Source organism: Mytilus galloprovincialis, chromosome 7 (genome assembly GCF_965363235.1).
Source record: "Mytilus galloprovincialis chromosome 7, xbMytGall1.hap1.1, whole genome shotgun sequence".
Lineage (NCBI taxonomy): Eukaryota > Metazoa > Mollusca > Bivalvia > Mytilida > Mytilidae > Mytilus > Mytilus galloprovincialis.
The window spans coordinates 33,705,294-33,827,189 of record NC_134844.1 but is presented as its reverse complement, the minus strand read 5'-3'; the positions used below and the strand labels follow the sequence as shown (position 1 = coordinate 33,827,189).

At 31.6% G+C, this 121,896-nt stretch overlaps 3 protein-coding genes across 4 annotated transcripts in view; 1 reads left to right on the top strand and 2 right to left on the bottom strand.

Annotated features, from left to right (window-relative positions):
• Positions 1-1,352: 1,352 nt before the first annotated feature.
• Positions 1,353-43,055, bottom strand: LOC143082830 (RNA cytidine acetyltransferase-like). Of its 2 annotated transcripts, none has more exons than XM_076258708.1 (27): positions 42,962-43,055; positions 39,644-39,758; positions 39,090-39,181; positions 38,480-38,651; positions 37,620-37,742; positions 35,153-35,214; positions 34,337-34,451; positions 31,166-31,273; positions 30,406-30,539; positions 28,528-28,621; positions 25,445-25,543; positions 23,494-23,630; positions 22,324-22,463; positions 21,579-21,826; positions 20,641-20,757; positions 19,574-19,675; positions 19,026-19,100; positions 8,517-8,630; positions 7,965-8,098; positions 7,368-7,416; positions 6,810-6,912; positions 6,035-6,142; positions 5,242-5,414; positions 4,076-4,195; positions 3,334-3,432; positions 2,311-2,468; positions 1,353-1,488 (listed from the first exon to the last, which is right to left on the bottom strand). In XM_076258708.1, the coding sequence occupies exons 2-27, from the start codon at positions 39,749-39,751 to the stop codon at positions 1,392-1,394; spliced, it is 3,081 nt and encodes a 1,026-aa protein (XP_076114823.1). In that variant the 5' UTR covers positions 39,752-39,758; positions 42,962-43,055; the 3' UTR covers positions 1,353-1,391. The 2 variants fall into 2 exon arrangements, with proteins under 2 accessions (XP_076114823.1, XP_076114822.1); XM_076258707.1 differs by having other exon boundaries at positions 42,916-43,045.
• Positions 43,056-43,313: 258 nt separating this feature from the next.
• LOC143082829 (meiosis 1 arrest protein-like) lies at positions 43,314-76,961 on the top strand. Its single transcript, XM_076258706.1, has 13 exons — positions 43,314-43,364; positions 48,606-48,732; positions 49,245-49,408; positions 51,492-51,671; positions 52,237-52,353; positions 53,002-53,152; positions 55,769-55,864; positions 66,850-66,929; positions 67,189-67,329; positions 68,476-68,577; positions 69,561-69,785; positions 73,711-73,824; positions 76,439-76,961. The coding sequence occupies exons 2-13, from the start codon at positions 48,675-48,677 to the stop codon at positions 76,580-76,582; spliced, it is 1,572 nt and encodes a 523-aa protein (XP_076114821.1). The 5' UTR covers positions 43,314-43,364; positions 48,606-48,674; the 3' UTR covers positions 76,583-76,961.
• Positions 76,962-111,009: 34,048 nt separating this feature from the next.
• The window catches only part of LOC143082828 (uncharacterized), a 14,188-nt gene continuing 3,301 nt past the window's right edge, over positions 111,010-121,896 (bottom strand). Inside the window, exon 2 of the mRNA XM_076258705.1 lies at positions 111,010-113,458. Coding sequence (XP_076114820.1) covers positions 112,376-113,440 — 1,065 coding nt within the window. The 5' untranslated portion in view covers positions 113,441-113,458 and the 3' untranslated portion in view covers positions 111,010-112,375. The remainder of the gene's footprint in view (positions 113,459-121,896) is intronic.

Here is a 121,896-nt window from a genome sequence, read left to right as displayed (position 1 = left end):
CAGATAAACATGATACTTTGGACATACAGACATATCTTTGACAAGGGTAACACTTAATACCCCTTCCACTACGACAGCAGCATAAAAAGAAAGAAGAAGGTTTTCTGCCAAAAAGCAAGCCCAAAATGAACACAGGAACACAGTCTAAATAGCATGTCATAAAAGGACAATATAAAAGAACAGTTCCGATGTCTAACATGTTGAACATCCAATATTTTATCCATCCAAGAAACAAGGGCAATTACTAAAAGAAAGCACCCTTTTTTGTTCTATAAGACTTTTTTGTTTATATCTTACAGAAATGTAGTTTTCAGAGTAAATGCAATGTGACATCCATTATAATGCATATTTCCAAGGGGCATAACTATTTTGAAAATAAGTGATCATCACTGATTTATTCAACTCATGCAAGACATTGCTGATATAAATATATGAGACAAGTTTCATAAAAATCTGTCAAGAAAAATAACATGTGAGAAAGCCAACAAGACAAGACAGACAGTTGGACCAATGGATGGATGACTGATATTTCAATATTCTCCCCATTGCCTTGCATAGGGGACAACAATCAACCTTGAATGTTTTAATGTGATAAGAATCATATATTTCATTGATTTCTGACAAATTTTGTATGAAATTATTTGGCCTAATGATTTTTCAGATTCTTCAATATATGTTTATGATTTTATTTTATTTTATCCTTATTATTTACTTTTGTTAGCAACAACGTGGTAGCATATCAGTCTGGTGAGTCTGCAAATACAAGTTAACATAATTCTTAAAGAGCTTGTATTGCTCATCTAGCTTCTGTATTATGACTAATGTACAATACTGACATCTTGTCCATCTGCATCAAAATTACTATGGTATTAAGGTAAACGAACCAATTATACATGCATAGATAATGCTTCCTCTATTTTGAGATTTTTGGAACTATAAAAATGTTTTCATATGGACTTAAAAATTGCATGACATTGACTTAATATGATCCAAAGAATGTTCATCTCATTGCACTATGTTATTTAAACTCAGGCATTACATAAGGGTTTTCATTTCATTTTATGCAATTTTTACCTCAAAAAAGGTGGAAATTTAATAGACAATTGGAACATCATGGAATGAGATGACAGTAGACCAATCAGGTATTTTGGATGATATTGGTTATGAGCCTGGTGTTGGTTTTACAAATGAACTAATGATTAAGATTGATCGTAAAGTCATGAACAATTCATAATACTTACGATAAATCTTAGTCTTAAGTATTTTAGTGAAATTAACCCCAGAATCTTTCCATTTCAATAACTGCTTACATGATTATGATATCAAACATACATGTAAAAACAACAATAAACTTCAACAAATATGTGTGTATTATAAATATCTATTTAAAATCAGTGTTTGTGTTTCTTTTTGTCTTTTTTCTTTTTTGCACTTGTTGAAAATTCCTCCAATATATTTGATTCTGGTTTTCGCTTCTTTTCTTTGTTGCTGGAAAAAAGTCAGTTATTAGTACAAATGCTAAAATATACTCTATCATTGTTTAATAATTTCCTGATCTTATGGAATCATGTATGGATTTGTAATATCAAGCACCAAATATCAAATGCACATTCCCCATTAGACAGTGTTTATGTGAAAAGAACCCTGCTCTGCATAAGAACTATATGGTGAGCAGACATTGGATGTCGTTTTCAGTGAAGAAAAACTTTACAAAGATACAATTTGGAATGACTGTTAGATACAGTAACACAAAGTGACAAATCTAACTCATATAATATTCAGAAAAAAACTGAAGTCTTTCTAATGAATCATTTCTGTTTTGAAAATAAAAAAATCTAAAAACTTTCATAAATTATGAAAAGAAAAAAAACTAAGCAATGGAAATTTAGGTTTTCCCTTTTGTTTTGTCATCAGAATTTTGGAAAGAAGTAGTTCAATGAATCTCAAATTACAAGTCAGAAATGAGAAACAACCATTTGTAAATCAAAATAGAATAAAAACTCTGGTTTTGCAAAGCTAAAATCTTCAGAACTGGACCTGACTTTTATAAGATACCATATATTCAATTTAGTAATGATAGGTTTAATGATTTTAAAACTATTGCATAGAAATGATAAAAAGTTTCATTACCAAGCAACTATTGAGCAGTAAAAGTAAAAAAAAAATCAAATCAAATTACACTTTATAGCATTTATTTTTTGTAAGAAGCTTAATATTTGGAGGTTGATTAATCATATATTATTTTGCTTGATAGTCCTCTTATAAATAAGGACTCACACTCTAAATCTATGCCTTGTATATGTATTTTACCTTTTAACACTAACTAATCCTTTCTTCTCATTAGACCCAGACAAGGCTTTTTGCCAGTCATGTTCTGATCCTCTTATTGCATAATTTGTCAGATCTATCCCAGACAACACTGCTGCTTCCTGTCTTTGTTTCTGTAACACCTCATTGGCTGCTTCATTCTGCAATCAATAATTTATTGCTTAAATGGGAAGAAATCTCAGTCTTTGACAAAACATAAATTCAGCAAACTGGAAAATGAAATCTTAAAACACATTCTGTTTTTGAACTAAACATGTCTAGGAAGCAAGAATGTGTCCAAAGTACACAGATGCCCAACAGGCACTATCATTTTCTATGTTCAGTGGACCTTAAAATTAGGGTAAAAATCTAATTTGGCATTTAAATAAGAAAGATCATATCATAGGGAACATGTGAAATAAGTTTCAAGTTGATTGGATTTCAACTTCATCAAAAACTACCTTGACCAAAAACTTTAACCTGAAACTTGAATTATCATTTTCTATGTTCAGTAGACCCTGCAATTGGGGTCGAAAATCTAATTTGGCATTTAAATTAGAAAGATCATATCATAGGATACATGTGTCCTAAGTTTGAAGTTGATTGGACTTCAACTTCATCAAAAACTACCTTGACCAAAATCTTTAACCTGAAACAGGACGAACAGACAAACGGACGAACGAACAAATGGACAGACAAACGGATGCACACACAGAAAACATAATGCCCCTCTACTAGGTGGGGCATAAAATTCATATTTTTCAAAACCTGCAACTGAAATCTGAATCTGTTAATTGTCAAAAGTATCCTTAAAACGCAAACATTTAAAAAAAAAATTAAAATAAACAACCACAATTAATATCCAATTAGCTATTGATCAACTAATTTAGTACATTATTAAACTATATAAAGACATGTATAAAATGCTTTGGTTTGTATATGGTCATTATACAAACAAAATGCACATTCTTAATCTTTAGTATAAATTTGATAATGTAACAAATTGACAATGTAAAATAGCCATACCAATTCTTCATCCATAGTTTGTTTAACAGGTTCTAATGTTATCTCCTTTCTAGCTACCATATCCTTTTCTACATCAGCTTCCAATATTTCATTCAAATTCTGTAAATAAAAATTCCATAATTTTTTTTCTTCTTTTTCTTTTACATCAAATCTATAAAACATATTTATAAATACTATAGATTGTAAGATCTATTCAGAAAACTGCTTACAATTGCTGCTGTTTTAAGATAAGGTATCATGGTGATAGGTTGAAATTCATTTTATATCATATATATATATCAATATTTGACGTCATGATTTATGAAGTCAGATATCCTGAATTATTCAAGTAAATTGTTCTAAAAAAAAGAAGAAAAAGAGTAATTCAGTAGTTTTATGAATTAAAGCCATTTAAATTCCTTTAGGTCTTGTCATAAAATATCAAACTACATATTTACTATACTATACTAATGAATAATAATAAAATATTTAGTAACTCATCCTGCCAATATCCTACTTTAGTGACAAGGGGAAGCATGAAATGCTGGCAAACAGAGGAGATAAGTAAAAGTAAATAATATTAACTGATTAGTAAAATATTTCATTTTTTTTTATCATTTAACTGTTTTATAGGTGTAAATTAAATGGCTTATTTTGTAACAAATGAAATAAATTATGATGTATGGCCCAAATTACCTTGAGTCTATTCAAGTAGTAAATGAGTTTATCAGAAAGGATCAAAAATTTTTCAAATTATATTCACCTGTACAATTTTCCTGATAATTCTGTTAAACAATCCCAGTAACTGACTAGATGGCAAGTCCAGCTCCTTTTCTAACTCATCCACTGTTCTGTGCTGTAGTCCTAAGCCTAACAACAGACCCTGTCATGTAGATAAAACAATGTTAATTGAAATTACATTTAAGTACCGGTATTCATTCTTTTTCTATCAAAATATATAATTATCTTTCTGATCATTTAGCAAATGGTTTGATTACAGCGAAGCTAATGAGACTGCGATAGACAAAATGTGTGCCTGGTTGGCTAACCATACTTATAAGCATAGTACCTTTTGAGTTTTTAAAAAACATTTAATTACAATATCTTTACTATTTAAGTATAAAACTAGACCTGAACCCTTTTATAACTTTGAATACATCAAATTAGTTATTTTTTTAGGTATAAGTCCTATGTTTTTCTACACCTTAAAAATAACAGTTATTTCTTTCAACAATGAATTATACATGTTATATGTGCCAATATTATTTTTTTGTAAGAATACTTCAATAGAAAATGAAATCAACTGATCAAGAGAAAATCACTATCAAAATGTTTGTGAGCAATAAAGGATAAAGATTGCACTAAGTTTGCAGTGAGAACTAACAATCAAACAAAGTATTAAAGCTTTTAAAGGCAATACAGATGTTTTCCATCACAATTGAACATGCAAAGGAAGATAACTCCAATTATAAATATTACTCCAACAATGAGATCATTGATGTTTTTAGAACAGATTCAAAGATTACCTTAGCTGTATTTGGCATAACTTTTAGGAATTTTGGTCCTCAATGCTCTTCAATTTCGTACTTTATTTGGCCTTTTAAACTTTTTTGGATTTGAGCATCACTGATGAGTCTTTTGTAGACGAAACGCGCGTCTAGCGTATATACAAAATTTAGTCTTGGTATTTATGATGAGTTTATTTATGCATACACAATACACATTATTTTTGACTTGAACATCTTAGTATATATTTCATTGATAGATTTCTTGAAACCTTCATGGATAGTATTATAGAATGTTGTGCTCAAAGTGATTTTTTTGTTATCTCAAAAATAGCGATAAAATCTTGAAAATTGAAAACTATCTAACTATCCCCTTAATGGTTTTGATCGCATGAATGCAATCTTTACCCCAATAAAAACTTACAGACTGTACCACACTGAGGTGTGTATCAATTAGACCAAGGAAGAACAGTCGACTAATGGCTGGTAACAAGTCTATCACTAAGTGATAATCCACCATGTTCTGAGCATACAGCTCTAGACGTTTCACATCATACTTTGTAAAATGAGCTTCCAGTTCTGCTAAACTCATTTTTTCTGAAATAAATGATTTAACAGTTATCAAATTAATAAATTAAAATGTGAACTGCTATAATGCATTGTAAACAATAAAGTATACTTCAAAAAAAAAATCCTTTTTATTTAAATTAAGACTTGGACTTTACTTACCATAGGGGAACCAGTCCATAAAGAAGTACTGTAAATTCAGAAATTATTGCGATGTTTTTATTATTGCGAAAAATGCAACAGGATTATTATCCCATTAATTTGAACTCGCATTTTGAAATTTTGTATCTGAATAAAACAGGGTTTTTCTCAATATTGCAAAATTTAAAATCTCATTTCAGTCTCAAATGACAAAATCGCAATAATAAATACATGCAATAATTTCTGAATTTACAGTATATTAAACTATAAACCCTAACCTATATACTCAAACTTGATCCTTAAATAAGCCTTCAACCAAAATCATCAGATCAGTTTCTTTTCACTTCCTACAAATACTGTGCCATTAAAAATTATGTAGAATAATATATATACTCATCAGTAGAGAACTTTCCCCTAAAATAAGGACCCATGTTTACAGGCAGTACAGATTTAAAAAAGAGTAAATCTCCATAAAAACTTGTTTTTTTGCCCAAGTATAACAGTCTTACTTTTTCCAGTTGATTTGAATGTTTTCTCCTGCAGAATATTCAGTGCCATGGAAGGTGTAAATGTCCTGAACTGGTAGGACAACAAAGACACAAATCTCCTTCGGAAATCTAAAGAAAAACAATTTATTCAGTAAGATACAATTCAATTTTTTTGCCATAAACTAATCCAAAAACTTGTATATTATTCAAAGTAATTAAATTAGAAAATTGAAGAAACTATATCTTTTTGTATGTGTTTGTTATGATGTCAGAGGAGTGAAAAAAAATCTTGATCAAAAGCAAATCAACACATTTGGTACTAGTAATTATAAAACTAGAAGTTTCAATAAACATTTTCAATATATGATCAACTTTCAATTCAGAGTGGATACACCAAAAACTTTGGCAAGCTAATTCTTAATCCTTTTCTTAAAATATGCATTATAACTTATATAACTTGGGCTGTATTCAACTTTTATAACTTATATAACTTGGGCTGTATTTAACTTTTATAACTTATATAACTTGGGCTGTATTTTACTTTTATAACTTATATAACTTGGGCTGTATTTTACTTTTAAGTGTGGATATTATGTTTGATATCTTACATTTTTTTGGTATGAATATAATGTTTTTGTATGATTTTTTTTACTGATACTTTAGTTAAATTGGCATGCTTAGAGTAATTTTCTGTGTATTTATCGATTTGACAGACTACAATGATCTGAACTTTAAACAATTCTACTTAAAAACTTAGATACTTAAACCATTTGATCCAATAAAGTTCAATAATAACCTTTCCAGAAAGCCGCCAGCCATGGTTCACTTCTATCTTCAGGATTATCTTCTGTATGTAACATCTTTAACATGATACAGGAGTGTTCACCTGTAAGGTCATTCTGAAATACCACAGAAAAGAAAGTAGATATTTGTAGAAAACTTGGAAATACAATTCAAGGCTACTCATAAGTTAACATAAGTCATTACTTTGAAAGTATAACTCATTATTTTTAATTTTTGTTTCTACCTTCCATTATGTTTTTGCTCAATGCAAATCCAGGCTTATGCAAATTATAAGTTACTTTATTTATCTTGTCAGGGATAAAATAATAATGAAAAGACTTGATTCAAACATTTTGAAGATCAAGGTCAACTCTTTTTTAATCAGTTTATTTGTTTTGTTGTGTGCTATCTTACTGACTTTTATCCCACATCTCCACATATTAATTTTAGGAAAGAACAAATATGATACACTTTCAGAAATTATCCAGAAATTTAGAACTATTCTTACGTTCTATTGCAGAAGCAGTCGAATTATAAAACTATACATACTTTATAAACAACCAATACTTACAGGAGTCTGGCGTAGATACACTGGAGTAAATTTGGACTTCTTCCAAAATCTATAAAATATAAAGAATGAAAAAACTTTGATAAATCAATATATTCAAGGTTTACCAAGGACATTGAAATGTGATTCATCAGATGACCACTGTTAGCATGGAGACATATTTCTGAGTTTACAAAAAAGTAGAAAGTTTTCTTGTATTGTGTCAATGTTCAGGCTTTAGCCACTTAAAAATCAACATTCTGTACTATCACGACTTCATAACATTTTATCTTATTTGAGAAAAGTTCAATGTAAAAATATGCGCAAGTCATGAACATTTCAGCATAACTTGCGATCAATTCTAATCGTAAGATTTTTTGTGAAAAGAGTCGCTGGCTTGTATTTTAAGGTGAGAAACTTCTTCCCTGATAAGAAATACAATTTCAGAATTGAATGTAAATTTTAGGAAAACCTTGTCTAAATAGATATGATATAAAAAAAGAAGATGTGGTATGATTGCCAATGAGACAACTATCCACAAAAGACCAAACGACACAGAAATTAATAACTATAGATGATGTCTTGTACTGAAATATATTATAGATATAATTCAAACCTTACTTAAGTAATCCAGCTGTAAGACCAAATGATACACCAAGATAATCTAACTTCTCTGGTTTTCTCTCCGTCAGTTTCATGAGTAATGGTGGAAGATTTTTTCTGGGTGTTAATCTTTCATCAACTAAACTTACATCCTGTAAATAAAATAAACATTGATATGAAAAAAGAAAGATTGCGCGCCATCAAATATTCCACTGATAGAAAGCTGATATAATAAAAACCTGTTCCTTTGCTGCAGTAGCACTTAGACAAGATGTAGCTTAGAAACCCTCTTTTTTCAATGCAAAGATAATGACTTTAGTTCACGGTCTCATCTGATTCTCACTCTACCTATTGAGAAAACACACTTATCATAAAGCTTGCGATGGATAAAATTAGAGATTATCTCAAATTAAAATAAGTCTTATCAGAAAAATATAAAGTATCATTCATGTCTAAATGGTGTCTTGAACAATCCTTTGTGTGTTTCTATTTTAGCCTTTTTAACAACAAAAGTAAGATGGTGAAAAGATATCAATACAGTAATGCTCATGCACAAGATATAAATCCTACCTGTTCATCCACTGGTGTTACATTGTCATCTATGTCTTTAGTTTCTGATAAACTGATCATTTCACCTTTGTAATACTGCTGTAATAAATTCATTGCTCTTGTTCCATAACCCATCTGAAAATATAATTATCATTTTACAAATACATGAAATTTGATAGTAAAATATATTTGTTGCATATAACTGTTTATAGTTAGTAACTAGTACCTTCAAATGGTGTACAAAATAACATAATTATTACTAATTCATACACATAATCAAACTAGAGGCTCTAAAGAGCCTGTGTCGCTCACCTTGGTCTATGTGCATATTAAACAAAGGACACAAATGGATTCATGACAAAATTGTATTTTGGTGATGGTGATGTGTTTGAAGTTCTTACTTTACTGAACGATTTTGCTTCTTACAATTATATCTATAATGAACTTTGCCCATTAGTAACAGAGAACTATATTTGGTAAAAATTTACATATATTTACCAAATTAATGAAAATTGTTAAAAATTGACTATAAAGGGCAATAACTCCTTAAGGGGTCAATTGACCATTTAGGTCATGTTGACTTATTTGTAGATCTTACTTTGCTGAACATTATTGCTGTTTACAGTTTATCGCTATCTATAATAGTATTCAAGATAACCAAAAACGGCAAAATTTCTTTAAAAATTACCAATTGGAGGGCAGCAACCCAACAACCAGTTGTCCAATTCATCTGAAAAATTCAGGGCAGATAGATATTGACTTGATTAACAATTTAACTTCTTGTCAGATTTGCTCTAGATGCTTTGAATTCATAGTTATAAGCCAAAAACTGCATTTTACCCCTATGTTCTATTTTTAGCCGTGGCGGCCATCTTGGTTGAATGGCCAGGTCATCGGACACATTTTTCAAACTAGATACCCCAAAGATGATTGTGGCCTAGTAGTTTCAGTGGAGATTTTGTAAAAGATTACTTAGATTTATGAACTAGAGGCTCTCAAGAGCCTGTATCGCTCACCTGATTCTACTTGGGTTTTTGAAATCATATGAAAAAATATAAAATTTGGCTAAAAGTGACAACACAACCTCATTGATAAGGAAAGGAACATGTTTAATTTCATTCAAAAGTCCCCCACTGGCGGCCATCTTGGATGGTGGATCGGCTACAAAGTAACAACACTTGGTCAGCACCTCATAAGGAACATTCATGCCATGTTTGGTTTTATTCCATTCAGTGGTTCTCTAAAAGAAGTCATTTGTATGCATTTCCCATAGGGTCCTATGTTAAACTAAGTCCCCTGCTGGCGGCCATCTTGGATGATGGATCTGCTACAAAGTAACAACACTTGGTCAGCACCTCATAAGGAACATTCATGCAATGTTTAGTTTTATTCCATTCAGTGGTTCTCTAAAAGAAGTCATTTGTATGCATTTCCAATAGGGTCCTATGTTAAACTAAGTCCCTGCTGGCGGCCATCTTGGATAATGGATCGGCTACAAAGTTACAACACTTGGTCAGCACCACATTAGGAACATTCATGCCATGTTTGATTTCATTCCATTCAGTGGTTCTCTAAAAGAAGTCATTTGTATGCATTTCCCATAGGGTCCTATGTTAAACTAAGTCCCATGCTGGCGGCCATCTTGGATGATGGATGGGCTACAAAGAAACAACACATGGTCAGCACGGCATAAGGAACATTCATGCAATGTTTGGTTTCATTCCATTCAGTTGTTCTCTAAAAGAAGTCATTTCTTTGCATTTCCCATAGGGTCCCATGTTAAACTAAGTCCCCCGCTGGCGTCCATCTTGGATAATGGATCGGCTACAAAGTAACAACACTTGGTCAGCACCACATTAGGAACATTCATGCCATGTTTGATTTCATTCCATTCAGTGGTTCTCTAAAAGAAGTCATTTGTATGCATTTCCCATAGGGTCCTATGTTAAACTAAGTCCCCCGCTGGCGGCCATCTTGGATGATGGATTGGCTACAAAGTAACAACACTTGGTCAGCACTCCATAAGGAACATTCATGCTATGTTTGGTTTCATTCCATTTAGTGGTTCTCTAGAAGAAGTCATTTGTATGCATTTCCCATAGGGTCCTATGTTAAACTAAGTCCCCCGCTGGCGGCCATCTTGGATGATGGATCGGCTACAAAGTAACAACACTTGGTCAGCACTCCATAAGGAACATTCATGCTATGTTTGGTTTCATTCCATTTAGTGGTTCTCTAGAAGAAGTCATTTGTATGCATTTCCCATAGGGTCCTATGTTAAACTAAGTCCCCCGCTGGCGGCCATCTTGGATGATGGATCGGCTACAAAGTAACAACACTTGGTCAGCACCCCATAAGGAACATTCATGCTATGTTTGGTTTTATTCCATTCAGTGGTTCTCTAAAAGAAGTCATTTGTATGCATTTCCCATAGAGTCCTATGTTAAACTAAGTTCCCGGCTGGCGGCCATCTTGGATGATGGATCGGCAACAAAGTAACAACACTTGGTCAGCACCTCATAAGGAACATTCATGCCATGTTTGGTTTCATTCCATTCAGTGGTTCTCTAGAGGAAGTCATTTGTATGCATTTCCCATAGGGTCCTATGTTAAACTAAGTCCCCCGCTGGCGGCCATCTTGGATGATGGATCGGCAACAAAGTAACAACACTTGGTCAGCACCTCATAAGGAACATTCATGCCATGTTTGGTTTCATTCCATTCAGTGGTTCTCTAGAAGAAGTTCAAAATGTAAAAAGTTAACGACGACGACGACGACGGACGACGACGACGGACGACGACGACGGACGACGACGACGGACGACGACGACGGACGACGGACGCCAAGTGGTGAGAAAAGCTCACTTGGCCCTTCGGGCCAGGTGAGCTAAAAATGGTTAAAGATTGACTATAAAGGGCAATAACTCCTAAAGGGGTCAACTGACCATTTTGGTCATGTTGACTTATTTGTAGATCTTACTTTGCTGAACATTATTGCTGTTTACAATTTGTCTCTATCTATAATAATATTCAAGATAATAACCAAAAACAGCAAAATTTCCTCAAAATTACCAATTCAGGGGCAGCAACCCAACAACCGATTGACCGATTCATCTGAAAATTTCAGGGCAGATAGATCTTGACCTGATAAACATTTTTATCCCATGTCAGATTTCCTCAAAATGCTTTGGTTTTTGAGTTATAAGCCAAAAACTGCATTTTACCCCTATGTTCTATTTTTAGCGGTGGCGGCCATCTTGGTTGGTTGACCAGGTCACGCCACACATTTTTTAAACTAGATACCCCAAAGATGATTGTGGCCAAGTTTGGATTAATTTGGCCCAGTAGTTTCAGAGGAGAAGATTTTTGTAAAAGATTAATTTAATTTATGAAAAATGGTTAAAATTGACTATAAAGGGCAATAACTCCTAAACGGGTCAACTGACCATTTTGGTCATGTTTACTTATTTGTAGATCTTACTTTGCTGAACATTATTGCTGTTTACAGTTTATCTCTATCTATAATAATATTCAAGATAATAACCAAAAACAGCAAAATTTCCTCAAAATTACCAATTCAGGGGCAGCAACCCAACAACCGATTGACTGATTTATCTGAAAATTTAAGGGCAGATAGATCTTGACCTGATAAACATTTTTATCCTGTCAGATTTCCTCAAAATGCTTTGGTTTTTGAGTTATAAGCCAAAAACTGCATTTTACCCCTATGTTCTATTTTTAGCCGTGGCGGCCATCTTGGTTGAATGGCCAGGTCATCGGACACATTTTTCAAACTAGATACCCCAAAGATGATTGTGGCCAAGTTTGGATTAATTTGGCCCAGTAGTTTCAGAGGAGAAGATTTTTGTAAAAGATTAATTTAATTTATGAAAAATGGTTAAAATTGACTATAAAGGGCAATAACTCCTAAACGGGTCAACTGACCATTTTGGTCATGTTTACTTATTTGTAGATCTTACTTTGCTGAACATTATTGCTGTTTACAGTTTATCTCTATCTATAATAATATTCAAGATAATAACCAAAAACAGCAAAATTTCCTCAAAATTACCAATTCAGGGGCAGCAACCCAACAACCGATTGACTGATTCATCTGAAAATTTAAGGGCAGATAGATCTTGACCTGATAAACATTTTTATCCCGTCAGATTTCCTCAAAATGCTTTGGTTTTTGAGTTATAAGCCAAAAACTGCATTTTACCCCTATGTTCTATTTTTAGCCGTGGCGGCCATCTTGGTTGAATGGCCAGGTCATCGGACACATTTTTCAAACTAGATACCCCAAAGATGATTGTGGCCTAGTAGTTTCAGTGGAGATTTTGTAAAAGATTACTTAATTTATGAAAAATGGTTAAAGATTGACTATAAAGGGCAATAACTCCTAAAGGGGTCAACTGACCATTTTGGTCATGTTGACTTATTTGTAGATCTTACTTTGCTGAACATTATTGCTGTTTACAATTTATCTCTATCTATAATAATATTCAAGATAATAACCAAAAACAGCAAAATTTCCTCAAAATTACCAATTCAGGGGCAGCAACCCAACAACCGATTGACCGATTCATCTGAAAATTTCAGGGCAGATAGATCTTGACCTGATAAACATTTTTATCCCCATGTCAGATTTCCTCAAAATGCTTTGGTTTTTGAGTTATAAGCCAAAAACTGCATTTTACCCCTATGTTCTATTTTTAGCGGTGGCGGCCATCTTGGTTGGTTGACCAGGTCACGCCACACATTTTTTAAACTAGATACCCCAAAGATGATTGTGGCCAAGTTTGGATTAATTTGGCCCAGTAGTTTCAGAGGAGAAGATTTTTGTAAAAGATTAATTTAATTTATGAACTAGAGGCTCTAAAGAGCCTGTGTCGCTCACCTTGGTCTATGTGAATATTAAACAATGGACACAGATGGATTCATGACAAAATTTTGTTTTGGTGATGGTGATGTGTTTGTAGATCTTACTTTACTAAACATTCTTGCTGCTTACAATTATCTCTATCTATAACAGTACTTTCTGTGGAAAATGTTATTGAAAATCTTCAAATTTTAAGAAAATTGTTAAAAATTGACTATGAAGGGCAATAACTCCTTAGGGGGTCAATTGACTATTTTGGTCATAGTGACTTATTTTTAGTTCTTACTTTGCTGTACATTATTGCTATTTACAGTTTATCTCTATCTATAATAATATTCAAGATAACAAAAAAACAGCAAAATTTCCTCAAAATTACCAATTCAGGGGCAACAACCTAACAACCGATTATTCGATTCATCTGAAAATTCCAGGGCAGATAGATCGTGACTTGATTAACAATTTAACTTCTTGTCAGATTTGCTCTTAATGCTTTGGTTTTTGAGTTATAAGCCAAAAACTGCATTTTACCCCCATGTTCTATTTTTAGCCATGGCGGCCATCTTGGTTTGTTGGCCGAGTTACCAGACACATTTTTTTAACTAGATACCCCAATTATGGCTAAGTTTGGTTAAATTTGGCCCAGTAGTTTCAGAGGAGAAGATTTTTGTAAAAGATAACTAAGATTGACGAAAAATGGTTAAAAATGGACTAAAAAGGGCAATAACTCCTAAAGGGGTCAACTGACCATTTCGGTCACGTTGACTTATTTGTAAATCTTACTTTGCTGAACATTATTGCTGTTTACAGTTTATCTCTATCTATAATAATATTCAAGATAATAACCAACCAGGTGCTCCGCAGGGCGCAGCTTTATACGACCGCAGAGGTCGAACCCTGAACAGTTAGGGCAAGTATGGACAAAACATTCAAGCGTGATACAGCTCTGAATTTGGATTGTGATCAAATTTTTGACATTACATGGTTTTTTTTTACACAAAACAAATGTCAAGATTTTACAAATCAATTAAAAATTTCTTCTTCAAACTTTTTAAATCTAAAATTAAATAGTTGACACAGCATAGGTTTCTGACACAGAATGAATGTGGTTTAATGAACTTAAAAGTTTTTTTTGCCTTTGAGCAATTCACTATGCTGTTGAATATTAATCCTCTCAAAAAAATGTTTGAAGAAATTTTCTTTTTATTTATGAAATCTGAAATGACAAAAATTAAACCCCCCCCTCCTTTTTTTCACATCCCCGTTTCCCTTTTTCCAAAACTGATATCAATTCAAATTTCTAATGGAGTTTGCAACAATAACTACTCTTTTAAATACATCATAAAATATTAAAATGTAAAATAAAGTGCTTGTTATCACTGAATGGTAAAGATTGGTTGGTAGTAAAAGTGAATATACATTGTTTATTGTATAAAACAATAAAAAAAAACTTCATCAGCAACATTTTATATTGGCAAATTTCCAATGAAGTTATTTACATAAAGTTATTGGCAAATAAAAATAGAAAATGACATCATAGTCATGTCTGGCAAATGTCCAACATACATTATCTAAAAACATTTTAGATAAGATAAGGAAAAAAAGCTTCATCAGCAACATTTTATATTGGCAAATTTCCAATGAAGTTATTTACATAAAGTTATTGGCAAATGAAAATATAAAATGACATCATAGTCATGTCTGGCAAATTTCCAACATATATTATCAACTACTATTCTATACAAAGAAAGATAACTCCAATTGAAAATTAATTGCTATTGCACAATATTGTGCAATTAGATATTTCTTGCTATTGTGCAATACTGTGCAATTGAAAATTTCTTGCTATTGCACAATACTTGATATGGAATCCTGATTTGGACCAACTTGAAAACTGGGCCCATAATCAAAAATCAAAGTACATATTTAGATAAAGCTTATCAAATAAGCCCAAGAATTTAATTTTTGTTAAAATCAAACTTAGTTTAATTTTGGACCCTTTGGACCTTAATGTAGACCAATTTGAAAACTGGACCAAAAATTAAGAATCTACATACACAGTTAGATTTGGCATATCAAAGAACCCATTTATTCAATTTTTGATGAAATCAAACAAAGTTTAATTTTGGACCCCCATTTGGACCAACTTGAAAACTAGGCCAATAATTAAAAATCTAAGTACATTTTTAAATTCAGCATATCAAAGAACCCCAAGGATTCAATTTTTGTTAAAATCAAACTAAGTTTAATTTTGGACCCTTTGGACCTTAATGCAGACCAATTTGAAAACGGGACCAAAAATTAAGAATCTACATACATAGTTAGATTCGGCATATCAAAGAACCCCAATTATTCAATTTTTGATGAAATCACACAAAGTTCAATTTGGACCCTTTGGGCCCCTTATTCCTAAACTGTTTGGACCAAAACTCCCAAAATCAAACACAACCTTCCTTTTATGGTCATAAACCTTGTGTTTAAATTTCATAGATTTCTATTTACTTATACTAACGTTATGGTGCGAAAACCAAGAAAAATGCTTATTTGGGTCCCTTTTTGGCCCCTAATTCCTAAACTGTTGGGACCTAAACTCCCAAAATCAATACCAACCTTCCTTTTGTAGTCATTAACATTGTGTTTAAATTTCATTGATTTCTATTTACTTAAACTAAAGTTATTGTGCGAAAACCAAGAATAATGCTAATTTGGGCCCTTTTTTGGCCCCTAATTCCTAAACTGTTGAAACCAAAACTCCCAAAATCAATCCCAACCGTTCTTTTGTGGTCATAAACCTTGTGTCAAAATTTCATAGATTTCTATTAACTTAAACTAAAGTTATAGTGCGAAAACCAAGAAAATGCTTATTTGGGCCCTTTTTGGCCCCTAATTCCTAAAATGTTGGGACCAAAACTCCCAAAATCAATACCAATCTTCCTTTTGTGGTCATAAACCTTGTGTTAAAATTTCATAGATTTCCATTCACTTTTACTAAAGTTAGAGTGCGAAAACTAAAAGTATTCGGACGCAGGACGACGACGACGACGACGACGACGACGACGACGACGACGACGACGACGACGACGACGACGCCAACGTGATAGCAATATACGACGAAAAATTTTTCAAATTTTGCGGTCGTATAAAAACAGCAAAATTTCCTTAAAATTATCAATTCAGGGGCAGTAACCCAACAATGGGTTGTCCTATTCATCTGAAAATTTCAGGGCAGATAGATCTTGACCTGATAAACAATTTTACCCCATGTCAGATTTGCTCTAAATGCTTTGGTTTTTGAGTTATAAGCCAAAAACTGCATTTTACCCCTAGTTCTATTTTTAGCCATGGCGGCCATCTTGGTTGGTTGGCCGAGTCACGCCACACATTTTTTTAACTAGATACCCCAATGATGATTGTGGCCAAGTTTGGATTAATTTGTCTCAGTAGTTTCAGAGGAGAAGATTTTTGTAAAAGATAACTAAGATATACGAAAAATGGTTAAAAATGGACTAAAAAGGGCAATAACTCCTAAAGGGGTCAACTGACCATTTCGGTCACGTTGACTTATTTGTAAATCTTACTTTGCTGAACATTATTGCTGTTTACAGTTTATCTCTATCTATAATAATATTCAAGATAATAACCAAAAACAGCAAAATTTCCTTAAAATTATCAATTTAGGGGCAGTAACCCAACAATGGGTTGTCCTATTCATCTGAAAATTTCAGGGCAGATAGATCTTGACCTGATAAACAATTTTACCCCATGTCAGATTTGCTCTAAATGCTTTGGTTTTTGAGTTATAAGCCAAAAACTGCATTTTACCCCTATGTTCTATTTTTAGCCATGGCGGCCATCTTGGTTGGTTGGCCGGGTCACGCCACACATTTTTTAAACTAGATACCCCAATGATGATTGTGGCCAAGTTTGGTTTAATTTGGCCCAGTAGTTTCAGAGGAGAACATTTTTGTAAAAGTTAACGACGACGGACGACGACGACGGACGACGACGGACGACGGACGCCGGACGCCGGACGCAAAGTGATGGGAAAAGCTCACTTGGCCCTTCGGGCCAGGTGAGCTAAAAATGGTTAAAATTGACTATAAAGGGCAATAACTCCTAAACGGGTCAACTGACCATTTTGGTCATGTTTACTTATTTGTAGATCTTACTTTGCTGAACATTATTGCTGTTTACAGTTTATCTCTATCTATAATAATATTCAAGATAATAACCAAAAACAGCAAAATTTCCTCAAAATTACCAATTCAGGGGCAGCAACCCAACAACCGATTGACTGATTCATCTGAAAATTTAAGGGCAGATAGATCTTGACCTGATAAACATTTTTATCCCGTCAGATTTCCTCAAAATGCTTTGGTTTTTGAGTTATAAGCCAAAAACTGCATTTTACCCCTTTGTTCTATTTTTAGCCGTGGCGGCCATCTTGGTTGGTTGACCAGGTCACGCCACACATTTTTTAAACTAGATACCCCAAAGATGATTGTGGCCAAGTTTGGATTAATTTGGCCCAGCAGTTTCAGAGGAGAAGATTTTTGTAAAAGATTACTTTAATTAACAAATAATGGTTAAAAATTGACTATAAAGGGCAATAACTCCTAAACGGGTCAAATGACCATTTTGGTCATGTTGACTTATTTGTAGATCTTACTTTGCTGAACATTATTGCTGTTTACAGTTTATCTCTATCTATAATAATATTCAAGATAATAACCAAAAACAGCAAAATTTCCTCAAAATTACCAATTCAGGGGCAGCAACCCAACAACCGATTGACCGATTCATCTGAAAATTTTAGGGCAGATAGATCTTGACCTGATAAACATTTTTACCCCATGTCAGATTTGCTCTAAATGCTTTGGTTTTTGAGTTATAAGCCAAAAACTGCATTTTACCCCTATGTTCTATTTTTAGCCGTGGCGGCCATCTTGGTTGGTTGACCGGGTCACGCCACACATTTTTTAAACTAGATACCCCAATGATGATTGTGGCCAAGTTTGGTTTGATTTGGCCCAGTAGTTTTAGAGGAGAAGATTTTTGTAAAAGTTAACGACGACGGACGACGACGACGGACGACGACGACGGACGACGGACGCCAAGTGATGAGAAAAGCTCACTTGGCCCTTCGGGCCAGGTGAGCTAAAAAAGGTTTATTGTAAAATAAAATAATAGATTTTTTTTTAAACTCACTTGTCCCCCAGAATTATTGTATTTTTCCTTACACAGACAAAAACCTGTGTATCATGTCTCATACTGTACCAGGCATGGCAATTGAAAAATGTCGGCACTGGGAGGATTATTCAATTAAAGCTTCTTTAAAGGGATTAAATCATTTTGGGGTACAGGACCCTAACCAAACATGACATTTAACCGACTGCAAATCTGACAGGGAGTGCAAAAATTAAAAAAAAAAAAAAAATCCCGACCTACCGACCCTGATTTATTTGCCTTGGAAGCAGGAAACAGACATATATTTTTTTTGGCCTAATGTACCAGGCATGGCAATTGAAGATTAAACCATAAAATAATTGTGATAAAAGTTATATTTCACACAATTAAAATTAGATACATGTAGTATGGCAAAAAAGTTGTTATGTAAAAAAAAACCTGCACATGTTATATAACTTTCTTACACTTTGATAGTCAGGATGTGTAGCTATCCTCACAACTCTTGCACCGGATAATCCTGCAAAATCTTGATCCTGAAACTGGTAAATAAAACATTTTCGATGTATTTTGTGTTATATAAATTATCTTTTTAAATAATAACAAAATGTCAAGTCAAAAGAATTCACAATTATCAGATACCTATTTGACATCTTAATTTCATTGAGCATAATTACAATGTGTATTGATGTGTAAATAGTTACATAATTGTATATTTTTTACATTCCATTTGAAAACTATGAACAAATCCTTTAAAACAAAGTAACATTTTAAAAATTTGCTAATCTTAATTCATAATTCTGGCATTACTCAATCAAATAATCAGAAAATCAATAAACAGAATAAACAAACTTTGAACCAAACAGCAACCTAGCCACATTATGTATGTATGGCCTACTTCTATTCGTCCAACTCAGGTTAGTAGAGTCTATAGAGTTTACTGGAATGACATCCGAACTCCCTTTGTTTGACCTTTTGAACCCACTCGAGTTAACTCAATCAATAAATCTCATACCTGTTGTGATATGGTCCATGGAATCAAATCACCTGAAGCTCTCTTTCCTCTTGATAAACTATTCATTATTGTTGAACTAGAAATATCTCCCTCTAAACATATCTGAACGGGAAAAAACATTCAAGAAAGTAATACATATTCTAAACAAAATAGTTCCTACCAATAGCTGTATAATTGTCAATAGGTGAAATATTTAAATAACAAAGAATAAATAAATCTCCCTCTTAACATTTCTGAAACAAAATTAGAATTCTATAAAAGAAAGGTCTATTCTTTCCCGTAATCATATAATGTTTCAAGATCATTTCCTCATGACAGAGATGATTATTGGTCAAGACATCAAAGTTACATGGAGGGTTTTACTTTCATATTAAGATACTATGTTGAAATGAAAATGATAAAAGGTGTCTCCTACGAATGAGGTGCTTATGTTTATATAGATATTGTTTGTTAAAAGATGCAATATAATGGTACTTATGGTATAAACATTAATAAATAGTCCCTTTTCTATTAGCGTAAATTCAGAAATTATTGCAAGGTTTTTATTAATGCGAATAATGCAGCTGGGGGAATATAGCAAAAATAAGAACTTACATATATCTGTATGCAAATTTTCCTTAAATTGCAAAAATAAATCTAACATTTTTGTCAATTTTTAAAATATCACAATAATAAGTGCACAAAATAATTTCTGAATTTACAGAACCATACTTTAACAAGAATGTGTTCCAAGTACACGGATGCCCCATTCACACTATCATTTTCTACGTTCTGTAGACCGTAAAATTGGGGTAAAAACTTTAATTTGGCATTGAAATTAGAAAGATCATATCATAGCGAACATGTGTACTAAGTTTCAGGTTGATTGGACTTCAACTTCATCAAAAACTACCTTGACCAAAAACATTAACCTGAACTGGGACGAACGAACGAACGAACGGACCCACAGACCAGAAAACATAATGCCCCTCTACTATCGTAGGTGGGGCATGAGACCCACAGACCAGAAAACATAATGCCCCTCTACTATCATAGGTGGGGCATAAAAATATAAGAGTATTACTCACTTGTAAAATACATAAAACTTCTGGTAATGAAGACTGGTTTGGGTCAACAGGTCCAAGCAGTGCAAATATATGATGTGCAGGAGCATCAGATAATAACTGTAAATCATTGGGGGTATTCTAAAATTAGAGAAAAAGAAATGTAAGACAAATTTCATAAACAATAGATATGAAATTAAGGGTATCTAAAAAAAAAACTCATCAAGAGTCTCCTTTTATATCAGATTTGTAAAACAGAGATAACAAAATGATCATTATTACTCTCTTTTCGTCTTAACCTTACCCCATAGATGGTCTCTTGTTTTTTGCCAAGTTAAGGAGGTTCTGGTATGGGTTTTTTTTCCTTCAGACCAGTACCTTGAGATTTAATTTGATTTTCTGTGTTTTTACGCACTATTTGAGGTATTTCATGGCAACTAGTTTTTATTGGTGGAGGAAGCCGGAGTACTCAGAGAAAACCACTAACCTTCGATAGGTAAACTGACAATCCTAGTCAATTAAGATTGTGGTCAAGTGCCCCCACACTAGTGGGATTTGAACTCACAACCTCAGTGTTGACCGGCTAGTGATTACAGTAGTAGAACTTCTTAGACCACTTGGCCACCGAGGCCCCAAACTAGCACTTTTTAAATCCTGATCAGTGTGCTAATCTTGTACAAATCACAAGGGTTTATATACATTAAAAACATTAATAATTTTTGGTCGTATATAGAAACATTAGCCATTTCTTTTAAATCGAAATTCTACCATTTTTCTCCTATTATTCATTTTTATGTTAGATGTATTCAGAAAAAAAAATCACATTTCAATTTTCATGGTCATTGAATGAATAAATGTACGTTACAGAAACCTTTACCATAAATGACAAACTGTCCTTTTTGATTTTGCATGATTTAAATTTCAATGGTCATCATGGGTCAAAAAGGATCAGTATATTTTACCTTATAATGTGATGAAACATATAATGCCATAATTCTGTGTAGAAATCCTTCCGAAGCTTTGTGGTAAGAAAATAAAGTGTCTCTGTTAACATAATATAAGTCACATGACTCAGGTACAGGACAACCTGAGGTAATTCTTGATACATTTGTAGCATCCAGACACAGTAAATCATTCAACCATTTCTCTACAGGATCACCATTAGCATATCTGATGGAGTCATTTAATACTATTTCATGTAAAGCTCTACCTAAAATCCACAAAAAGACATTAGTTAGACTCACTTATATTCTTTCCATCTATTTTGAACAGAAGGGATGATGATACATTTATAATTCAATATTTAATACATTTTTTAGTTTTTAGAAAAATCTTCTTTCAATTCCTTCACACTCAAAAAGGTTTATTGCCTACAAATTATCAATAATACTTAGTAAATACAAACAAGTAGCTCAATCAGAATATATTATACTTTTGGAATATCAATTAACAATATGTGTTAAAACTAAAACACCATTTATAATCATTGGATAAAACAAATATCTTATTTAGCATATGACTTCTTCATACATATAATTTTTCCATGTTTGATACTACAGGTCAGATCAACACTTCTAACAAATATCTAAACATCACAATTTGAGTCCAATGAGTCGTGTGAAAACAGGAACATTAAACCAGTCAAAGGGACATGATAACATCTTCTCTACAGTAAATCAGTTTTTTTTAATTATTACCAAACCATACCTGTAGCAGAGGATACAGAATCTGATTTAGTGGCCATACTGATTGCTTTCTGGACTTCAGATGAACCACCAAATGTTGCAGATTGCTGTCGTAACTGTTGTACTAACTTCAAAGACAAGGATCTTCCTGTTCCCTCATATCTGAAACATTTTTATATGATACTTTATACTTAAAGGGTCTCTAACCAGAGATATATAAAAAATCTAAAGTTTGATTTTTTTTGTTCAATCAGTAATGAAAGTGAAATAGTGAAATAATTCGCTTTTTGCAGCCAAAAAGGTTCAATTTTGTCAAATTACGCTAAGAAACATTGATAATTAGTTATTCACTTGCAAGTGAATGAGTCGACCTCTTTAAATCCGTATTCATGTGAACTTCAATTTAACCCCTAGCTAGAGATTGACAACACATGCATTGTATGTGTACTGGTTATTAAAAGAAAAAGAATGTCAACAATGAAAGTGAAACTACGGTAAATCATTTGATTACTAATTCGATGCACATAAAATCATTCTTATATGGTTAAAAGCAATGAGAAACATCTATTTTTAATCTATAAAATCAAATCAAACAGACCTATAAAAATCCAATTGCACGTGTTGGTTTAATCTATTCATATCATTATTTATGTTTATATCGCTTATATGATCATCTGAGGTCAAATCGATAGTTAATTAGATGGCCTCTGGACTAAAATACACACGAAACGACCCTATATATTATCCACCCCATGCTCTGTAAACTGTTTATTTTATACTTTTGATAGTTTGGATAAATGTTTTACATTGTTATAAATCAAATATGAGAATTTGAGTCAAATCGGTGACCGTGAATTTGACAGCTAGTGCCCCTTTAAATGATCAGGGTTTTTTTTTTTTTTTTTTTTTTTTAAACTATTTACTTCTAAAATTCAATTGATTTCAATAATAAAATCATTTTTACAAACCAGATTTGTTTTAGATACAGTTGCAAAGAGCAGTATGTATGACCTGATTTAAAAATAAGTTTTCCTTTAAGTTATTTTATTTTATTTTCATTATTGATATGATGATATCCATATCTATAAAATTATTATTATTTTTTTTTTTCAATCAGTGTATAATAAACTAAGCCGGGTGATATAGAAGCAGGAACATAAGAACATGTTTATCAAACACAAGTATAACTTACCCATTAATAGTAGAGGACATAAACACAAGATATGGTCCAAGAAGATTTTTCACAAGTGGTAATGGGATAGCAGCAGCTTCGTCTATACATACTAACTCTGCCTGACCAAGCTTGTGTGAATCTGATGGATGAATATACTGAAATATAAGAATCAGAATAGTCAGTACCAGGGTTTCCCCTGGGTCAATTATTTTTTTCGCCACCTCATTCGCCAAAACAATATATTTTTCGCCACTTTATAATTTTTTTCGCCAAGTAACATTAATATATTTTTCGTTTAAAATTTTCCTTCTTTAGGACCCCCAACCCCCCTCCCCCTTTTCCCCCAAAAAAATAATATGAGTTTGCCCCATTGTCATGTTTGTTGTCTATATGATTATTCTCACTTATCTTTTAGTCTACATTGTAAAACAAACACTAAACATTTTTTACTTTAAAAGAAAAACTTTGCTTTTTTTTTAACTTAAACGGTGGAAAATTCATCAAATTTGGAACAACTTTTCTAAAAGAGAGGTCCACTTACTTTAATTAATAAAAAAAAAATACAAGTCAAAGTATATAACAAAATTCTTGGACATGTTTAGACCATATAATACCAGATAGATGTATAGTTCTTTGAGAAAAGTTTCTTCAAATAATATATATATGTGCCCTTTTGTACTAAGAAGTGGTTTTTACAACAAAACAATGTTTTTATTACTTGAAATTGGTCCCTCATTAAAGGGATAGTCATTTACATTGTAGGTTACCCTTCATTTGAGTGGTTGTTCCCAACTTGTTGCATTATAAATTTCTTCATAATGACATTTTTCTTTTCTGGACCATCGTAAATGAAAAAGTTGAAACGTAAAACTATGCTTGAAACACGTGCCTCGACAAAATGACTTCAAATTGCCCTCTCAAATCAATTATCTATATCAAGGTCAAAGGATAAAGTTTTTAAGTCGGAGAGTTTTCTTGCTTTTGAACATTTTGCGTCATAACAACAGATTTCCTTTCGAGACCATCGTTAAAAGGAGAGAAGTTTGCTTCAAATACGTGCGTTGCAAAGTGGTTAATAAATCCTTTATGTGACATGTGACGTACGCCATTTAACCATATCATTTGTCAAACAATACAATCAACACCTTTATTAATTAGTCCTTTGGCTTTGTTGCCAATGCTATAAAATGCAATCAGCTGATTATTGATTTTCTGTCAAAATCTTACCGAGTTCAAGGTGAATTCCGAGTATTGTCTGATCAGTTAAAGTCTGAGAAACCCCCCCCCCCAAAAAAAAAATTGATGAAATTAAATCGATATATATATTTCTTTCGCCAAATTCTTTCGCAAATGATAAATTTTAATCACCACAATTATTATTTTTTTAGCAAAATGCGAAAATGGCGACCGCCAGCGGAAACCCTGGTCAGTACTGATGTAAAAAATAACCACTTTTCTTGCTTGATAAAATAAGATTTGTATAAATGTAAACGGATAATTATCAAAATCCCTTGGTCATGTACTGGGTTTAACACTGACAAACATGGTTAACCTTGCTACATTCTTTATATCTGTCCCATGTCAGGAAACTGCAGTTGAGCAGTTGTCAATGGTTGCTGCCATATTAAGTTTTATTAGCATAAATCTGGCTATTGGCTTTCTATTTTGACTTGTTTCATTGCTCATTTTTTAAGACAGTATGGTGACTGGTTTACATCATTGTACTTTGGTCACAAAAGAAAAATTGTCTACGTGTCTATCAAACCATATCTTCTCATTTGTATATTTATTTAATTAATTTAGTGAACAAAAAAACATTTATAACCTAGCAGTGATAAACACCTCTTTATGCCAAATATTTCATTGAAATATTTTGAATTAAAAAAAATAAAGACTTTTGTTAAAGTATATTAAACAAAAAGTAAAATCAGTAGTTAAGTATACAAAGCAACATATTAGCAGTTAGTACCTGTATTGTCTGTCTGTGTTCTCTGAAGATGTTGGCTCTGACTATGGCTTTATTAAAATCTGGATTAGTTGACTGTATTATCTCATAATCTAAATGTTCCTAAAACAAATAATAACTCTCTCATATTAGTTTTATTGCTAAAATATTCCTCTATCAAAATATGCTGAATACCAAATAGATAATGTTGTGAAATGTCTAGAACTATTTATTAAACCTGTATTCCATATTAACTTATTAGGTAACATGAATCTGAAAAACCTTTTCAATTGAAATATTACAGAATAACTGTAAATGTTTGTTACATCTGTATTTATTGTTGAGGCATCATAAAGTAAAAGATGCAGTTGTAGAAATAACCAGATGCTCTACAGGGCACAGCTTCATACGACTGCACAGGTCGAACACTGAACAGTTGGGGCAAGTATGGACACAACATTCAAGCTTGATACAGGTCTCACTCTGAATTTGGACTGTGATTAGATAGTTGACACAGCATAGGTTTCTGACACAGAATTAATGTGGTTTAATAAACTTAAAATTATTTTTTTGCTTTTGAGCAATACACTATGCCTTTTGAATATTAATCCACTCAAAAAAAACATTTGAAGGAATTTTCTTTATAATTTTTGAAATCTAAAATGAGATAAATTGTACCCCTGTGCAAACTCTTATTTACCACCCCCATTTTTTTTCACATGTCCCTTTCCATTATTCCAAAAATAATCTCAATTCAAATTTCTAATGGAGTTTGCAACAATAACTTCTCATTTAAATACATCATAAAATATTGAAATATAAAATGACATACAGTCATGGTTAAAATTAATATTGATTAAAAGTAACTTCTAAAAATAAATTTACAGCTAATCATCTCAAGACATTCATCATTTCTAAAGATATAATTTTCAAGCAGTGTAAACATATTTATATAACAGTATTTTTAAATGGAATTTATATTGGATTATCTCCCTTACACTGCTTTTAAATTGTCTTAATTTTCCTTCAACAAGAGAAACTCTTGTTTTTCCCCTTTTTTTGGCCCTAATTGCTAAATGATTTGAGCCGTAGTCCCCCATAACCATCCCTTTGTAGTATAGAAACTTGTGGTCTAATTTCAGAGATATTTATACACTTAAAAACAAGTTATTGACTGGAAACTACAAAAATGCTCATTTGGGCCCCTTTTTTTTGGCCCATAATTCCAAAACCTTTTGGACCATAACCTTCATAATCATTCCAAGCTTTCCTTTTGTCCTATGGAACCTTGCGGTACAATGGCAGAGAGATCCATACAGTTACACACAAGTTATTGTCACAAAACTAGAAAAATGCTTGTTTTTTGCTCCTTTTCGGCCCTTAAATCCTAGAATGTTTGCCCCATAACCCTTAAAATAAATCCACACCTTCTACTTATGGTATTAAACATTGTGGTACAATTACAGAACATTGAAATACTAATACACAATTCATTGTCCTGAAACTAAATAAATTCTTGTTTTGGGCACCTTTGGGACCCTTTTTCCTAAACCTTTTGGATCAGAACCCCCAATCACAACCTTCCTTTTGTGGTTATAAACATTGTATTAAAATTTTATTGATTTCTCTTTACCTCAACTAAAGTTATTATCCGGTAACCATCCCTCTTCGGAATACGCTGACGACGCTGACAACGACAACATGATACCAATATACGACCAAATTTTTTTTAATTTTTGCGGTCGTATAAAAATACCTTCCTATTGTTTTACTTGAGGAAAAAAGATATGAAGCTGATAAGCACAACAAACTAGAGGCTCTAAAGAGCCTGTGTCGCTCACCTTGGTCTATGTGAATATTAAACAAAGGACACAGATGGATTCAAGACAAAATTGTGGTTTGGTGATGGTGATGTGTTTGTAGATCTTACTTTACTGAACAATCTTGCTGCTTACAATTATCTCTATCTATAATGAACTTGGCCCAGTAGTTACAGTGGAAAATGTTAGTAAAATTTTACAAATTATGTGAAAATTGTTAAAAAATGACTAAATAAAGGGCAATAACTCCTTAAGGGGTCAATTGACCATTTTGGTCAAGTTGACTTCTTTTTAGGTCTTACTTTGTTGTACATTATTGCTGTTTACAGTTTATCTCTATCTATAATAATATTCAAGATAATAACCAAAAACAGCAAAATGTCCTTAAAATTACCAATTCAGGGGCAGCAACCCAACAAAAGGTTGTCCGATTGGTCTGTAAATTTCAGGGCAGATAGATCTTGACCTGATTAACAATTTTACACCATGTCAGATTTGCTCTAAATGCTTTGGTTTTTTAGTTATAAGCCAAAAACTGCATTTTACTTCTATGTTCTATTTTTAGACGTGGCGGCCATCTTGGTTAGTTGGCCGGGTCACCGGACACATTTTTAAACTAGATACCCCAATGATGATTGTGGCCAAGTTTGGTTTAATTTGGCCCAGTAGTTTCAGAGGAGAAGATTTTTGTAAAAGTTAACGACGCAGGACGACGACGGACGCAGGATGACACTGGACGCCGGACGCCGGACGCAAAGTGATGGGAAAAGCTCACTTGGCCCTTCGGGCCACGTGAGCTAAAAATATTGTGGGATATATCTATGTATAAGAACTAGAATAATTATGTCTCCATAGGACACTATTCCTCGCTATTTCAATGTTCAGTGAAATATTAAAACTTAATATAGTCAAAACTGTTATTTGGCATGCATTGAATAATTTGCTTTAAAATTATCAAACTTTAAAACTTTATTTAGGCTGTGTAATTTATGTGTCATTTGGTCTCTTGTGCAATCATACCAAATCTTCTTATTTCATATTTAACATGAAACTGAACTGAAGGATGAGCACAGATGGAAAAACACAATGACACTTTATTATTGTCTTTTATTTTCATATTGTCAATTCATTTTAATCTTTCACTGTGTGATAACTGTCTTAGATACATATACCTGTGTACCGAAAAAAAAAACTCTGTTTAAAAGTCTTGTATGACCGAGGAAAGAACTTACTAAAGATAAACAAATAATACATTTATTACATCCAATATATTATATGTAAATGTACCTGATATTCTAGTGTGTCAAATCCTTTGAATACAAACTCAAATACTGTTTTTAAATTCTCAGGACTTGGTGCTGTCACAAAAATATTGGAATACCTACAAATTTAGAATATAAGTAGTATTAGTGCAATTTGTTAATGTTTTCTGCAATAGAATATGTTTTATTCAATAAGTTCTTTATCTGTATTGCAACAATTGAGGTTAATTTGTTGTACCATCTCAAATATGGAATAACAAGAGTGCACACACAGAAATGTCTCGCCTTCTTTACTAATCATTGATATTATGTTGATACTCCTAAATATAAAGCTTTATTACGACTGTCACATAGACTTAACATGAACCATGAAAATGAGGTCAAGGTCAGTTGAACCATATGCCAGGCAGACATGTACAGCTAACAATGCTTCCATACAACAAATATAGTTGACCTATTGCTTATAGTTTAAGAAAATAGACCAAAACACAAAAACTTAACACTGAGCAATGAACCTTGAAAACCAGGTCAAGGTCAAATAAAACCTGCACGACTGACATATAGATCATAAAATATTTTCATACACAAAATATAGTTGACCTATGACATATAGTATTAGATAAAAAGACCAAAACTCAAAAACTTAACTTTGACCACTGAACCATGAAAATGAGGTCAAGGTCAGATGACATCTGCCCGCTAGACATGAACACCTTACAATCATTCCATACAACAAATATAGTAAACCTATTGCATAAAGTATGAGAAAAACAGACCAAAACACAAAAACTTAACTATAACCACTGAACCATGAAAATGAGGTCAAGGTCAGATGACATCTGCCCGCAGGACATGTACACCTTACAATCATTCCATACAACAAATATAGTAGACCTATTGCATAAAGTATGAGAAAAACAGACCAAAACACAAAAACTTAACTATAACCACTGAACCATGAAAATGAGGTCAAGGTCAGATGACACCTGCCAGTTGGACATGTACACCTTACAGTCCTTCCATACACCAAATATACTAGACCTATTGCTTATAGTATCTGAGATATGGACTTGACCACCAAAACTTAACCTTGTTCACTGATCCATGAAATGAGGTTGAGGTCAAGTGAAAACTGTCTGACGGGCATGAGGACCTTGCAAGGTACGCACATACTAAATATAGTTATCCTATTACTTACAGTAAGAGAGAATTTAACATTACAAAAAATCTGAACTTTTTTTTCAAGTGGTCACTGAACCATGAAAATGAGGTCAAGGACAATGGACATGTGACTGACGGAAACTTCGTAACATGAGGCATCTATATACAAAATATGAAGCATCCAGGTCTTCCACCTTCTAAAATATATAGCTTTTAAGAAGTGAGCTAACACCGCCGCCGCCGTAGCCACCGCCGGATCACTATCCCTATGTCGAGCTTTCTGAAACAAAAGTTGCAGGCTCGACAAAAAACTTGAAGCCATTTCATATTTCAGTATTTGAATTTTGAATTTATGATATAGCTTTTTAATGTTTTCTTATTTATTTACATCCTTTTCAGAGGGAGGTGCTTTTAGATTTTGCAATATGGTGTACTTTAAAACCAACCATGATCTTAATAAAATTAACGGTATCAATTTTCTTGCACCAGATGCGCATTTCGACAATACATGTCTCTTCAGTGATGCTCGTGGCCAAAATATTTGAAATCCAAAGCTTAAGTTGTTCACTTTCATTTCCAGTGATCATTTGTAGGAAACTAAATTATTGGCACAAAGTATAATTTCTCTATATGTTTCAAAATGAATCAAACTGGTTGAATGTTTTGGGTTCTCAGAAGAATCCTGTAAAAATATGTATAGATATAATACAAAAGTGGTATTTAAAAGTAAGAATTATCTTACCCAAATGATACTGCAGTAGCTATTGCAAGTCCAAGAGCTGCTGACTTGCCACGCCCTCTTGCTGCTGTCATAACAGCAGTGCTACGTAAAGTCTTCTCTGATATAGCTTCTACAAATTTCAGAACTGCTTTTGCCTGGAGAAGAATTTTATATTTATCAAAGTTAAAAAACCTAATAAAGATATAATGCTTTTCTATAAAATACAATGTGTGTCTCAATTTCATTTCAAAATATTACATCATTGAATGTCATCTGTAATACTGCTACATAAAGATATTTGTCTCTTCATGTTCATTACATTTCAAAATTACAATTTTCTATCCCCTCTTATTTCAAAGGAACAGCTACATATTTTTCACAGAAAAAAATGGCCATAAAAGACATATCATCATGGGCTGTCTTTTTATCTTTGGTCAGGTTGTTGTCTGTTTGACACATTCCCGTTTCCATTCTGAATTTTATATATATCAAACTGAGATGGTTGTTTTCTGTTTCCACTAGAAAGGCAATTTTGTTTTCACAAATTGATGTTTTGTTCCGATTTTTTTAGGTTTGTGAGACTTTGAGATTGAACAATATTCACATCTTCCCATCCTAGTATGAAGCATCAGCAAGTTTTTTGGGTATTACTGGACAAAATGATTTTAAATAGTTTATCATCAGGTTTTCTTTCAGTGAATGAACATCTTAAAATGGCTGTTTAAACAAATTTTCTCCTATCATTTACAGAAAGCATATTGTTTTGTTAAATCCCTCCTACCTGATCAAGTGTTTTACAACAATTGACAATAGATCCAACTGGTTGTGTGTCCTGTAAGGAATCTTTCAGGTCCCGTAACTCTTGTTCTTGTGGTGATAAAGCATCTTCCTGTCAGGAAAAATAAGACATGAAAACAAAAGTATAATCAAAGAGCATAATTGCTCTGAAGAATATGATTGCCATTGTTTTCATTGATACATGTATAGCTGAATAGTATTATTTTCAAAACTAATTCAACTGCACATGTAAAATGTAATTTACGTTATCTGAATAGTTACTAAACTTTAAAAATAGCCAATCCTCGATACAAGTGTATGAACAATGTACTTATTGACTATTGTGCTTTATTTTTTTACTATCAATTCCTAGTTTACTTTCCACAGCAGTCACTGAGAGTGAGAGAAGGTATTTCACTTCGTATCTTATCACCTACAAATATTTTCCTACGTTTATTCAGAGACATATATATATATATGTATATGTCATATATATGTCTCTAGTTTATTCTAGGAGGAACCCCATTCCTAACTCTTTAAATATTTAATTTCCTTTGGGTCAGTGGGCATGACTCCTTTCCTTACACATTCCTCTGTTTAAATTGTGATCGTTTTTAATATAATATGACATTTATCAACAGAACGAGTAAATTTTTCTCGACGTGTCGTATCATATTTTGATTCAGAATTGACGGAAGGGAGACAACTCGAAACGATAATATGGAAGACTCCATTTTGGCTGAAGGGGTGCTCTAGTTACACGATGTGGACTACATTTATTTTAATTTAAATCATGCATATGATTTAAAATTATGCAACAACAGTAACCCTTAATAGCAGATAGACATAGAAAGGATCTCATGAGTTTCAAATTAATCAATGGAGTGGGGAATCCAGAGCAACCATTCAATCTGATACCCCTTGAAGTCAAGAAAACTATACACATGCGCATAATTACCCAAACAAACCCTAGATTTGTGATTTGTAGCAAGAATGTATATTAAATGTTAATTAAACGACCTAGATGGTTCTCCATTTCTTTATGGAAGTACAATATCAAATATCAGTTTCATAACAGTGACATACATGTATAAGACAAACTCCATTTCAGTTCTTATATGACAGAAATAGATTTATCGGAATTCAGAGAACTCCCGCATTTTATCAAAACTGGGGAATTCCCTCTGACGTGTTTCTAAATTTATAAAAACACTAAATATAAATACTGCTTAATTCTTATTTTCCGTGTTGTTAAAAACATGCATATAAGTCGAGGGAAATATCGAAATAAAAAATTATGAGAAGAACATTAAAGGAAAATTGTTAAAATTCAATCCTTTTGTTTGTTTTTACCTTTTAAAGCAAAACAGTCTTAAGAATCTGAGATGTTCCTTAATGTTTAGAATAAAACGGTTGACGTGAGGGCATGGCCCTGAGTCAATGGTATAAGTCTACAGATTGCTTGAAAGCAATCGTATCCCAAAACTTATTTTTCATAACATAGACTATCAAAGATAAATTTCTTTTTGTGCAGTTTGTTTAAGGTATGTGTATTAGAGTGGACTAGAATACTGTATTTTGGGAAGGTAGAGTTGAAACTGATGCTTCAAAAACATGGGTAAGTTGCCATTGAAACTGCAGTTGCATGCGGAGGGTTTCCAAAATTCTGCTGAGAGAAAGCCTAAAATTCCCCCATTCAAAATCTAATTTTACACTGTTTAAGTTACTTAAAATATATAACATGGAATAAATCATTTATGTATAGACCAAGGATCCGGAAATTTTTTCACCTAATTTCGGTCATTTTGGGATAACTTAAAAGTTGGTGCCCTTTTTCAAACAAAGATTGTGTGTATGCTCATACAGTCATACTCGTAGCATTAACGAACTTGTTTTTAACTGTTGCATCGCATTTACTTCAGAAATTTCCCTACCATTTCCCTTAAAATCGATCTTGAGCAATAAAAGGAAGGCAACAGTTTAAAAATAAAATGATTTTAATGACTCAAAACGATAAATTTCTCAAACTTCGCTTACGTTTCTTTCGATTTTGAAGCCAAAATTATAACCGGATGTTTTACGACAATAGTAAAACGACCAATTCCGGACTCATTTCCGAGATTAGTTTTGTTTATCAAATTCACAGGAAATCGTCGGCTTTTTAACTGTTTTACCTTTAATAGTGTTTGAATATTAATTATAATAGTTGGACTTGTTTAATTTAGCATGAAATCATTTTTAATTTACGATTTAGTGTCTAATTTGCGGAATAGAATTTCAAGCATGCGTATTAGTAAACAAAGCACGTGTGTTTGTAGTGAAACAATATTTTGTTCTAGAACGTAAATTAATTTAATTTTAATTTAATTTTAAATCAGAATTGACAATTGTCTAAGCTGAGAAAAGTAATAAAATAATGCAGACAGTTGTTATGAACTTTTAATTTCTTTAAAATATTAGTTCTGAGCTCGTGATCAATAAAAAAATTAATTAAAAACACAGGTAAAGAGATTAGCGATCATTAGCCAATATTTCCCAGAGGCATTACTATAGTTATTAGGAGGGCCCTCAGGATTATAACACTTTACCTGAGTGGCAGTTTTATTACAGGAAAAGGATAACAAACAAAAAATAAGTTCAAAATGGCGATTTAGACAATGTTAGAAACTCGATCTCAACGAAATGACATTGAATGACCGAAATTATTTCTGTAAAAAAAAAAATTTGTCCTAAATCCCAATTACTCATTTAGGACAAAATACTTTCAGTTTAGGTCAAGACTGGCATATATGACCGTTTCCGGACCCTTGGTATAGACAGTTTAAATACTGATTTTCAAAATACCGATAAAAAGATGAATATTATCCAGTTTTACTGTGTTCCTGTGTTGACAACATACCCTTTTTTCATAGCAAAATATACCAATATAAACAAGAAGATGTGGTATGATTGCCAATGAGACAACTCTCCACATGAGACCAAAATGATACAGAAGTTAAGTTTAGATTATTTGTTTTGTTTCTGACTGAGCTGATAATTCTAAATCTCTAGATCTAAAGAAGGATACCACCCATTAAATCAATGAGGTTCTCCTTAGACTAAGACCCCCTTAAAATTACATATACTATCCAGAACAAAAGTTATATTAAACACAAAAGACAATTTATATTCTTACCATAGATTTTGCTGGTACTGGCTGTATATTAAGGATATGAGAAGAAACTGGAAGCATGTTAAACTGGTCATCTATTACCATACAGTTCTTACAGGATGTTAACGATAAAAGAAACCTGTAATAAACAATGAAAAATAACCATATGACAACAAAAGTTTAATGATAACAAATCATAATTCAAAATGTTTCAATTTAAATCAAAATCATGAGGACTAATACTAGACATCTCAATGGTAAAGTGTTGAATTTCTTCTTTATTTATTGAAATACAGATACTTTTGTTTGTAGGTAAACATGTGTTTGGAGAACTACAATGATTACTAAATATTCACTCTATTCCAAGTTTACCACATCAGTATTTGTTCAAGTATATACACTAGTACTGATTTCTGCATTTTTAATGGAAAATACTAAGAGAACAGAAAGTTTTAAAAAGGGCGACTTACAATCATATTTCTTCACTATCTATATTAAAAGACACTTTTTTTTAATCATAAATTGCAGTTTAACACTTAATCAGGTCAATCTTTTACATAAAGGCAAAGCCAAGCAAATTTTCATAACTTAATTAAACCATTTTAACTTGATTAAAACAGACTTTGGGTGCTTTAGAGATTGGAATCCTTTAAAGCAATAAAGTGACCTCTACAATGTCTGGTAGAGTTTTTAATTTGTTGATGGGATTTTTTCTCATCAAGTTTAATTTACAAAACATCCTTTTTTAAATATTTAAACAGTCCATATAGTTTTGTTTTTTGCATTCACTCTTGTCATGAACGATAGCCAGTTTTCCAATGAATTTAATCCAAACCCTACCTTTCATTAAATCTTCCAACAACATCCTGATGTGATTCTGTTCTGTATCTTGCATGAACATCCTAATAAAAAAAAGTTTTAACTTATGTAAAATCATTTTTATCATAATTTCATTACTGAAAAATTTCAAGGATAAAGATTATCTAAATAATTCATTTTTGAAAAATACTCATATCTTGTACATTTTGAAATACTCTCAAGCGTAAATTGAAATCCAAAAAGTGGAGGAGCACCACCCCTGTATTGTGAAATAATCTAAGGTTATGTCAAATCCTTTTTACAAAAGAGAGAGTTAAAAAAACAAGAGGCTCTCAAGAGCCTGAATCGCTCACCTTAATTCTTTTGGTTAAATCTCTCATCAATGATTATTTTGGCTTTTCAATTTATTTAAATGTTTTTTGGTTCGTCCTATTTTCTTCAAAAGCCAAAAAAAATAATCATTTTCTCCTATGTTCTATTTTAGCCATAGGATCTATGTTTCTTGACATACAAGGAAATAAAATATAAAATTTATACTAGATACTCTGAAACTCATTTAGCCTAAGTTTGGCTGAAATTGATACAGCAGTTTCAAAGGAGAAGATTTTTTAAAGTAAGTCAACATGATGAACAAATTGTGAAAAAAGTCTTTAAAGGGCAATAACTCCTTAAGGGGTCAATTGACAATTTTGGTCAAATTGACTTAATTGAAGATCTTACTTTGCTGAACATTATTGCTGTTTACAGTTTATTTCTATCTATAATTATATTCAAGATAATAAACAAAAACAGCAAAATTTCCTTAAAATTATCAATTCAGGGGCAGCAACCCAACAACAGGTTGTCTGATTCATCTGAAAATTTCAGGGCAGATAGATCTTGACCTGATAAACAATATTACCCAACGTCAGATTTGCTCTAAATGCTTTGGTTTTTGAGTTATAAGCCAAAAACTGCATTTGACCCCTATGTTCTATTTTTAGCAATGGCGACCATGTTTGTTGATAGATCATAACTTCGGATAAAATTTACAAACTAGATACCCTAAGGAACATTCAATTAAAGTTTGGAAGTATTTGGCCCAGTAGTTTCAGAGGAGAAGATTTTTGTAAAAGATTACTAAGATTTACGAAAAATGGTTAAAAATTGACTATAAAGGGCAATAACTCCTAAAGGGGTCAACTGACCATTTCCGTCATGTTGACTTATTTGTAAATCTTACTTTGCTGAACATTATTCCTGTTTACAGTTTATCTCTATCTATAATAATATTCAAGATAATAACCAAAAACAGCAAAATTTCCTTAAAATTACCAATTCAGGGGCAGCAACCCAACAACAGGTTGTCTGATTCATCTGAAAATTTCAGGGCAGATAGATCTTGACCTGATAAACAATATTACCCCATGTCAGATTTGCTCTAAATGCTTTGGTTTTTGAGTTATAAGCCAAAAACTGCATTTGACCCCTATGTTCTATTTTTAGCAATGGCGACCATGTTTGTTGATAGATCATAACTTCGGATACAATTTACAAACTAGATACCCTAAGGAACATTCAATTAAAGTTTGGAAGTATTTGGCCCAGTAGTTTCAGAGGAGAAGATTTTTGTAAAAGATTACTAAGATTTACGAAAAATGGTTAAAAATTGACTATAAAGGGCAATAACTCCTAAAGGGGTCAACTGACCATTTCCGTCATGTTGACTTATTTGTAAATCTTACTTTGCTGAACATTATTCCTGTTTACAGTTTATCTCTATCTATAATAATATTCAAGATAATAACCAAAAACAGCAAAATTTCCTTAAAATTACCAATTCAGGGGCAGCAACCCAACAACGGGTTGTCTGATTCATCTGAAAATTTCAGGGCAGATAGATCTTGACCTGATAAACAATATTACCCCGTGTCAGATTTGCTCTAAATGCTTTGGTTTTTGAGTTATAAGCCAAAAACTGCATTTGACCCCTATGTTCTATTTTTAGCAATGGCGACCGTGTTTGTTGATAGATCAAAACTTCGGATACAATTTATAAATTAGATACCCTAAGGAACATTCAGTTAAAGTTTGAAAGTATTTGGCCCAGTAGTTTCAGAGGAGAAGATTCTTGAAATAGTTTACGACGACAGACGACAGACGACGACGGACGCCAAGTGATGGCATAAGCTCACTTGTCCCTTCGGGACAGGTGAGCTAAAAATTAGGAAGAAAGCATTTTCAAGTCTTTCCAATATCTTATATGAAGTTCTTAAGTTTTCAAAAACATCTTGTTTAATCCTTTTTCAAAATTTCTTGAATAAATTTGTATTTGTGATTAAAATTTAATAATAACTTAAGATAATATAAGTTAACAAGAATTAGTAATCATTTTGTTTTACTTGATAGTTTTCTAAATAAATCTTACAAACCAAAATATCCTACTCAGCAAAACGTTTATCAACATAACAAGACCTTACAGTCCAAACAAATATCTTTCCTTACATACCATAGACATTGTATACAGCTGTTTCAGAGAAGCCATTGTCTTAAGAAGGATAACAACAACACCTCCTCCTTCTACTGTCTCAATTGTTCTGGCTAGCAAGTTAGGTGTTAATGCCTCAAAATCCTATAAAATTAAAGAACTAAAATTTCTGCAGACTAATTTTAACATATATGGAGATATTTGACTATAGTTCTCATACAGTCATCATTAGAAGTTTAAATTCATGAAATCCTTAGTATTAAAGAAATGATAACAGATAAATATTTAAACTAACAAACAATTTATTAATCATGACATTATAAGCATAAAAACAATTCTTCCGTCTAAAGTTTTCTTATGCATGTTGTATGCAATGAAATGTAAACAGGAATTTCTAAACGAATACAAGAATGTTTAAATGATAATGGTTTCATAGTGAGCCTATATTTGAGATAAGCCAGTAATAATTTTTGGGAGATACCTGATTTTACAAAGACTGTAAGGAAAACTTTGGAAGAATTAATTTTGGATAAAAAAATCCTCTCTTAAATGTAAAGACAAATCAAAAGGCCTTACAACAGAACATTATGGAACTTAGCCAGACTGCATTTTAAACATGATGTGAAATACCATAAAATTTCCAACTCTTTATAACAATAATTCTTTATGTAAACTGTAATGATAGCTACAGATACCATAATCTTCCTTTCCTTCAAAAGAACTTTAAAAAGGTTTATTTTTTGTGCTTGAGATATTGTAAAGACTCTTATCTATCAGTGAAAACAATATGTTGACATATATTTTGATTTTTCTGTCTTTGAATTGCTGTATCCTAGATGTATACCCCACCTTTCTTCTATTTATTAATTATCATTCCATACCTGAAGAATACACATGCCAAAGGTCTGTCCAAGTATTTTATGAGTTTCTGCATAATAACAGTATCTAATATTAGTTGATGCTACAAACAGTTCAAAAGGATCATCTTCTTTCACATCTAATTTTCCACTCTTTATCTTTTTCTGTAGCTGTTTCATTCTTTTTTTCCTATGACTTGAAAGACAAAAGTTCATATATTACATTTTGCTATAGTTCATTTTCTTCTAATACAAATGTACCAAATATTCTCTGAAGAATGGGAATTTTCTTTGAAAACAAATTAGTATAAGATTGATTATCTTTTTTGTACTCATAATTTATGTCATACTACTTCGTTTTGCATGCATAGTATGAAATCATATGGTGTTTGATATTGATCTGACCATATGTTAAATTCATATGCCATACCTTTCATGCAAGAATTCTTTTATAATTAAAACTATGTATTTTAAATTACTCAAAACTATATGTATAATTGTGTTCATCTTAAATTCACATTCCAAACTGTTTTTTTCAAGTTTAACTTTTTTATATTGTTTGTCCAACAGATTTAATTCATTTTCTTTAAGAGAATGACAATGTATATAGATCCCAGTGTTCACCACATCTTACCTACTAAATCCAAGTTCTTTCTTGTAACACCATAATACAGATGGTCTAGCTCTTACAGTAGCTTTGGATAACATGTGATGTAATATAACAACCTGTCATGTAAAAATATAGCAAAGTTTATTAATAATGCAGTATACTGTATTACTATATAGTTTTACGTTCAATATTATCTAGTAAGTGTATTAAAGGCAGATTTCTTGGTCACTTTTTTTTAATCTGCAACTGGTTTAAACAGTTAATATAAATGACTTGTATTGACATTTGTAAATCACAGTATGTTGGGTTACTGTTTCAGAGGTGTTTACACCAAATCTGCTTTTACTTTATGTACTATCCTAAGTTTCCTATATTAACAATTTCTTTGCAACTACTGCTTGCAAAATGTTTTTTTAAACACATTAAAATTAAAGTTATAAACTTTTTTCATACAAATTAGGGCAGTAGAATATTTTCAGATTACCACTTTTAGACTCAGGAATTTATATTTTGACAGGTTACCTACTCTTTGGTAGGACATCCTGGTACTTGGTCAGGTAAAAGCAATGTTATCTTACCTGATCACGGCCGTGATCTCCAACAACAACAAACATACTCCTATGCTTCTCTGCAACACCATTTTCAATCAATATTCTCAGTCTGTTATCTATCTTTTTTCTCACCATCTTTTATCTGAAAGTATACAATCAAATACAATTAGTTTTGGTTATTTTAGATTGAATATCATTTCTGTATACCATACATGTAGATCAAACCTGTCTACAGCAAATTGCATTAAATCTGTCATTTAAAATTGCATCAATGTAAACTAACAGTGATAAAATATGTTGAGAACCATCGTCTCAATGCTTTTGCCTTTATATTATGATTTGTGTGGACATATTTGATTCAAAAGGTGCATCAAGACCATGTAGTCAATAAGTAAACTTCACTCAAGTCAATCAGCATTAAAAGATGTCACTAGATGTTAAGCAAACTACACTCAGTTAATCAACATCAGGGGCGGATACAGGATTTGATGTTAGGGTGGGGGGGGGGGGGGGGGGGCGCAGAATAAAATTTCTTTGAGGTTGAAATAATCAAAGTTATTGAAATATTCTTCTAGAGTGGGTGCAATGTAGATAGATATCTTGCCAAGCGAAGTGTGGCGAGAAAAATTTGTGGTAAAATGAGCGAGAAATTAAAGTTTCAATCTAAAACCGCATAATTTTAATGACAATCTACATTAACCATAATGTGAAAAGTTGACAGATAGACAGGCGGACCGACAGAAGCAAAGTGAGACGAAGCAAATGACGATTTTTCATCTGACCAATAATAAGATTTTGAAAAGGAAAATTATTACTGGTACAATTTATTTGTCAATTCATAATATGTGTTTTTTTGTTTATTATAATGACTCTTGAGATGGGGGACATGTGACAGGATTGCTTCCATTAATAGTAAAATGTGGTAGATGCAAAGTTAGCCATAAGCAGTGGAGCTAAGGCCTAAAAAAAAAAGATATGTGTTTCCGGTAACATCATTTTGAAAAATAGGATCGGTAGGTCGGATTTCTTTTTTTTTTTTTTTTTTTTTTTTTTTGACATCGTAAATGAAATCCGGAAAATTATCATGGTTTTTCCAAGTCCGGATCCGTAATTAGTTTCAAAAACCGGAAGTGTGCCATTTGCAATGTTTTTGAAGCACCTGCTGTGCAAATTTCTTGGATTTTAACCTATTTGGAATACCTTTTGACATTAATAAAATGTTTTACTGGCTTTCTATGCAAGTAGAAGCAAGAGAGAAAAAATATTATGTCATCTATCAGAAGCCTGTGTCAAAAACGGGGTCGGTTGATACAATTTTTTTTTTTTTTTTTGAAGATCCAATAAAAAAGTTAGGGTCGGGGCTAAAAAACAGGGTCGGTCGGGTTACCGGAAACATCGATCTTTTTTTTCTCGGCCTAAGGAATTACTTTTTTTTAGTTCAGTGGGTATACACACTGACTTGTCGCATATCGGTGTTGACGAGCAATTTTGTAATGAAATTTATGCTCTCCGGTTATAGAATTATAGTTAACCCGTACCAATGTAAACTCGTACCAACGTCAACGCGTACCAATAAAAAATAACTCGTACCAATGTAAACTCGTACCACTGCTAACTCGTACCAACTTATTTAAATGCATTTGATTGGTGTTTAATTATGAATAAATACTGTTATTTTTCTCAATACCTCTTAAGTCTGTAAAATGTATATAATTTGAAAGTAAAATGACCAATCTGTAGCTAATGTTCCATGTGTATTAGATATAGACAATACCTTGGCAGATTTGATTTGTTGTCTCCCTTGAATCATTCTTTTTTAAACTTATACTGATAACCATTGGATTTAATTTTTAATCATTCCAAATCATTCAGTTACATTGAATAGATTTGGGTACTTTTCTTTTGTTTCTCGAAGGAATTCTATTCACTGAAAGAATTAATTTAGTGTGTTTTAAAGGTTGTAAATTGTTTATGACCAACATGTTAAAAGTATTAAATTTTTTATATATAATATTTTGCACAAGATATGATTACCACCAACCGTGCAAGGGCTGTATAGCCAGTCAAGGTCGTTTAAAACTTCCATATATATATATGATTACCGACCGAGCAAGGGTTGCATAGCCAGTCAAGGTCGTTAAAAACTTCCATATATATATGATTACCGACCGAGCAAGGGTTGCATAGCCAGTGAAGGTTGTTTTTTTCGTTGTAATGATAAACGAACGAGGTAAGGGCAAAATAGCCAGTCACGATCGTTAAGTACTTCTATGTATTGTTATCAAAATATGTATTAAGTAATGTCATGTTCATTTAATGTGTGAGATATGCATTGCTTTGAAAAAGAGTAGTGACACCTTCAAAGGAAATCCAGTATAAAATTACAGTAATTCAACTTTTTTTTATTAATTTTAGAAAGAAAAAACACCACAAAACATTCGTATTTTTTAATATAATTTTAATGGTACGACTTCCCAGTGGTACGACTTTAAGTTGGTACGAGTTAACTTTTTTGGTTAACATGTGTAACCGGAGAGCATGAATTTCATTACAAAACTGCTTATCTCCACCGGGACTCGAACCCGGGACCTTTGTGTTACAAGGCAGCGCGCTAACCGACTGAGCTAAAGAAGTACTTCCTTAGCTCAACCGCTTACGGCTGACTAAGTATCTACTAAGTTTTTCTAAGGGAAGCAATCCCGTCACACTTCCCCCACCTCAAGAGTCATTATACTCTATAATGATGATATCTTCATCTTTTTTATATTTATATTTTAACCTGGCTAGGTAATTCTTCTAACCGTGGGTTATTATTGTTGGGCGCCAATGTAACCGGAGAGCAGGAATTTCATTACAAAACTGCTTCTCTCCACCGGGACTCGAACCGGGGACCTCTGTGTTACAAGGCAGCACGCTAACCGACTGAGCTAAAGAAGTACTTCCTTAGCTCAACCACTTACGGCTGACTAAGTATCTACTAAGTTTTTCTAAGGGAAGCAATCCCGTCACACATGGTACGAGTTTCCGTTGGTACGAGTTACATGTAACTTGCTTCCCGGTTATATACATACTGAATTAGAATTCCTATTTCTTGTTATTCAGACCGATGCAGAAGCAAAATAAACAGTGTGAGTTTTGGTAAGTTTTGAAGCCCATATCATACTGTGTAGACTAAAAAAAAACTACTTGAGTATTTAGAAAGATTAGGGAACATTTGTGAATTTGTGAGAAAACTGGTGGAGTAATTTTCTGAGATCAAGCGTTTTTGTTTTAAAACCTGGTTTGTATGAATAACTTACATTGTTTTGCATATAAAATATTTTTTACAATGAGACACTGTCTTACTTGTCACACAGTATGTAGATGTTCACAAAAACGAAGTAAACATTTGTGTTTTGCTTTTTCAACACGTGCTTCCGGTAATAAACCGACTTCGGAGATGGAGGCGAAACATATCGGATACGACAAATCGAATATTCTCAACACAATTTCACTGAATTTGTCATTCACCACAATGTTGCGGCTTGAAGAGTTTTTTGCATTTATGTATTTTGTTACTCAAATACCAATAGTGTACTTGGTCGTATGGTGCCATAGCTGAGCATTAAATTCATAAAAAAAATAATTCCGGAATATCAACCGTTTCAGTAAGCATTTCTCAAATTAGTTTATGAACTTCCTGTTTGTAATTTTTCGTCTGCAACAAAAATAGATTGATACACCGTGCATTTAGTTAAGCACTAGCCAAGTAAAGATTGAGTTGATACCAAAAACATTATTTCTGTAACGTAAATGATTGGTGGTGCCTAATGCCAGTCAGCAATCCTTATCCCATGTTTTGAGAAGCATGCATACAGTCTCAATCCCCAAGTTTAATCTTAACATTGGAGCTCACCTGCTCACTGTGACATTCCCCAAATTTTTACAGTAATAATAATATAAAATTTAATTAGGAAAGTTGAGCCTTATCATAAAGAATATTTAAATACTGCTTTATCAATATGTCAGTGTTTTCCCCAGGATTTTTTTTAAAGCACTTGTGACCACATGCAGTGATAATGATATAAATACACCTTATCGCTAATCCGGCTGACACGGCCGCTTGAACTTTTGACGCATACAACAATCACTTTTCCATTGTGTCGTCAGATATTTTGTTTTGTGACGTCAAGTTTTTACGGGAACCTGCATGTGCAATAATATCCAGTAATGGCGGACAAATAGCGATAAGGTGTATTGCTTGATAGTGTTACAGGATACACCTTATCGCTATTTGTCCGCTAGAACTGGATATCACACAGGTTCCATGTAAAATTTTGACGTAATAAAACAAAATATCTGACAGTCAGGGGACTTACTGAAATAAGTGATTTTTAAATCACTTATTTGAGTAGCAAATTCCAGGTTTTGTCACAAATTGGAATTTTGTAGTTTTTTAGGCAGTTAAGCTGCCTTATGCGAGCACCCTGGATTTGGGTTCCCCTCTGGGAATTTTTGAAAAAGTGCCATTGCTCTGATCTGGCAGGTCTGGTAGATTCTTTATAACTAATTAGACATTTTTTTCACACTTTTTGTTATAAAAAACAATAAATATAAGGAAGATTACCTTAAATGATCGTCGATTTTCCCAAAACAATTGATGTTCCCCATTTGAAAAAGTGCTAATTAAAAAGTTAAGCATAGCTTTTTATCGTCTGTGCTTTTGATGAAGATGTAAGTGAACTATTGTAAGAATAATTTCATCGCCGAAAATGCTTGTAATGAAGGCATTAAAATTTGCCAAATGGCATGAATGGCGCATGGATATTATTTTGCGGCTATTACGCCGTTGAATTTGGTGGATTCCACCCTACTAAAGGTAAATATTTAAAAGCATTGTCCTACTTTCTCTCTGTGTAAGTCTTGAATTTGTAAGAATACTTGATTATTTTGTTTCTACATTGTATGAATTTTATTTAACTATTTAATGCAAGCTGAAAGCTGATGTTATTATTTGTCATCGTGTCTCTCCGTACTTGCTATGCATCGTGTAAACCCCCAAACATTATACTCGATCAGGGCCATTGCAATATCAATCGGGACCTCATTTGAATACGTATTTATAGATTTTGTCGATGTCAATTAAGGTCATTTCAAGATGGTTTCCTTTATCGTGTTTTAGTTAAAAATTACTGAACTTAGACGAAAATCTAAAGTTGACATGGTTAGTTAATTGCTTTACTCACAAACCTGTAAACTTATTCATGTAAGACGATACACCTGTACAATGTGACCTTTCACCTGGAAATATAGTTTCGTATACAAAATTCCACTTCTTTCAGGTTTACACTTTCAGTATTAATGGTTACAATTTACAATTAAAAAATGTTAGGTCTTGATTTATTTACGTCGATAAGTTAAGAGTTAAACACAAAAAGTCGGAATACGAAAATTTTGATACTTTAATCACACATATTCAAAATGGCGGATCGTGGTTCACTTGTACTGTACACACGCGAATAACATTAAACAAAATCGATCTTGGGAAGATTTCACTAGGTTTTATCTTGACTATAATGGTTTTACCATTCAAGGGTTCATCTTTTATTGATATTCAGGATTCATGTACACTGTTAAAGATGCAATGACACAAATTTTACCAAATCCGAAACAAAGCGGACATTCGATCAAAGGCTGATTTTTATGCAAATTACTAAGTCAACACTGTTAGATTGTTTATTTTATTTAAAAATAATAACAAAGAGTAGTCAAGAATACTTTTATTTCAAGAGTTGTCAAGAATACATTATAACATTGACAACACATGATGTTTCTGTTTACTTGGCCAAACCTCGTTCAACATCGTATCCCAACTCTGGAAAAAAATATTCATGAAATTCTATAGTACTGCATAGTCCGCACCCCTTCCATCAATTTCATTCCCAGGGTAAAAAAAACGCGGACTATACACCCCTTTCAACTGTTTGTAACACATAAACAAACGACAGCTACTGAATTACAGGCTCCTGACTTGGGATAGGAACATACATAAATAATGTAGGTATATCTCATTACCAGAGGCGGATTTAGGGGGGGGGGGGGCTGGGCCCCCCCTTTTTGGAAAAAAATTTGGTTGCTTATATAGGGAATCACTGAAGCGTGACTGGAGCGGGCCCCCTCTTAGGTCAGTCAGTGGGCCCCTTATGAAAAATCCTGGATCCACCACTGATTACCAGAATATTTAGCCCACCCCTTTGTCATGGCCTATTGACTAATATGTATTAGTTTTTGATTAGGTCAGTTATTGAGGAACCACAAGTGAATGGTCAATGATATTTGGTGTGCAGTTGGATACACTTTGTCACTTTTAATTTCTTGGCTCACACCGAACAACAAGCTATAAAGGGCCCAGAAATTACTAGTGTAAAACCATTCAAACTAGAAAACCAAAGGTTTGTTCAAAAAGGACAACTTATGAAAAGACAATGGTATTTGGTAAGCAGTTGTATATTCCTCCATGCAGCTTATAACTATTAGCAAAACCTACATGTATACTGCATAGTTTAAAAGACCAGGAATTACAAATGTAAAACAATAAAAACTAATAAAAATATTAAAATAAATAATTGGACATAACTTTTGAAAGTGGCGGGATTGGATACTAGTAGTGAAAATTTTAGGCTACAAACATTATTCAATACTTGAGAAATAGCCGAGATAATATTTTCACCAATTTTTCAACAATATTCGTCTTAACTTCTGCCAAGTTTGCCTCTGCTTTTTTTACTTAACTGCCTACAGCGCCTTTGGTGCTTTGATTCAAAATTTTAAACACATAGGTTTAAATAATATCTTTTAATTAGTAAAATTTTAAAAAAAATAAACTTTTTGCTTCTTTTAAGTAGCAAGGTTTATGACTTTGATGTTATCATTTAGCTGAAAATTCTATTTTAGTTGAAAAAATGCTATAATAATGGCTTTACATAATGAACCGATACTTTTTTAAAAGATTTTTCCCAGCAGTGGGGGTATTTTTCCTGTGAAGTTCAAGGTTTCATCTTTCAGATTATGTAATAAAATTCTACTGTTCGCGATAAAAATTTCACTGTTCGGGGGTGTTGAAATTAGTGGGGGTTATTAAAAGAATGATACTTAAAGAAGTGATTTTTGGGAAGGAAATTGACGTCTTATACTTAAACAAGTGATTTTTATGTTATATCCTAGATTCAGTACAAGGTCATCACCTGAAATGACCTGGTCATCCTAGACAACACAGATGTTGGTTCTGATAAGTTTAGAAACATAATTAGTCCCTGGGTCATTAGTATTCTATATTTAAAGCTTAAATAAAATAAAATCACGTCTTCTAGTGATTAATTTGTACTACATGTACTTAAATAGGTGATTATTAAAGAAAGACAACTCTAACTCCCAACCTTTATGGAAATAATGTTACTTGAATCAGTGATTAAGAAAATCACTTATTTAAGTAAGTCCCCTGACTGTCTGACGACACAATGGAAAATGATTGTGTATGACGTCAAAAGTACAAGCAGCCTGGTAAGCCGGGATTAGGGATAAGGTGTATTGCTCTCCTTAGTACATGCAGTAGATTCTACCTTAGCGGGTGAGCTTAAAAAGTTCTTCTTTTGCTTAGTCAGTTTACACTCTTCCTTGTAACACAGAGGTCCCATGTTTGCTTCCCAGAGGAGACAAAGATGATTTTGTATTTTTTGTATATACTATGTTGAATATAGTTAAATCATGCTCCCCAGTTAAAATTGGTGCCCAAATTAGAAAAAAAAAGGTTGGGTCTAAGAGAGGATACACATGAATGCATAACATTAGGTTTGAGATCTCATAAACATGTTTAACCCCGCTGCATTTTTGCGCCTGTCCCAAGTCAGGAGCCTCTGGCCTTTGTTAGTCTTGTATTATTTTAATTTTAGTTTCTTGTGTACAATTTGGAAATCAGTATGGCGTTCATTATCACTGAACTAGTATATATTTGTTTGGGGGCCAGCTTTAGGGACGCCTCCGGGTGCGGGAATTTCTCGCTGCATTGAAGACCTGTTGGTGACCTTCTGCTGTTGTCTGTTCTATGGTCGGGTTGTTGTCTCTTTGACACATTCCCCATTTCCATTCTCAATTTTATAACACAAATTAGTTACATGTACATTTTAATCAAATGCATAGATATTTGAAATAAATTTAATAATATTTTGATTTAATTAGTATCCCCATTTTACAGAGTATAAGTATGCACCATAGTAGATGTATCTATGTACATTGTTACTTGTGTACACTTATATTAATGTATTTCATTTACAAATTCTTATTCTGAACATTCATGAAATATTTGCCACTGGGCATTTAGCAAAAATCAATCAATACATCTTCCTAATTTATTCATTGTTACTTACACTTAAGAAAAGATGAATGACAAAATTCTTAGATATTAAGTATAATTTAATATTATTACTCATCTCTCAAGTAACAACTTACATTCGCAGTCCGTAAATTATTTCATATCATATAGGGATATTAGTATTACCTTTTCCATAAAAAGTTATTTAATGCAATTAAACTTTAAAGACATGTTCAAATAAATAACAACATATTTTCAAAGTTTCATCTACATGTATTTACAGGAAATCATTTTTTTATTTTTCAAGGTGAGAAACCATGTCTTGGTCCCAATATGCATGTAATATTTGCAACTGGAAGTTAAACACCTATCACACATCATTATCCATTGAATGGTAACTTGTTGAGGATATAAAGTTCATTATCCCTTGTCTTTGATAGATAGTTATCTGATTGTCAATCTTAGCATATTTTCTTATTCTGATATATTTTTATGATCACTTTAATTTGCTTGTATAACTGTATATATATAAAAAAAGATGATGTGGCATGATTGCCAATGAGCCAACTCTCCACAAGAGACCAAAATGTAGTCTTTCTCCATATATTTAAGAGAACTTTTATTATTTGTTATATTTTGTAGATGGCAGTAAAGACAATACAGATGTGAAATTTTATTATCTATATAGTGACTTAAACATCATCTGCTGATATGGCAGGCAACATGAAAAAAATAGAGGGTACAAGGATGCTGCTTGGTAAACAACCTGGTAAGTATGTTTTACAAATGCAGATTATTTATTTAACATGAAGCCACCTGCAATTTCACCAATTAGATTATTATGAGTTTTTTTTTTATCCTTTAACAGATCTGATGTGAGTAGGGTTATGTTCAAGGTTGCTAATTTTTAATGTCATGACATAGTTCATAATTATTTATTTTGGTCATTTTTTTATTTTTAAGATAGGTATTTTGAGGTGATAAGATGGGGTTTTATTTTATCCTTTTGTTTTTTTAAAGATTAAATTGGTAAAATTCTGTCTGAAGTTGTATATATATATAGTTCATAGTATATTGCTTATATATTCTAGATGTATTCTCTATAATGTATGCCTATAACCATGTAGCAAGTCAAATCTATAGTATACATGGGGTCCTTTCCATGTCTGTATTTCGACAACAGTTGCTATATATTTCGTTGGACATGTTGATGAAGCCACCGACAAAAATCACAAAAATTGGTATGCCACAAATAAAAGTACAGTATAATTTATTTTTCAGCCAGAATGTTGTTGGTTGACACGTCCTATCCACTATTAACATTTAGAGAACTGGTCAATGATTTATGTCAGACCTTAGAGAATTTGTTCTCTGTTGCTACAAACATTGGTGGACCATCAAGGATGCCATTTTTCAGTCTTATGTCTCTTGGATCGAATCCAGAGGTATGGTAAATATTCACGTTGTTTATCATCTTAATAACTTGTTATAGTATTCTTTTATTTGTCTTTGTCAATATTACTTTTACTGTTAAGTCTGTTTTTTATACCCCCGCTTTGAAAAAAAGGGGGGTATACTGTTTTACCTCTGTCTGTCCTTCCATCAGTCCGTCAGTCCGTCACTCTGTCAGTCAGTCTGTCCGTCCCATGAATATTTTTCGTCACATTTTTCTCAGGAACTACACTACCAGGATTTCTGAAATTTGGTTTCAGGCTTGATATAAGTCAGCTATACTGTGTGATGTGTTTTCAGATTCATCACTTGACAACTTCCTGTTTACCGAACACTTGTATCATTTTTACACCTGATAGCCAAGTTGAAAATTTTTCGTCACATTTTTCTCAGGAACTGCGCTACCAGGATTTCTGATATTTGGTTTCAGACTTGATATAAGTAAGCTATACCATGTGATGCGTTTTCAGATTCATCACTCGACAACTTCCTGTTTACCGAACACTTACCATTTTATTTCGTCGCATTTTTCTCAGGAACTGTAATTCCAGGATTTCTGAAATTTGGTTTCAGGATTTATATAAGTCAGCTATACTGTGTGATGCGTTTTCAGATTCATCACTCGACAACTTCCTGTTTACTGAACACTACTATCATTTTACACATGATGGCCAAGTTGAAAATTTTCGTCGCATAGTTCTCAGGAACTACAATGCCAGGATTTCTGAATTTTGATTCAGGGTTTATATAAGTCAGCTATACTGTGTGATGCGTTTTCAGATTCATCACTCTGCAACTTCCTGTTTACCGAACACTTACATATTTTTACACTATTAACATCATCCACCTGCGGCGGGGGTATCATCAGTGAGCAGTAGCTCACAGTTACACTTGTTTAGATATCCATTTGACGTGACTCTGTGCTTATGTATCCCATCATACTTTGAACGACAAAATTATTTTATTTATTAATATTACTTTTACTTATGTATCCCGTCATACTTTGAACCACACAACTATTTTATTTATCATTATCACTTTTACTGTTAAGTCTGTTCTTTTTTACATCTATTTTACGTGACTCTGAGTCTGTATTTATGTATCCCGTCATACTTTGAACGACAAAACTATTTTATGTCTACCTGTGAGAATTTCAAACGCGCAATTTTACACCAGTACTTAAAACCTTCCATCCTTTATGGGTGGATTTAACATAAATAAATAAAATCTTATAATATAAGCAAAATGAGGATGTTAAATTTGATGTATGCCTTTTTGTGCTTCTTCGTAACATTTGTTGTTTTTATTTTTTTGGACATTTTTACCTATTGTGCCTGTTTGTTTTGTTCACGCATCGTTGACAATATAATGGAATTTGATGTGACTGTCATACAAGTGAGAGGTTTAGCTAACTATAAAACATGTAAAACCAGGTTCAATCCACCATTTTCTACATAAGAAAATGCCTGTACCAAGTCAGGAATATGACAGTTGTTATCCTTTCGTTTGATGTGTTTGAACTTTTGATTTTGCCATTTGATTTTGGACTTTCCTTTTTGAATTTTCCTCGGAGTTCAGTATTTTTGTGTTTTTACTTTTTTCATACTGAGTTTTTTAGTTTTAAAGTACATGTATTTAGGTGGTTATTATTAAGGATTTTTGTTTCATTGTATTAAATTTGTTACATATTGCTCAAAGATTTTAGAAGAGGATTATCAAAACTTAAAGAGCAACAAATGAAGCGGTCAAAAGCATTTCAAGTCAACTTTGCCGGAGGGATCCTGGTGCTCACAAGATGATGTTTAAACAGCATATTTTTATTAGGATTTTGAAAAAAATATTTCACCGACTTTCTGTTAGAGAAAGGGGGCCTTAAATAATGAACTAGGGAAGTCTATGATGTTTAGGTAAAATGGACATGAAATATTAGCTTTTGTTTGTATATCGCAAAAATGAACACAACAGAAAATTTCCCATATATATACAGTATTTTAGATATACTTGCATAAAAAGCTCATGGCAATTAAGATCTCCATTTTTAAAGTTGACAGTTAAAAGTAATTAAATATATTTCAGTTACATCTTCCTTTGTCACATGTTAAGAATAACTACAGCAGAATACAAACGTCTATCACTGACCTTTATGATGGTATCCAAGACAAAGGTCAAAGTCAGATAGAGGGTAGAGGTTGTATAGTACAGGGCATACAAGAGGCATGTGCCCATTTTCACAGACAGATGAAAACCATGGTCCCTGTAAGTAAACATACAACTTCATTTTACCATTTATAATTATTGCTATGATATGTGCTTTATTGTTAATTTAATTACAAAAGGGGTTGTAGATCTGTAAAAATGAAATTATTTATTATTTTTTGTAGATTTCATGTTTTTTTTCAATTTTGTTTAGAGATGCTGAAAAAAATCTTTATTCACTTTGAATTGAAAGAACTTATTGTTGTAACCCAAAAGCCTAATAATCAAAAGACATTTAGAGGTCAATATACAGTCTTCAACATTTAAGGTTCACAAAAAAAAAGTTGTTTTATGCTAATTATCACCTGTTGCAAAATAAATATGAATTTATGTAAGGGAGATAATTATCAGAAAAATATTGCAAGTGAAAAGATTGCATAATTAGATGGGTCTTTGGTTAAATTATTTTGTTTTAAAGATCCTAAGTGCTTTGATGTGATCTCTTCATTATTATGGTGAAAATTTAAAATTACAATGCAGTACTTTACTAAATTTTGGTACAAAGTAAATTATTTGAAGTGATTGTTTTGAGTTTGGTTTTAGTGTATATGTTGATTATTTTCAGCAAACAGGAGGTCTGTGTAATCAGTTAGAAATTATTTTGATGACGTGTCAGCAGGGCCAGAAAGTTCAAAAGCAGATTGATGAAGCTATAATGTTAATGAATCTGGAAAATGTAAAGGTATATCTGTCAATAAAATAGCAAGATATCAAAGTGACTGAAAAATCATTACCAGAGAAGGCAACATGATTTAAAAAAAAACAAAAACAAATAAAAACAAATAAAAACAAATAAAAATAAATAAAAACAAATAAAAACAAAAACAAATAAAAACAAAATACTGTTACACAGCATAAACAATGAGCAACATAAACTCTGCAAACTGAGTTTGATTTCAAGTGCTCTATAATGTTCAGTAGTTTCTTGCTCCAAAAGGGATACCTATTGTTTTGGTCATTATAAAAATGAGACCAGAGAAACCACTTGACTCTTAATTTTAATAAGGAGCAACTAAAACACAGGTCCCACTAGCAAATGTGAAACAATACTGTTACAAAAAATCCTCAAAACTGCTCATAGCAATTTCATTGAACTAAAACTGCTGGTATTGAAATTAGTCTAACACGTTCATGTCATTGTCTACACTTTGAAGTAGAATTTATATAGCGAAGTCTAGAACAGTGAATGCAGGCACAATCATGTAAGATACACTAACGTAACATTTACTCGTCTGTTTTTGTCTGTTGTAGTGTTTTCCCTCTATAACCAGTAATTTGGATTGCCTTTGACTTTTTAATTGATATAATATTTTTTGTTCAAAATCTTCAGAGAATTCAAGTTGTGGTATTTAATGTTGGAATAGACTACCCTATGTGTGAAGAATCAGACATTGTAGGAAGTCAAAACAGCCTTCTATCTAATATATCCAATAATAGTAGTCTATCAGGAGGACTGGTGGAGGTTGTTAATCTTGAACCAGGTATAGTCATGGTTAGATACTATTAAATTGAGAATGGAAATGGGGAATGTGTAAAAGAGACAATAACTTGACCAAAGAGCAGAAAAAAAAACATGGTCACCACAGCGAAAACATCCTGCACACCAAAGCTGGCTTCAGCTGGCCCCTTAACAAAAATTTGTACTAGTTCAGTAAAAATTGACGTCATACTAAAATCAAAAACATATAAACGAACTTAAATTAATGATGTAAGACTTACAAAGGGCTTATAGGCCAGAGGCTCCTGATTTCATTTAGAGTCCTAAAAAGGAATTTGAACTCTTCTACCACATAAAACTTAAAATGCTGAATATCAACAAATATTTGCAAACAATTATTTCTGAGTTTCTTAAACTTGATTTGAAAACATATTTGCACTAAATACATACAACATTGTTTGATGCACTGATTCTTTTTTTTCCCAAGACCTGTCAAGTACCAACCATCACTATTTTGGTGGTATCATCCAAATTGTCAGGCTTCAACCTGAATCCAAACAGTAGTATTGTAAAACAAAATTATTCATGATTTTCTCAAAATAGTAGGTTACTGATTTTGAAGTGTTTTTGCACAATTTCTATAAATCTATAATTTCACCTTGTGACATATTAATGACATGTTTACAACTCCAAGCTAATCAATGGTCACAACAGGTGTAAAAATATTGCTGTTACAGGTAATCTACTTATCTGATGGGTCATAATGATCCTCAAAATTAATTAATTTGTAAATAAAATCGGTTAGTCTGTATTTCAATTTTAATCAATTTATCATACAATAACAATGTGCAGCTAATACCTAGTTTTATGACAGAAACATAATTAACTGAAGATAAAGACTATTAAAAGATAACTCAAATTTTATTAATTTTCTCATTACTGATGGATAGACAAATTCAAGATTTGTCTTCATTCTTCTAACTTTAAAAAGTTACGGTTTTGGTTGCTTGAGTCATGGTGCAAAGATAAGAAGGTCTTTGGATAGGGAGGGGATCTTCATTTTGTATCTTTTGATTTTTTTGCCATTTTTCTCAATTCTTCGGTTATTTTGCTAATTAATAAGTACAAGAATTATGCTAATAGAAGAAATCAGTGCTTAATAGCTTTTCATCAGTATACCAAAAGAAAAAGAAGAAATATGAGACTATTTTAAGAGTAACAGTGCACACATAAATGCTGCAAAAATTGTTACCTTTAAATATACTGGTCTCACACTAAAAAAAAACCATAGCGATTTTCAAAAGTTGCCAAATCTGTATTTCAGTACAACCATATCATTTGAATTTTAAGTTTTATTTGTATTATCTCCCCTCTTCTGAAAGATATGTCTAATGTTACTCATAACTATCTCTATAACAATAACATTTCTATAATATGAAACTATTTGGGGGACAATTTATTAATGAGAGATATCACCGTTTTGAATGGACATTTCATGACCCCTTCAACATGTTCAAAAACATGGCCATTGTGAGTGGTCAAATTTATAATTACTAAACTATTTGACATTGTTATTCAGGTTTAAATTGTAATCAGAATTAAAATTGTTCATCTCTTAAAATGTTCTATTTATAACCATGGAAAAATATCTTTAATTGTCTGAATTTACTGAAATGAAGTGTATTTCAAAAACTTGGATCTGAATTAATACAGAACAATTTAAAGATGCAAGAATTATATTCATGCAAATGGGAAAAATTGTCTTTTGCCAAAATTGTTGTGACAAGTTCATTTAGAAATTTGGTCAGCCTTTTACACAACTTGAAGTCTTGATTGTTTTATGATTTGCTAATCATTCCTTTGCCCATCTTGTTCATTCTGATTGTCTTCTTCAAATAACACACATCTACTGAAATTAAACGATTTTTTTTTTTGTTATCTGAATTGATATAGACCAATTTCAAGATGCCAGAATTATATTCATGCAAGCAGGGAAAATTGTCTTTTGTCAAAATTATACTGTAACACGTTTTGAAATTTGTTCAGCTTTAAACACAACCTTGAAGTCTTATGTTTAATGATTTACTGATACATTTTTAACCCTTCATTCTGATTCTTCAAATAACTCACCAATAAGGCACTATGCATACATACGTTCTTAACCCTTCATTCTGATTTCTTCAAATAACTCACCAATAAGGCACTAAGCATACATATTTGTTTGATAAACTATATGTTCTACAGCCATGAGTTTTAATGTGTTTCAGATGCCTTAAGTTTACAGATTTCTTCAAATAACTCACCAATAAGGCACTTAGATACATATATATTTGATTAACTATATGTTCTACAACCATGAGTTTTATTGTGTTTCAGATGCCTTAAGTTTACAGATTTCTTCAAATAACTCACCAATAAGGCACTATACATACATATATATTATCACTGGACTAGTATATATTTGTTTAGGGGCCAGCTGAAGGATGCCTCCGGGTGCGGGAAATTCTCGCTACATTGAAGACCTGTTGGTGACCCTCTGCTGTTGTTTTTTATTTGGTCGAGTTGTTGTCTCTTTGACACATTCCCCATTTCCATTCTCAATTTTATATATATTTGATTAACTATATGTTCTACAACCCTGAGTTTTATTGTGTTTCAGATGCCTTAAGTTTACAGAATTTTTTCAACACTTGGTTATTAGATAGCAGTACAGACAGTGAACATTTACATATTATACTTCCTGCATTACAAACTGGTGAGTTTTGTATAATATAAACACATTATAATAGATTATTTTATGGATTGTATTGACTATTCTCTATTTTAAGAAACATTCTGTGCAACCTGGCCATTTGAGTTCTTGGTCCATTTCCCTCCTGTAGACACAATTGTTTTAATACAATTGTTTTCCTTTTGGTAAATATTCATGAAATATTTACAAATAATGACATATGTTTCTTTGTTGAAAACATTTACATCTCTAGCGCTTTACTGTATATCTATCTCCAGCACTATATTTTAAATATTTTTCCAGTGCTACAACTCTGGACTTAACATCTTCAGTGCTGTACTTAAAAACTTCAGTTGTTTTCATTTTTTTTTCAGCACTTGACTTTAAAAGTCATAACTCATTATTTGTATTGAATGTGAAGGCTTCGGGGAAGATAAGCTTGTTTTATAAAACTGTTGACTCTCTTAATTAAAGAATTTATTATTATTAATATTGGATTTGCTCTTCCAGGATGACCTGGCAAAATGTTAGGTCTGTCACTACTAAACAATGTAATAGACCTTCTGTCCACCAAAAAGTTAAGCAGGTACTGTGACTAGATCTATTACCTTCCTTAAAATTGCAGATTAATTTGACACTTTATTCTGGGACAACTGTGATTATGAAACCTTGAGCGCATGCAAAAGCTATGTAGTAGAGAGTTGTTGTTCAGAAAAGACAAATATATGGAAATGATTTACGATTCCAAACAACAGATAACTGACAAACACCGCAACTGATTGATTATTGTTTACTGAACATCAAGTTGGAAATATTTCAAGCAGAGTCGGTAAAATGAATTCATTGGACTATAAATTCTGTTCAAGTTATATCAGTGTTTTAAATTACATTGACATCATGCTCCATCGTATAAACTTAAGGATGTATTCTTCTGATTTTTCAGTCTCGTTCAGTCTTGTTGAAATCTCGTTCTTGAATTATTTCCAAAAAATGTGATACAAGTGGAAAATATCAATGAAATTTAAAAATATCAATCAAACATAACTATGTGAAAAATTTGTGTATTTACAATGAATGGTTTTTGAGTAATCCAGTTTTCAAATTTTACAACCAATCAAGTCTGTATTTTTAGCCAAAATTTTGAGAAAATGGGTGAGGGATACAAAAAATGATTTTACAAGAATTATGTATATCCCATATCTTTTTGGTCTTTTCAAATTTCTTAGATATGTATTTTTTCAATCATTTAATAACAAAAAAGTTGAAATAATATGCATTTTGTTCTTAAAACTGAGAAAAATCACAAAAATACAAAATTGACAGCATGGTAAATTGTACACAAAAAAGCGTCAAAATATGAAAAAACTTTCTTATATTAACACCTACCTATAGTTTTTTTAAGTAAAATTTATTTAGATTGGTCCACTTCATCTTTATAGAAAGTATGAAAAAATGTTTAATTGTGGAACTGTGATTTTGTTCACGATAATAGCCCAAAAATAGGTAAAAATCGATGAAAAATGGGGAAATCATCAAAATTGGGCTTTTTCAAAGGGCCGTAGCAAAAAAAGAAGTGCACCACCATATTTTTTTCTTCACCAATTATTTTGTTACAGTCTTATTAACCCAAAAATCAGGTTAAGAAAAAAAGTTTAATTCTAGAAATTTTTGGCTCCTCAGAGGTGTACATCCTTAAACTGAATGAGCTGAATATGGATAAATAATTAATATGTCCCAAAATTTTATGGTGCTATAGTTCTGCTGTTCTAGAAATTGCTGATCTATTATAGTTGGGTTTTTTTCTCATTAGCAAATCAAAAATCTATCTTTGATTGAAAAAAAAACATTATAAAATTGCTTTCCAATGAAGTAAAAAAAAATCTTTTATAGTTAAATGAGATGATATGATAGGTTTATAATATTAAGAAATTTTAAAGTTGATACTGTACTGTTGGATAGCCGAACCTCGAATGACAATTCTAGACTATAATACCATAATTTAGCGCTAAAATTCTAGCATGAAGTTATCATGATTGATATAACTTAAACCGGTAATAACTTACTGCTGTCTTATCAAATTAAACATAAACATGTTTTGATTTGAACACACATGCTTAAAGTAAACACATACACATATTCCCAAGTAACCTTTATAAATACATTTAACCTATCAAAATTTTATTAACAAGATATGATAAAAAGGCATTTTGTACCCATGTAACGTTTTGCAGGGGACATGGAAATACTGGGCATCTGTCCATCAGTGTGTCTGTCCGTCAGTTCTTATTAGTGCTCTGACAGGTACAATTCTTGACAGATTTTTATAAAACTTATACTATAGATTAATATCAGCAATATCTCAGACAATTTCTATATTAATGGGGGCCAATCAACTTCTTTTAAAAGAGTTATGCCCCTTGCAAATATAAAATACATGCAACGTTTGGGACATTGGAACTCTGTTCTTTTATTAACCAGGTTTTCTATCAATCCTAGAAGTCTAAAGCAAATGTTTAGGACAAAATTTAAATATATATACATGATATCAGACAGATTTAAGGATTTTACTAACATCTGAAGGATATTATTTATTAGATTTTAAAGTACCTTTTCAATTTAGAACTTAACGAACAAAACATTGGCCTTCTGATTTCTACTTTTTATAAAAAAATTAGAATAGATAATGCCATCATTGCATATTTTTCTTTGATCTCATGTGGAAAAGTAGCACTAGAAGGATTATTATTAATCAATTTTCAATAAAGATGAAATAAAAAAAATCAAATAAAAATTAATGCGTTTTCAAGAAAAAATCATAAAAAAAACACTATTGGACGCTCTTTGTTGGCAAATTGTATACATTTTTTATTCTTCTTTGTACTTCCATGTACATGTCTTGATATTGTTATAAACTAAATGCAGAATTATTTTTGATGAAAAAAAAAATCTACGTCACTTGAGTGTAATTTTGTGTCCTCTGGCTAGTTTAAGTAATGCAGTTATTGACAGTATTGAATCACACAAGATAGACAAAACATGTTTAAAGAGCTCACACGGTGAGTGACATCAGATTTTCTGTCTTCATGACAAAAAGACTCAAAGTGATAAAGGAAGGAAATAATAGAAATTTTATGATTACAAAAGCGATTGATTTATGATTTAAGATGCTACAAAGAATTAATTACCTTTGATCCAGAATAATTCTAATTTAATGCGCAGTTTGTGCGAAGAAAGATTTAATGACTCAGATTATCACATAAATTCATTGTTCTTTTTATGGTTCCGCTTCAAAACACAGATGATGTTCATAATTTCTATTCATTATACCCCAGATATCAAGGTTATAGAAAGTATAATAATGTTTCTATCTGATAAATAGTAAATATTTGTTCCAAGGGATTCATTGTTGTTGGTGGTATGTGGTATGAAAGGTTCCTTAGCTATTCTTTCATTGAAATATCAATATCAAAGTTTCTTTCAAGTCATTTCTCATAAATTTTGGTGTGAAGTTGTAGGTAATTTTATAGCTTCTTGTGTTCTGTTCTATGGTTGGGTTGTTGTCTCTTTGACACATTCCCCATTTCCATTCTCAATTTTATCTCATAATTATTTGAAACAGTATAGTGATGAAGACTGAATTCGTTGTTTCATATTTTAAATAGAGGGGCTATTTACAGCTAACCACAGAATATGGGTTTTTCTCATTGTTGAAGGCCATTCAGTTACCTATAAATACGAACAACCACTTTATTTGAACTTTGGTGAATAGTTTTCTCATTGGCAATCATACCACATCTCCTTATTTGTTAATAAACTCATCAGATGGATATAAATAGAAATACATGTAACAAAAACACAGAGTTAACATGGACAGTAACTTATATATCCCAAGTACAAAAAGACATTAAGTACAGATCTCAGAATACTTGCAATTACTGATAGCTAGTTAAAAGCCAATAAAACAACTAATGAAAAAAATCATTTATCTGTAGGACTCTAAAGTGTGATGGGGACGCTAAAACATGATGGTCTGCGCTAATGTGCAATTGTTTGCACTTAAGCGTGATAGACCATTGTACTGTAGCAAACTATCAACCATCTCTCTTTAACGTGATACACCATCCTATTTTAGTGTAGACCATCACACTTTAGCTTGAACATGGCATTTTAGAGTCCTACAAATCTAACACTGAGGCATCAATCAATACACATCCAACGTCCAATGGATTTAGTGTGAAGACGTTATTAACTGTCAGTTTAACTTAATTTGTTCAATGTGCAATGTGCAATGTAAATTATAGGTAACAACAGATTGTAAAGTAGCTTGAAAGTTCATATGTGTAATATTTAGTTTGATTTTAATTTACTGATAACAAAATCAATATTTATGCCATTAAAAACAATATTAAAGATTTAGTTAATGTGATGAATAGGTAACCTTTTAGAATAACTTTATTTAATGAATTGATAGGTTTACCCAAATGGTATCTAAGTTTCAGGGCTTGGTTTATAACATCACCATAATTTGGATTTAGGACGTGCAATTACGTTTGAAAAAAGTTTTCTACAGTTGCAGTTAAACTTGCAAACCAAATCTTTGTACCTGTAAAAGAATTAAGTAAAGGTTTAAAGTAAGATTGTGATAACGAAATGCTTTACTTAATAATTTACTAGTAATACATAGATTGCACTCATTGAATTCCAAAACCTCACTACAGACATGGGAATAGAGAAAGAGTTGGGACACTGTAAAACATTGCCAAAGGAACATAACAGAGAGAAAAGAAAATTATTTATTTTGATGCCTTAATTTTAAAAAGACATGCTAGATATGATACATCAAGTACAAAAATGGACACTTATTGACAAAAACCATCAAAGCAACTATTCAATCAGTAACTTTGCATTTTAACATTTGAACTTTAAAAGAAAGTGATTCTGTTGGATTGTAATGATAATATGATATTAATTTCTTATTGAACATTTTATTGAGAAACATTGTTACAGTGCATATTTAATCTGTTATAAAACTAAAAATAACCAAGCTGTCTTAATTCCTTATCAGTCTTCTGTCATGTTGTTTAAAATACAAAAGAAAATCAAAACTCATTTACTTTGATTAGTTGGTTTTTATACAGAAAGATGGAGGTAAATAAGTCTAAAGGTACTCAAAACACTTTCAGTTTTACTTCTTTCGATGTGAAAGATCACCTGGGACTTTGAGTGAGCTATTCTCACCAATTGCAGACTGGTAACATTTTTCAAAAATATTTGAGGAACAAAATATGATGAAAAAAATTGGGGGTCACCGACTTAGTTTTGTCACTATAGCAACCTCAGGTTTGTGTTTTCCCGAATATTACCATAATATTTACTTGTTATCTAAACTCTCAAAAAATTCCTTTATATCCAACCTACTAGCATAATTCTTGTTTCACGTTGAACAGTAGATTTGAATCTATCAAATACATGTTCAAGAGTTTAAGAGTCATATTTTTTTTATCTTTAAAACTATGATTTATTTCATTCCCGCCAAAAATAAAACTTAGAAATGAAAAACGTTTTCAGTATTAAAAATTATCTACCAGTGATTTCTTAATAAAAAATTCAAGAAGGAAAGTGCCATGTGTACTCTCCAAAATAAAGCAAAAAAAAGTGTATGTCACCATCCTTTTAAAAATAAGTTATGAGTAATTTTCATGTTTTTTCCTCGTTCGTTTTGAAGAAAAGGTTGTCTTTCTTCAGAACATTGCATCTGACGTCATAGTACAAACTCTCCTTGCTGGCGCATTATGTGCAAAAAGTCACAAATTGGAGGTTTGAAACCCACATTTAAATTTCCAAGAATAACAACAATATTCACCTATTTCATTATCTGGTAATACAAGAGATTAAATGCATGTATAGATCTTACATGTATGATGTTGTTGCCGCACAATATTAACCTTCAAAAGCACCATCCGACGGAATGGAAAATTGTTAGAAATAACTTTTCATGCCGCTTTTGTTAGGAAAGTCTGTATTTGTCCTCTGCTCCTCATGTGCAAAATTGTTGAATATAAAAAAATGAAAGATACCACTGGCTAACTTACAGAGTACTTGACTATATCAGACTAGAGTCACTAGATGTGTGCGGTTTTTTTTTCCGCTTAAATTTCAGAAGTTTGCCATAACAAACTCATTTGCTACTGTTGACAGACGGACGTACAAAGGCATGGACAGATTTTTTTATTCCATTATTTTTCCCGACTGAGACAAACGTATAGAAATTATTCCAACTTGTTTATGTATTCATTATTTCTGAATATTTAAGATATAAGGAAATTAAAATTATAGGTAAAATATATGAATTAAAGTTTTTGATTCTAAAACGTAACACATCTATCATAAAATACCATCCCTGTCATTACTACTACTTCACGTGTTTTGAACAAACGAGACAGTAAATATAAAATACAAAAAGTTTTTAATTTTTAATTCAACTTTAATTAATTTAGAAATAATTTTCCGTTGAAAACTACAAAGTACGATTTCTCCAACAGGATAAAATATAATAAATCTAAATTGCTCATTTTGGAACTTAAAACAAAAACAAGATTGTTGCCAGCATTGAAAATCGAAATTTGTTTTCAATCTTTCCGGTCAGAGGTTTTATGTTGGATATTATTCTTGGAGAATTTTTTTTGTCATAAGTTAAATTTACAACAATATAGTTTTAAACACAGAAAATGATGATTTTAATTCACATTCGCTGAGAATTATTTTATTATTATGTTTTGCCTGACAGCTAATTTCCTAATGCATGTAGGGTAAAACTTTGGTTGGCTTTCTTGCTTTGTTTGCATAAATGTTTATTCAAGCTTTGTAATTAAGATTGACATCTTCATATATATATATATATATGTCAACCTGTATGTATTATATTTAAATTCAATTGGCCGTTATCAAAATATAATTATACAAAATATAAAAACAAAGCAAGCAAGCTAACAAAAGTGTTGATCTACATACATTAGGAAATTAGCTGTAAGCTTCAGTGAGATCAGGCGAAATGTTTATCATTTCTCCTTAAGACAATTTGAAATGAAACAAATGACAAACGACAATGACCCTTTGTCATAATTTTATTTTTACTATAAGATTTTGTCAAATAAGCAGTATAAATAAATTTAAGCTTCATTGCAAGATCCGACATTTTTTTTACGAGAATCATCCAGACATCAGTTACATTCATACGCAGCTAGGACGGACGAACGAACGGACAAACAGATGCACAGACCAAAAAATATATTATTTATTTATGGGGCATAACTTTCACATATCTAATTAACCTGTACACAATTGACGCAAATGAATGACAAAATTTACGCAAGTGAAAGAATAAAAAAAAAATGAAATGCAGATCGGCGCAAATATAAGACAAAATCTATGCATGTGAAGGACTAAAAAAAAAATGCAGATCAGCGCAAATGCAAAAAGTCGAGATCAAAATAATATATTTTATTATTTATATTAGAACAAAGGTTAAATAAAGTGTAGTATCTTTTGTGTCCATTTGTGTTAAATTTCCACAAGATATCAGCGTGACGCTTCATTCCTTTTGTCTTGGGAGACATATTTTTAAGCGTACACCATGTTGGAATCCATGAAAAACGTGAAATAGGAAGTTATAATTTGACGGTTTTTCATTGCTAGAAACAACGTCATAGAGCTTAAATGTCACTACCAAGATGCTTTAGTTGATGCGCATAAACAATAGGCTGTTTGGTCCAGTCAGCCTGGAATTGAAGCTGTGAGCTTTATTATTAAGTATTAAAGATGAATGAATGTAAGAACAATGTAATGTAATCTTAAAAAGTTTAATCTTTTTTTAATTGATTATTTTATAAAAAAAATATATTGCTCTTAATGGTTTTATCTTTCAGAGCAATTTAAAGTCTGAAAATTTTATTGTTTTTTTTTCATTTATTCTTTATATGTAGGTTTTATTTTTCATAACCCTTAAGAAGTTTAGGGAACCTTGTTTTTGCCTGTAAAGGTGGTAAACATTTACAAGAAACTTAGAAAAATTACAATTTAAGGAAAACAATATTTCAAAAATCTGCAAAAGGCAAAAATGATCCATTTAGATATATTAAGCAGCCAAGATAAATAATCTCATTTATATACATTATTCCTTTGTAGAAGAAAGACATCATTTGAGGATGTTCATTATAATTAAAGTTCCACATGACAATGTCTTAGGTATCTTAAGCTATTTCCAATATATTTAACTTAAGACGGATTGTACATTGAAAAATCACCACCTTTAATTAGATTCTACATGCAACAAAATAATCTTCTAAGAAATAGTATTTTGGGTTGATAAGAATCATGCTGATGAGACCGTACAAAGCTTGTACTTTTGTAAATTTTGAGTTTGAATACATAAATAAATATCAACACAATATATCAACTTCCTGAAAGATAATTAAATGTCAACTTACTGTCTTAAAACCATATTAAATAAGTTTCTTGTAATTATATATTAAGGAAAATATTGAACTAATGTATGCATACATACTTTACTAAGTCATCTATGCATGATTTTTATGCCCCCGCAACCTTTTTATGCCTATACAACTAAAAGTTGGGGAGCATATTGTTTTACCCCTGTCTGTCCGCCCAGCCCATAATGGGTATATAGTTATTTAGCATAACTCCTCCTACAGTTTGAATCCTAGGAAGTTTTCACTTTATGTTAAATCAACAAAGAATTTATTTTGTTTTCATTTATGTATCAAGTAAGAAAAAGGGGTTTAGATTAATTTTGGCATCTGTTAAAGCATGGTAGTGTAGTATCACCATAAAATACTGATTTTTTTTAGTTTTAATTACATCAATTAGGTTTAAGGACCTCTGTAAAATGCAGACATATATCTTAAATTTAAATGTGGGAGATTAAAGCTCTAATAATGACTGTGAAAGCAGGTGCTCCAGAGTAAACATTATTTCTCTAATTTTTGTGCTATTTTCACATTTCTTGATCGGTGTGAGAAAAAATATTTCTCCTCACTACTCTCTAGTGAAAAATTTGAATTTAGCAAATTATTGTTCCAAGGTTAATTATGGTGTCAAATTTTCTTGATTTCTGAAATTTTCTATTGTGACATCATGAAAAAAAGTGATGATGCCTGTTGACGTCACATATAAAGAACACAACTTTCTGCAAATCTTTGATAAAAGGAATGATAAAAATAATTAAAGGAACAGATTCCGCCACTATAACTTTAGTTTTACAATATTTCTCCACTATCAACCGTTAAATTTAAACTATTTGAAAAGCTCTGTAATCCTCACACTTTTAAAAATATTAGATTAAGCTGTTTCGAGTGGAGAAATATTGTAACACACATGTTGCAATGGTGAAATCTATATTTCGTCATTACTTTATCCATGAAAAAGGTAAAAGTTGACAATTTCTCAATTGTATTCTGTTATTTTTCTTCCTTTTTAGCTCACCTGACCTGAAAGGTCAAGTGAGCTTTTCTCATCACTTGGCGTCCGGCGTCCGTCGTCCGTAAACTTTTACAAAAATCTTCTCCTCTGAAACTGCTAAGCCAAATTTAACCAAACTTGGCCACAATCATCCTTGGGGTATCTAGTTTTAAAAATGTGTCCGATGACCTGGCCATCAAATCAAGATGGCCGCCACGGCTAAAAATAGAACACAGGGGTAAAATGCTGTTTTTGGCTTATAACTCAAAAACCAAAGCATTTAGAGCAAATCTGACAGGGGCTAAAATTGATTATTAGGTCAAGATCTATCTGCCCTGAAATTTTCAGATGAATCGGACAACCTTTTGTTGGGTTACTTCCCCTGAATTGGTAATTTTAAGGAAATTTTGCTGTTTTTTGGTTATTATCTTGAATATTATTATAGATAGAGATAAACTGTAAACAGCAATAATGTTCAGCAAAGTAAGATTTACAAATAAGTCAACATGACTGAAATGGTCAGTTGACCCCTTTAGGAGTTATTGCCCTTTATAGTCAATTATTAACCATTTTTCGTAAATCTTAGTAATCTTTTACAAAAATCTTCTCCTCTGAAACTACTGGGCCAAATTTAACCAAACTTGGCAACAATCATCTTTGCGGTATCTAGTTAAAAAAATGTGTCCGGTGACCCGGACATCCAACCAAGATGGCCGCCACGGCTAAAAATAGAACATAGGGGTAAAATGCAGTTTTTGGTTAATAACTCAAAAACCAAAGCATTTAGAGCAAATCTGACGGGATTTGATTGTTTATCAGGTCAAGATCTATCTGTCCTAAAATTTTCAGATGAATCAGACAACCTGTTGTTGGGTTGCTGCCCCTGAATTGGTAATTTTAAGGAAATTTTGCAGTTTTTGGTTGTTATCTTGGAAGCAGTGATAATCAAGGGCAGTCTCTTGACTACTATTATAGATAGAGATAAACTGTAAACAGCAATAATGTTCAGCAAAGTAATATTTACAAATAAGTCAACATGACCGAAATGGTCAGTTGACCCCTTTAGGAGTTATTGCCCTTTATAGTCAATATTGAACAACTTTTCATCATTTTTGTTACTTGTACAAAAATTTTCTTTTCTAAAACTATGGGCCAAATTTGACCAAACTTGGCCACAATCATTACTAGGGTATCTATTTTAAAAAAGTGTCTAATGACCCTGCCTGCCAACCAAGATGGCCAACATCAGTAAATACAGTAACAGGTGAGCGACACAGGCTCTTGAGAGCCTCTAGTTTTGTCTTGCTGCATTTCAATAATTAACTGCTGCATGTCTTTTGTGATTTGTACTGTGTAGTTGCTGCCATCTCAGAAGGATTGATGTGACACACCCCATTCCCTTTATAAGAATTCATCAGGTAGTAATAAATATGATATGATTGAATGCTTTATAATATATCAATGATAAGTACTTTTGTGCTTTTGAAATATTTATTTTGAAGATGTACAGAAGGTTTTTTCTTCTTTTTCAGATGAGAAAAGTGTGGTGATTAAGTGTGATTTAAGAGAGAGAATACTAAACCCAGCACAGCTTCCATTCTATGGAAATTTTGTAAGTAAATATCAGTTAGACTGCACTTATCTGATAAATATTTCCTGTTGAAAAGTTGAACATTTTAAATGTGTAAGCCATTTACTCCCAGTTTTAATTTGTGTGTTTTGGTTGTTTTTTTTTCTGAAGTCAATTGTATGGGTTAGCCCATGTTAATACAAAATGATTATTTGTTTAATGTAGTTTTTGCTTGTAATTGTTAAAAAATACATTTGTTTTGTAGTTTAAATTAGTCTGTATATGTATTGGTTTTTTTAAGACTGTCCATCCTGACTCTGCCACAATGAAGACCTTCCCATCCACCAGTAAAGCCCTAGGGATGTTTATTCCTATCTACAGGATCAAAATTCTGGGACTTCTGTCTTCTCAAGATTTGTGTGATTCTATTGTTTATGGAATGGTTTGTAAAATAAAATGATAATATAATAAATTTTGTCAATGGGCTATACTGTAAAAATTCAACATTTGATATGATTACCAGCTTAGATATTGGTAATCATTAGTGTTGAAAATGGTCACCTTACTTAGAGTAAACTATATATTTTTAATACTGGTAATTAAAAATTTGTGCTGTTGTGATAAGATTGTCAATGAGACATCTGGCCTCACGGTCATAAAACTTTCGAGCATGATTTTTGTACTCAAACTCGAAATCAACCAATCAAATTGCTGGATTTCATGTTTCGAGCATGATTTTTGTGCTCAGAGTACTGAGCAAAGTTTTATGCCTTCAAGGCCAGATCTCCTCTGAAGACCAAATGGTGTAGAAATTAACTACAGGTCACCTTATGACCTTCGACAATGATCAAAAGCTGTAAGTAAGACACAAAAGACCCCAAAATGACAAATGTAATAAAAATTCAAAGAAAACTAACAGCCAGATTTATCTACAAAACAAAAAAAGAAAAACAAGTATGATGTATTAAAGGCAGCAAACGACTGCCACTAAATTACAGGCTCCTGACTTGAGACAGGCACATACAGAATGTGGCATTGTTAAACATATGATTGTCAGTGCCCAAACCTCCTCCTACATGTAACTTTGGTGACACTCTTGATTAAAACAAATTAAAACAATAGTTAAATGATCACAAGGGCCTAAAAATATCACAAAGTTTATCTAAACCAGATGTTAAAAATTCAAAGAAACTTGCAACCCAATATTGGTCATTTGTAAAATAAAAGTATGAATGATGGTAAGAGTACAACTGCCATTGTGTTATAGGCTCAAGAGCATGAGGTATGTAGCTGGTTAATAAACTATCGATTATCCAGCCCTCCTCCTAATCTTAATTGGATTACATATATATCAATCAATGGCATCTACATTTACAATCATGTGTGAAAAGATATATTCAACCATGTTTTTGTTTTTGAAATTAATGCTGAAGGCAATTTAAAGCATTTTTAGTTATATTTAGTAATACTATTTTGAAAAGTTAAAATTGAAAAGCGAATCAGAAAATCCCATATAAATATCAAATTGTTGATGTTTTATGGATCTATTATTATGCTTGCATCTAACCTGATGTGTCTATTTTTGCAGCCAATGATAGCTTTAGCCACAAACTGTTGGAAAATAGATTGGGATGATCTCGAGAAAAATCAACAGCTATTTAAAGCATTATGCTATAAGCTGGTTGAAAAAGTAAGATTTAGTTTAAAAAGGCTACTTAATTTTTTCCCCATTTTATAAAAAATGCATTATGGCAAAATCTGGTAGAAATAGTAAGATTTAGTTTTAAAAGGCTGCATTATTTTCCCTCTTTATTGTATAATAATATCCATTAAGTTATAACTTGTAGAAAAAGATAGAGGCTGCATTTTTTCTTTCCTTTTTCAGAGTCATTGTATAGAAAATACATTATGTTATATTATAAGCTGGTAAAATAAGTAAGATTTAGTTTACAAGGCTGTATTATTTTCTCTTCTCATTGTATACTGAAATTAATGCATTATGTTATAATTGGTAATAAAAATGTAAGATTGAGATTACGAGGCCGCATTTTCTCTCCTCATGGTTTATAAAAGTGAATGGCACATCATGTTATAACTGGTAGTAAAAGTAAGATTTAATTTCCAAGGCCACATTATTTTACTTTCCTTATTGTTTACAAAACTTAATGTTATAAGAATTAGTTAATTAGGTTACAATATATACTATGGCACATACAATAAATGTATCAAAGTATTAAATCAGAATAGTGAAATGTTTGTGTTGATTTTTAATTGAGATTTTTAAACAAAGAACAAAAATTCAAGATTGATTATGACCATTTCAGGAAATGGTACCTACTAATTAGACATACAAATTTTGTTACAAGTTTTTATTTTGCAAAACCCTACCTCTCCCAATGTCCACATTTTTTTTTTTTAACATTGCAAAGTTTTTTGAATTTACAATTTACTTTTGCTGTTGTTTATGAAGATACTTGAAGTAATATAAATATGATCACACTGGGCTTAAAAGAATTACAAAATTCATCTCATCCATATTTGAAAATTCAAAAGAAACAACTTGCACAACCAATATTGGTCAATTATATAAAATTGAAAAGCATATATTATTGTAAAACATATACTAAGAAACATTAATAGAAATAGTTACAATCTTTATTTGTTTTTGGTTAGGATCAAATTTTAATTGGTGAATTAGAAAATACTGTATCAAACAGATCCCGGTCGGACCAGGAAGTAAAACCCAATGGAAGTTTTGTATTCTTGCCTGCTCCTAATGGCACATTGTTGGTTAAATCTATTGCTGTACAGGAGTTGTTACTGCCATGTCAGACAGGGACATCACTAGATGGTGCCACAGAAGAATCTTTAGACCTTATAAGTTCATCCTTACAACAGGTTTGTCATAATTTAATAAACATCATCTGAAAAAGGTAGCAAAATGTCAGAATTCTATATTTTGAAAAAGTCCTTTTCTCCAATACATGGTTAATAGATTTAGATATTACTAAGAATCTAAGGTTCCGACTCTTTCAGACAAAGTTGACAGGAAATAAATTTTAATCTATTCTTTTTCAGACCAATTTGATTAAAAATATCCAAATGTCTTCAGGCCCTTGTACATCTGTGACTTTCAAATGCTACGAATAGAACATTCCTGATGAAGATAAATGCAAAAAAGCTCTTCGAATGCATGAAATTTATAAAATGTTATTTTCATTTCCAACTATATAGATTAACCTTCGTTTCCAGATTACATCCTTCATGTCCTTGACATTAGTTTTTTAGACATAAGTTAAATACCATTTGGGCATTGATATCATTGCAGTCTTATATCTGTAGTCATATTGATAAGTTGTTAACATTTCTTATTGCATTTATTCTAAGAAAATATTCTGCAGTTTCTACTTAATTTGAAGGTATCTCATGATTAAATAATGTAAGTCACTGATACAAAGGTAAAATTTTATACTTCAGCTTATACCTAAATAAAGATCACTTTGTTCACTGATTTTTTTAAAAACCAAATAAAGAAAATATAGACTTAAACATAATAATGCATAATGTGACTTATAAAAAAAACCAGTATTTTTAGCTTTTTATGTAGGCCAAGCTTAAACTACAATTCAGTGATGCTATTTCAAAATACATTCAACGTCTATCGCATTGAACTGTTTGATGTAATATGTTCAATTTGCAACAACACACAATAAGTTTTAAATAAATTAAACGCTGAAAATACTGTAGTTTGCATAAAAATCAGGCTAAATAATTATTTTAAATAGGTCATTTTTTATTGATTGAACCTCATTTCATTGAAACTTTGTGTTGTCCAAGTTGTTTCTTCAAAAGAAAGAACAATCATTTTGCAAGGAAATAACTCCATATAGGTATACAAAGGAAATTAAAAGAAATCATAGAGATGCTAATTATATTTTATATTGCTTTAAGTATTTACTTGGTCAATGATGTCATTCACTTGCACTTCTATGATGTCATAACAAAACCTTTATTGCTATAAAACATAATTAAATCATCAAAGTATGTCAATAATATGAAAATAAGCTCTGTTTACATTAAACTCACTGCTTGTTTTAATAACAATACAGATTAGATTACTTTTGTCCCTCGAGGGTTTCCATACGAACATCACTTTCTAATGTTTGATAAACTAAAATAGTTCAAATTTATCCAATATTGTCATCTTTGTTGCTATAAATTAATGCATTTAAAAGTACAAAAGTCATATTATTATAAAACCAAAACAAATGATGGTGACATGACGGTACTGGTATATTTTCATTTCATGTAAACAATTGGTAGTTTCCACAGCTTTTCTAGGGATTTTCATTAGACTAATTATTGGAAATTAGGATGGAACTCAGCTGTTTAAATGTTACAGTGGTGAGAATAAAAAATCACTTTTAAGTGGTTTTAGATTTATGTTTGAAAGTAATAGTCCAGGAAAGACCCAATTTCATATTTTGTTTTCTTGAAACTGATTTACAGTAACAAGGACTATTCATAAAACTGATGAAGATTCAAATTTGTCGTCATTGAATACTTTTGGAAACAACAAAAATACTTTACCCTCATCATGCAATGTCATATAAAATCAAACAAAATGCAAACATATACATTTGCATGCATTAGTATAAAAAGTCAATTGTGATAATACAGTTGAATACAACTTGATAAAATGTTATGAAAAAATAAACATGATGACATAATCAGTTTTCAATATTATTTATACAGCTATGTTGAATTCAATAAATGATCTGTTATTTTGTATTTGAAAGAATTAACATTTGTAATATTTTTAACAATATTGGCAAATTATTCCACAAGAATGATCCAAACTACATAATAGATTTTTTGAGCTATTTTGTTTTTATGCCCCACCTATGATAGTAGAGGGGCATTATGTTTTCTGGTCTGTGCGTCTGTTTGTTCGTCCTTCCCGCTTCAGGTTAAAGTTTTTGGTCAAGGTACTTTTTGATAGTTGAAGTCCAATCAACTTGAAATTTAGTACACATGTTCCTTATGATATGATCTTTCTAATTTTAATGCCAAATTAGAGTTTTTATCCCAATTTCACGGTCCACTGATTATGATTCAGACACACTACCAATCCAATCATACAGTAACAATAGCACAGTAATATACGGTAACACAATCAAAAACTATCTACAAAAAAGGAAAAAATAATAACTCCTATTAACAATAACCATCTCATAAAAGGGTGGGTGGGTTAACATAATAACGAATGCTGCTACGTTGAACTATAGGCAAACTTTGAATAACTTTAATTTCTCAAACTAACCCCTTAAGTAATACCTAATCATGCTTTTCTTGAAAATCATGAGGGCATATACCCTTAAAACCGGCATTACGGGTATATGCTATCCAATCAAATTGAACATAAACACACACCATGTGTTTGATATAAACACACACACATGTTTATAGTAAACAATCACTTGTCCGTTACAACGTCATGTGACCAATAACTTTAATAAATATATGTAGTATGAATATCATTTTTGATATAAGTCAATTTTTTTTCTTTTCTAGTGAAACAAACTGGATAATGATCACTTATTGAGAATTTTAGCAACATGTGATTCTAGTATCAAATCTTTATTGGTGACATAAACATGATCAATAAGGGTACTAGAATCAGGTGTAACTCTTGTTGCTTCTTGGATTATCTGGTTGAATTTATAGGTTTCTAATAAACTTAGCCATTAAAAATTCTATTTCATTTCATCTAGTTGTTGGTCTGCAAACAGAACCAAGTATTTTCCTAAAAATAAATTTATAGTTTCTCGTTTGAATTGTTTTTCATTTGTAATTTGAGGCCTTTTCCAGGCCTTTTATAGCTGACAATGTGGTGACCTATAGCTGTTAATTTCTGTGTGATTTGATTTCTTGTGAAAGGTTGTCTCATTGGCAAGCATACCACATCTTCTTTTTTATATTTAAGGAGAAAATACAAGTACACAATACAATATATAAATTAGGGCAATGTTATTAAAGTATCATTTTTGTTATGAGGCCAATAAACTGGGAAAGGCCAAGGTTACCAAGCCCTTCAGCAGTTTCATATTAATTACTTAAAACATATCATTTAATTTTTGACTTGGATCGAATATTGTTTTTATACTGCAATTTACAAGGGCTACAATAATAACTTTACAAAATGTTAATTTGTTTTAAAAAAAAAAGAATATTTTCTATCACTAAATGAAAATTTGCTTTTAAAGAAAAATGGCATGATGTGTTCAAAATATTACTTTGTTACGGTTTTTAGAAAACAATGACAAAAGGAAATGGTATAGCTGCTGTATGAATAATTTTATATTATCCAATGAAACCAAAAACAAAAGTTGCACAATATTAGGAAATGTGCATAATTTGCCATCTTGCTTAAATCTTTTCATAAATTAAGTAATAAAAGTCAGTATTTGATCGCTTTTAATATTGCAAGTTAGGAATAAAATTTCTTTATTTATATTCATTATTTAAACTTTATTAATATGTTGACAGTTGTATCATAATTGTATGTAACTTGTGTCCAGAATACCAATAAAGAGGTATTAACATCTTCATTAAGAAAACAGAAAATTGAAGTGGTGTAAAATTCAATATTTAATTCGATACCAGCTTGATATCTTTTATGATTCAAAAATGCAACAAAATACCAAATTTTTTTTATTCTGTGCAGGTTATGAAATTATAAATTTGAAACCTGATCATGAAATAGTTTTTAAACAATTCACAAAAGTTTGCATTTTTGTCACATGATTCAATTTACTTACAGATTGAAGAATTAGATAGTTATAACCCTCTAATGGCCTCTTCAGGATTATATCAGTGTTTGAAGAATAAAAACAAAAAGCCTGAACCAAAACAGCAAAAAAGAAAAACAGAAAATGTAAGGATCTACTATAATTATTCCAAATGTGTTATTTTCAATTACTAGCACTTGAGGATAGCATCTCTGGTAGACTATGAGTCCCTGGGTTTTTTTACCAGCTTAGTTTGTAGTCAGTTCTTGGGAATTGACATGTTTTCAACACACTCCCTCTTTGGTTGTTGGGTCGCTGCCCCTGAAGTGGTAATTTTAAGGAAATTTTAAAGTTTTTGGTTATTATCTTGAATATTATTATAGATAGAGATAAACTGTAAACAGCAATTATGTTCAGCAAAATGAGATTTACAAATAAGTCAACATGACCAAAATTGTCAGCTGACCCCTTATGGAGTTATTGCCCTCAAAAGTAATTTTTTAACAGTTTTTGGTAAATTTTTGTAATCTTTTACAAAAATCTTCTCCTCTGAAACTACTAATCAAACTTAACCAAACTTGTCCAAAACCATCATTAGATTATTTAGTTTTAGAATTGTGTCCGATGACCCTGCCCCCACGAACCAAGATGGCCGACATGATAGAACATAGAGTAAAATGCAGTTTTTTTCTCATATCTTTGAAACCAAAGCATTTAGAGCAAATCTGACAGGATTGAATTGTTCATTAGGCTAAGATCTACCTGCCCTGAAATTTTCAGACCATTCAGGCAACCCTTTGTTGGGTTGCTGTCCCTGAATTGGTAATTTTAAGAAAGTTTTGCAGCTGTTGATTTATTGAGTTATTGCCCTTAATAGTCCTTTTTAACAATTTTCATAAATTTTGTAAATTTTTACAAAGTATTTTCCACTGTAACTGCTGGGCTAAGTTCATAATAGATAGAGATACTTGTAAGCAGCAAGAATGTTCAGTAAAGTAAGATCTACAAACACATCATCAAAACACAATTTTGTCATGAATCCATCTGTGTTCTTTGTTTAATATGCACATAGACCAAGGTGAGCAACACAGGCTCTTTAGAGCCTCTTGTTTATTTTATATAACTACTTAATTTTAAATGCATTAGTTCATCAATGGCTCCCAAATGTTTAGGTTTAAACATCCGTAATGATGGACTATCCAAAAAAGACTATTCACACACATGAAAGTGTAATTTTTATTTAAGTAATTGTACTCCTCTTTTGTGTGATATAGTGGTGATATTGACCATTTGTTAACAAGCTGACCCTTTACTCACAACAAATTGAAATCTTGCATTTGTGTGGGACAAAAAGTAATAAACAATCTAGGAGTTTACCCTTTGGGTAATTTTGCTTAAAGTCTCTGTTTTATTACAGTATCGTTATGGCAGTAGATAGTCACAGAAATCAAACTTATTTTTCATCAATGTTGATCTGTTCTAGAGAAAATTTTCAACAAGCACCAACATTTTTGGTCACTTAGAAACTAAGACCTTAATGAACATCTATTGATGATAGACTGTCATTATATGGAGGAATCAAAGCCAAAAAACAAATTGAGTAGCTTTTGCTTCCCAAAGGAGTAGGTCCGGTAAGGGCCGATTTTGGCCTCAAATTTCAGGTTCATCTGACGAAAGATTTTGGACACTTTTTAAACACTTAAGTGTCTATTTAAGTTGATTCAATTAGTTTATGTGAAGGATTTTAACTGATTTAGTCATAAAAAAAGCTCCAATTCAAGCTTAAATATGACAAATCTATCAAACATGCCAAAAAATGTCCCTTTTCAGATGTTTTTGTTTTTCAAAAATGAAAGTGGCCGCATCTGTGTTCATCCTCAACCTTTATATATGTTATGTGTTATCATCAAATACAATTCCAATATTAAGAATGAACACAAATGTGGCCACTTTCATTTTAGAAGGAAACCGTCCAAAATTTAACTAAAATGCTAAAATTGTGAAGATTTCAGTAATTTAGCATGACTTAATGATGCTATTACCCGATATATGTGCATTGTATTGTCAAAAACAGCCCATATTTATGTTGCAGAAGCATTCTACTTTCCAATAAATAACTAAAAGTTTACATTCAAACAAATTTGTAAAACTGCTATATTTTGGGGCCAAAAAGGGGTCTTACTGGACCTACTCCTTTGTCAATTTTCTGTCTAAAAGTTTAGACTCTTAATCAAGTCATTTATCTGAAACCTTATTGCACTGCATATCCAAAGCTTAGGTTTAATTATTTTACCAAGGAATTCAGTCCATAAACAAAATAAGAAACCAAAGACACCAGGTTAACAGAAAGTAGTATGAAGGAATGAAAGGCTATGAGTCTTTGACCAATATCCCCAAATTTCCATTGAAATAGCAAGGATGATAACCTTTTAAGTTATTCATATTACTACGTTTATGTTTTCTTTTCTCATAAATCATCAAATTTCTACAAATTCAATACACATTACAAAATAAAGGTTAAGTTCTTGATTTAATAGCATGTCATTTTCCTAGATGTTGTTAAACAGGAAGGATTAATTATTCAAAATAAAGTGATGCATATTTTGTCAGCTTACTTTTATCTTTTCATGAATTTGATTATAAAGTCACAAGAAGATGTGAAATATTATTTCAAGGTTTGAATAACATTTATTTTTTCTATTTCTTCTTTAAACTTGTTAACATGTGAACCGCTGTATCATAATTTTATTTGCCTTTCAGAATACTAATAGAGAAGTGTTAACATCGTCATCAAAGTATAATACCAACATACAAATGACAGGAAAAGCACCAAGGGCATCTCCAGTTTCTACTAGTGTTAAAAGACTGAGACCATTGCTAAACATCTTCCCAACGGACTTGTGATTAACAAATAAAAGGCTTTAAACCATTGCTGTTATCTTCCTTACAGACTTGTATTTAACAAAGAGCTGTAAATACATAGGTCTGTCTATTTTAAAGACTGTAATACCCTTAAAGATTGTAACAGTCTTTATTTCTAATGCCTTGTTTCTATGTGGTAACAGTTGAATACTAGAATTTTATTGATATTTTATAATTAAATGTATTTATGGTATTTATTTGTGAATATGTTATGTTTAGAACAATGAAGATTAGGCCCATAATTTTACTTATGTTATGTATGTACACAAAATAAGATACTCTTCAAAATAATTATATAGTTTTTAGTTGTTATTTGTTTATTTTTATTTTTATATTGAATAAATTTGTTAAATATTTATAATGCTGTTTATGGTTATTTGACCAAGAGAATACAGTACAGAAGAGAGTGTCCAATTTTCCTTACAGAAGAAGGGCATTATGTTTTCTGGTCAATGCGTCCGTTTGTTCCTTCACCCATCCATTTGTCAGCTGTTCATCTGTCCCACTTCAGATTAAAGTTTTTGGTCAAGGTAGTTTTTGATGAAGTTGAAGTCCAATCAACTTGAAACTTATTACATATGTTTCCTATGAAATGACCTTTCTGATTTTAAAATGCCAAATTAGTTTTTACTTCAATGTCACTGTCTACTGAACATAGAAAATGATATTGCAAGTGGAGCATTTGAGTTTGGTTTTTTCTATCTTTGTAATTTCCATCCGATAGTTTCACAAGTTACAAGTGAGCCTCCTCATGTTTGTTTTGGGCTGGATGATCAGGATCATAGATTTTTCATTAGATTTAGCTAAATATGTATTCAAACATTTATACTGACTTGACATTTTTACCTATTATGTCTGTTTCTTATGTTCACATATATTCATACATAGAATGGAATTTGATGTGACTGTCATTCAAGTGAGAGTTTTATATAGCTAGCTATAAAACCAGGTTCAATCCACCATTTTTTACATAAGAAAAAGCCTGTACCAAGTCAGGAATATAACAGTTGTTATCCATTTGTCTTATGTGTTTGAGCTTTTGATTTTGCCATTTGATAGGGGACTTTCCGTTTTGAATTTTCTTCAGAGTTCAGTATTTTTGTGATTTTACTTTTGGCTAACATTTTTTGGATTTGAATGTCCCTGAAAAAGCAAGCCATGGGAAGTGATTCAGACTCATCAAATTTATTGAGTGTTACTTTCATTATCATTTAATAGACTGAATGAGTGCAGAAATTGATTATCTGAAAAGACAACCAGGGGCATTATGTTTTTACGTTCTTTCGTTTGTCTCTTCTTTTTTTCATGTGTTCGTGTGTTCGTTCGTCCGATTGTCCCGCTTCAGGTTAAAGTCTTTGGTCAAGGCAGTTTTTGATGAAGTTGAAGTCCAATCAACTTGAAACTTAGTGCACAGATTCCCTATGTTATGATCTTTCCAATTTAAATGCCGCATTAGAGTTTTGACTCCAATTTCACGGTCCACTGAACATAGCAAATTATAGTGTAAGTGGAGCATCCGTGTACCATGGACACATTGTTGTTTTTTTATAAATATATTCAGCTGCAATGTCAGTTCCTATGGGAATGAACTGTGCGCCTCTCCTTGTCGGTCTCGTCCTATTTTCATATGAATCGGAGTTCCATCAGACACTTGTCAAAAAAAGAAGATCAAAGAAGCCAGGTTATTCAGAATCACATTCAGACATATTGATGATGTATGTTTCTTCGATTAACAATCCGAACTTTTCTGATTGGGTTCCGTTAATATATCTCCTAGTACTAGAAATTATTGAAACAACAGACATGACTTCCTCCGCCTTATTTTGAGACTAATACCTCGAATTTGACATACTCAGTCATCTCAGTACCAGAATCTATAACATAGAAGACGATTTTAATTTTGAAATTATCAATTTCCCTATGTTTAGTAGCAATATACCGACTTCACCTGCATAAAATAAACATTTTTCAACTTCGGTATTCAAGTTCTTGTAACTGCTACTCATTTTTTGTTAAACGTCACCAGTGTCTGAGCAGAAAGTTGATGAACCTGAGACCAGACACAAGTTGGTTCCTTTTTCCTTTTTCCTTTTTCGATATTCAAATTTTGAAAAATATTACAAGTCCAAACTGAATTTTTTTTTTTCTTAAAATTTTTTTTTCCTAAAATTTTTTTTTTCCTCAAAATTTTCTTTCCTTAAATTTTTTTTTCCTCAAAATTTTTTTTTCCTCAAAATTTTTTTTCCTCAAATTTTTTTTTTCCTCAATTTTTTTTCCCTCAAAAATTTTTTCCTCAATATTTTTCCTCATAAAGTTTTTCTTCAAATTTTTTTTTCGTTTCCTTATTCGTTTTCCTTTTCATTTTTTTATTATCATCCTTATTCGATTTCCATTTCCTTATTCGATTTTCATTTCCTTATTGGGTTTCTTCTTCCTTTTTCAATATTCATTTCCTTTTTCGATTTCTATTTCCTTATTCGGTTTCTATTTCCTTATTGAATTTTCATTTCCTTATTCGATTTCCATTTCCTTATTCGATTTTCATTTCCTTTTTTGGTTTCTATTTCCTTATTCGGTTTCTATTTCCTTATTCGGTTTCTATTTCCTTATTCGGTTTCTATTTCCTAATTGGAGTTTTGTTTCCTTATTCGATTTCCATTTCCTTATTCGATTTTCATTTCCTAATTCGGTTTCTTTTTCCTTTTTCAATATTCATTTCCTTATTCGGTTTATATTTCCTTATTCAGTTTCTATTTCCTTATTGGATTTTCATTTCCTTATTCGGTTTCCATTTCCTTTTTCGATATTCAAATTTTGAAAAATATTACAAGTCCAAACTGAATTTTTTTTTAATTTTTTTTCCTCAAAATTTTTTTTCCTCACAATATTTTTCCTGAAAGAGTTTTTCTTCAAATATTTTTTTCGTTTCCTTATTCGTTTTTTTTTCCTTTTTTGATTATCATTCTTATTCGATTTCCATTTCCTTATTCGATTTTCATTTCCTTATTCAGTTTCTATTTCCTTATTGGATATTCATTTCCTTATTTGATTTCCATTTCCTTATTCGATTTTCATTTCCTTATTCGGTTTCTTTTTCCTTTTTCAATATTCATTTCCTTTTTCGGTTTCTATTTCCTTATTCGGTTTCTATTTCCTAATTGGATTTTTGTTTCCTTATTCGATTTCCATTTCATTATTCGATTTTCATTTCCTAATTCGGTTTCTTTTTCCTTTTTCAATATTCATTTCCTTATTCGGTTTCTATTTCCTTATTCAGTTTGTATTTCCTTATTGGATTTTCCTTTCCTTATTCGGTTTCCATTTCCTTTTTCGGTATTCAAATTTTGAAAAATATTACAAGTCCAAACTGAATTTTTTTTTTCCTTCAAAATTTTTTTTCCTCAAATTTTTTTTTTCCTCAAAACTTTTTTTTCCTCAAACTTTTTTTTCCTCAAATTTTTTTATTCCTCAATTTTTTTTCCTCAAAATTTTTTTTCCTCACAATATTTTTCCTCAAAGAGTTTTTCTTCAGATTTTTTTTTCGTTTCCTTATTCGTTTTTTTTTTTCCTTTTTCGATTATCATCCTTATTCGATACCATTTCCTTATTCGATTTTCATTTCCTTATTCGGTTTCTTCTTCCTTTTTCAATATTCATCTCCTTTTTTGATTTCTATTTCCTTATTCGGTTTCTATTTCCTTATTGGATTTTCATTTCCTTATTCGATTTCCATTTCCTTATTCGATTTTCATTTCCTTATTCGGTTTCTTTTTCCTTTTTCAATATTCATTTCCTTTTTCGGTTTCAATTTCCTTATTCGGTTTCTATTTCCTTATTGGATTTTCATTTCCTTATTCAATTTCCATTTCCTTATTCGATTTTCATTTCCTTATTCGGTTTCTTTTTCCTTTTTCAATATTTATTTCCTTTTTCGGTTTCTATTTCCTTATTTGGTTTCTATTTCCTTATTGGATTTTCATTTCCTTATTGGATTTTCGTTTCCTTATTCGATTTCCAGTTCCTTATTCGATTTTTATTTCCTAATTCGGTTTCTTTTTCCTTTTTCAATATTCATTTCCTTTTTCGGTTTCTATTTCCTTATTGGATTTTCATTTCCTTTTTCAGTTTCCATTTCCTTATTTGATTTGTACTTCCTTATTCGGTTTATTTTTATTTTTTCAATATTCATTTCCTTTTTCGGTTTCTATTTCCTTATTCGGTTTCTATTTCCTTATTCGATTTTCATTTCCTTATTCGATTTCCATTTCCTTATTCGATTTTCATTTCCTTATTTGTTTTTTTTTCCTTTTTCAATATTCATTTCTTTTTTCGGTTTCTATTTCCTTATTCGGTTTCTATTTCCTTATTGAATTTTCATTTCCTTATTGGATTTTCGTTTCCTTATTCGATTTCCATTTCCTTATTCGATTTTCATTTCCTTATTCGGTTTCTTTTTCTTTTTTCAATATTCATTTCCTTTTTCGGTTTCTATTTCCTTATTCGGTTTCTATTTCCTTATTGGATTTTCATTTCCTTATTGGATTTTCGTTTCCTTATTCGATTTCCATTTCCTTATTTGATTTGTACTTCCTTATTCGGTTTATTTCTATTTTTTCAATATTCATTTCCTTTTTCGGTTTCTATTTCCTTATTCGGTTTCTATTTCCTTATAGGATTTTCATTTCCTTATTCGATTTCCATTTCCTTATTCGATTTTCATTTCCTTATTCGTTTTTTTTTCCTTTTTCAATATTTATTTCCTTTTTCGGTTTCTATTTCCTTTTTCGGTTTCTATTTCCATATTCGGTTTCTATTTCCTTATTGGATTTTCGTTTCCTTATTCGATTTCCATTTCCTTATTTGATTTGTACTTCCTTATTCGGTTTATTTTTATTTTTTCAATATTCATTTCCTTTTTCGGTTTCTATTTCCTTATTCGGTTTCTATTTCCTTATAGGATTTTCATTTCCTTATTCGATTTCCATTTCCTTATTCGATTTTCATTTCCTTATTCGTTTTTTTTTTCCTTTTTCAATATTCATTTCCTTTACGGTTTCTATTTCCTTTTTCGGTTTCTATTTCCATATTCGGTTTCTATTTCCTTATTGGATTTTCGTTTCCTTATTCGATTTCCATTTCCTTATTCGATTTTCATTTCCTTATTCGGTTTCTTTTTCTTTTTTCAATATTCATTTCCTTTTTCGGTTTCTATTTCCTTATTCAGTTTCTATTTCCTTATTGGATTTTCATTTCCTTATTCGATTTTCATTTCCTTATTCGGTTTCTTTTTTCTTTTCCAATATTCATTTCCTTTTTCGGTTTCTATTTCCTTTTTCGATTTTCATTTCCTTATTCGGTTTCCATTTCCTTTTTTCGATATTCAAATTTTGAATGTGTTCTCCACATGAGACCAAATGACACAGAAATAAACAACTATAATAGATCACCGTGCGGCCTTCAACATTGAACAAAGCCCATCCCGCATAGTCCGCTTTAAAAATCTCCGAAATGTCAAGTGCTAACAAATTTCAAACAAGAAAACTGACGGCCTAATTTATGTACAAAATATGAACGAAAAACAAATATGTAACACAGCAACAAACGAGAACCACTGAATTAATTTACAGTTTCCTGACTTGGGATAGGCACATATACATACATAATGTGGCGGCGTTAAACATGTAACTTTGACAGTGGTGTAACAGTACAACATAAGAGCGAACTATAAAAATCAGTTGAAAAAGACTTAAGCCTGACTTAACTCAGATCATGAGATACAAATAGAAATACACCTTGCTAAAACACAGAGTGTACGTGGCCTGGTACATATCTGAGAGTTTTTCCAGTTATTAACAGCTAGTTCAAAGCCAAAAACAAATAATAAACGAAATCATGCATCCCAGACTAAATAATTAATCTTCATAGAATTAAAAAGACTACAATAATTATTAATTAAATTGTACTGACATTGTATTCTTTAAATATCTTATAAACGATCTTTTAATTGAAGCTTTCCTTCCACTTTTATTGGTAAAATATCGCATACGTGTGTATTACGATTTATTTTGAAAATGCTGAAAATATATTGATTGATTGATTGTTGGTTTCTCAACGTTCAGTGGCAAATATTTCATGAATATTCAGGACGAGAACAATTTAACAATAAATACAATAGGTAGGTCTCGTAATAATTGAGGCCATCCGGGATGATGATCAGGGAAATTTTGACTGCCACAGGAAGATGAGGGTATATTGGATAGGTACATGAATTTTGACTTGCATCAGGTAACCTACGAATTCTCAAAGAGTTGTTGTAAGGGTTCTTAATGTACAAAGAGCATGACTCTCTCTTAACACGAGGCATCGGACTTAACTTCCCCATTCTGACCAGACATGACTACATACTTGATACATCCCGCACAGCCAAACGGAAGCCCGACTTTGGCAAGCATTTTACTGCCGGTCGAGAGAAGACCAAGTGGCCATATTTCTATTCCCCAGTCACCCCTGGGGTCAGCAAATATTTGAAAAGTAGACACAATGAACTTCAATTTTTAAATAACTTACAATATTAAATTAAATAAAAAAAGAATGGGAAGAATTGATACTCATAATGTAGTTAAAAGTTTGTTGATTACTGCTGCGGTATATGATTAATAGACATGCTATTACAGGTCTATATGGTTGAATATTTCTATCTTAAATATGTATTTGTTTCTAATAAAATGCATAGTTTCAGCTTTCACGTATGCAGTACGCATATGTTGTACTATGTTGAAGATGAAACTCACAATTGGTTAATTTAATAGACCTTCACAGGCCTTGTTTTACAGTTGTAATACAACAACTAGAAGTTTTTAACGACCTTGACTGGCTATTAAAACATCCAATTGTTGTATTAGAATTGTGAATTTAAAACATCTTCACAGTCCTTGTTACACATTTGTATGAAAAACGGTTTTGTATTTATGTTATCATAATATACATTTTCAATAAGGCCAATTTTATATGTTAAAATAGCTCTTATTCTATCATGGTTTTGAAAGCCTACCCCAAAAAATTACCAACTTATTCAATTTAAACTGTTGTATCTGTATAACAGGCGATTATTTGAAAAAAATATGAAAATATTTTATTTTTAGCTTGTTTATGTCTGTGCAATTTCAAGGGAAATAAATCTTAATCACAAACCGTTCGTTGCAACGGTTACTACTTGCAACGGTTGTTTGAAAGCATAATCGAGTACACACCATGTCGTTTGTTATGAACGTTGCGAAATATATTGATTATATACCTTTTGTTCCTCTCTTAATACGCTTTCGAATGAGGTATACAGTTTATCTGTAAATACGGGCTGAAGGGTCACAGCAGTCCATTCAAATATTCAAAATATCCATTTCATTATTCAAAATTGGCTATTTCCTAATTTTCACGCGTGTTTTGGCATTAAGGTCCTCCGTAACCCCTCTAATGGTCATTGCCGCACATATTGTTTATTATCAGTGTATTTCTCTATCAATCAGCTTTTTATTGGTGTATAATTTTTATCGTAATTAGGAGCTGACGGGTTGCAGCAGTCCGTTTCATTATACAAAATAAGCTATTTCTCAATGTTCACGCGTATTTCGATATTAAGTCCGGCGGAACTCCTCTAATATGCGTTGCGGAACATATTGACTATATATCTTTTGCTCCTCTCTTAATAATCTTTTGAATGATCAGATATAAGGTTTATCTGTAATAACGGGTTGAGGGGGTACAGCAGTCTATTGAAATATTCAAAATGTCCATTTCATTATTCAAAATTGGCTATTTCCTAATTTTCACGCGTGTTTTGTCATTTAGGTCCTCCATAACCCCTCTAACGGTCATTGCGGCACATATTGTTTATTCTCAGTGTATTCCTCTATCAATAAGCTTTAAATTGGTGTATATTTTTTTCCGCAATAAGAGCTGACGGGTTGCAGCAGTCCGTTCCATTATTCAAAATAAGATATTTCTCAATGTTCACGCGTATTTCGATATTAAGTCCGTCGGTACTCCTCTTATATGCGTTGCGGAACATATTGACTATATACCTTTTGCTCCTCTCTTAATAAGCTTACGAATGAGTTATGAGGTTTATCTATTATTCGAGGCTGAAGGGTAAAAGCAGTCCATTCAATTATACAAAATATCCATTTCATAATTCAAAATTGGCTATTCCTTAATTTTCACGCGTGTTTTGTCATTTAGGTCCTCCGTAACCCCTCTAATGGTCATTGCTGCACAATCAACTTGTTATATCTTTAATCAGAGGATGAAGAATAGCAAATAAAGGGCCAGAGAAAATAAAAAAGGACAACGTAGAGTATTTTAATTTTGATATATATATATATGTTTTGGTATTCAGGTTGTCCATACATGGAATTTTTTTTTTAAATAGTTAAGAAAAGCCATAAGTTTATATCCTCCGAAACTAAATAAATAAATGAAATTAAAGATTTACAGAGTGTTTTGTTATAATAATTTGAATGATCGTTTGATAACACTAAAATGACGAATTTAAAAATACGGAATTTAGCTACAGTGTCAGTTATTTTTATTTCACTATTCACCGCTCCAACTTGAATAATGAAACCTAAACTATTTCATCATTCATTACTTAACATTGAATAGTGAACTAGTTCATTATTCATTATTGAATTTTGAATAATGAATAATGAATAATGGACGTACTTCAGCGCGGTAAAAATGAGAAGTATGATGGACTTTTTTTCTGTGCCCGGTAAAAAGACCACCTACATAATGTAGTGTTCTAGTACTTCCCAGATCTATGGACACACCGACAGGCAGGACGGAACACTCTTAGTTAATCATATGTACATACCACCTAAAACTTCATTTTTGAGGGATTATATATATACATACAACCTATAGTAACTTACCCTGTATTTCACTTTAAATGTGTCTCGTTTTATACTAATGTATAGCTGAAATAGTCGGGCAATCCATGACAGATTTTGCCAAGTAGCCTTTGCCAGCTGTTCATATTAAATTGTTCATATTGCCTCGCCGATATGTGTGTCTTCTATGCCACATACAACTGTGACGATATTGACTTTAGCAAACAATTCTGCTCAAACCGGTGCTAGGGACTGTCTTTCAACTTTCATTGAAACGAGAATGATTTCTCTGTTTAAAAGATCTCAATGTATTTGTCAACAGAACAGCAATAAAGACGCTGTTTCTTTACTGCAAATGTATTGTGTATATGTCTTGATTTTGATGTCGGGCAAACTTATGAAAGAAAACAGAACCACAAAAATCAGTATTTTTTTTTAATTTGTTAAGGCGCATAACCCTAGAATGAAGGTATAAATGACGCCACCAAAATTCAAATGTGATCTGTATTTTGTTGTAATACGGATTGTGGATAAGTTTCTTAACATTTTGTTGAGGCAAACTCAAGAACGGAAACTAATTTCTTGACGTACGCACATATACACACAGACAAAGCTGGAAAAACTTAATGCCCCCTCCACTATAAGTCATATTTCATTGAATAACCCGATGTTTTCATCACTTAGTAACGATAATTGCTATCTATATCCTATTCTTTTTTATTTATATAAAGTTCCGGAAAACATTTCCCTAACCGATATTAATCAGAGTCTTTTAAATAACTAGAAGGAATTCCGATCTATATATAGAAAATTATTGACCTGGCTACTGAGGTCATTTGTCGCTTCTGTAAAAGGAGTAAAAAACGGGGCATGTAATATCAAAATCGGGAATACGCTGGCATTTCATAATCTATCATGTATTGTTACGTAGGGACATTTGTTCTTACGAAACAGCTTATAAATGCACATCTTATACAGGGACAGATCCAGCCATTTTAAAAAGGGGGCGGGTTCCAACTATATGTCCCTATTCAAATGCATTGATCGGCCGAAAAAGGGAGGTTCCAGCCCCCGGAACCCCCTTCTGGATCCGCCACTGTTACAACATTTTGAAGTCTCATATAGACTTTCCAGTTCGTTTTTCATTGTATACTAGAAAGATCTCATTTTTGTCTGAATTGGTGAACCCTTTTTTAACGATAAAGAGTAATAAGGAAATGAAAATTTAATAAGGAAATAGAAACTGAATAAAGAAATAGAAACCCAATAAGGAAATGGAAATCTAATATTATAACAATGAAATAAAAACCCAATAAGGAAATAGAAACCGAAAAAAGGAATGAAAATCGAATAATGAAAAAGTTACCGAATAAGGAAATGAAAATTGAATTAGGAAATAGAAACAGAATAAGGAAATGAAAATTGAATAAGGAAATAGACACCAAATAAGAAAATAGAAACCGAATAAGTAAAAAGTTATCGAATAAGGAAATGAAAATCGAATAAGGAAAAAGAAACCGAATAAGGAATGTTATTACATTGGTTGCAATGAATAACATTGATTTCCCAGTTAAATAAAAACCGATAATTTCACATGTGAAATAAACGTGGTTATTTCACTCTCTGACGTCATACAATAATAGGCGTTGTCAAGACGTCGATAACGTCGGATCAAAACAAATTGTGAATGCGTAGGAAAAACATATTGTTCTTTACATTTCTAACATTAATTTCTTTTAAAAAAGCCATTAGCCAATGTAATAAAAAGTATAACTAATCACCGTATTTGAATATCAAAAATAAGACAACTTGTGACCGAACGCCGCTATGGATTAAACTCGTGCTGCGCACTCGTTTAATCCATGCGTCGTTCGGTCACGCGTTGTCTTATTTTTGATATACAAATACGGCGATTCGTTATACTATAAATAATCGAAAAAGGAAAAAGAAAACGAATAAGGAAACGAAAAAAACTTTTTGAGGAAAAATATTTTGAGGAAAAAAAAATAAAAACTGAATAAGGAAATAGAAACCGAATAAGGAAATAGAAACCGAAAAGGGAAATGAATATTGAAAAAGGAAAAAGAAACCGAATAAGGAAAAGCAAACCATTTAAGGAAATGGAAATTGAATAAGGAAATGAAAATCCAATAAGGAAATAGAAACCGAATAAGGAAATAGAAACACAAAAAAGGAAATAGAAACATAAAAAAGGAAATGAATATTGAAAAATGAAAAAGAAATTGAATTAGGAAATAGAAACCGAATAAGGAAATAGAAACCAAAAAATGAAATGAATATTGAAAAGGGATAAAGAAACCAAATAAGGAAATGAAAATCGAATAAGGAAATGAAAATCCAATAAGGAAATAGAAACCGAATAAGGAAATAGAAACCGAAAAAGGAAATGAATATTGAAAAAGGAAAAAGAAACCGAATAAGGAAATGAAATTCGAATAAGGAAATGGAAATTGAATAAGGAAATGAAAATCCAATAAGGAAATAGAAACCGAATAAGGAAATAGAAATCGAAAAAAAGAAATGAATATTGAAAAAGGAAAAAGAAACCGAATAAGGAAATGAAAATCTAATAAGGAAATAAAAACTGAAAAAGGAAATGAATATTGGAAAAGGAAAAAGAAATCGAATAAGGAAATGAAAATCTAATAAGGAAATAGAAACTGAAAAAGGAAATGAATATTGGAAAAGGAAAAAGAAACCGAATAAGGAAATGAAAATCGAATAAGGAAATGGAAATCGAATAAGGAAATGAAAATCCAATAAGGAAATAGAAACCGAATAAGGAAATAGAAACACAAAAAAGGAAATAGAAACATAAAAAAGGAAATGAATATTGAAAAATGAAAAAGAAATTGAATTAGGAAATAGAAACCGAATAAGGAAATAGAAACCGAAAAAGGAAATGAATATTGAAAAAGGAAAAAGAAACCGAATAAGGAAATGAAATTCGAATAAGGAAATGGAAATTGAATAAGGAAATGAAAATCCAATAAGGAAATAGAAACCGAATAAGGAAATAGAAATCGAAAAAAAGAAATGAATATTGAAAAAGGAAAAAGAAACCGAATAAGGAAATGAAAATCTAATAAGGAAATAGAAACTGAAAAAGGAAATGAATATTGGAAAAGGAAAAAGAAACTGAATAAGGAAATGAAAATCTAATAAGGAAATAGAAACTGATAAAGGAAATGAATATTGGAAAAGGAAAAAGAAACCGAATAAGGAAATGAAAATCGAATAAGGAAATGGAAATCGAATAAGGAAATGAAAATCGAATAAGGAAATACAAACCGAATCAGGAAATAGAAACCGAAAAAGGAAATGAATATTGAAAAAGGAAAAAGAAACCGAATAAGGAAATGAAATTCGAATAAGGAAATGAAAATCCAACAAGGAAATAGAAACCGAATAAGGAAATAGAAACCGAAAAAAGGAAATGAATATTGAAAAAGGAAAAAGAAACTGAATAAGGAAATGAAAATCCAATAAGGAAATAGAAACTGAATAAGGAAATAAAAACCGAATAAGAAAATGAAAATCGAATAAGGAAAAAGAAACCGAATAAGGAATGATAATCGAAAAAGGAAAAAGAAAACGAAAAAAAATTTTGAAGAAAAACTTTTTGAGGAAAAATATTTTGAGGAAAAAGAAAATTTGAGGAAAAAAGAATTTGAGGAAAAAAAAGTTGAGGAAAAAAAATATTTGAGGAAAAAAAAATTTGAGGGAAAAAAAATTTTGAGGAAAAAAAAAATTTGAGGAAAAAAAATTTTGTGGAAAAAAAAAATTTGAGGAAAAAAATTTTTAGGAAAAAAAAATTTTTAGGAAAAAAAAAATTTGAGGAAAAAAAATTTTGAAATAAAAAAAAAATTCAGTTTGGACTTGTAATATTTTTCAAAATTTGAATATCGAAAAAGGAAATGGAAACCGAATAAGGAAATGAAAATCGAAAAAGGAAATAGAAACCGAATAAGGAAATAGAAACCGAAAAAGGAAATGAATATTGAAAAAGGAAAAAGAAACCGAATAAGGAAAAAGAACTGAATAAGGAAATGGAAATTGAATAAGGAAATGAAAATCCAATGAGGAAATAGAAACCAAATAAGGAAATAGAAACCGAAAAAGGAAATGAATATTGAAAAAGGAAAAAGAAACCGAATAAGGAAATAGAAACCGAAAAAGGAAATGAATATTGAAAAAGGAAAAAGAAACCGAATAAGGAAAAAGAAACTGAATAAGGAAATGGAAATTGAATAAGGAAATGAAAATTCAATGAGGAAATAGAAACCAAATAAGGAAATAGAAACCGAATTAGGAAATGAAAATCGAATAAGGAAATGGAAATCGAATAAGGAAACGAAAATCCAATTAGGAAATAGAAACGAATGAGGAAATAGAAACCGAAAAAGGAAATGAATAATGAAAAAGGAAAAAGAAACCGAATAAGGAAATGAAAATCGAATAAGGAAATGGAAATCGAATAAGGAAATGAAAATCCAATAAGGAAATAGAAACTGAATAAGGAAATAGAAACCGAATAAGGAAATGAATATTGAAAAAGGAAAAAGAAACCAAATTAGGAAATGAAAATCGAATAAGGAAATGGAAATCGAATAAGGAAGTAGAAACCGAATAAGGAAATAGAAACCGAAAAAGGAAAATAATATTGAAAAAGGAAAAAGAAACCGAATAAGGAAATGAAAATCGAATAAGGAAATGGAAATCGAATAAGGAAATGAAAATCCAATAAGGAAATAGAAACCAAATAAGGAAATAGAAACTGAAAAAGGAAATGAATATTGAAAAAGGAAGAAGAAACCGAATAAGGAAATGAAAATTGAATAAGGAAATGGAAATCGAATAAGGATGATAATCGAAAAAGAAAAAAGAAAACGAATAAGGAAATGAAAAAAAATTTGAAGAAAAACTTTTTGAGGAAAAAAAAAATTTGAGGAAAAAAATTTTTGAGGAAAAACAAATTGAGGAAAAAAAATTTTGAGGAAAAAAAAATTTTGGAAAAAAAATTTTGAGGAAAAGAAAAATTTGAGGAAAAAAATTTGAAGGAAAAAAAAATTTTGAGGAAAAAAAAATTTGAAGGAAAAAAAAATTCAGTTTGGACTTGTAATATTTTTCAAAATTTGAATATCGAAAAAGGAAAAAGGAAAAAAGAACCAACTTGTGTCTGGTGAACCTGAGCGGTATGTCAAAGAACGTCTCATCTTTTTTCTAGAAAAGAGTTCATTGGTAGGTACCAAGACCTTGTTGATAAATATTCCGTATGCAAATAATACATGATGATCTTGAAGTATAGATTCTAGCTACTGACGTTATTTTTCATCTTAGTGTGTTATAGTATTCTTTTTTGTTTTTATGAATATTACTTTAACTGTTAAGTGTGTTTTTTGTCATATCCATTTGACGTGACTATGTACTTATACATCATGTCATTGTGATATTGTTCTCACAATTTTTGTATCCTTGTCTTTCATTTTTGCTCATTTGATTTGTCTATTTGCCTTTTTTTGTTTTTTTTTTTCTTTAATACATATGACGTGGCTCTGTACTTATACTTTCCGTCATTGTGCTATTGTAAAAATTAGTTTTTTGTTTTGCCTTTTTGTTAATGTGCTTTGTCTTTATGCCTTTTTGTGCTTCTTTGTTACATATTTCATTTTTGTTTGTTTTCAATGTGATTTAGATGTGATTATGATTCTAACACAATGTTGACTGCTGTATCCCTATTTTTGACAGTTTTGTTCACAGATCGTTGTAAATATAATGGAAATTGATGTGACTGTCATACACTTAAGAGGTTAAGTTAGCTATAAAACCCGGTTTAATCCACCGTTTACTACATAGGAAAATTATTGTACCAAGTCAGGAATCCGTTCGTTTGGTGTGTTTGAGCTTTTGATTTTGCCATTTGATTATGGACTTTCCTTTTTGAATTTCCTCGGAGTTCAGTATTAATGTGATTTAACTATTTTCATAGATGTAAGATGAAAAACATTTTTTTTTATTTCTTGATATGCCTCTCATTGGTTATCCATAAATTAAAGTAAAAGAGGTAGGTAGACATAGGATCTTTTGTTAATTAGTATCTATGCTGGTAAGTTAAGAATTGCTTCAGTTTCCTTGGATAACGTTTATGCCCGCGTCACACTGTCCCGATTTTTACGCCGATTGCAACACGATTATGGAAATTTTCAAAATCGAGACTGATCGTATCTAGATCGGGCTATTCGTAGTGCCATCTTTAACCATCGTAGAACCATCGGCCACTTTTTCTAGCCTACGGGGACAACTTCGGGAAGGGTTCTAAATTTTTTAACATGTTAAAAAATCCCCGAAGGTGCTTCCGATGTTGAGGGTTCGTATTGAGTTCGTGTCACCATCCTCACCATCGCAATGTCACCGGGAATGCATCTTTGAACATCGTATTGCATTCGTGTTTCCATCGTTTCCATCGGGCAGTTTTGACATTATGATGTCTACACGAATGAATCACGAAGCTACCCGACGGTCTTACGATGGCGACACGACTTCGTGAAGACCTCGTAATCCAGTCGTGTTGCCATCGAATAAAAGTACGAAGGCGACAAGATAGAACTACGACGGCAATAAATCCAGCTAAATGTAAGTTAATTTTCGCGCTAAAATACATTTAAAGTGCCATGCGCGAAATGCACTGGTCAGTCTAATACGACAGTTAAGAAAGACGTTCACAAAACATGGAGCTCATTTAATCTAATTCTATGAGAACAAGAAAGGCGACAGCGTTGTTTCTATTAATTCGAATGGAACAAGAAGAGCAGCTATTACAGGCTCAGGATTTACTTTTACAAGTAAAATATTATTTTTTGTCAATTTTTCATATCAAGTAACATAATGAAAATCTTAAACGCGCCTCGTACACCAACACTGCAGGTACATGTATATAGGGAAACCAACTTTTTCTTCATTATTCTGATTTTTTATCTATCGTATGAGTTGTTGTCAAACGAATGTTTACTCCATAACCATTTTGTTTTCTATATGTCATATTTTGCCGCATTTGTTGCTTTCTCCACATCCTTCTTTTTGTCTATATTATTATGATATTCTCCTGGAAAGAGCCATTTTTGAATGAAAGTGATCAACGAACCCATTACCTTAAGACAGATCAGTAAACATGGGCATAATTATGGGTGATTTTTCAGACTAGTGCACACATTTTACAGTTCAAACAAGGCAATGCCGAGCGTGGCATCCCCTCGTATGTAACATATTGGGGACAAATATGGACACTATATTTGTATATGACACATGCAGAAAATGGTAAATTGAATCTGCATATTTGATACATAAACTATTTTTTAGAAATCAACCAAAACATTCAGTAACTGGAAATACCTTTAATATTGTCTTTAGAACCAGCAGGTAAAAAAATGAGCAACCAATTTCCTGTGTATTATGCTATTTCAAGGAGAAAAACAAGTCCATCTGCATGACCTTGACTTTTGGCCTTGAACGTAAAAAAAGTCAGATCATTACAAGGAGGAATAATATACCAAATGTGGTTAAAATCTTTTGAAGCATATTGGTTTTAGAGTGTCCACAAGGGTGATACTGCCTTGTATTACAACTGCCACTGTGACCTTGACCTTTGAACTTTTAAGTCAATAGCACTTAAGATATTCTTAATGAGTAACACCATACCAAGTTTTGAGCATTTTGGTTCTAGAGTGTCCATAACGATTTTATCTACACGCAACTTACATGTAGTAGGCGAGGGGATAATAAACTAAGTTTTATAAGAATTGGACAAAAAGATTTATTTCCCGCCATGCATGGCAGACTTGTACAGAAACGATATGTTGTCGAAATTCTGTTCGTATCATAAAAAAAGTAAGCTGTACACGACGTCTTTTAGACATCGTATGGCCATCGCACATCATCGTAATCCATCGTGTAGCCTTCGTAAGCCATCGTGTAGCCTTCGTGATCCATCGTTTAGGCTTCGGCTGAGATATGAAGCTTAAATACCCGTCTTCGGTTAACCTTCGTATGTCCATCTTTTGCTATCGTATATAATTTCGGCACCATCGTATAGACATCGTTATTCATCGTACTTGCTTCGGTCACTTTTTGGTATTTTAACGAGATCGGGACCAACTTCGTACGAACTTACAATTTTCGCTTTCGGGTGTCCATCGTATATACAAATCGGGACAGTGTGACGCGGGCATTAAGCATACCCTCTGTTTGAAATTAAGGTTTAAAACTAGTTAATGCTTATCAGGTGAAAATCACTTTAAAAGTTTTACATTTGCAATCATGACTTTGTCTCTGTAAATGGAATATCTCTGTTACAAATGTTGGAGACTCAATACTGATGTTCTTTTCTAATTCATTACTTATTACCTAACCAATACTGGCTTGTAACATGAGTATCATGATGACATCGATAAAATCGAATGCGCCTACGTTTGGTTGGCTATTTATCGGAATGATGATCCACAAGATTTCTGTGTGATTTGTTGTGTTTTAATCATCTTTTTGCGTTTGTCATTTTGGCAGGATGATTGGACATATTTAAGCATTTTTTTTTTATCTTATTGTCTATTCGAATTTCGTTTCCCATACTCGTTTATAAGTATTTTATGTCCATCGTGGTTTGTCTTTTTAATATGGATTGACTGTAGGTGTTTCACCTTTCGTTTCAGTTCATAATACATCATATTAAGTTTATAGCATATACCCAAATAGTTCATTATTTACCATCTTCTTTTTTTTTCAGCAGCGACAAATTAAGCATACTTGCAATTCTATGAATAGTCTTAATATTCGGTTATCAACCTTTTGGAGGTAGGAAAAAAGGGTCACAAATAAATGCTTAATTACCTGGTATCTTTGATTATTTATTTTTTATTTTTACCATAATAATCACTCAGTTTGATTGTGTTTGCATGTGTTATACCTTGATCTTTAAGTTTCCTTAAGAAACAAAACAAATATTGACCTGACTTCATTATAGGCACCTTGGTTGACCTATATTTTTCACTTGACCCAATTGGAAGTAGGAAACATACTTGAATATTGTTTTTGGAAATTGAATAACTAGGGTTGTTCTGCAAAATGCATCCAAATCTCAATCATAAAAGCATTTATGGAAGATCACTGTTTTCATGTGGAAATTATCTCCGGAGCGAAAATCAGATCGGTTTATTTCTGGGTACATACTTCTATAGAATCATCTTTTTCGAAACCTCTCAATTGATAACAAAATTTGAGCAAGCTTTTGATGATAGGTTCTTTGTTAATAAAAAAAATATGTATGCTATATTCATGTCCAACAAATAGTTGATGAAACCAGAAAAAATACTAATCAAAGGTAACAGATTGATAATTCCTTACGACAGACGAGTTACGTCTACATGGCGTTCAAATTTATTCAGTTTTGAGCCAAATCAAATACTATATAGTGAGATGTTTTAGAGCATTAAAAACTAAACATTCCAAAAAGTGGTGGTGTTTTTCTAAAGTTTAAATTTGGAAACCAGAAAATTTTAATATTGAACGTATCATTGATGTTTCGACAAAATTAAAAGTATTGACCAAACGTCGAACTTTTATTGCACAGTCTTAATAAGACTCGTCAGTGACGCTCAGATCAAAATACTTTGAAAGCCAAGTACAAAGTTGAAGAGCATTAATAATGCTCAATAGGTATAAATATGTGATATAATTTACATAAATAATTAAAAATTTTGTGTTGGATTTTATCATTCATAAGAATTTTGACAAATCACCACATATAATAAAACAGGAAGAATACATAAGTTAATTGTTTACTTTTTTATAATTTTGTATACGTAGCGTATATAACTACGTATATTTCTTAAAAGAAATTGGGTTTTTTATCAGTGTTTTTTGTTGTTCCAATTAAAAATGACCCATGGAATTAAGAACAAATCTGTTTTTAATGTGCGAAGCAATGAATGTGTTTTTAATTTGATAGATGCTTTTGTGCTTTTTTGTAAAATTGTTTCTTTTAAAATTGTAACACAGTGATGACTGCTGAACCCATATTTTGACTATTTTATTTATTATGTTTGTTTTGTTCACTCATCGTTGTAAATATAACGGAATTTGATGACTCTTTCGTACAAGTGAGAGGTTTAGCGCTATAAAACAGGTTCAATTCACCATTTTCTACATTCGAAAATACCTGTACCAAGTCAGGAATATGACAGTTGCTGTCCATTCGTTTTTATATGTGTTTTGTCATTTGATTTTGCCATGTGATAAGGGACTTTCCGATTGAATTTTCCTCGGAGTTCAGTACTTTTGTGATTTTACTTTTTTTCACATAATCGATAACTTGAATTTACACAGAACACAAAATGGATCAAATCTTATTTTTAACACCCGTAGACATAGACTTAGCCATTCACCAGATGACCCTATATAAATAAGGTTTAAGGGGTAGCATCCATGGTTTGTGAAATGTTTTTCTTATTTTTCAAAACAGGTAATAATTAAATACCAATAAAATTATTTTAGTTGATACTTCTGATTTAAATATAGGAATGTTTGAAAATATCCAATATATAGCTACATTAGAATAAGAAAGAATCATTCGCATTGGATTAAAAAAAAACAGTATTAAATTGGAATTTACAATTAAATAATTGTTTAGTTTTTGTTTTTTTTTTTAGTTTTGTTGACGTTGATTTTAAATGTTATTTTTCACTTTAAAACTTCAAAAAGGTCATATACAATCTTTTTTTACAAACAACACCTTTTCGTCTGCAGAATGTTGACTGTCACTATCAACATAAGATCGCATAATTACATCAGTTACAATTATTCCTATTGTATAAACTACCGTATTGCCAGTATTGGATTCTGGTCTTGCTATACTTGAGAAAACTTGTATCAATAAAAAATTACATATTGTTTACAAATATATCAAAAAAAGGGAGCGTTGCCTCACTCACCATAAATTGTGTCAACTTACATTCTGTCATAAATAGATACCATGTTCGTTGGAGCCCTTTTGTCTTTCTGACAGAACGCGCGTCTAACATACCAAATCAGTAGCCTTGTATCTTTGACGAGTTTTAACAAATTACCTTATACAATCATTACATAATTTTCGTCTAAATACCAAATCTTAACCAAGTACTAAATGGTTATACATTGGTTACTTCGCCTAGATTAAATTGGAGCTACATACTGTATCGAAAATAAATCCATGATCGGTGATGATATTTACGCTATCTACATGATAGTATATCTATTGCTGGTCAGTCGATTGTTTTCAATATAGATGTATAATTGGTGGTTTTCGTGTCATCCCTAATGTCATGACCAAATACATCAAGATCACGCACCTGCTTATCTTTCTTGATTTGTGGTATACGAAGTATGATGTATGGCAGACAAATCCCATACAAAGATGTAAAGTCCAGACAGAAAAGTTAACATCAATCTTATATTTAAGGTGAAGTAGACGTAATGGGGCAGTATTTCGCATTTTTATGAAACATTTAAGCATTTAGGACTCGTTGAACTGCATCTAAATATCGACATAAATGTTAAATGTAGCTTTCAGATATAGTCAATGAAAAGGTTGGGAAATAGATTTACAAATATATAGAATTTATCGAAATGATATGAAAAATATCTTTTTATTAGCATGAAGTGTCACTTCCCTTTAAACCCGTGCACATAGTTTTGTTTAAAATGAAATGGCGTTGCAATGAATAATTCGTTTTTATGATATAAAGTTTTAAGGGTCCCCAGCTTTATATAAGCAGTGGTAATCAAAAGTAAAAAGCGCCAAAAAATCTTTTTATTTGGGTGACTTTCTTTTTGCAACAGTAAAACATTATTTAGACAGTACAAATAATTCAGCGATTTTTAAATTGTGTTATTGGTAAAACAAAACTGCTTCAAGTATGAATTATTCGAAATACTAAGGATTCTCTTATCCTAGGCAACGATTACCCTAGACGTATTTGGCACAACTTTTTGGAATTTGGGTCTTCAATGCTCTTCAATTTAATACCTGCTTGATTTTCTAACTAATTTGAACTAAACGTCACTGATGTAGACGAAACGCGCGTCTGGTGTATCAAATATAAACCTGGTACCTTTTATAACTACAACAATCATCTTATTTAAAATTATGTGGACAGAATTTCACAATTGAAATTTAAAACAAATATGTATGCACTCTTGTTCACGTACATTATATTATATTAATATATTTATTTCACATTTACTTTAGTCTTCATTAAGGTTATATAGTTTGTATCTCTGTAAAAGAGTGACGAAAGATACCAAAGGGACAGTCAAACACATAAATCTAAAACAAACTGACAACGCCATGGCTAAAAATGAAAAAGACAAACGAACAACAGCACACATGACTCAACATAGAAAACTAAAGAATAAACAACACGAACCCAACCAAAAACCTAGGGGTGATCTCAGGTGCTCCGTAAGGGTAAGCAGATCCTGCTCCACATGTGGCGCCCGTCGTGTTGCTTATGTGATAATAAATCCGGTAAATGGTATAAGTATACCACTATTCAGATATATAAAACATGTGATTAAATCATCAATACGCCACAACATAATACGCAAACTTGATATTACTTTAAATATTTCTTTTGTACGATTGCAGCGTAAAGCTACATAGTCGTAGGTCAAAAGTGTACCAGATTCCGTTATCAATACGTGTAAAAACATAATTGTTTTTAAACATTGTCGAAATATATTTTAAGCTTCGATTTTGATAAAAAATAAAAAAAAAAATAATGGTAAACTTACAAATGTGTACAATTTTGTTTTATTGTTTTATTGTTTTCATGTACTGAATGTCAGAGTATTTTTTTCCTATATAGCCATATGATAATTTTATGCAAAATTTAACATTTCTGTATCAATTGGAAAAAAAGTCATTTAATTAGGACAAGAAATATTTTTAGTATGATTTTTTTTATTAAAATGTGTTTTCAAATGAAATAATAAGGGAATTTACGGTTAATGAAACACTTTTAAACTAGACTGAAATTGAGAAGATCGTAGATTTTTTTAATCATTTTTCGGACTTTGATATCGAAGTCTGACTAATCAAGGAATATGTCCGAACTCAAATCGTCATACTATTTAATTGAACACCAATGCGTAGTGTTTGCCGTAAAGCACAACGTCATCTATAGACTCTGAAACAGGTATTACGTCTTCACTGATAGTTGAGACGCTGGTTAAGTGAGGTCCTCGCTGTTTCGAAGTCTCGATCCTTCTTAGACCCTCACAATCAACTAAAATTGTTTTAGTGAATAAAAATACCGCTGTTCAAAACTCATAAATAGATAAAAAAAACAAAAACAAAAAAATACGGGTTACAAACTAAAACTGAGGGAAACGCATTAAATATAAGAGAACAACGACACAACATTAAAATGTAACACACACAGAAACGAACTAAGCATTAGACAAAATCCGACGAGGATAACAAATATAACATCAAAACTTAATACATGAATTTGGGATAGGAAAGTACCGTGGCACGTCTTATAATAATGTGAATTCACACTCAAATATAAGAGGAAACAAACGACACAAATGAAACACAACGGTAAAATGTAACACACACAGAAATAAACTATAATATAAAAATGGCCATATTCCTGAATTGGTACAGGAATATGGCCGTTATTGAAAAGAATACATTCAATACTGAAAATTTTTGTTTTTAATAGTGTTGCTCTTCCTACTATGTTACGTTTTTCGTAATAATTTGTGAACTTTATACTCTTGTCATAATATGTAAATGAAGTTAATACAACTTAATATCCAGAAAATACACATTGTGATTTTGTATTATGGGAAATACATGCATAGCAGGGGCCCTTATTCAGATGATGAACCTGGTCACGCTCCTTATGAAGTTCATGTTATTCCACATTTTTTTTTTAATTTGTCTCTTTCTTATCGATGTCGAGATTAAAAAATTGATAGAGTGACGCCTTAATTTATGTCTAAGATCTACATATAACTGATGTTTACCCAACCATTAAAATGTTTATGCAGTCTGAAAGTTTGTTTCTCTTTAATATTGTTTAACAGAACAAGCTCTTACTTCTATGTGATAATATTTGGTTTTAATTTATCAACTTTATTCTATTGTCAAAATTTGTAAATAAAGATGTCCAGATGCAATTTTTTATCCAAAAACCACACGTTCTCTATTTAAAATCTTTTTTTAAAGTCATATAAAGCGATTGACTGGTGAAAAACAATGTTTAACCAATGCATGAATATATCATAAACTTAGTCTTCTGTGCACGATTTTATCATTTTTCACGCAAATTTATCGTACATTCGCCAATTGTATTTCTCTCTGTCTGTTATGATTTAACAAATATGGCAGCTCATTAAATGCCGTTTTTAACTCCGAAGTTTACCGATTGTCACCTTATAGTAAACAATCAACAAAAAAGCATGGATATTGAGCACGTGTTTAACATGTACAATCAGATAATAGTTTATTTCAGTGACAGACCCATGCGTATTGCGATCACCGGATTTTTACGAGAAGGTTCACGCTAAGGTCACTTTACATACGGAAAATATGTCGGCGAATTGCTTCCTGGAAGCAAGCAATTAAAAAAAAGTAAACTTCTTCTAAATGTGGACAAATTAAGAAATTTTCTTCAGAAAAAAGTATATGTACATAAGTTTAATAATGAAAATTATCCATTTTGTTATAAAAATCATATGCATAATTTTTTTTAATTTGAGGTTTCATATGACTTTAAACATCGACAAACTACTATCGCCTTAATTTATGTCATCAAACTACACATAAACGATCTTTACGCTATTCTTTACGTGACCATTAGTAATTAAGAATAGTTTGGAATAAATCGGATCATGAATACTATCCAGCCGACTTTCATCAAACGTCGAATAATTACAATGACCAAACCCATACTTACCATTTAAAATAGATTATTTAAGCTCAATAGATATCTTAATTAAAAGGGACATGTTATTGAAACACGCATATATATAGTATCACATAATTATATTAAAAGTTATATTAAATACTTCCCACTTATGATGAGTTTATTTTATTCATTTGGCCTTTCCCTTTTTTTCCCCAATGAAATATGGATATCTTAGCAAACAAGTGAAAGTTTCTTCCCAGAACTACTGGAAAAGAGAAGTGGAAGTTACCAAAGAGGGACGAAAGATACCAAAGGGACATTCAAACTCATAAATCTAAAATAAACTGACAACGCCATGACAAACAATGAAAAAGACAAACAAACAACAGCACACACGACACAACATAGAAAACTAAAGAATAAACAACACGAACCCCACCAAAAAAACTAGGGGTGATACCAAAGTGACATTGAAAGTCGAAATAAACTGATAATGCCATGGCTAAATAAAAGAAAAACTCAAAAACACAGCATAGAAAAAAAATGAATTCTCAGCAACACGAAACCAACCGAAACAGGGGCGATATAAGTTGTACTTATGCTAATAAGTTTCATTCCGACAAGTGATCTTTATGCAAAAATGAATATATCGCTAAGAAAAATCTGCATCAGTCCTCACCCACACCTAAGAATATCTTATGGTCTTGTACAATAATGCATAAGTTGGTTTATTTTGTGACTGACATTTTGTCGTACTGTCGTAGGGGAATCAATTACCATTGGATTTTATTAGAGTGTCGTGATTGGTAATAACGAGTAAACAAGACTTCATCATTTTGTCTACTACAATATGTAACTAAATATTACAGATGAACATCGTAGTGACCTTTAAACCAGTCTGAAACATTTACAAACATGTAGGTCATAGAAAACCTTTTGAGAGATAATACCGTAGCTTTATTATATTCTTGGTATAAATGCGTTAAAACATCTTTGATGCACGAAGTAATACCCTTTTAGGTCATTTCATTATTTTTACAGAAAATTTGCTCTTGTTCACAGCGATTTATTTATTTTCAAAGAATGTTTAATGCAAAATGTCGGTTTCTAATATCAAGAGGTTTTCCCGTATATAATATAGCTAGATATATGTTATTTTTGTACGAAGGGCATCATGGCAATATTTTACATCTATTTTACATATAAATGCAATAACTTTGTCTTCTACTTGCTTGTAATATTTAGAGAAAGACAATATTGTCATGTGTTAGCTTTACTTGCAACTTTCAGAAAATTAAAGGAAATATTTTTATAATGTAAGCATGGCGTAATGTCTTGCTAAAAAAAATTTTCTTTGAATTTAAAAAGCAACTTATAATGACGCCTGTGGGAGTTCAGATTTAATATATACTCGTTTGGAAATAAGATTTATCCCTTTTTTTTCAAAACTTGTATACGATTTCCGTCGTCCAAAAAAATATAGACTTTTACATACAAGAAGAAATACAATTTAACATTGTATGTTAAAAAAAAGACTTGCAATACTGGCTATTTATTCCCCAGCTTTAACTGAACACAAGATTTAATAGAAATCATCTGCAGGTTGATTGATACGAAATAAAGTGATGTTGGATCTGTTTAAAATCACAAATGCAGGTTAATCCAGTTAGTCGGGGACTTCCAGTTCGCCAACTTCAAATGCAAAAATATAAAACTCAAATTTAGAATTAAATCTTCAAGGAAATAGAATTTCACACAATGAATCGACAGATATGGCATTTACTTTGGACGGAAATATACATTTGGGACATGTGACTAGCTCAACGAGTAATTAAACTGCCATGACAGACTTTGTGTGGCGTGGGAAATTATATTAATATTGATATAGTTAGGCAATACGAATTGAAACCTTACACATACTTAACACTATAAAAGTTCAATTAGCTACAAAACCTATGTCTATTTGAAGTATTAATTGGCTTTCAAAAAACCACGCTTTATAGAATTATTGGCAAAATTGGATGATAGAAACTCGTACATCTTAAATTTGTTGTTTTAATTGTCCTGAAATAATGTAAATTGTAGTAGATGTCGGCCAGTCACTTTATATTAGTGGAAATGGATCGAGACTGAATGACTAATATGTTTATTTTTGTATAGGTTAGGCCACAACAATTTAATTCCTTGTTCGACGGACCCGCCCGCACCTATTTTTTTCAAAACAGAATTTTTTTTATTTTTTTTTATATTCCCACTTCCCGCATCGGGAAATGTAATCGTGTCCATTTTCCGCACCGTTTTTTCAGTAAATATTATAAAAAGATATATACAGTCTCACCTGTATATAACGATTTTAAACATATAAGCAGCCCATTACACTGTGTAAATATCTGAAATACATATTTGATTCAGCATGATACACATTTATCCCAAGACTAAAGTGGGAGTGCTCCGATAGAAATATGTAACAGAGGAAAATACCAATCAAAACAAAACATTGGTTTCCTTCCCCTTACTTATATTCTCTATCAAGAAATTTTCGATGTTAGAATAAAATAAAATGTGTTAAAATGGCTAAGGTCCAGGAATATCACAAAATTCTTGGACATGTTTTTATCATTTAATACCAGATAGATATATAGTTCTTTGGGAAAAGATGAGCCCTTTTGTACTAAGAAGTGTTGTTTAAAAAAAATACATTATAACTTATATTGACCCCTCATAAAAGGGATACTTATAAAATTGTTTTTAGGATGAAGAATTGTCTCATTAATTGGCACACATACATATAGCAATTCTAATTATTCAATTATATCTTGGTGAACAGGGAAAAAATCCTTCATAAATTAAAGAAATGTCAACATGGTCAAAGTACAAGTGTTAAATCAAGTTTTAAAATGGTCAAAACCTACTATTTTATGTTTACAAAAAAAATATAGTCGCTCGCCTTTACTTTTCAAGCTTCGCCTCAAAAATTTGCAAATCAAATATTTTTTTATTAAAATTTTCAAATCGCTCGCTCGCCCCAATTTTTGAAGTCCAAAAATCCGTAGAACAAGAAATTAAATTGGTGTGGCCTTATAATACGGTTTGTACATGCTCCGTATGTCTTAACTGATTACAGTTATATACAGGACAATACCAATAGATGATTTTGAGACTGTCCTGGACGAGCTCGCAGTTAATTATAAAGTAGGCAGTGTTAATAGAATGTAACAAACTGTGATATACCAATGTCTTCATTTTATAGGGCATACATCTCACAGGTTCTTCCAAAATGCAAGAACATGACTGTTATTCTAATTGAAACTTCATAAATGTTTTATCCCTGAACAAATGGTTTCACCAATTTCTATGAACCCATCTATTTTTGGAACTGGGTTGTTTAATTTTATCAACGATGTGTTGTTCGTTTGGGAAGATTTAAAGGCAGCCTCAATTGTTTAAGGTTCAAGTGAACCCTTCTGCTAAAATGAAGTAGAAATTTATTTATCTATAGGGCATGCTATACTTTAAAAAAATTTCAAATGCGCAGGTTTGGGGTAAAAATGCAGCCATTTTAGCCAAAGGGTCGACATGAACCTTAACTGTATCAATCACGAATAAGTCTATCATTATCATTATCTGGTTAAGAACAATCATACGTCTTTTTTTCTTTTTTGAAAGAGGGAATTTAAAATTCATTGTTTAATTTTAGATTTCCTAAATAAAAAAAAATATTATTGTATTGCCTAACTATATCAATATTAGTAAATGTGAGAAAAAAGTAAAATCACAAAAATACTGAACTCCGAGGAAAATGGAAAATGCAAAGTCCCTAATCAAATGGCAAAATCAAATGCTAACACACACCAAACAACAAGTGTCATATTCCTGACTTGGTACAGAAAAGTTTCCATTGGATATGAACGAAAACAATTAATTCAATAATACAGGTTTTCAAAGACAGAAAAAAAGGATTGTTCTTTTTAAACCTGATGCCTTCTGTTACCTATTATTCATGTGTTTCTTTGCCTAATACGTTCTCCTATTTATTTGTATTGTAGTCCTGTAATATTATGTTGTCATTTTAATGTTATATTTAACATTGCCATTAAAGTGCAAGGTTTGGCTTGCAACAAAACCAGGCTCAACCCACCATTTTTTTCCCTTTAAAAATGTCCTGTACCAAGTCTGGAAAATGGCCATTGTTATATCATAGTACGTTTCTGTGTGTGTAACATTTTTACGTTGTGTCGTGTGTTTTCTTTTATATTTTAGTGTGTATTCACATTACTATGAGACGTGTCACGGTACTTTTCTTTCCCAAATTCATGTATTTGGTTTTGATGTTATATTTGTTATTCTCATCGGATTTTGTCTAATGATTAGTCCGTTTCTGTGTGTGTTACATTTTAATGTTGTGTCGTTGTTCTCCTCTTATCTCTTATATTTAATGCGTTTCCCTCAGTTTTGGTTTGTTACCCCGATTTTGTTTTTTGTCCATAGATTTACGAGTTTTGAATAGCGGTATACAACGGTTGCCTTTATTTCCTGTATGTTATCTTGAATTTAAAAAAAAATAATGAACGGAAAGAAAATTAGTCCAAAGATAATAACCTATGCCGCCTCCAAAGGATGAATGGTCAGTGTATGAGCCTATTGTAACTTGTCTACTAAACTTCGACTTTCTGATTTCCACTCCAACAAATATGGTTCGATGTCTGTTTTCTGATATTTTTCGGTTCTTTCGTTTTGAAAATTTAAGGTGACGTGAAAAGTCATCGGCTGGGAAATACTTGTGAAATGCAACCATACAAGAATACGTTATACAGAAAGAACAAAAATTATTAAAATCACAGTTGAAGAACGTGAGAGTATCAGTTACGTGAATTCCACAAGTATCTATTGTGAAACGAAATTTTTTTCCATATGGACATTTTTATTTCAATTATAAATAATTTACATATTGCAAAAACTACTGTTTGTCATTGGGAAATAAAGTTCCCATTCAATGTTCGGGTAGAATTTTTGTATTTGATTTACGAAACGCCTCGTCCCCTTTCTAAATCAATTCACCAGAGTATACTCAGCCAAAATTACAGACTTTGTTTACCTTACATTCCACTTTTTCATGTTGAAATATGGGATTTCATAAGTATGTTCTTGGTACTGTTCACAGAAAAAACATCCCGAAACGCAAGGAATCAACAAGGAATATAGCCAAATTCTATTTATTTAACATATTGTCGAGTTATGCGCATATATCTTATCATTACCTTATCTTATCAAATGCTTTGTGGCATTATAAAGAGGATGAAGTAATTGCTTTGACATATGCTACAATTCTCATCTTTTGACCAATTAAAGGGAAATATATTTATTGTGGTTTAATCTTCATGAATTCTGATTGAAATCAATGCATTGACTATCCATCGCGAACCTTTATAAACCTGATCTGATCATCCTTAATATTCTTTAATAGGACAAACTTATGATAAATTCCAATGTTTCTATTAACATTTTCGTAAGATCATTGAAACATTAATTAATTTTCTGTGTAATCTTCGTAATCCTGGCGTAATCTGGTAAAATACATTGATATCTTGATACGCCTTCTTTATAATCTTTATGATAACTTCAAATGCATATACTTTATATGTATTGAAATAAGAAAAATGTAATATATAAAAGATAACATTTTTTATCAATGAAAATGCAACAACCACAAAAAAATGTAAAAATGAAAGTTATGTAAACCGACAAACAGCCTTCAACGTTAACGGTCACGTTTCTGTATATTTGATTTTCCTGGTAGTCATATTGGTCTCTTGTGGAAAGTTGTCTCATTGTCAATCGTCATTTTTGTATGTTTTAATTATAAGTGGAATTTTGCATCCTCTAATTATTCAGTGTTGAATAAATTAAAACAGGTCGGCCTTTTACCCGTCTAAGCAACACACCAGTTTATAAGGCCGGCGACCCATGTCACTTTAAAATTCAAGTTAAAAGCGGAGGTCATTGGTGTATTAATAACAATGCTAGTAGATACGTAACTATTCGTGTGATTAAGGAGACAAACATAAACAGTTTGTTTTTCCTTAGCATGATACAAATTCCAGCCATCTACCATTTTCAACAGCTAAGTTTTCGAGAACGTCGGCTAACTACTTCTTACAGAAACGTTCAATATAAAGGATTGTCTTTGTGTCTTTAACAGATAATCTTCAAAATGTATATTATAATAATGGTTCCAATGCAAGGAGATCCGTTATGGTGTACAGAATGTCCAGTTTTGTCTGATTGTAAATGAGAATTATTTCTCTCGTACCAAACTAAATTTATTTTTCAACTAGCTGCAAAAGTTACAGAAACATGATAATTCTCATTCTATTTATGAAGCTTAACATGTTTGGAGAGTTGTATCATTAGCACTCATACCAAATCGTATTATGTCTATTGTTTTATAATTTGAAAACTAACATGAAGTATTTACATTGACAATTTTTTAACATGTCACACATTAACTATGACTTGAATGATTTTATTCCAACTCTAATCTAATTTTAAGGAATTCAAGCGTGTTGGGGATTTACATTTTTTTACTTTCTTCACTGTTTTTGTTCTAGTGGTTTGTGTCTTTGATTTTCTTACAATAAGAACATTTTAAAATGAAGGGCACCATCTCATGTATGCTTTTGATGATTTTACTTAAAATGTAATCAATTAATAGGGAATCTTGATCTGATTGTCTATATTCGTTTTGATATTTTTTTTTGTTCCAGAATTGTAGAACGTAAGTGTTAAAAAAATGTAGCGATTGCTGTTAACGGGCGTATCGTGCACTCACGTCGTAAAAGTTTATTTGTTAAACTTCTGAAAGTGAAATCATGCTTTTACAGTAAATTCCGCTATTTATGCTTCAATTTAACAAAGTTTAATCAATTTATGATATCTGTATTCCTGTTGTGAATGTTGTTAATGATCAAAACATTACAATTATTAAAATATTAGACATCTCTGTAAGCACACAACCATCAAGAAAAGAATATTTACAGCAGAAAAGAAAAAGATGCTTCCAATGTATCATAATTTTTAATGTTTTGTATAGACAAACTATCTGAAAAGTACACAAATATAGTAAAATAACTAAAATACTGAACTCCAAGAAAAATTCAAAATGGAAACTCCATAATCAAATAGCAAAATCAAAAGCTGAAACACATCCGACGACTGCCATATTCCTAAATTGGTACATTAGTAAGAACATTTCTAATATGTTGAGGAGTAAGAGTCACTGATTTCACTTGGGGAAAATTCATTGGTATATTTGAAATTTTTTTTGATTATTTAGAGAGAATACAATCTGACCAAGGCCTGTCCCTGCTATTCACTTGCACAAGGGGATAGTGGGACTGGTTTTACCCAGACTTAAGAGAATATGTTGTCTACATATGCGCCACTATTGGTAAAAATTTCATACAAAATGGAAAGAGTACCTATGGCCTTTTGCCAACAAGGTCGAACAAAGACAGACAAACCATGCCCACTAAAGTGATTTTATATTTAAGAGAAAGAAAGAATTGGGAACGATATATTCAACACATTTAAAAAAGACAAATAAACCAAAAGTAATCAGCCCATCTTAACATCCTAGATCTGTCTGTGTTGGTTGAAATGAAAAAGTCAAATCAGACACATAATAGTTCATCACATTTCCCTCATGTGTCAGTATCATTTGACTATTTTACCAAATATGTCTGTTTTGTTCACGCATCGTTGTAAAAATAACGAAATTTGATGATACTGTCATATAAGTGAGATGTTTAGTGCTATAAAACCAGGTCCAATCCACCATTTTCTACATTTGAAAACTCCTGTACCAAGTCAGGAATATGACAGTTGTTGTCCATTCGTTTGATTTGTTTTATCATTTGATTGATTTTGCCATTTGAATAGGGACTTTCCATTTTGAATTTTACTCAGAGTTCAGTATTTTTGTGATTATACTTTTTGGATATATTTTGGGTTCCAAAACTGTATGCTTAGCAATGACTTCAGCAGTTATTGTTGACTATAATGTTAATGTTCGTTTTAGTGATAAGATGTGTCGTCAAGACATTGGTATTCCAATGGCAGTTTATTTTGCCCCTCATATCGCATATTCAACGAACGAGTTTTAACGTTCGTTTAGGTTGTTTTTCACGTTCAAATATTTTGATCTCGAGCATCACTGAAGACAAATTAATTGTCGAACTGCACATCTAGTGTAATAACATATGTGTGGTTTATTTTGGTTATTTCTTTGTTGCTGCAGGTCACAGTTTTGTGGTCTAGTTCAAATAAATGAGCATTGTGACATTTCACTTTTTGCTTTGCAACTTTCCAGCAGCACATGTACAGTGAAACCTGCCTAATTCGACACCTGGGTATTCCAATATTCTGCTTTAACCGACACACTTTCATAGTGCCAAAATATGCCTATCTTTGAAGAAAAAAACCTGAGTATTCCGACACCCTGCTTAATCCGACATTTCTTTTTGGCCCCTAGTGTGTCGAATTAAACAGGTTACACTATTTATACATTTTCTATCTCCTTGCTGATACCATTTTCAAAAGACTGCATTTAATATCTCGATTTCTGTAAAAGAGGGATGTTTACAACAAGGACGCTACTGATCAAGGTTTTCAAATGGGAAAGTCACAGTCATATATTGGACATGTTTTCGGAAGCTATTATGACTTAATTGAACATAATTGTGTATCTTTATGTTAGGTACTTCCTACCCTTTTATGACTTGATTTCATCATTAGTTGAGTTCATATTGCTCAATCTTGAGTTTTCGAAGAATTTTTTTGTCAGCCGAATTTTGTTTATCTTTCTTATTACTTGGTATTGTGTGTATATTCAACTCATTTTGTATTACCTACCCATTATTTGGTTTCTTCTTTTGATTTAAGAACAGAAAAAAATACTTTTGACAGATACTTTATAGACTATTGATACAATACTACAATATATTGTTTTCTATTTTATTGTATATTTTGATACGTCAAGAGATATTACAAAGTATTGATATAAGTCGTAATATATAGTATCCAACAAATAAGTGGACGTAGTGATAACTGCAACACTTATATGTAGGAATCCAGTGGTGTTTTCGTTGTTTCAGTTTTTTCCCTGTTAAAGTTGATGTATTTTTTTTCAGTTTTGGTATATGACCAAGATATGTTTCAGTTCAATTGATTTATGACTATCGAACAGCGGTATACTACTATTGTCCTTATATATACTCTTTTTAATACACTCCTGCTTTTCAGATGTTAAAGTTTGAGCGTTCCTCTGTACGACTTTTAAAGTTATTGTAGCAATAATTCTAATTGGTGTATTCGATCCTGCGATTATTTTAATAACACTGGATTTTTATCGCAGCTCGTTGATTATCATTTCCATAGAAACCATCTACCTATTTCTAGTCCTGTCATACACTGTAAATGTTCAGTATGTAATTTTGTAATTGACTTAAAATAAGGTTTTCATCCATGTAAACTGACTGATAGTTTGCGTGGTTTTGATTAGGCTATTTTGGTGTTTATGCTCTTCAATGTTACTTAAAGTTCCACTTCCACGTTTTTTATATCGAGAGTACATGTGGAATGTACACGTATCGTGCGCACAGATATCGAAAGTAAACGCTTGGATCTATGTAGCTATTATATCGAAAATTCAAAAGCTCGCGCTTCAGGAATATTTGTCATCTTTATCTGAAAGTTCAAAATTTAAAGAAGATGTTGAATTTATTTTTTGAAAACATGTGTTACGTTATCGTCAGAATACTGCATACCTTTCTTGCTACTGATCGTTTCATTGGTTGGTCTTTAATGAAAAAGACATTGTAAATTCCAAGTGAGATCAACTGAGCTCCTCGTTCCATACAGGTTTTTTTTTCTTAAATTGTATAAACAGTTCATACAGGGATATCGCAAGAAGAATTAAATGAAAGTAGCATCATTTTCAGGTTTATTGATAGATATTGCTGTTTACAAGAATGTTAATTAAGCAGGGGTCTTGAATGATAAAGATTATAGACGACATTCCGATTTACCCGTACCAAAATATCTGTGTCAGTGTTGACAACCATTCACTTGTAGTCAGAATCTCATACTTTTTACTCATATTTGACATTACAGAACTATTCCTTTTTTTCGTTTGCACATTTTCTCATTTTTCTTGCTTGTTGGTTTACAGTCGATTTCACTGTCAGGGTTTTCTTATTTTCGAAAACTTTACAGTGATCTACCGTTGCTTATATTCACGCCATGTTAACTCTAGTGGTTAGGTGTCTTATTGTCCATCAATTCACATCTCCTCGTCTTTATATAAATAGAATCTACGACAAATCTTCCCAAAACACCAGAGTTGATCCGAAGAGTTGTTTTAACTACCTCCAGTTTGTTTAAAAATCCCGGATACCCAATACAGGAATCATTTCATTGTTATTGGTTTACATATAAACAAAAGTCAATTTACGAACAAGATTTCAGTTTGAAAAGGCGTTAAAAGTATTGCAATAACGAATAAATCATAAAATTATTTTATTGCTCTTCAACATATAACAAAACTTTTTAAAGCACTGTACATAATATAAGTATGCTCCATTTGCATAAATTTACAAATAAGTTATGTCTCCAGTCAACCTGCCTGTTATGGTATAACAATGCTACTCATATATAAACATTATCGGCTTTCAATGCATTTTCTCGACTGAAGACAGCTTAATGGGACGAAGGTAAAGATATCTTTTCATTTTTTTTTTATATTTTGATGAACAAAGTGCTTGGAATTGTTATTGAAAGAAGCTAGAAAAACAAAACAGATAGTTTACAATGAAAACAATGTCCACATCGAATCGATGAATACTACATCGTTTGTTATATTTTTGACCCCACGAGTTAATTGGGAATCCGAAGAAGTTTTATTTTCATCATACAATCCATCATTAAAATAACCATCAACTTCTGTTTGTTCAAACAAATATCTCTTAAATCGAACTTAATAATGCTGAAGTCGTTAATTAGACCTTCATTTCTTCCACAGTTCACTAGACTATAATTGTGAAATTTTTACATTGATTCAACATAGAAATGTTGAATGAAAGTAAGACCCATATCATCAATTGTTTTTTAACAATTAAAAAAGGAATTTAGCTAGTGCAGAAATGCCAAAACAAATTGTATCTGTGTACTTCATATTGAAATGACCGAGTTGTCGATCTTTATGTATATTACACAAGTAAAAATTAACAACCTTTTGATTTTAAAATAGGATGTGAAAAATGTGCAAAACAAACACACACGATTAAAAGGTTTATGCGGAGGTATAATTTTCCCATATATTTCTTTAGAAGTAAGGAAACTTTCAAAACTATACAACTATTTACAGTAATACAGCCTTAATTGTATTTCATCTTTGAGATTAAAACAACATTATATCATATTTTTAATCATTTGAACAAATATTGGATTTGTAAATTGCTCTCACACACTTTGTGTATCGATAAATAAATTTGAATTTGACAGAATATGTTGAAAATAATTTACATATTCTTTATGTCTATTTCAAATGTTCAAATACCCCTAGATTCCATCACGTTACGTATACCCGCTGTATTAAGAAAATATAGAAGAAATCGGTCATGCATTTTTTCACCTTCTAGTACCACAATACTTTCATATCATGTTTATATTTGAAGGAATAGTTTGTGCCAAAACTAAACATGGCCGCCCTATATAAGGCATTAACATTATGCTGTTAAATATACAGAATTGTGTTAACTGAGATAATTTGAAATAATATGTATATACCCCCAGTAAACAGTAATTTTTTTTCTAAATCTATAAGACTTTCATTATGATTGTCATCGTGATACAGATGAGATAGTATTTCACACATCTTGTTTTTGTAGCAAAAACTTTAAACCATCCTCATGCATGTCACTGTCTTCTGGTAAATCTGCCCTTTTTCCTATCCTGATGAAAGACGAATGTCCTCTGCGCCCTTCTCTGATGTATTTCCTCAGTAAAAGAGAATTTATTAATCTGTTTCTGCCAATACGCATGAATGAAGAAGATGGAATCTTTCCAATTCTAATAAATCCTCGTTTTGATGGTTGATTTAACTCAGCACTCCTCTTTCGTCTTTTCATGTTTTGATCTTCTTCTGGTCCTTGTAAACTACCTACATCTTTAATCAATTTGTATGATTCTTCAGATTCATCGTTTGGAGCTGCCACGTCGGCATTGTCTATTTTTACATATTCAGGTCCCATCTTGTCAGACTGTTTTCCTATTCTCACAAATGAGCTGTACCTTTTTTGTGGATCTGTGTTGGCCTTTCCAATTCGAACAAATGAAGAGTGTGGACGCTTTTCAACAAGTTCATAATCAGGTAATACACCGTTGTCCAGCTCTCCGTAACTTTTCCCTATTCTTACAAATGAGCTTGTTCTACTTCGTTTTGCAAGTGCATCTGTTAAATCTTTTCCAATCCGTACGAAAGAACTGTATCTTTTATCTTCTTCTGGGTAGTTTTTTCCTATTCGTACAAACGAACTTAACCTTTTACTGATATCCTCATTCGGAGTCATTGATTTTCCTATCCTTACGAAAGAGCTCATTCGCTTTTCATCATATGGCCAAGCACTAGGTAGTTCATCCTCAAGTTGGGACTTACCAATTCTTACAAATGAACTTAACCGTTTGTTTTCAGGATGTAATTTCCCTATTCTTACAAAAGAACTAAGTCGTTTTTCTTCAGGATTAGATTTACCAATTCTCATAAATGAGCTGAGACGTTTTTCTGTCCTGACACCTGGATCTTCACCATTATCACTAGCTCCTACAACAAACTTACTGAAGCGTTTTTCCCGATTCGGTTGTTCTTTATTTTGATCACATAGTATGCAGATGAAGTGGCAAACTATTACAGTCAGTGAAAGTTTATTTTGCATTGTCTGTGGTTCTTTTGTCTGAAATCGAAAAAAAGAAAAGAATCAGTCAGTAATTCACAAAGTCCTTTATATAGTAGATTTTTTTTAAACGTAAACAATTTTATGCTCTTAAGATACATACTTTCTTTTACCAGTTTCTTGGTTACCTGGTTGCATATTATGATTTTACATTACTAACATTGTTCTTAAAAAATAATTTTTACAAAAAAGAAAAATAACAAAAATACCGAAATCCGAGGAAAATTCAAAACAAACATTCCGTTATCAATTGACAAAATCAAATCTCAAACACATCAAACGAATATATATCAACTGTTATAATCCTGACACGGTAAAGGCATTTTCTTATGAAGAAAAAAGTGGATAAATCCTTGTTTCATGGCTAGCTAAGCCTATCACTAGTATGACTTTTTTTTAACTTTCTTATTAATGAGATCATTAATTTTTACTTGTTTAATCCATTTACATGTCAAATACAAAAGTATAATACCGACATGAGATGAAATACTTGAAGTCCAAACACCAAGAAACAGTTATTTCTCATAGTTTGACTGTCCCTCTGGTATTATCGTCCCTCTTTTATTGTAAGTAAGAACAATCGATATTCCAGGAACTTGAATTTTTAGTGTAGCGCCTACCAATGAACAACACACGAAGTTAGAAATATTTTAAAATCAGTTGTTTCAGATGGACAATCATAAGAATGTAGGCCATATGACACAGTTAAAATGGTAATGAGACAACAACCAATTAGTGATGTTCGTAAAATTTATGTAGTGGTTTTTACCTCATAACCTAGATCAAGTAGGGTTTTTTCAGTTTGAATGATTTTGTACTTTATAATGTGGTCAAATGTAGGAAATGTCAAACTATTCTTTTCCATCAAAGGTCATAAATCCGACACGCTTTTACTCTTTAAATACTTATCTCTGTATTAATTGTGTTATAACTTTACAATACCATTGACATTTACCGACATCCATTTTTATTCATACCTTAAGAAGATTCAATCAACTCTAACTCAGGTACTTCAATACCCGCTTCTGATTCTTACAGATACGGCATTAACTATACAAGTATGCCACGGTATTCAAGAAAAAAACAAATACCGTTACAAACCAAGATTTGTTTTTCTTCTGTACTTTACTCTCCTGAACACACTTTTTTTAATTTATTTCATTTCTGTGATTACCTATAGGTTTATAAGAATATAAAAACATAGACTGTACCAAAATGAAAGGGTTGCTATTTGATTTACAGGTTTTAAGAACCAAAAGGAAAAGTTTACAATTTGATTTACAGATATGAATAAATGGCAACAACAACAGATTTATATCCTTTCATTAATGCCTCAATTTAGTAAAAAAATAATAAACTTCGTGTTATGGAATAGTAGATCATGTGAAAAGGTTCAACCGACATTGTTTATTGACGTATATGTATTCGTAAGATTTGACTGCAATCTTTTTATATTTCCCCCCAAAGGGAAATTAATTAAGAACTGAAACATCCTAGTATAAAAGTCATCTCCGGATGAAGGACATGAACAAGGACGTTTGTACCTATATTTCTGAAGCTTAATGATTTATAAGTATTTCATGGAAACGTTTTGTAATAATCAATTTTTTTTATATTATATAAGTTACTTTAATGAAGTAAACGAGTGTCTGTTACATTTTAAAACAAATGGTATAAAGGTCGACAGAAAGAGACATAACCATTCATTTTGAATACAAAAAGTAGAGAGAAAATAGGGGAATCGAAACGGAGAGAGAAAAATGCGCTTGCAGGGTAGGCACAGTCATGGAATTCTATGCGACTATCATACAAGTGAGAGGTTTAGCTAGCTATAAAACCAGGTTAAATAAAACATTTTCTACATAAGAAAATGTTCAAACTTGGGAATTTGACATTTGTTATCCATTCGTTTGATTATTTGAGCATTTGATTTTGTCATTTGATTAAGGACTTTCTGATTGAATTTTCCTCGGAGTTAAGTATATTTGTTATTCTACTTCTTACTGCTATATATGCATCAACTGCCATTCAAAATCCAGACCCATAACAGTCACAAATGTTACATAATTAATAGGCAACAATCGGTAATTTTATAGATCAGACATATGTACTGGTGTCTTAAAGTCTAACGACACGAAAGCATGTCTGCCTTATATTTATTATTATATCATTTTTTTAACAAAATGTCTATATAATCGCCGATTTGCCTTTTGCACAAAAAATACTTCGCTTAAAGTACACTTCGCATTTTCTAACTGTTCTTCTTTTTCATGTTAAGATTTTTGACTCAACAAATTCACATGCAATATTATTATCACAAATCTAGAGAATTTAAAAAAAAATGCTCATATGTTTGAAAACTTAAAGTCAAGCAATAAAACGATGTAAGAATATTTCCGGGATACATTTTAAGCGAAGAATCGTATTGTTGTATTTACAATAATACTTCTACGAACAGTCTTAATCAAAGGATTTAACATCTTACTGCGTAGAGTAGGAGGAAATCATATATCTACCATCTAACAAAAGGTTTTTAAACTGTTAGAGCGAATCCTAAGATCATGATATAGTCCGATACATCTGTGCTTGTGTTGACTGAAGACAATGGTTTATCGATGTAAAGAAGTGCTATCTTCTCCATTTGAATCGTGTTCATTTCATTGACGAAAAAGAAAATAATCTCACACAACAGCAAATAATGCTATTCAGGTATGCGTACACTTAAAAGTGTCAATATTCCAAAAAAAAATGAAACTAACTTAAATAAGAGAGAACTTTAGTTAGCTGATGTTCAAATCTAGAATACTTTTCGAATAATCAAAGTATGTGCAACCTTGAGGTAATCGCTAGAACTACAAGTAAACTCATCATAGATACCAGGATTATAGTTTGTATTTACGCAAAACGCGCGTTTCGTCTACATAATACTCATCATTGACGCTCAGATCAAAATAATTATAGAGCCAAACAAGTACAAAGATCTACAAAGTTGAAGAGCATTGAGGACCCAAAATTCCAAAACATTTTCTCAAACTTGTGTGTTATTACGGAATTCGTATCGAGCTTTACATGAACCACCCACCATGCCAAGGATACATAAATACATAAGAACCAAAATTTGTAACCAAAATGAATATATATATTCGCTCATTGTGGTCAAATCAAGATGTATGTGTACAGAATAAGGAAAATGAAACAGAGGCGAGCTACTGTTATGAAGCAATTACAAATAAATTCAATATTTCCTACAATGTACCAATAATGTTTGATCCGGCAATTTAATATTAACAGCTGTTTTGCTTTCCAATCGTTGGTGCTGTTTTTAAATACTTGGATGTTGATTGGGTAGAAACCTCTAATTCCATTGTGACGTAAATAGTCATTTTTGTCCATCTGATGCGTTAAGCCTTTTTCAACTGATTTTCATAGTTCGTTCTTATGTTATACCACTGTCCCAGGTTAAGGGGAGGATTGGGATCCCGCTAACATGTTTAACCCCGCCACATTATTTATGTATGTGTCTGTCCCAAGTCAGGAGCCTGTAATTCAGTGGTTGTCGTTTGTTTATGTGTTACATATTTGTTTTCCGTTCATTTATTTTTAAATAAATAAGGCTGTTAGTTTTCTCGTTTGAATTGTTTTACATTGTCTTATCGGGACCTTTTATAGCTGACTATGCGGTATGGGCTTTGCTCATTTTTGAAGGCCGTACCGTGACATATAGTTGTTAATGTCTGTGTCATTATGGTCTTTTGTGGATAGTTGTCTCATTGGCAATCATACCACATCTTCTTTTTTTATATATTCGAATGACATCGCTTGCTCGCAACAAAAACAGAATATCTAGAAATAATATTAAATAAAATAACAAAAATACCTAACTCTAAGGAAAATTCTAAACGGAAAGTCTCTAAGCTAATGACAAAATGAAAAGCTCAAACACATCAAACGGAAGGAAAATAACTGGGTTTTTTCTGACTTGCAAGGGTTTTAAATTGTGGATTAAATTGTGTGTTCTATAGCTAGCTGAACCCTTCGTGATAGTCTCATAAAATTCATTTATATTGAGAAGGATGTGTGCGTGCACAAAACAAACTGACATTATATGTACAAATGCCAAAATACGTATACTGTACATATATCGCCTCGTATTGGCTGAAAATTGAATTTCCAAAGCCTTTAGAAGGATAAAAGGATTCATTGAATAAAAAATAAGAAACTCTAAGAAACGTTTCTATAGGCTACCAATATTATATAAATGTAGTTACATTTGTTATTATTATAACAACATTTCAAGAAATAAATCATTTGTCTGTATATTAAAACTGAAGGCAGTTACTATAAAAGATAAGTTAATAGATAAAAATAAAAGAGGGACGAAAGATACTAGAGGGACAGTTATAGATTGAAAATAAACTGACAATGCCACGGCTAAAAATAAAAAGACAAACAGCCAAATATTAGTACAGAAGACATAACATAGAAAACTAAAGACTAAGCAACACGAACACCAACAAAAACTGGGATGAAAAATGCAAGTATTACAAATCTGATGACAACACAATAATAATAGACGTAAATCTCTCTTGGCCTCATGGCAATGTATGGGAACGTGAGTTGTGATAAAGCTTGTGTAAGAGCTTTGGATAATGAACAAGATGATTGGCAAATTAAACCCTTGATTGAGACGGATAATATGATAAAATCATCAGATTTCTACAATAACAAAACAGACAACTCTTAAAATCTATGTTTGATTATTAATATAATACATATACCATTACTATCAACAATCAATTACTTCATAATGTATGCTCTTTTAACAGGAATGAGGTGGTCTATTCCTATACCAAATTGACAAATTTGTTGCGGACAAACTAAAACATCTATGTTGATTAACTAATGGTTGCTTAACTTCTCCTTGCCAAAAAATCATTCTTGCTTATTCAGTACGAGAAAATTACAGGCTCCTGACTTAGGAAAGACACATACAAAAATAATGTGGCGGGGTTAAACATGTTAGCGGGATCCCAACCCTCCCCCTAACCTGGGACAGTGGTATAACATAAGAACGAATTATAAAAATCAGTTGAAAAAGGCTTAACGCATCAGATAGACAAAAAATCTATGTTTGATTATTAATATAATACATATACCATTACTATCAACAATCAATTACTTCATAATGTATGCTCTTTTAACAGGAATGAGGTGGTCTATTCCTATACCAAATTGACAAATTTGTTGCGGACAAACTAAAACATCTATGTTGATTAACTAATGGTTGCTTAACTTCTCCTTGCCAAAAAATCATTCTTGCTTATTCAGTACGAGAAAAAAAAAAAAAAAAATGGACTATGTTGGTAAATTATTAAGATGTACAAATGGACCTTGATATGACTCTTAACTTACTGTTGTTTGATTGTTTGATTAAATTTCAGCTGCCCATGGGTAAAGATGTCACATTGTGAAAGGCGACATTGATTACTTCTCAACAAGTCAATAACTGACCCCTCAGAAGAAGAGTTATTACAAGAGCAAAGAGCATGGACTCTATCAATACAGGGGAAAGGGACAAAGTATTATCGTTTGACCGATCTGAAGATGTGTTGATCGTTTCTTTAACGTACGAAGAGGGTATTACTATTTACCTTAAAATGCACCAGATTTAACATTTTCCGTTTTACAACACGACTAAATTGATACATCGGACATCAAATCAAACCCCTGTCTGAATGGTTCAGAAGACAGACAATAGAAATTCGGACAATTACACCCGCTATTATACGTAAAAAAAATGGTCATTATTTAAACATATAAAAATATTTTACGTTTTCATCTTATCCAACCATAACACAACAGAGGTAGCAAAATCATATCGTAACCTGTAGAATATAGTCAGGACTTCTGTGTTTATATGAGTTTTTATTGATATGGTCCTAATTATGAATTGGCTTATCAGCAACATCTTTCGGAATTGTGTGTTTTAGATGCTATTCAACTTCGTACTTTATTTGGCCTTTTTAATCTTTATTTATTCGCGCTTCACTGATGAGTCTTTTGTAGACATAACGTGCGTCTGACGCACAAAATTGAATCCTGGTATCCATGATCAGTTTATCCTTAACCTGTGGTCTTCGATGGATATTTAGCTCTTTTGATAATCATACCATATCTCCTAATTTTAAAACATTTTACAACAGCTTCAATGTTAATATGTTTGCACATTATTACACAAGTAAAAGGTTTTCTGCCTGGAAGACGAACACTTACAATTAATGAAATATAACAGGCTGTTATGTCGCCCATTTTGTAACTTACAATATAATTATTCTAATGCAAAAAAGTTTTAAAGAAAATGTTTTACAAAATAAATGTAATTATAAGACGAAAAGCATCGCCTTAAGCACAATAATGATACGATTTTATATAAAATGAAGTAAAAATTACCGAGTCGACGCCTTCGTTTCATCTTTGCTCACTGAGATACCATATATGTTCCACTGCGTTGTTCGATATACAATTTTACAATTGATAAATTGGAAAATTGAACCAAATTGTAAACCGAAATATACTTATGCAATATTTTAAATCATTTTAATAGTATTCGTTTCTTAATTTTCTTTGTTTTCTGGTTTCTATAGTGGTTTTTATTCAATATAATAATTTCCATGTAGTCTAGTATTTCTTAATTCTATTTTTCGTATCCTTCGATTCAAATTAAAAGAAATATAGAGTTAGCCATGATACAAATCACCTTCAATCTAACTGTTCGGATAACATTCCGATTTCTTTTCGTTTCATAAAAAAAGTAGGTCTTAATTTTGTATCTAATGAACAGTCGTAATAAATTTGTCAAGGACATACCTCAAATAGATATTATGCTCAGTGAAATAAGAGTAACCATGTCTAAAGTCTGGGTGACCAAGAATAAATTTTGCAAAGAATGCACGTTTCTTAATAAGAAAATCTTGGTCTATGCAAGTGGACAAAATTTTAACTAATCTACATACAACAAATCTCCATTGTTGACATCTTTTGTATTTTTTTTTTCATAAAGGCTAAACATCATATAGAAAAACAATACAGTACAAGAAATGGTCGTCATTGATCATGTGTAGAATTCCACCCCATCCGGATTATTTATAAGTCCGGGTACGTTTATCAAAGGTACCAGGATTATAATTTAGTACGCCAGACGTGCGTTTCGTCTACATAAGACTCATCAGTGACGCGCATATCAAAATATTTATAAAGCCAAACAAGTACAAAATTGAAGAGCATCGAGGATCCAAAATCCAAAAAGTTTTGCCAAATACGGCTATGGTTTCAAAGAAGTTTCAAAATATATTCGGGTCTTAAAGAAAATTATGTAAATTAATCAGAATAATCAATACAGAAGTAAGTTATCCAGGTTTATCATCAATTTTTTATGCTAATTTTAGTGCAAAGTTGTCATGCACTTAATCTGTATAGTACATGTAAAAATATCTTTCTTTGTACTATAAACTTGGTATAAGAAATAAAGAATAATTAATTGAATGATAGTACACATGTGTATAGTAATAGCTATAAATAATTGAATGAAATCGGCAAATAAATCTAACAAAAACTGCCATAAATTTAAAAGGAAGTCATTAACTAATTGTTAAATGATGCATGACCTGCTGGTTATCATAGGTACATTCAAAACGAAAATTGGCGGTTGTATTTTTTTCGCGAAAAAAAAATTCATTACGGCAGTACATATTTTCCTTAATACCTTCAACATATAGAAGAAACAATGTATTGATCAATATAGTAAAATGGCATCTGTGTTTTGATACTGACTTTATCAACAAGAATATTAAAAGAACCCGCAAGGGCGATCTGATATTCGAACTGATGAAGTCTGTATAAAAAAAAAATAGAATGAAACATAGTGTTTTATCGGCAATTTGTCTTAACTGTATTACTTTTTGATTGAACATATGAAATATGAAATAGTAAGTAAAACAACTTATACGCGTACAAAACGTTGGGATAGTTGTTCGGTTGTATGAAGGAAGTCGCGTGCATTTCATTGATAAATTGACACTGATGGACTTGAGCTTGTGACGTTATTGCCTAATATTTGCGAGTATCAAGTCCTGTCCATGATCTGAATAATATTAGGCAGTAAGAACAAAGGGACATGTACATATTGCCGAAAAGTCAAGGTATACACGAAATGACCAGTAAGTGTCAAGCTCTGTTAAGTTTGGAAGGGTTTAGAAAACACACAACTATTTAATAAGACCAGACACATATATGTATTATAGGGCGTATGACGTTTGTGCTCATTTAGGGATCAAAAAAATACGTTTGCGCGCAGATTTTGATTACATTTGCGCGCATTTATCTTACAGGTAAACTCTGGTAAAAAAGTTAAAATGAATATAGATAATATAAAAATATAA

Excerpts from the sequence above, each read along its gene's own strand:
- LOC143082830 (XM_076258708.1), bottom strand. The coding sequence starts at position 39,751 with ATGGTGAGAAAAAAGATAGATAACAGACTGAGAATATTGATTGAAAAT. Across the intron at positions 37,743-38,479 it reads TTGGCATGTGTATTCTTCAG|GATTTTGAGGCATTAACACC; the intron begins GTATGGAATGAT and ends TTAATTTTATAG. Across the intron at positions 2,469-3,333 it reads AAACTATGGATGAAGAATTG|AATGAAGCAGCCAATGAGGT; the intron begins GTATGGCTATTT and ends TATTGATTGCAG.
- LOC143082829 (XM_076258706.1), top strand. The coding sequence starts at position 48,675 with ATGGCAGGCAACATGAAAAAAATAGAGGGTACAAGGATGCTGCTTGGT. Across the intron at positions 49,409-51,491 it reads CTCTTGGATCGAATCCAGAG|TTACATCTTCCTTTGTCACA; the intron begins GTATGGTAAATA and ends AATATATTTCAG. Across the intron at positions 69,786-73,710 it reads TAAGTTCATCCTTACAACAG|ATTGAAGAATTAGATAGTTA; the intron begins GTTTGTCATAAT and ends ATTTACTTACAG.